Genomic DNA, 117,752 nt, shown 5'->3' on the forward strand with positions numbered 1-117,752 from the left:
TTTTTCATCTTTTTACCATCTAATCTTCAAAATCCACTATGTCTCCAGTTACACCCCAAGAATTGAAAGAAAAATAAGGATTGCTATTTAAAAAAATAACATTTTCTTTCATCAAAATGAGAGTAATTTAAAATATCTACTGATCAACCTGTCTGAGCATATTGACAACAAGAAAACTGTCTTTGATTCAAGATGTAACTCGAGTGATTATGCCAGGAAGAATTAATTAAATTAAATAAATTATTTCAAATAACTTATCTGTTAGAAAGTCTTTCGGTTTCGTAGGAAAAGATATCACGAATGGCAAGTCAGTAACAAAAAAAAAACACTATTATTAGCTGATCTTCTATTGGTGGTGCATATTCACCAGATCAAAAAGTATAAGAAGTTATAACAAGAAAAACAACAACAAAATCACACAATATAAACAATCATAAAAGATAAAGATACCTACAAACAAATATCAATTCAGTCAGACTTTTCTTATTATTTCAACGAAGTACTCAAAAATAACAATACAGCACACTGAAAACTTAGGCCAGTCCGTTGTTGGTTTGGCAACATTTTGATCGTAACTTTGAATTAGAGAATAGCTACTGTGTAATTGATAAAGATTGTATGTGTACATATATATGTTACAATGATTTGACCAATAGTTCATTTAGATTTATATTTTAACTATAATAATAATTACACACACATTTTAGAAAAGAGTCATTACATCCACTCATCAACACATGTTGTTTCTGGCATACTTTTTTTTTAAGGTAGTATGGTTTAACGATAAATAAATGTACTTACATAAGGCTTCAATGAAAATTTTGAATAGTTGAGGCTTATACCTATAACTACATCTGCAGCTTTTGTGAGTATCTAAGTTCCTATCACAATTTGAATGAATCAAAAGTACATAATGTACAAAAATAATAGACATTTATTTTCGAAAAATTTCAGTTTTTCAAATATTTCTCTATGATAGTGGAATTGAACCATTTCCAATCGAATTCCAAATGGTTCCCTTCTATACCCAGAAAGGCAAGTTTTCCTTCTCCATCCAGTTGTTTCAGACCAAGCCGATCCTTGAAAATATTAAATAGAAATTAATAAGATTCTTCAGAAATTGTAATGAACCCCAGTTTTCTGAGGAAAATTGGAGTTCATCTTAGTGCATTTTTTCGTTTTAAATTTCCGTCTTTGAAAATGTTTTAATTCTCGAATATTCCGTACGTTCATTCCGACAGGCGGAGTAAATGTAAAAAACCGCTTATCTGTATTTTACGTTGTTTTTCTTACATGCCGCTGAAGATTTCGACGTTTTTCATCTGTTGATATGCGATAAACCGGAGCTGACGACGTTTTTCAGTCTTGCCACATTCTGGAATTTTCAGATTTTTACCGTGGGAGGGGATATGCCTATAAAGGCAAATTTTCCCCCGCGACGGTCACTTTTGACTTCAGTTCTTCGAGTTGCACTTTTCGACTTCTCGACTGTTACTTCAGTTCGTCGGCTGACTTTTGAATTTTACTTCAGTGCTTTCCTTTCGCTTGAGTATTATTTCGCTTTCTAACGTGGTTTCTAACTTCTAGTAAAATTCAGTTGATTTTCCGTAGTACTTTCGCCGTTGAGAATAATCATTTTGTGTTATTTGCATCAGTGCTTAGAATTAATTTTTTTAGTTTTTCTTTTTTAAATCCTTTGAGTTTCGAGTGCTTGAAACAAAGGAGGTAGGTCCCCGTCTGTGCCGTTCAGTTTCTTTGTTAGACCTACGCCGTTACTTCTTTAACTTTGACACTGCTGTACTGTATCGTTTCCTGTTGTATTTTACCGTTCTTTACCCTGTTTCGCGAGTCTGACTTTTCCCTTCGCTATCAGTCATGGCGTGTTAACCCTTGGGGTACTGAAGGGAAAGTTCCGTCAACACCCCTGTCCGCGTCATAAGTGTTAAATCCGAAATCTCTTCTTTTCTGTCAGTCATGGCGTGTTAACCCTTGGGGCAGAGAATAAGAGATACCGCAAGTAGTCAGTGAAATCCCGTAGTTGCGCTAAAAATAGACATTTTCTTCGCTGTCAGTCATGGCGTGTTAACCCTTGGGGCAGCGAATAAAAGTCTCGAACAGATCCGCCCTTATTGTGTTTCATTCCCGGAGAAATACAACTACACACCGATACCGTATAGCAAGTCCTTAGCATTCGTCAGTTCTGGTTGGCGCATTTTTGTTGAACCGTTGATTTTTCACTGCACCCGGTACAAATTTCATAAAGTGCTCGTGACCGGATAAGATTTCCCGAATGTATTTTCACTGATAGAATCACTCATATTTTATATCACACATATCTCCCTTTGACATGTGATTAGTTTCCGAAGTTGTGAATAAACATTTACATAGTTCGATTTTGACTTCTTCGTTGTCGCTACTACCCTAGACAACACCGAGCTCTGTCTCTGGCTAGCAGCTACCCTGGTAGGTTTGCTATTCTTCCTATTGAAAAGAATAGCTGGCGCTCGAGATTAAGGCTTCTCCGAGAAACGCACGTTACAAAAATGGCGCCCGAGCAGGGACAGTGCAAAATCCAGTAGGAAACAACAGAGGTGAGAAACATTAACCGGACAGTGAGTGAATTCCCGAAACAGTGAGTAAAACCTAAGAACAGTGAGTAACTATTTCTTGAACCGAGAACTGTGAAAAATAAACTTGAACTGTGTTTTATTACCTGCCACTCTGTATTGAACTGTTATACTGTGAATTGAATTTGACTATATTCTGAAAATTTTCCTATTGTTGAAACCTATTGGAAATAATTTAATTAATTTGTGATTATTCCCTTTGCCGATTACTTTATTGAGTTATTGAAAACTGAACTGTTATTGCGCCGTTATATCAGTGAAAATTAATTCCGATTTCTTATTATTTCTGATTTATTGAATTGAACTGTTTTAATTTCGTATTGAAGGTGAGTGAATTTCCGAACATTGAAAATTTATTGTCACAATTGGAAAATTTAATAGGTTTTATTTACCTATCAGTTTACTAGTGAATCACCTATTACCCTGTTGATAACTTGTCTACCTGCTTTTATTTTCTGTTGACCTGTACTGTTGAAACTTACCAATTATTGCTGATTTTTCTGAAAACTGAAATTCGATTATTGCGATTTATTTTCTGGATATTGAACTTGAAAAACTATTTGGAATTTAACCTGTGCGCTCTGGTGCGATTCGAATTTCGGGAAATTTTCCGGACTATACGAAACGACTTGCGAGTGTGTGCGGTATTTCGCGAATATTTTCGAACTTTAGTGGGACTGATTGACATTTTTTTTTTTTCGAGTAACGTCGGACTTGTAAAATTTTTAGTGTGATACATCGGGACTTAGATTATTTGAGTGCGCCGGGACTTGAACTTAGATTTTTTTTTTCTGATACGCCGGGACTTAGACATTAATTTTTTTTTTTTTTTGTTGGGGTTACACTGATACCCACTTCGAACTTAAGTGAGTAGGTTAGCCAACGATTAACTCACCGGGTTGGACTTAGAACTTAAACAGATTGTGACAGACATACCGAGTGTGAAAGATTGGTGCGTTCTGAATCGGACTTCGTTGAAAATAATATGTCGAACATGGACGTAAACCGGTTACTCAGTGACGAACTTACATACGAATTACAACTGAGAGGACAATCGATACCGGGTACTGTGATGACTAAACGGAGTCTACTACGACAAGTACTTCAGGCTAATGAACCTCTATTACCCCCAACATCATTGAACCCCGCCTCGGAGATTGAGATTTGCCAAAATAAACTCACCGATTTAGTGGAATCCCTTCAGAACTTCAATCATGAGAATGCGGCTAACGAATTTTCGCGAATTTACACCCGATTGATACACATACAAGGAAGGCTGGACTTTATTGTTACTGCAGACACAACACAGTTACAACTAGTTGGACAAATGAAGGCGACTACAGCTAAGGCGTTGGAGACACTAGAGGAGCTACGTCAGAGGAGTAATCGTGAACGGCCGCAACCATCTAACCGACATCGGAGGTCTCTCTTAGATGTGGAGGTGCCCAGTTCGCCTGGTGTGTCACCAATCCAACCGGAACGGATTTCAGGGCTCCGAGAGCCATCGCTTATCGACTTGGGAGATGGTGTCGACCCTCCTGTAGCGGTCGATGTCTCACATACTGGAACACCTGTAAGGAACCCAACATTAGAAGAAGTCATGAATGAGACAAGGCAGACATGTACAGCATTACTGCGACAGTTACCAGCGATACCTCTCACGCAGTCACAGGACTGTAGAACAACAACACCTGAGGGTCTGACACAGGGTAGATGGATTAATTCTACACGAAGGGTGTCTTTTCCACACTTACCTGCACCTTGGATAAGTTCTGACCGACCAGTCATCACAACACCTGCCAGATCAGAACCGGAGTCCCGATCAACAATACCAACTATCCCGGTACACAAATGGAACATTTCCTTTGATGGCACTGGAAGTGTGACCGGATTCCTTGAGGAAGTGGAGAGGCTGGCTGAATCCCGTAAAGTGTCCCTGGAACAAGTTTTCGAATCAGTTTATGAATTACTACGGAAAGATGCAAGGGATTGGTTTATTCCCAGGAGAGGTACTTTCGAGGACTGGGAAGATTTTTCCAACCAACTGAAAGAAGCATTTCTGCCTGTCAACTATGAGGAGAATCTGTTGGAGGAAATAAAAAGACGAACACAAGGACCTGAAGAAAAGCTGCTTCTGTATGTTACTCGGATGCAGAACTTGTTCCAGAAGCTCACCTATACAAAACCATCCGAGGTGGAGCAGATCCGACTCATCCGACAAAGGTTGATTCCGCCCTTACAACAGGCCTTGGCCTTCCAGGAGACCAAGACGTATGATGAACTTCTCCGTAAAGGAAAAGTTTTTGAACTGGTCCAGTGGCAGATGAGCCAGTACACCCGGCCACCCTCGAAGCCAGGTTTCGTGGAGGAACCTCACCTGACGTACACTCCCCGTCAGCTAAACCGATATCAAGCAAGTTTTTCTGTGGATACCGGAGAACAGGTACAAACAACTGATCATAGGAAATCAATCCCGCCGACACCAGCTGGCCAGACACGACTTTCTCCGCCGGGGGAAAGCCGTCCAAAGCCGCCCAGATCCAGAGAGTCAACAGTACATCAACAGGAATCACACCGTCCGACTTCTGGAGACAGGTCCGAAGGTAGATCCGGAACTTCAACACCGCCACCCCGCCGTCGAGCCGAAAATAGCCACGCTGACCGGACCCAATCATCATCAGGGAGGAGAGTGTCCTTCCAGACACAGTGTTTCCGATGTGGTGGATATGGCCACATGCGTCGAGAATGTCGCAGGCCACCGAAAATTTTCTGTTCTCGATGCCAGAGGGAGAACATTCTATCACGAGACTGCCCGTGTTCGGAAAACTAAAGGGGAGATTGGAGACGGAGTCGACCACATCTCCCGGAATCTTGACTCCACTGACACCGACCACCTGTAATGATAACCGACCGTTAATAGAGGTCAAAATAGCCGGCAAACACTTCCGAGCACTGATAGATACAGGAGCGACCAGGAGTTTTTGCAGTCAAGCCGTTTCCGATCGGTGTGAAAGTAAAGGAATCACCGGACAAACAATGCACAACAGTTTTGCAGTAATAGCGAACGGAAAAACCACCGTCACGCCGAAACTGTACACCACCACCGTGCAAATTTCCGATTACACACTGCCTGATTTGAAATTCTTACTGGTGCCAAGCTTACCGGTAGACATTATACTGGGGATGGATGTTCTGTCGACTTTCAAGTTTTCCGTGAATCTTAGTACCGCCGAGTGCTTTCTGGAAGGCCGACTGATCTCGAAGCCGATGGCCCCCGTCGAAACCGCCGCAGAGGTTCACACCGCCGAAGAACACCTATTGGAACTGACAGAATCTCAGAAACAAGAACTGGAGGCATTTCTGACCGAGGAATTAAAGAAGTTCGAAGACCTGTATGGTACAACCGACCTGATTGAACACAAGATCAAACTGAAACCGGGCACCGAACCGATCAAACAACGGTACCGACCCCTAAATCCGAAAATGCAGGAGATCTTCAATCAGGAAGTGGACCGTATGTTGGCTGAGGGAGTGATTGAACCCTCCAAGTCACCGTGGAGTTCACCTGTTGTATTGGTCAAGAAGAAAGACGGAAAGTACCGTTTCTGCATCGACTTCCGTGCTGTTAACCAAGTGTCTGTGAAAGATGCATACCCTTTGCCGTACATTTCTGGGATTCTGGACAAACTCCGAAAAGCGAAGTACATCTCCACACTGGACCTGAAACAAGGATACTGGCAGATACCATTAGCAAAGGAGAGCCGTCCGATTACTGCATTTACCGTCCCCGGAAGAGGTCTGTTCCAATTCACCGTGATGCCGTTCGGTTTACATGCAAGCCCAGCCACCTTCCAGAGGTTCCTAGACACCGTCATTGGCCCAGAAATGGAACCGGAAGCGTTCGCTTACCTGGACGATATAGTTGTCCTGGGGGAAACTTTCGAGGAGCACCTGGAGAACTTAAGAGAAGTATTCCGACGGTTGAGAGAAGCTAATCTTCGTCTCAACCCCGACAAGTGTGACTTTGTGCGAAAATCCCTAAAATACCTTGGACATGTCGTCACCTCCGATGGCATCTGTACCGATCCCGACAAAGTGTCTTCGATAGTGTCTTTACCAATACCGAAAACCGTCCGAGAACTTCGTCGATTCCTTGGAGTTGCCAGCTGGTACCGTCGTTTCATAGAGAACTTCTCCGATTTAGTTTCTCCGTTGACTCGATTACTGCAGAAGAAACACCGTTGGAAATGGGGAGAAGACCAGCAGAAGGCCTTCGAGCTTCTGAAACAAAAACTCACAGAATCTCCGATACTGGCTTGTCCAGACTTCACCCAACCGTTCGTTCTGCAAACTGACGCCAGTGACATGGGCCTTGGAGGTGCCCTAACACAAGTGATCGATGGAGAAGAGAGAGTAATCGCCTATGTGAGCCGAACACTAAACCCCGCAGAGAAAAATTACTCAGTGTCAGAAAAGGAATGTCTCGCCATAGTATTTTCCATAGAGAAACTGCGACCGTACCTAGAAGGATTCCATTTCACAGTAATTTCCGATCACATGAGTCTGAAATGGCTAAACTCCATCAAGTCGCCGTCCGGAAGAATTGCTCGATGGGCCGTTTTCCTTCAGCAATTCGACTTCGAAGTCCAGTACCGTAAAGGATCGATGAACAAAGTAGCCGACAGCCTGTCCCGAAACCCGTTGCCGTCCCTAGATTCCGTATGTTTATCCGAGATAGAAACAACCCAGTGTAAATGGTACAACAAAAAGTTACAGGAGGTGGAAAAAGACCCAGCAAATTTTCCTGACTACGCCGTTGAAAATGGAAAACTGTTGCGACATTTCTGGGACTCATCCGACTTCACAGAAGATGGAACCGGCCAACCCTGGAAACTCTGTGTACCATCCGAACAGCGAACAGAAGTACTGCAGGAAAACCACGACTCAGAACTAGCAGGTCACATGGGGATTGCTAAGACGATTGCACGGATAGCCAGAAATTATTACTGGCCAGGGATGTTTAGAGACATTGCGAAATACGTGAGGAACTGCACATCGTGCCAAAAGTACAAAGTTTCGCAACAGAAAACCCCTGGTAAGATGCAACCACACCGAATGGCGGATGCGCCGTTCCAAGAAGTATCCACGGACATAGTTGGACCATTGCCACGGTCAAAAAAGGGAAACTCCTACATCGTGGTAATGCAAGACCGGTTCACAAAGTGGGTAGAGTGTCGTCCGTTGCGGAAAGCTACCGCCAAAACTGTTTATTCGGCCCTCTACGAACAAGTCATACTGAAATACGGTTGCCCAAAACTAGTAATATCCGACAATGGAGTACAATTCGACAGCAGGCTATTCAAGAACAGTCTCCGAGAGCTGAACATCGCTCACCGTTTCACACCACCGTATACTCCTCAGTGCAATCCTGTAGAAAGAGCTAACCGTACCCTGAAGACCATGATAGCACAGTTTTGTGAAGCCGATCAACGAACCTGGGATGAAAAGATAGGAGAGTTAACGTTTGCCATCAATACCGCTAAACAGGAGTCTACTGGATTTACACCGGCATTTTTAAATTATGGAAGGGAACTAGAAGTCCCGAGGGCGATTTATTCGACAAACCCCCACAATGAAGGAATGAACGGAGAATCCAACCGTACAGAAGAAGAAAATAGAGACATGACTTACCGTACTCAGCAGATCAAACATCTCCAGGAGGCTTATGAGTTCGTCCGTACTAAACTGTACCGTGCTTTCCAGCAACAGGCTCACCACTACAATCTTCGACGAAGAGAAATCCGATACCATGTGGGAGATAAAGTTCTACGCCGGGACCGTCCTTTATCCTCTGCCGTTGACAGTTTCGCCGCCAAGTTGGCTCCGAAGTTTTCCGGACCGTTTACCGTTGTTAAAGTTGTTTCACCTGTCGTCTATGACCTGAAAGATACAGAGGGTAGAAAAATCACTAACATACACATTAAAGATTTAAAACCATTTCATGCATAATATATATTATTGTCATGATCCGTTAACCGTTCTATAGAAATAACCTCTGAAAGGAGGGAATCCGTTATTTTTTCCGTTCTGAATATATATATATTTTTTTCTGTTACCGATTATATTATTATTTTCCGTTTACCTGTTTATCTGAATAACTGTAGTTGCTCAATTAACCAGAACCAATGCATCCAGACAATCTGTCTCCAAGAATCAACGGATAGAATCACCCCGGAAGAAGTTAAACAAGTTCCGCATGCAAACCAGTAGGGAGTTAGCCCTCTGTGCCTGTCCAAGAAACCAAGGCCACCTGCAAGAAGAAATCTCGTTAATAGGATGCCCATTATCAAACATAATTATAACCGACTACACCGTTACAATTCCGTTCAAATTCCGTACAGGCACCACCGTTGACCGAAATTCCGTATCTACAGATTTTCAACCGTTCAACATGCAATTATAAATCAAACCTGTTAAAACTGTCCGAAAAATCTGTTACTTATGTAAGGAATACCAATAAAGGATACTGTTTCACATTACAACTGAGTATATCCGTCTATTAATCCAATAGATCTAACCAATTTCTGTCCTGAACCGAATCGAAATTACTGCACCGTCAATTTAACACTGTTTACCTGAAGAAAACACCGTCTACCTGAAAACAGAGTACAGAGAAAAACCGTTCCAAGAAGAAAAGTTGACCACGAGGAACGATGAAGATTGGAGAGTTTATTGTTAGAAATTACCCACCTGCAAGTCTCATACCGGATCCGAAAGTCTCAACGTCCGTACAGCCGGGTCACACCAGCCCATTGAGCCCCACGTCGAGCTGTTGGAGGCTTTCCACCTGTTGCAGCTCCCACGATTCCTGGGTAACCTACAAAACCACGATGGAATTCAAACACCCGCCAAACACAGTTAAATTAGGTACTCACCGGAGGGATGAAGCATGGCACGCTTCCGACCAGCGATGAAGATGAATTTCCACATAGAGAGGGAGGATTTTCCACTGTTATACACCATTTATCCACGGAACGCTGAACAAAGTTCTTTGACAAGATGGCGGAGACCTGCGCCGAAATGACTGACGCTGACGTTTCTGCGTGCGCATTGGAACTACTATTCCAACCATAGAGAGGATAAGTACTTGAGTTGTAAACTGGTCACGAGTACAGGTGGCGCGCGCGAAAGTAAGGTCATTATTTCTAGGGTAGATAGAGTCGTGAAATTAAGCTCACTATTTCATCGTAAGTTAATTTCTTCCGAGGTGGAGGTGGTGTAATGAACCCCAGTTTTCTGAGGAAAATTGGAGTTCATCTTAGTGCATTTTTTCGTTTTAAATTTCCGTCTTTGAAAATGTTTTAATTCTCGAATATTCCGTACGTTCATTCCGACAGGCGGAGTAAATGTAAAAAACCGCTTATCTGTATTTTACGTTGTTTTTCTTACATGCCGCTGAAGATTTCGACGTTTTTCATCTGTTGATATGCGATAAACCGGAGCTGACGACGTTTTTCAGTCTTGCCACATTCTGGAATTTTCAGATTTTTACCGTGGGAGGGGATATGCCTATAAAGGCAAATTTTCCCCCGCGACGGTCACTTTTGACTTCAGTTCTTCGAGTTGCACTTTTCGACTTCTCGACTGTTACTTCAGTTCGTCGGCTGACTTTTGAATTTTACTTCAGTGCTTTCCTTTCGCTTGAGTATTATTTCGCTTTCTAACGTGGTTTCTAACTTCTAGTAAAATTCAGTTGATTTTCCGTAGTACTTTCGCCGTTGAGAATAATCATTTTGTGTTATTTGCATCAGTGCTTAGAATTAATTTTTTTAGTTTTTCTTTTTTAAATCCTTTGAGTTTCGAGTGCTTGAAACAAAGGAGGTAGGTCCCCGTCTGTGCCGTTCAGTTTCTTTGTTAGACCTACGCCGTTACTTCTTTAACTTTGACACTGCTGTACTGTATCGTTTCCTGTTGTATTTTACCGTTCTTTACCCTGTTTCGCGAGTCTGACTTTTCCCTTCGCTATCAGTCATGGCGTGTTAACCCTTGGGGTACTGAAGGGAAAGTTCCGTCAACACCCCTGTCCGCGTCATAAGTGTTAAATCCGAAATCTCTTCTTTTCTGTCAGTCATGGCGTGTTAACCCTTGGGGCAGAGAATAAGAGATACCGCAAGTAGTCAGTGAAATCCCGTAGTTGCGCTAAAAATAGACATTTTCTTCGCTGTCAGTCATGGCGTGTTAACCCTTGGGGCAGCGAATAAAAGTCTCGAACAGATCCGCCCTTATTGTGTTTCATTCCCGGAGAAATACAACTACACACCGATACCGTATAGCAAGTCCTTAGCATTCGTCAGTTCTGGTTGGCGCATTTTTGTTGAACCGTTGATTTTTCACTGCACCCGGTACAAATTTCATAAAGTGCTCGTGACCGGATAAGATTTCCCGAATGTATTTTCACTGATAGAATCACTCATATTTTATATCACACATATCTCCCTTTGACATGTGATTAGTTTCCGAAGTTGTGAATAAACATTTACATAGTTCGATTTTGACTTCTTCGTTGTCGCTACTACCCTAGACAACACCGAGCTCTGTCTCTGGCTAGCAGCTACCCTGGTAGGTTTGCTATTCTTCCTATTGAAAAGAATAGCTGGCGCTCGAGATTAAGGCTTCTCCGAGAAACGCACGTTACAAAATACACGGAGAAAAAAAATTCAAAATGTGGTAGATATTTGCGCATACTAAAGACTAAAATAATATTTGGCAAGAGCCAAGTATAATATTTGTTATTGAATGTGCAGTCTTCTCGCTGCAGTTTAATGAAACCCTGTACCTTTAATGATAAGGTAATAAAAACTAAAAACTCACCTCTACATACAAATCAGAGGACCTCAAATCAGTTACTATTTCTGCTTGTCCAGGTTTGTAAAAGCCAAACCATTCAGTTTCGACAGGTTGAACAATAGAATCGTTGAGGAATTTGACCATCACGAAGTTCTCCAGGGTGAGCAATCTGTCTTTATACGTCTGGTTCATAGTCAATTCGTTGTTTATGTCTGATAGGAAAGAACTATAGTTTTTGTACATGTCTTCGTTAAGAGGATCGTGCCAATAAGTGGCTTGCACCAATGTTTTCTGCACCCACCTATAAAAAATAAGAATGATATAGTTTATAAAAAAGATACAGATTTATTGGATCGTTTTCGTGTTCAGTTTGAAAAGCAGCGAAGAAATAAAAAATAGATAATGTGAATTGTGAAAGCACACACAAATTACAAGATGTAGGTTAGGTTAAGAGATCTAGTTTGAATTCTCACCCATAATAAGCAGCATGGTTCAAAAGTCTTCTGATATAGTCGCATGTTTTGGATGACAAACCTCCACAGTTAGGCAAACCATACACTCCCTGGTGTTGACCACCAAGGGTGATCAAATTTTTCATCTTAGCTTCTTGGCATCTTTGTACCAACGCTCTCCTGAAAATTGACACCAAATTAAAACATAATCCATCATTATCAGACGACAAGAGGTGAAGGGAAATACTGAATATTAAAGGTTTTCAGTGTGACCTGCTAATATGTACCTATAATATATAAGTTATTCTTCTGGATTGACTCTATAAAATGAGCATTTTTTTTAATGGATACTTACAAGAACTGAGATCCCTGCGAGAAACCTACAGCATTGAAACCATTCGACAGCAAAGGATCACCTTTGATAGTATCGCAAGCATATTGAATCTGTTTGTCAGGGTGCATGAAATAACCATTTTCCATGTCATCAACTATGTTTTTACCTATTTTCAGTGAAACGACATGTACACCTGGCAGAGTTTCTTCAATTTTCTTCTTTATGCCTCCTATACTGAAGGGAAAGCAACAACTGTCTCCTATATCGAAACCAAGAAAAATCAGAGTGAAGTTAACCCACATGATGAAGCTATAAGTTCTTATGAAAGGTTTGAAAGCACAATACAATAAAAATATTGTTTCCATTCAAAGATTTTCTTGGAAAATTTTTTATACATGACTACACCATATTATTATTGAAAATAATATTTAACGACTGAAGAAACTATTCTGCATTCTGCAATATGAACATTTATATTGGGAATTTTCATTTAAGACTTCATTCTGGTATTGATTAAGAAATTATACAAATTCCTTCACTAACCGAATTGAAAGTATTCACTACGACCTTGGAAGACCCTGTTCTCGTTACGCCACTGCAAATTGCTTATTATATCGACCTTAACCTCCACTTAGGTTAGAATGGAATTCTTCAAATTTAAATGGATCTACTTTGGAAACTTACCCATCCCATGCCACAACACTACCGGCGTGAAAGATGCTTCATTCTGGTATTCTGCACAGATAACATTCTGAACGACACAAAGAGCACTCAAAAACCAAAAGAACTTGACTCTATTATCCATATTGTACTACTTAAGCGTCCAGTAGCTCTGAATAGGTACTGTTCTTACAATATAAGACTATGAAATGATTGATTGAGCGACTTGAACACAAGTCAGTATTGTTCTAGTTTTGGTATGCTCCAGGCTCCAGTGCTGTAGATACATACTTTAATACAGAGATAAGACTAATTAATTAATATTTACTCGAGTGTTTTCGATAAAGCATCGATTAAAAGTAGCGGGTGGACAACAAACAAAAATAAAATATGCAATGTATCCAATTGGATTCCACGAGATTCAATAATAATTTGTTGATTGTTACGACTGAGTAAACGAGTACCGATGACTTCATATCTCAAATTTGGGACACGCTGTACAACATTTTCTTATAAAGTGTGTTTCTTCAATTCTTCAACTTCAACCCCATCCAACGTCCGTTTTTCAAATGGAAAAATACAGAGACAGAGGTTGTCTCTGGAAAAATATACCACGTGTGAGCTTTTGGAAAGCTTGTGGGAGTGTTATTAGAGGAAACACAAAAGTTTCTTGTGAAAAAAATTAATAATTTCTCAACGCTGAAACAAGTTAATTCAGTTCCGATTGCACTTATTTGTTGGCAATAAAATTGAATTTTTTTCCTACCCCTTAGCTGCAACCCTACCCTATTTTATATTTTCTCAAGAAGCTGCACATGTACAAAATTTATAGCTCTCTCAAAAAGAGAATACCTCAAGTGTTCATTTCGAATTCATAACTCTGGTATAGTGATTTTAAAGCGATTCTCATCAGATTTCAGGCAACATAAAATTGGATGGACAGGATACGTTTTCATTTCTTCAGAACTGCTCTGATTTAACTGTTGAGAAAATAAATCATATTTTAGTAAAAATAAGTGGGTAAGTATGAATATATGAAAAATATGTGTTTCGATGGATAATTATGAGAATTTTTTAGTTAGTTTTTCAATTTTATCCAGAATTTATACCAATATGTAATATGGAATTAATGATTCTTGATGAAATATAGTATTATATGGTGTTACATGAAAAAATACCAAATTAATCGATAACATTTAATAACTGAGCATAATACAGATCTCATAAATATATTTTTGGATTGGAATGAATATCAATACCATATGGAAGAATTAAATATTCTTGCGAAGTCTAATGTCAAAATAATCTCATCTACAAGGGCCACAATTCCATGGAATGTTAAAGTCAAATACTCTTCAAAATCGATATGAGTTGATTGTTTTAGAAGAAATTATTTATCATCATTCAATTATTAAAACTCTTGTTTCAATGAAGAACATCGAGCTTAAATTGTTCCTCATTTGTATTTATGTAGAATTATTTCTTGTTTCTAAGATGTTTTATGGGATTTTGATAATTTATGGTCTGAACTAGCATTTTTTTCTTTCAAATGTTCATAACATTACAAAGGAATTTCCGATTATTTTTCTTTCTTATCTAATTGGAAACTACAAAATTGTTTCGAGCATACATGAAAGGTATTCCATTTTTTCTTTTAGGTGTGGCCAATGCTTGCAATCTCCAACAAACTTTTAAGTATGAAGAATAAGTTAAAAACTCCTTTTGTCAGTTTCCATTTGTTTTCCGATTGATTCGTATGGTTTTGATATTGTCGATGATTATATTCTGATTACTATATTTTTCCTCTATTCACGTCTACAAGGAGTTTTGCAGAGAAAAATAAATAGGGTACAAGTAGTAAGGTACAAGTTTACCAAATCTAGGGATGAATATTTGTTATTTCAAAGAGTTATTCTTCCTGTATTGACGCCAACGATTCCAACCATAGCTTCGTGTAGTCTTTTTTGTTGGTACAGAATATTCCAGTTTTCACTGATTCAGGATAGCCAAATTTTGGCTCTTCACCAATGGGTCTGAGTATAAAATTATCCTTATTGGGATCGATGTGTTCATATATATAAGTGGAGTATAGAATTTTTCTTGGACGACCGATGAAAGTAACGTTGCTGAATCTCATGTATTGTTGTCCCTTGGTGTCACCTACTGGGATTACATTCTTGCCGTAAACTGGATTTGGCGTTTGCAGTTTTACCCTGGAAATTATTGAAGATCTCACTGATTTGATCTTGGCTTAGACAAAGAGGGGTGAATAACATTGAAGATATATACAGGGTGTCCCAAAACTAGTGAACCAAACGTCACACCACGGTAGAGTAGATCGAATACTATCAAATGACACCAACATTAGTTGAGCGAAAATGTTGCGTTTCCAAAAAACATAACCTGAAGTTGCCGATTTTCGGTCTATTTTTCTAATCACAGGGCCAATTTGTGATTAAGGACAGCGTTTTTCGCCCATATTATCACCCCTATAGAGGGGGTTTATTCTGAGTAATGAAAATTATGCAGAAAAAACAATTGTTTTAATATACATTCACTTGGGTTTTCGATTAACTACTTGGAATAGTTTAGGTGTGATAAAACAATAATCTAGGATTAATATGATTAAAATCGCTATCCTTTGTCACAAACTGACCATGTGATTGAAAAAAATGGTTCGAAAATCGGCTACTTTATGTCTTTTCATAAAATTTTGATTATTTTAGAAACGGTATATTTTCGCTGAACTAATATTGATGTCATTCAATAGTATTTGGTCTACTCTATCGTGGTGTGACGTTTGAGTCACTAGTTTTGGGACACCCTGTATACAGGGTGTCTGTAAACAAATTCGTATTACTTAGGGAGATGATTCCTCGATATAAATACGCAGGAGTAGTTCCGATAAATTTTTTTCGAAATCAACCTCCCTTCCAAGATATAGCCTTAGAGAGGCGATGACGAGTTGAGTTTTTAATTTTTTTTACGAGTTCTAAAAAACACTGAGTCATAAAACTATACATAATATAAAGCACTAAGTAGATGTTACGCACACAATTGTTTTAGATTTCATAACTTTATTATTAGGGGTTGAGAATAACAACCCCTTATGATTTTCTTTCAAAAATTGTTTTTGTGGCATAGATTTTCGAAAAATAAAATTCTCTTATAGTTTCCCATTCATTTCTGGAGAAAAAAAGTCTGTTGCAAAATTCCGATACAGTCGATACTTTTCTCTGAATAAATAAAAATTTACAAGCAGTATATTTACGAAGGTCTATGAGGCAGAGAGTTGATGCATGTATTTTAGCGGGATGTAGGGATTCTATGGAACACTTATACGATGAAATGGAATGAAAAGTGATCAGAACTGCTTGTAAGTTTTTATTTATTCCGAGAAAAGTATCGATTGTATCGAAATTTTGCAAGAGACTTATTTTTATTTATAACATTACATTTTGAAGAATCAATATAAATTTATGAAAAATATATGCATAATACTAACTGTACGATGTATGTCTTCTTTGAAATGAAATTAAAGAAAATCAATTATGACTAAAGAACACTGTGAAGAAGTAAAAAAATCAATATCAAATTCAACAAAAACTGCTTTGATATTTTTTGCGAAAATGAATTTTAGTCCCCAAGTTTCGAAACAATTGAATTGGCACAATGTTATTTGCTCAAGGAGTTAATCAAAAATAGAAAAGCATCCCAAAATTCAGTACTCACTGACTAGTTTTCCGGAAAAGATTGTCGAGGTACCACAAGCAATACAGCACCAATAGATTGAACGTAAATATTAAACGGTGCATTCTGGTTTCAGCAGAATCGACACAAACGAAAATATCAACAGCTAGCACAGATAGACTTGTTGGAATAATCTATTAGTTCGCGACAATGCGAGTGAATTGCTTCACATTTGAAAAATGCGCTGGAGGAAAATTGCATGTAGTTGAGGAGTAATTCGCTTAAGAAGCAGCTAATTCGATAAGCTTGCTAGTCAGGTGCGTTTTGTTTCACCTCTAGCTGATCTTCCGAGATGAGGGATCAGGAAAAATAGAATAATTCAACTTATTTTGGCCTTGACCATGAACGAAAGTCAGTGTTGTTTTGTTGTTCACTGATGCATTTCGAATCCAATCAAGAACTTGTAGAAATCTCTCATTTGAAATATGCAACCATAAAGATAAATTTCGTACGTGTTCTTGAATAACTTTAGTTATACAGGGTGTCTGTAAAAAAATGCGAAGGACTTAGGGCGATGATTCCTCGATGAAAAGGGGTATTTCCTATAATTTTTTTTCAAAACCGACCTCCCTTCCAAGATACAGCCTTTGGAAGATGACGAGTTGACAGTTTTCAATTTTTTTTATGGGTTCTACAAAACACTGAGTCATTAAACTATATACATAATATGAAGCACTAAGTAAATGTTACTCACACAATTTTTTAGATTTCATAACATTATTATTAGGGGTTGAAAATAAGAACCCCTTATGATTTTCCTTCAAAAATTGTTTTGGTGGGGTAGATTTTCGTAAAATAAAATTCACTTATGGTTTCCCAATTAAATTCTGGAGAAAAAAAAGCTCTTGGTAAATTTCGATATAGTCGATTATTTTCTCGGAATAAATAAAAACTTACAAGCAGTTCTCATCACTGTTCATTCCATTTCATCGTATAAGTGTTCCATAGAATTATTACCTCCCGGTAAAATACATGCATCATCAACCCTCTGCTTGACCTTCGTATACTGCTTGTAAGTTTTTATTTATTCCGGGAAAGTTATCGTCTGTATCGAAATTTTGCAAGAGACTTTTTTTCTCCATAATTGAATGGGAAATCATAAAAGAATATTATTTTTCGAAAATCTATTCCACGAAAACAATTTTCGAAGGAAGTCATAAGGGGTTGTTATTTTCAGCCCCTAATAATAAAGTTATGTAATCTAAAAATATTGTGTGTGTACCATCTACTTAGTGCTTCATATTATGTGAAGTTTTATGACTCATTGTTTTTTTGAACCCGTAAAAAAAATTAAAAACTGTGAACTCGTCATCGCCTTCCAAAGGCTGCATCTTGGAAGGCAGGTCGATTCCGAAAAAAATTTATAGGAACTACCTCTGCTTATTTTCATCGAGGAATCATCCCCCTTAGTCCTCCGCAGTTGTTTACAGACACCCTGTAAGTTTCAAAAATTACTGTTTAATCCCCCATAATGGTTTTTTTTCGTTTGATATTGATTGAAGAATACCAACCTGCGACTGTGATATTTTATATTTTACATATTTTATTCGATATCTTACCAAGGCTGTAGAAGGGCCACGAAATATTTTAAAAATGTTTTTCGCTAAATTCCGTAATTAATAAAATTCCGACATTAGCGTAGCCTGTTATTTTTTGCGGGGCCTGGGAGCTAAATGTTGTTCCATTTTTCGTTCATTTTCAGAGAAAAATTTTGTCTATCTGATTTGTCCCTGACAAATAAGTGCAAGAATTTGAGCTGAAGCAAATCAAATATTTCCATTTTTTTATTGATTTTGTTTCAGAGACTGGGAGTGAAAATCCTAAAGAGTGTCAGAAGATGAGTTTGACGCTATCTGATGAATAAGTATTTGAACGTTTTGTAAAATAAATATATTCTTCATATTTTCTCGTATAATGCGCCGTTTTCGAATAATTTGATGTTCGAAAATTAAAAAGTATCTGTGAAATTTGAAAAATTGGGTACTTTGGCTGAATACAACTGTGTTTAGAAGATCCACAGATGTATAGTGTCACAAATTCAGCTAGTTATTCTTAAGGGAATTTTGTTTTTCCAGGGGTGGCATGACTCATTATGAAAATTAAAATGGCTATATCTTTTTATCAGAGAGGAATCGGCAAAAATGGTATAAAGAAAAAGTGTTTATTCTCACCTCAAGAATCTACTGTTGAAATATTTGTACGAGTCAAAAACTCACTCTGTATATTACTCTTACTGCAATGTGTAACAAGCATTTTTTATATCTTTCTTACAAACCAAAAAACTGATAAGAGCGAGAAGGCAATAAAAAGCAATTTTTCTGATTTCTGAGAAAAAAAATAAAATTAGGTTTTCCGGTGACATCTTCAGGAGGCTGAATCTATGTGGGCGAAACAATTCTTTAATATATGAAAACTATTGTTTGACTAGAAATCACATCTTGAATTTTTTCTCGACTATCCATTTACAACCCTGTGTACAGAACTTTCTAGACGGTGAGTATGTCAAAGACAATGTCCCTTTTGACTGCGCATTTATCGCTCGCTGTTGGAATGAGGAAAACTTATTTTCACTGTCTTTACGTCATCGATAAAAAAACATCTGGAGCTTGCCTCTGTAAAATAACATTTTCATATTTTATTGAATCATACTCGTGGATTCTACATATTGTTTGGCAGTGGTAATAAATGACGAGAACAAAATTAGCACTATATTTCGATTGAGGAATACAATAAATTCAAATTAATTCTTCTCCATTAGTCTAAATTGGGTATCAACGCGTTTTCTGATTGGGAGCAAACAGGACTGCGATCCTGGATATTCAACGTTGACAATAATGTTAAATTATCCATTGCATCGTAATTGGGTTCTTTCTGCATCAAATTCTTCTCGTTCGTCTCGTCGTTGGGGACGGAAAAATTGGTGTCCGATTCGCAGGATAAGTTCAGAAGGTCACTGATTAAATTTTGGTCGCCGATTTCGTTTATTTCTTCACCGTTCTCTATGCACAGCTCGTCGTCGTCATCTTCGTTCTCCTGGAAAAATGAGAAATGTTTACTTGTACCTATCAACAATCATCCATGCATAAGAGCAACATGATAATTATATAGAAATGGAGTACACAGTACTCCTCTAAGTGCCAACCAGGCACCTCGGAACTTTGTCCTAAACGACGGTGGTCTAGCGAGCAAACTCTCCTGACTCTCCTGGGGTGTGTTCATAAACTTACTTCGAGAGTAGAGTATGAGTATGGTCATGCTCAGAGAGCATACTCTGAGGAACTAAAAGTACGTTTGTGAACGCTTCGGGTAATCAGAGCTTACTCAGAGCTTGCTCTGAGTAAGTTTGTGAACGCAACCCTGCAGTCGCTTGACGAATTGTTTTTCATTCGTTGACTGCTTGCAGGTAGTAGTTAACTGGGAGCCATGTCTAGGAGTCTGCAGAGTAAGTGAGGTTTGGTTCAGTCTTTGCGGGACAGGTGGCGCATAGGGATGAGATTTGAAAATATTTCTCAAAGCGAGCCTCCGGTTTCGCTTAAGTCATCCTCCGGTTGAAACAGTACAGCGTAATGATAAGTGGACCAAAGATTATAGAGTAGATGGGAAACGAAGACACTAAAGTGATATGAGCGCCATCTGCGTTTCAAACGTGTTTCTAAGACCTTAAGACCGATTGAAATATCAATTCAAGGGCCATTTGTAGAAACATATAAAATTTTGTAAGATTTCAGGTCTTGAAAAAAGAGGTTTTGAATTTGTTTGAATTTTTCGGAATTATGTCTTTTACTTTAGGAAAATGGAAATGTAAGTATTTAAACTGGTAACATGTGACTGTGTCATTCATTGATTTTTATTTTCAGTGCTCCGAAGTGGATAAAATTTTCAGGGCGTTGACTTCAGCAAACACTTCTGACTACACCATGTGCAAGTCAATTGAGAAGTGTTCACCTACGTAAATTGTTGTATGCAGGAAGCATCCAGCATCCTTTGCATGAAGAGCCCATTTAGGGAAATTTGCAAATTTTCCAAGATTCTCAATTGCTACTTCTTAAATATATTCAGAAATGCAAAAGTTTTATTGATTTCGATTAGGAAATCGAATGACTGTCAAATTGTTGCTTGGAATGTCAAAGTTTTATGAAACCTGCTGTGAGTGTTTTGTTAATTCTTTTATCAATTTGTATATATTTTGTCTCATAAAGAAATTATAAAAAAAGCATAAAGAAACTATACTGAAGGGCTAACATACAAGTCTTGTATACCTCTGTAAGGTTTTTTTTTCAATTCTGGTTCTGAGAATTCTGTAAATAATAGGTATGTAAGTAACTGAGATGTGTATGCTATGATGGTATATTGAATATTGGTTCATATTAATTTCTGATATTAATTGAACGAATTCAACTGAGTTTATTATTTCAAAACAACGTGTTGCACAGAAATAGCTCCTCTGACGTATTAGATCACCATATACTTTTGTGTCCTAGTCGAAGCTCTATTCGTTGTCCATAATATTTAAATTTTTATAAATTGCTAGTTAAAATATAGCCCATCCGACAGCGTATTTCATTGATATCAATGGGTTATTTTCCTAAATTTCAAAATATATGTCATAAAAATCCTTATAACTCGAATATCTCGAAATATATTTTTTTCGAATTTTAACATATTGCATTTTGTCTGTATCGATTACGAAAATTCTGATTTCAGAAGTGCTCTTGTGAACATTCTACGTCATTTTTACAATCCGGCAACGCCCATTTGTGTCAGTAATGGTCATGAAAGTTTTCTGATCACCATAGATGTAATAAATATCAAGTTTGATGATCACATTATTCACATTTGACAAGAAAAACACACAATGACACAAAATGTCATCGGTTTTAAGAAGGTAAAGACCATAGATTACAGAAACAATTTTTTGTAATCTGTGGATATCTTCTTGATCGGTTCCAGTGTTGTCGAATTAACAAAAATTACTATATTTTAATAAAGGCATTCTACGTCACAAGCTTTCACATAGTCGAAGTTTCGAAGGGTGTATTTCTGAAATGTCTGAATTTTGAAGCGAATCTTTCACGTGTTGAATAACTAGTAGAAAAGGCTTGGAGTTTTAGGAAACTTGCTCATTGGTTCCAAACAATGTTCAGATGAAAACTAACATTCTGATCACAAAACAAAACCATACTCCCATTTTGTCGCTCAGGATGTTTGTTTTCTGATCTCAACATAGTAAAACAATTGTAAAATAGAAAACTGTTGTCAAACAGTTTTTCTGTATTGACAGTACGTTTTCAGCGCCATCTCATTGACAAATGTGTTTTCACTGGCCGAAATGTAGTCGGTTTTTAGTACTAGAGATATGAGAGCGTTTCCTATCTTTCTACTCTATAATAATCTTTGCAGTGAACAATGATCCCGACTACAGTTGTGTTCGGATGTTTTCAACCTCTCTGGGAGTTCCTAATCTTGCTCATGACTAGCTCGCATTAGTGGAACGACAATTCTACGGAATCGGAATTGTCTTCCTCCACTATGATAACTTTGCCATGTGAAGAGTGTAGTTCTTCTTTGATCACCTCTATATTTCAATAATAAAAGAAAAACCCACTAGGTTTCGATATCAAGCTTTTTTCAACTAATAGGGCATTATACAGAAAATCCAAAGATATTCAGCCGTACAAAGAATTTCAGTGCTGAAAAACAATAGGTAAAATATCTAAGGATATGCCATTTCTTGTGTCTTTTAGTGTTAGTTAGAGAAAGTGAAGATCATATCATCATATGTATAATAAAATCTTCAGAAGTTCATTCAATCAGTGATCGTACAATGAGTAAAGTCATAACTAATTCAAACGCCTATAAAGGTTCCATACAAATTTCTAAAACTCGAATGATTGGAGAAAAACTGCCATAATGTATCTACCTGTGTGAGTGGGGTTGTCGATTTGTATTGGAAGGCATTGTTCGTGAGATCCACTTCAACTGGAAACAGACAAGGCCCCGACATCACCTCTGCTTGGTTGGAATGAATTTGCGCCAGTCCTTTGATCAGTTTAGAAAGATGACCACCCAGAGATTGCACATGCTTGCTGTCCAAAAGTTCCATTTTCACCAGCACATCCGATCGAAGCTTGGCGAATTTCGCTCGAGCCATCTGTCTACATCTCAGTATGAGTCTGCGTGGGGAAAAATATAGGTAGGTAAAATAACACATCTGACTTATGATTTCATAAACATGAGAAAGAGGCAAAGAGCTAGAGGATACGATAATTGAACTGAATCAAAGAATACGTAATTCAATATCAATTTCGAATTAGTTTCACAAAAAAAGATGTAGAATTGATAATTTTTATCAATTCCTTCAACTACTGCTATAATCACATCATTAAAAAAAAACAATGGGGAATAAAACTTTTCGACAATTCATTGGAAAAATTGAGTCTTACAAAAGGTTTTATCGAATGAATTGTATTTAGGAATATAGTTGTTCATTTATTCGATAAATCTTTTTCGAACACAAGATATATCACCCACGTCTTTCTTATTAATGAGCATTACGTACCAAAAATTCAAAGAACCCAATTATTTGAACTAAGTTGGACGCTATCTAATGGATATTTGAACCTGTTTGAAATGAATGTATTCTTCATATTTTCTCGAATAATGCGCCGTTTTCGAGTAATTTGAAATATGAAATACTCCTTCTGACGAAAATTATGTATTTTTTATGAAATACCTTTGAAAGGTCACATTTTGAAATAACTATTTCAATCGTTTCCCAAAAAAATTATTTTAAGTACTTAAAAATGAAAAACAAAAATGGGTATTTAAAATTTAAAGCGTTTCGTTTCTATTGCACAAATTGGCAACATCGACTGAAATATGCGTTGATAATAAAGGACAACAAATACACTATCTTGATAAGATAGACAAAAGATCTATGAAGTCTGCGACGAACGAGGAAGGTCGTAAAATTTTATTGGATTTTTATGGCCGGTTGCTGTTGAGGTTCGCCAGTGAGTACGCGCCTTATGATGGCTGTACATCAACAGCTGTTATTTTATAAACCAATCATTGTTCTTGTTATTTTCCAGTAGGCGCTGTTGTCAAATCGTAAACTAGAAACGAAGCGATTAAAATTTTAAAACCTCACATTTGAAGAATGATTTTGAATAGTTTTCGCGGTGCATTTGAAAAATTCATGAATGAAACTCATAATTATTCAGTTTAAACTTCTATCTGTGATAACCCAAATTGAGGAGAATTCCCCAAGTATCTGTGAAATTTAAAAAATTTGGATACTTCGGCTGAATACAACTCTGTTTAAGAGGTCCACAGATGTGTAGTGTCACAGATTTAGCTAGTTATTCTGAAGGAAATTTAGTTTTTTCAGGGGTGCACAGCTCATAATGAAAACTTAAAATGGCTATATCTTTTTATCAGGGCCGAATCGGAAAGAATGGTAAAGAAAAAAGTGTTTCTTTTGACCTAAAGAATCTACTGTTGAAATATTTGTACGAGTCAAAGACTCACCCTGTATACTTTTTTTAGGTACCTGTATTCATAATTTCCAGTCTCCACTCTATACAAAGGTTCTTGTAGAGCCGCATAGCTGCATTCCTCATCATCCATTTCTTTCACCTTCAAGCAATAGGCGAGATACTCGAATTTGGCATCTGCATACTTCTTGACTGTCAACCTGGTGTCTGGAATCGCCTTGTAAAGATAGGTACCCATGTCTTTGATGACCTGCGGAAACATTGGGTTTTATTTTAACATACAACGTTGAGACTCGGTTTAATTTCGTATATATTTTCATTGAAATTTGAATTCATTAATCTTAATTGAGTGTTTCGTGTTTTTTTCTCGATTAGATTCATCATACTCTACTCACAGGTTTTATTTCTTTGAGAATCTTAACGCTAGCTGCCTCCATTTGTCTGTGCTGCTCTCCGAATACCCGGAAAGCCTCACTCGCTCTTTGCTGGGGTTCACGAGATGCTATTTCTCCGAAAACGTCACCGATAGCTTTCATTGTTTGACTCAACTCCAGATGAGCCTGCAAAACAAAACATAAGCTGAATAACGATTTCATTCCTCCCCTTCAATTGATGCTGCCTCATTCTCGATGAAGTAGAACACCTAAATGCGCCACCCTTCGATTACTTTGTTCAATAACTTGTGGAGAAGTAAAATCCACTCTCAAACAAGTCATAAATGGTGGCTTATGTACATGAGACACTCTTTGTAGGTATCATTGTGAGAATTCAGCTGCAAGGGCAACTTCTTAAAAACAATTTCTCAGCTTACCACTATCAAACCTTTGCAATGTTCAACCAAACCCTTGTACATCAACTCCGTGTCCTGCAGCTCCTGCATCTTTTTGACAAGGGTGTCGTTGCACAGAATCGCCCTAGAGAGTCCCAGAGCGTCAGCAGTGGACGAACTCATATTTTCAACTAACCTATGCTTCATCTTCTTCAAAATAATGTCGAGACTTTTACCCTGTTTGGGATCCGCATGTAATTTGTTGTAGTTGATTGTAACCTCTTCCTGTCAACATAACTGGATTTAGTTATAAGCTCCGAGACTCGAGTTTTTGCCAAATTGCATCAGATGATTTTGTGCTATTCAGTTTACCTTAGCAGCTTGTATCATCTTGGCGACTTCAGTTTTGCTCTTTCCCTTGACGCTTTGTCCATTGACAGAGACCAATTCATCCCCAGATTGAAGAGTGCCATCGCGACTTGCAGCTGTGTTGTCGAAAATTTGGACTATGTACAGACATGGACATAAGGGATAACCGCCACCAATGCTTATGCCAATGAGATTGTTCGCATCCTTCACGATAGTGACACTACCTGAGGTGATGGTCATTCCCCTGGAAGGCAAACAAGTGTTTCTTCATATTCACATCATTTAATTCTTAGGATACTTCTGATTTTATCTCCAGGTTGGCAGTATATAAGATACAAAGGTTTGAACTTTGAACAACCATAAAATGGATAAACTGTTCCAGATATTTTTGAGCTTTTATTTGTTGTCTTATTCTATTTCATCCTTTATTTCATTTGCGAATCCACCCTCAAAACAAAGGTGCAAAGAACTAACTAATCAGGAAAGCAGATCAACTATTGGCTGTCACATTTTCAGAGTTAATAAATTTTTTTCCCAAACAATTCATATCAAAAGCTTACTTGTTGATCATCATTCTCTATTCTGAAGCAAGGTTCGAATATAATCAAAAAGTACAATATTGAGTTGGTAACACATCATGAATGATTTTATTTATCCTGGGTATTTATATTGCTCTTCTAGGTGAAGAATGAAATCTTTTTTTAAGCCGTTATGAAAAATATTGTCAATTAATTTTTGTAGTGATTTCTTTGGATATATCTGCTATCGAATAATGCCTCCATTAAGCTACTCCTTCAAATGAAGGAGACGGTGAAAACATCATTTAGTAAAAGAATAAAAATAATATCCCTCTAACTCTAAACTACTTCACTCTAAGTTACCACAAAGAAAACACAAGGAATTTCAAATAGTTTTATTTCAGTAAATCTACATAATACCTGATAAAATATCAAATAACAACTCTCTACCAAAACACTGCTAGACAGTGTAAATATTTTAGCATGAAATTTGGCGTAATTTGGAAGTTATGATTAAATTAAAAAAAAATTTTCGGTATTTACTATTCTGTACAAAAATGCTCGAACAAATCAATTTAATTAATTAATTTCTGAGGTATTCAATTGAGAAGTTTGTCGTGCACCATCTACGAAGGTAGGGGGGTAGGTTGCAACCCTAACTTTCGTGCAAGAAATTGAGATATTATTTTGCTAAAAATTTTGTCAATGATGAGTTTTTTTCACCACCCTTTTTATTACAGGACAGGGATGAAATTATTAAGTTTATTGTATAAGTTTATTGTTTATTTTACTTTTTATGTATTTTGATGTCAATGACCTACACTAAAGGTGTGATAAATTTTTGTCAATTGTTATCGAAGGTGATTTTTTTCTTGTATTTCATCGATCACTAATCTATAAAGAGGCATGTTTTCTATTATATAAAAGTTCAAAAACACCAATAACTCCTACAGTGTGTGTTATGCATTGATATAAAAATATCTAAAAAAGTAAAAAATCTAATTCAGTAAGTTTAATCATTTCTTCTCTATAATAAAAAAAGGGTTCATAAAAAGACCCAAACAATGATCCTCAGTAACAAGCGGTCCAGAAAAGGATATACCTATAAATATACATTTCTGGTACTAAAAGTTAGGGTTTTCATTTAAAAAAAATCAACCACAATCCACCCGTAGTGGGGGGTGTATGACTTAATCATCAATTAAATATGAAAACTTTTAAAATGAAAATTGATCCATTCGAGAATTTTCCCATGAAATAGGAAATACCGAATATCATAATTTTTTCTATCGATGGTCAATAGTCTATAGTCTATGCCAAAACTACATGATTATGGGCTAGAATCTTCAATACTTTCTCGATTTAACAAAAACCTTAAAATGAAACACATGCTGGCTAATCTAAATTTACAGATGGCCCTAAAACGGAGCTTCTACAAACCTACAATTATTTATATCTATGGTGTTTGGGGAGTTGGAACTTTTCACTACAATAGTGCATTGGGAATGTGCCCCTGTAAAAGATTCCATTTCAATACATCTCATTAGACTTTGAAGGGGTTTGTAGTCATGAAACTGACAAAATATTCTTCAGTTGAGAGAATTCACAGGATGTGAATAAGTTTCTTAAGATTTTATTTTTTTCCGCAAGTTGAATTTTTTTCATTATTAAAAAAAATTCAACATGCATTGGAAAAGGTGCAATAATAATTGTGGAAACCTGACATCTCCAAATTTTTTACTCTTAAATACAATATTTTCAGAATTTGGGTAGGTTCACTAATCACACACACACACAAAAGTTACTTCTCGAACTACATCAACTTACATTTGATTTTCCCTCATTATTAGCGGAAATGGATAGAAAAATTCATGGTCTGCATTGTTTTTAACTTCTTCCTTATCACCCACATCAACTGCTTCGAGTTCAACCTCATCCTCTTTATTCTCTTCTGTTGAAGTTGAGTCTCTGCCAACATTAATACCGTCTTCGTCATTTCGTTGTGGAAATACTTTTTCATATACTCACAGTTTTAGTAGATCTTCCATTTTGTCGTTCATAATAGTTTTTTTTTAAAGCACTCTTCTGTAACTATCAATATTTTGCCATCATCTTTTCATACCGATAAAATGTATTTTTTGTTGGTGCCTTCTTTACCCTTGCAGTATTACGAATTTTCCAAGCGTGTCAAGAAATCTGTCAATGACAAATGGATGTGAATGATACTTGGGCTAGGTATTGAAAAGGATGAATTCGAGAAAGAAAATGCAAATATTGTTGATAAATCGAAGTACAAAGCATTTGTTTTTCACATAGAATATAAATTTGCATACCATCAAGGACGAGTCTGTATGTTATGCAATTTAATAGAGATAGCGAAAAAAATATTGAAAATAGAATCGAATTATGTCACCGCTTGGTTTCTCGTTCTAAAAAAATGACAAAATTACACACTTTCAGTAAGATACAGTTAAGAAATCACTTATGGATAGGATGAACATTGTGCATCTATAAAAATCGGAATAATACGGAATAAAAATGGAAATTTACTTGCTGAGCTTCTCAAGAATATATTTCTCCCCATCATCGTAGAATTGCCGTTCTCTATAATAATTATCAGGGTTGTAATTTCGATACCAATATAAATGGGCTTCACCAGAAAACATAACGAAAAATCAACTAGAATTAAAAGACACTCCCTACTCGAGTAAGAATATGAAAGTCTATGCGCTATTTCCAGGAAATGTGAGGTTTATCGCTGGGCGATAAGACCTGGTGGATTTTATATGGATTCATATGAATAAGAGTTCGATCAATGAAAATGTACATGGGGCTCAGTGAAATCCAGTACGAAAATGGTTCTTCTCACATATAGGAAGCAGTAACATCGCAAAAATTAAAAATCTCAATTGAAATCATTAATTTCACTCGAAATGATTTTTTAACCGTTTCTCGAATAGAATTTAATGCACCTAATATTCAATATGAATAAGAAAAAAAGTTTCTTGCGAAATGCATTTTGGGGTGGGGTCTTCCTACCCCATGGGAACACCAAACAAAATTTTCTGATTTCCTTCTCGTTTCCATAGAATGCCCGCTCAATTTAATTTAATCTATGTAGAATCTCTGTTTTCTAAGAAACAAATAAAAATTGCTAGTCAGGTTTATCTTTAGGGAGCTCTATACAGGGTGAGTCTTTGACTCTCACAAATAGTTAAACAGTAGATTCTTGAGGTCAAAAGAAACACTTTTTCCTCTTGCCATTTTTTCCAATTCGACCCTGATAAAAAGATATAGTCATTTTGAGTTTTCATAATGGGCTGTGCCACCCCTGGGAAAACAAAATTACCTTCAGAATAACTAGATAAATCTGGGACACCATACATCTGTGGATCGTTTAAACAGAGTTGTATTCATGCAAAGTACCCAATTTTTCAAATTTAACAGAAACTTTTCAATTTTTGAACATCAAATTACTTAAAAGCGGCTCAGTACACGAGAAAATATGAAGAATACTTTTATTCCACAAAACTTTCAAATATTCATTAGATAGCGTCCAACTTAGTTTCAAGAGTTGGGTTCTTTGAATTTTTGGTAATTTTATGGTACGTTATAGTCACAATGAGAAAACTGGAAGAAGTGGGTAATATCTTGTTTTCGAAAAAGATTCATCAAATAAATGAAAACCTATATTCCGAAACTACCATTTTCATCTGGTTTTTCGACAGCCTGTTTCTTTTGAACCGAGCCTATGTGGAAAATGTGGTAAAGGAACAAAGTGTTTCTTTTGACCTAAAGAATCTATTGTTAAAATATTACGAGTGAAAGATTCACCATGTATTAACGCCCGCCGTAAATCAAATTGAATTTTATGAGATCCAGTAGATTTCTGTAGTGTTGTAAACTTTATAACCTCTAAAGCCGATAGAAATATTGTACGAATCGTCATAATTGTACCTTATTTTTCTATATTTCGTGCAAGAGTCAAATGTTGTTGCAAAAATTGCAACTATCTCTTTGCATAGGAAGGTGTTGCTTTGAAAAATACCACTTGTAATTTTTTGCACTTATATATCGTACCATACATCTGCCCACTGTACTCGCTTGAGTACACCCTTGTATTCATTCATTCATTCATTGCGGCATTCCGTTACCGGGAATAAATCTACAAAAAGACAAAAATAACAAAAACGGTGCGAACAGACTTATAATTTCTTAGGGCTAATTGCGACTGTGTGCCCTCCTGTGACTAAAGAGACCCAACCGTGACCTACAGATCCTTCCACAATCTGGCCATGTATAGTCACCAACCAGATCTGGTCGCCGCTGTATTCTTCTCAAATCTCCATTATAACTGTGGACCAAAGACCTCCACTGTGATCTGTCTAGAGCTAGTTGTTCCCAGTTATAGGTGGCATCAACTGATTTTAGGGATTGATGTAGTATATCCTCAAACCACTTATACTGGCCTCCTGGTTTCCGGGCTCCCTCTGTAAATTCGCCATACAGAGCTTCTTTGGGGAGTCTTGTGTCTTGCATCCTCAGAATGTGGCCGCTCCATCTGAGTCGGGCCCTCGTTACTTGAGTCTCAATTGTTGTACAACTCGCGCTTTGCAAGACTTCTGCATTCAAAACTTTGTGGAACCATCTGATGTGCACTATCTGTCTTAGATGACGTTGCGTTTATTCTAGCTGTTTAATATGTCGCCTGTAGGGCGTCCAGCTTTCGCTTCCGTAAAGAAGCGTTGGGAGGACCACTGCTTTGTAAACAGCTAGCTTGGTCACCCTTGTATATTCCTTCAATAAATTAAGAATTTTTTCGTTCTTGTTTCTATTCACTAGCTTACAAGTTTTAACAGGAACATAATAAAATTTTGTTAATGAGTCCATTTATATACACCCTCTATATAGAAATAAATAAATGAATCGTGTTGAATTTGCTGGATGATGAGTAAATATTTCAACAAAGTTTCTTTAGATATACTGTTAGATCAATCGAAAATCTTAGAAAATATGGAAAAATCACATCGTTAAAGACCAGCATAAGATAAGTCTAACTCGAATAAAAAAACGGGAATATTCACCTTCGGTCTTCGTAAAAATCCATTGGGAACTCAGCCGTATCGACCACTGGGTAATAATAATAAGCCATTGATCGAATATTCACTAAAAATAAAGCACAACAATGCGGGTGTCGTAAAATACTTCGAATTACTGACGGAGTACTAAACCTCTACAGTCTACATTCAATAATTGAAATTTTCCTGGGTAAGCCTTATCGAGGTAGTTCAGTGATAAGGTGAATATTATTTAAGTCATATACCTACTCGTTTTCTTCGTGGTATACTCGAGAAGTTTTCGAATTGAAAAAGAAACAGTTGGGGAATTTATTTTATCGACGGTGATGAAGTGGTAGAGATACGGAAAATATCTAGGTATGCTGGTTGGTGATGACTGATGGAATTCCTTCAGTTTTAGTGCGATAATAGATTTCATACTCGGATGGAATGAAACAATAATGGTTCTGATACGAGAAACCAATAGAGCATGACAAAACTGGCGTCAGGCATCATTTTTTTCCCAAATGGAGGACAAATTTCATTTCTACTAGTTCTATGGAGGGTACCCCAGCAAACACTGAAATCCAGTCACTGTACAAAAACTGCACATCGTTGCTTCACTTGACTGCAGTGACGGTAATGCAGTAACTGCACCAAAAAGGACCGTATATGTCCCGGTGGACTGTGCAGTTAATGTACAGAACAAACTGCAGTTGATATACAGCCACAACTGCACTTTAAAAACAGCGATGGTATTGCAATCACTGTACAGCAAGCTGCACTTCAAATGCAGCAGTTAGGTGCTAAAACTGTACATCAATTTGTGCTTTAAATGCAGTATGCACTTCAACACTGCACTTCAAATGCAGCAGTTAAGTGCAAAAACTGTACAACTAGCTGTATTTCATATGCAGTTTGGTCACTGTGCAAAAATTGTACAGCAAGTTGTATTTTATATACAGTCGTCACTGTGCTCAAACTGTACAGTAAGCTACACTTTATATGCAGTAGTCCCTGTGCAAAAACTGTACATCAAGCTGTATTTTATATACAATAGTCACTGTGCTCAATCTGTATAGCAAGCTGCATTTAAATTGCACCTATAGCTGTGCAGGAACTGTACGGCAAACTACACTTCGTGTGCAGCAGTCATTGTACAGTAACTATATCGTTATCCAGTATCATAATGAACCCTAGCAGCTACCTACGACAATCGCTGAAGCAGCGTAGTTCGTGCCTGCTATTAACGCCGGTTACGTCGACGGTATAGAGTAGTGCGTCGCCGGTGGCGCCATCTTTTAGTATATGCTGCACCGCAATAAACGTGTATGCTACCCTGTGATCGCAACCGTCGAGAGCAGTGATGCCATCGTTTGGCTACCTCTGGTACCACCATGGTGAGATGAAGTATTCTTCTACCATGGGTACAACTACGCCGATACAATATAATCCATATTTTGGTAATGAAAGGAGTCTTCAATTATTGAATTAAATCTGTTTATGAAATGTCTCTTTAACCTTCATAACGACTATCGTTAAACGTTCCAACTTCCAACAAAGGACGTACGTATCGGGCATAATCGTCAATAACGTACTCTACCGATCGTACCTTCCTACACTGGACGCATTGCAGCATTACTGAAACTGTGCAGTTTATGTTTATCAAATACTGTATTTTCAGACTTCAGAATTGAAAAATGGAGAATTATCATTGTTGAAACTTTGCAGTAACTCTATATCAAATACTCCATTTTTTGAATGCAGAATTATCAATATAGAAACTGTGCAGTCACTGTACATCAAAAACTGCGTTTTGAAAATGCAGAATTATCAATACAGAAACTGTGCAGTCACTCTACATCAAAAACTGCGTTTCGAAAATGCAGAATTATCAATACAGAAAATGTGCAGTTACTGTACATCAAGAACTGCGTTTTGAAAATGCAGAATTATCAATACAGAAAATGTGCAGTTACTGTACATCAAGAACTGCGTTTTGAAAATGCAGAATTTTCAATACAGAAATTGTGCAGTTACTGTACATCAAAAACTACATTTTGAAAATGCAGAATTATCAATACAGAAACTGTGCAGTTATTGTACATCAAAAACTGCGTTTTGAAAATGCAGAATTATCAATACAGAAACTGTGCAGTCACTATACATCAAAAACTGCGTTTTGAAAATGCAGAATTATCAATACAGAAATTATGCAGTCACTGTACTTCAAAAACTGCATTTTGAAAATGCATAATTATCAGTACAGAAACTGTGCAGATACTGTACATCAAAAACTGCATTTTGAAAATGCAGAATTATCAATACAGAAACTGTGCAGTTACTGTACATCAAAAACTGCATTTTGAAAATGCAGAATTATCAATACAGAAACTGTGCAGTTACTGTACATCAAAAACTGCATTTTGAAAATGCAGAATTATCAATACAGAAACTGTGCAGTTTCCGTACAGCAATCTCTGTGCTGCATTCTGGTGACACTTGTAGTGCAGTATTTGTACAGTTGCTGTATATTGTGTTTGTTGGGACCCTCAAAAATTTAGACCATTTCATCTAATTTTCACGTATACTTTCGGCATAGGTTCTCCAATAGACTTCAAACTATTTTACTGAAAGGTTGTGGAAACTTTAAACATAGCCCCCAACCTGCCTAAAAGAAATTTCACATACTCATATTAACAAAACAATAATGATGAAAATGGGAAAATTGAAATAACAGTTATCAGCGTACAAGAAATATCAGATAAATTAGAAAAACAGATAATTTCGTATCCGATGAGCGAATAAGTAGAAAAATTATTATAATTATCAGTAGTTTGACCTGGCAATCATACCTAATTTCGAATTTTGAATGACATTTAAAATTAATTGCCAGTTGAACTGACACTTATACATAAACAATTACCAGTTTGATCTGGATCTGAAAATTATGTATAATTGCGAGTTGTCAGTTTAATCTGGCAATTATGTATAATACAAATATTTTAAGAGTAGATTTTTGAGGTCAAAGGTAACACTTTTTTCCAATACCATTTTAAGTTTTCATAATGAGCTCTGTGCCACCCCTGGAAAAACAAAATTACCTTCAGAATAACCAGCTAAATCTGTGACACCATACATCAGTGAATCGTTTTAACAAAAGTACCCAATTTTTCAAATTTCACAGATACTCTTTAATTAAACATCAAATTACTCGAAAACGGCGCATTATATCATGAATCCTTTTATTTTACAAAACGTTCAAATATTCTCAGATATAGTGTTCAACTTAGTTTCAAGAATTGGGTTCTTTGAATTTTGGTATTTTTATGGTACGTAACCGTCATAATGAGAAAACTGAAAGACATGGGTGATATCTTGTATTCGACAAAGATTAATCGAATGAAGGAAAAACTATAAGCCGAACTTCATTTCATTCAATGAAACCGTTTATGAGAACTAAAAATAAAAAAATTTCAAGGTTTTTAACAGCCTGTATCTTTCAAACCGAGTCGATTCGAAAAAAATGGTAAAGGAAAAAAGTGTTTGTTTTGACCTCAAGAATCTACTGTTAAAAAATTTGTACGAGTCAAAGACACAAACTGTATACATTTGTAAGTTCAACCTGCAATCACGATTTATTTATGCACATCTGCTCGGCACTTTCGTAGAAAATTGTGATTGTGAGTTCACAAGAAATTCAATATTTGTTTTATTTCAGACGAAAATTTGAGTTGGAAATAATGCTTTTTTTCATTTAATTCATTTTTTCATTCCTATCAAATGGTTCAAATGGTACCAGAATTTTGGCAGATATTAAAAATTCAAAAATTTTGAATCTGATATATGTGGGACTGAAAGTAATGGTTTTATATTTCTTGATCCGTTCTTCAGAAGAAGCATTCCTTGTATAAACATATGATTTCCCCATGCATATTATAGTAGGTCCTTTCGTGTAGCACTTTTCTACACTCGATTTTAGTATTCGCTGATTGAATTTATACACCAGTATAGAGGAGGTGTAGTTTATCTACATCTCCTTTTGACTATGTGTAGATAAACTATACTTACTCTACACTGGTGTAAATCAAATCGAGTGTAGACAAGTGCTACACGTTTTATGCAAACGAAAAGACCTTATGTTTCAAATTACTTAAGTTTTACTTTATTGTCTTTTTTCAGTTGTCCATAACTATGACGATAACTCTTAAGTAGTAACAGTTGGGGGATTGAAATATGGATGAACTTACTTTTATTTTCAATTCTTTCTGTTTATTCTCCTGAAAAGTCTTACGAATTTTTATCGAAAATCAAATTATCATAAAAGAAACACTAGGATAGGAATGCTTCTATTTATCCATGCATTTGGATAACCTTAGAAATGTCCAAATTCTTATCCATTTACAGAAAAGTGTAATTGCCAGGTGATTTTTCCACTAAAGTATTATTTTGCTGCAAAATAAAACCTGAATTTGAACTCACATCTTATCCTCTTCCAAGAAATAATCATATTCAAGGTCGAACATTCTGAAATTTCAAACGATCATAAACCACACTTCAATCTGAACACTTATCAGTGAAACTTCATTTTTTGACATGTTATCATTGTTGCGTCGCGACGCCCACGTCGTCGTTTACATCAGTGCGTCGACCTCTAGACGCGAAAGCTAGAAGCTTGTTGGGTTAATCGATAAGTGGCATGAGCTATTGGTCATAATGCATCAAGCGGCAATTTGATTATTGTAGCGAGCTTATATTTTTATTCCTTGTCCATTCTCCAATGAGATCGCCATTGAAGTGTTTTACACAGATTTTATGGAATTAACTATTTTCAACATAATAAACTCTGTATTGTAATGCTCTTTTTTAAATTTAGATTCAAAATAGATATACTATTATACTATACCAGGATATATTGAAAAATTCTTAGCCTACTATAGAACCAAACAAAATTTCAATGTCAAATGAGAAATCATATGTTCACTTATATCTGTTGCTCCGCGTTCAAAAACTTTTTCAGTTTCAGAGAAGTTCTTGATGTTTGCGTTTCTAAGAATTTTGAATCAGGTATTGCTTTATTGTTTTACGTTATTACAATCAATTTTGATTTAAAATTTTAAAATTTGATTTGCAATTATGCCTTGATGTAAACTCAGTGCGGATGCACTATGCCAATAAGTCCATTGATGTGACGGAGGCAGGACGTAACAGAGAGATATTGCTAATTTCTTTATTTATTATTTATAGTTATTCAAAGTTTCCAGGCTCGTTCATCAATATCGAGAAACTGGATCAGTGATCGAAAGATCGAGAAGTAGACGCCCAAGATCTAACACTCCTGCACAAGATCGGTTTCTGACTGTATCGACCCATAGGGAGCCTTTGAGTACTTGTCTTTTGAATTCCTCTGTTGTTTTGATTTCGACTGAAACAGTTCGTCGAAGAAGTCGAGATGTTAATCTACATTCTAGACCAAATTTGAGAATGATTCCACTAACTCAAAATCATATGCTACTTTGGTTGGAATGAGTTTGGAGAGGCATTTTTATTCGTTTTGGTTTTGCACCAAAAATACTAAAAATTATTTTTCACCCGAAACTATGAAAATAAATGGGCAAAAGAATGAATAAGTGAGTGTCATATATGAAGAATTGTTGAAAAATTTTTCAAACAGTCACAAAATTTCTGAACTTCCTCAACTTTTGTGGAGCATTGAGCATTACACTCTGATGTACAACTTTTGAGGACTTTCCTCAGTATATTCCTTTTTCTGAAGGAATACTAATTATATTAATCAAAATACTGCAAAAAATTTATTGTAGGATATGGGTGTCGGCTCAAAAATAATTATTGAAACAGTTTCATCAAATGAATAAAAAACAAGCAGAAGAATAAACCATTATACTTAGCATTTTAGTACAAATAAAATAAATATAAAAATTTTAAAAGTATAGTTCTGGGTTAGAAACAATAAACATGAAATCAAATTCCTAGAAACCTAAGAAAAAAGGGCAACATTGGTATAACAATATTTCCTTATAATAATTTCCTAAACCTCCTCTTATTGTGGCATTCAACAAATAAATTCTCTTCAATTCATCTCTCGAATATTCATAGTACATATTGTTTGTAATCATTTAGGGAGTTCATGAAAGTGTTTTCCACAGTGGTTGGCCCATCTAAAACGTGAAGAGTGTAAACGATATAGAGAATTAAATTTTATTTCGGTTGTTTAGAAATTGAATTCTTACCAAAAAAGAAATATGTTGGCTTGGATGGATCTGCATCTTTTCTTGCTGAAGCAACAGCGTTTCTTATTGCAATAGGTACTGATACTGACATGCAAAGTGGTGGTTCGCCAACAGCTTAAAGTGCAAAAAAAACAGTCAGTACCAAAAAAAATCAATGAATATTTATCTTGACAAAATGATAGGAATCAGTTGGTAAAGATGATATAATTAAAGTTTTTTTAAGTCAATGAATTCACCTTCATTTGATAATAATTACCTTTCGACTGTAGTACTCCAACTGGGTTAGGTCTATTCTTTGGAAATTTGACGCGGAAATCTATGGGTATATCCCTCATCCCAGGAGGTTTGTAAGTCCACGTGTTGTTCGTCAACATTTTCCCTTTCTCATCGTATATGAGTTTTTCGGATGTGAAATAACCTAATCCCATGATGAAAGCGCCTTCTACTTGACCAATGTCAACGTATGGACTCAAGGAAGTACCAGTATCTTCTATTAAGTCTACTCTAGTCACTTGGTGCTGCCCGGTAAGGATATCCAATTCAACTTCAGCTGCGCATGCGCCGTAAACATAGTATGCTTCTAAGAATGGACTTTTTGGCGAATATCTGCGTGGGAGGAAAAAAATTATGAAATACATATTGAATAGAATAATTCTAGGTTGTGGATCATCAAATGTAAGATAAAGCTTTAGCGATCAAAACTGAATGAAATGCTGGGACAAAAATCACACCATACTGCATTAACCAAGCATGCTATCTTTGAGTATTCAATACTCAATGGTGCTACACAGAATATGATTCATACTCCATAGTGATTCGAGCTGGTCTCTCTTCGAAAGGAAAAAAAATTATTTCGTTTTTATCTACTTACTGAGCATTTGCAGTGAGCAGCACATAATCAGCGAAGGCAGAGTTTATCAAAGCCTCCCAGGTCTGGTCGCTGTCCTCTTCTCTGTAAGGCTTAAGACGCCTTAACAATTCTTCACATGCTTGAATGACACCCTTGAATGAAAATATCTTAATGGCAATATGGTTTCAATTCAAATTATTCGTTCAAAAATTCACACATCGATTTTATTCGGATGCCTAAAAATTTTGTTTTTCGAATCTGAATCAGTCTAATAAATTGATTGGGGATGATTTTTCGATAGTCCCATAAGCCAAATTCGAAGCTAGAAGGGTAACATAATGAATTATTCACCAAATAGCTTTTCATACCCCTAACCGTTTTCGAGCAAGAGGGTGATGAGGGCGAGGAGCTTAGCCACACATGAAAAAGGTCAATATAGAAGTCTAATGTACAGGGTGGGCAAATTTCGATGTTTTAGCACTACAACTTTCAAACCAGAGGAGATAGACAAAATCTGATACCCCATTCTCGTTCTCTTTTTCTGAGAAACTAACAATAGTAGTAGTCATTTTTGGCCACTTTCTTTTGTTTTCGAGTTATAAGCAAAAAGTGGAAAAATGGCTATATCGAAATAAATTTATATCTCCGCTAATATTGATGATAGAGCTCTGAAATTGAAACATTATACAGGCACTTTTTTGCGTGGAATCCAGTGGCGTGTTCGCCTTTTTAGCAGGATTTTTAATTACGAAGCTATGACCCAAAGTTATGTTTTTTTAAATGGGAACACTAGTTTTCTGTGCAATTTTTTGAAAGCTTAATTTTTACTGATTTCAAAAATATATAACATCATATGGTTTGTATCAATATAAATAATAGAAGACGGTCAAAAACACTTTTTCTCAATATTTCTATGGTTTCAACTTTTGACGAGCACAGAAAAATAGAGTTTCCTATAACAAAAGAAGTTTCCTTCCAGCAATGTCATTCTTTCTATGCTTTTTACTATTTTTCACAAAATTTGAATCAAGATATATTTCATAAATTTTCATAATACTGAAAGGACTTATAGAAAGAGACACTGGTAATCATACGATGCTATATTTTTCTATGCTCATCAAAAGTTGAAACCATAGAAATATTGAGAAAAAAGGTTTTTGACCATTTTCTATTATTAATATTGATACAAACCATATGATGTTATATATTTTTGAAATCAGTAAAAATTAAGCTTTCAAAAAATTGCACAGAAAACTAGTGTTCCCATTTAAAAAAACATAACTTTGGGTCATAGCTTCGTAATTAAAAATCCTGCTAAAAAGGCGAGCACGCCACTGTATTCTTCGTAAAAAAGTGCCTGTATAATGTTTCAATTTCAGAGCTCTATCATCAATATTATAGCGGAGATATAAATTTATTTCGATATCGCCATGTTTCCACTTTTTGCTTATAACTCGAAAACAAAAGAAAGTGGCCAAAAATGACTACTACTATTGTTAGTTTCTCAGAAAAAGAGAACGAGAATGGGGTATCAGATTTTGTGTATCACCTCTGGTTTAAAAACTGTAGTGCTAAAACATCGAAATTTGCCCACCCTGTACATTCATCGCCATATATCTCAAAAACATTCAAACGTAAAGAAAATTGCTTCGGACAAAATTTGTAGAAAATGTTATGCTCTACAACTTTTATAATGGATGTGAAAACAATTTGTTGCCCAGGAGGGAAGATAATTAAAAAAAAAGATTTTTGTGGCCTTTATGTCCAATTTTTATTGTTTCGGCTTGATCAAACTGTCAGATTATATTTTTTGCCATTATTCTTGAATCAGCAGTTCGAGAATATACAGGTGACGTTTTTTTGCAAGTTTGGCGCCCTCCCACACATTTTCATCATGCTCAAATTATCAGAATATATACTCTTCTTTTTTTCACTATTCTGATAGGCTCTCCTAGCTCTCTATATAGGTATAGGTCTAATTTTTGGTAGAGGTACTCTACAGGGCTCAAGGTATCTCCCCTTTTATTAATCTGATAGAGCTTAATGTGATCATATTCTGGAAAATCAAGGCTTCTAGTACTAAATCTCGAAATTTCATCGACCTTGGTGCAATCGTTTGGTCTTGACGAATTTTTAAGTGAACCTTATGTGGTACATATTCTAAACTAGAGCAACCGATTAACCACCAACAGGAGCAAAGAGGAAAGAGGTTAACCTAACTCTATAATCTTTGCAACTGGAGCACTAACTTTACCGAGACTTTCAATTTTCTCTTCATTTAATTTTTTCCTCTGTTATTCAAACCATGAATTTCTCATAGCTTCAATTACAAACTTTTTATACGAAGCACAAAATCAACATCTTGAAACTAATATAAATTTATGGAAGGTCATGATCCCTATCATTTGTTGAGCAGTGTAAATATTCAGAATATACGTCTGGATACGGTATTCAAAAGAACATTGAAAGTGCATTTATTGATTTAAATGGATGTATAAATCATTAATTCCTCAAATTTTAATGAGGATGGATAAAAATAATTTGCTTCTCTTTTGATCCTTCGAAATATCTCAGAAACTTATGAAAACCTTTCCTATATTCTTGTTCTTATAATAATAGTTATGTGGGGAAAAATATATGATTGACAGGAAAATAGAAGATAGCTCACGTAGCACACTGCTTCTGAAGTCCAGCTCCCTCCAGTGATAAAGCTGTTAGCAGAAACCATATTATTACTTGGAATAATGTTCACTTTTTCTAGTGGTATGTTGAATTTGTAGGCGCAAACTTGGGCGGCCTGGAAAATTAAAGTTCAGGTTTTTGTTGAAATTTTCTTTTCATTTATACTCACCTTCGTATTTATACCTTGCCCAATTTCAATCCCACCATGGCTGATCGATACGCTACCATCTACATGGTAAATAGAAACTGTAGCCATTATTGGTCCAGCTTGTTCGAAAGGCCATGCCATTGGAACAACTGAGATTCCCTTCTTCTTCCAGCGATTTTTCTGTATGAAATCGAGGGAAATTGTGAAAATTTTGAATATCAGACAAGTACTGATTAATTTATTATTAGAATCTGCTAGATTTTCATTTCAGTAATATCCGTATCACAGAACGATTGTTAAGTATGTAGGTATCAACATTGTTACAACATTTTTTTACCTCATTGAATGCTTCTATTGCCACTTTTCTTTCATCAATATCGGCCCATTCTTTCAAATCACCTAAGTAATCGAAAAGCTCTTTTCTCGTTGAAATATTATTGATTCTCACGTCTAGAGGATCTATTTTCGTCACGTGTGAGATATGCTCCATAAGTGATTCCATAAATGCTATTCCATCTGAAGAGCCTACAAAACGAAATAGGAACTCATTAAATCCAGAGTGAATCTAGCAGCTGATAACTAAGGACAATATCAATTTGTATATAGAAAATAGAGAAATATTAAAAATGTCAATTTTTGATGGTGAACAACCAATTTTGTTGTTCGTTTTGGAAATATTAAAAATGTCCATTTTTGATGGTGATCAACCAATTTTGTTTAAATGTTTGGCATTTCAGCATTTTCACTTACATCCATTTAATAAAAATCTTACAGAACCATATGTATATGTAGTGTAGATTTTCATCAGAACTTCTTGTCATTGCAACTTGCAATTGAAACTGCACAGTTTATGTATTGAAAATACTGCATTTCAAAAATGCAGTATGTATTTGGTATAGAGTTACTGCACAGTTTCTGTATTGATAATTCTGCATTTCGAATATGCAGTTTTTGTTTTACACCGACTTCACAGTGTCTGTATTTATAATTCTGCATTTTGAAAATGCAGTTTTTGATATGCAGTCCCGTTACAGTTGGGTTATATTAATTGAAATTGAAAATTTCTGATTTGTAGAATCGATATTCTGTATATACGTATAGGAGAACTCCTGTAGAAACAGAATATGGGTTCGTAATTGTAAGTTTCGATATAGTTAGGTACTGTACAAATGACTGTTGCATACAAAGTGCAGCTTGCTGTTCAGTTCTTGCACAGTGACTGCTGCATTTAAAGTGCAGCTTGCAGTACAGTTTTTGCACAGTGACCGCTGCATTTAAAGTGCAGCTTGTTGTACAGTTTTTGCATAGTGACTAATGGATTCAAAACACAGTGTGCTGTACAGTTTTGCACAGTAACTGTTGCATTCAAAGTGCAATTCGCCGTACCTTTTTTCTCAATATTTCTATTTCTACTTTTGATGAGAATAGAAAAATGTAGCATCTTATGATTACCACAGTCTCCTTCTATTAGTCCTTTCATTTCTATGCTTCTTACTCAATTTCTCTAAGATTAAAATTTTGTGAAAATTGGTAAAAAGCATAGAAAGAGTGACATTGCCGGAAGGAGACTGCTCTTGTTACAGGAAGCTCTATTTTTCTGTGCACGTCAAAAGTTTAAACCATAGAGATATTGAGAAAAAAGGTCCTTGACCATTTTCTATTATTTATATTGATACAAATCATATGATGTTATATATTTTTCAGTGGCGGCCCGTCAGGGACGGCAGGGTCGGCAGTGCCGACCCAAAATTTCGCGAGCAGCAAAAATGTGAATTCTCACTTGTGTAAAATAATAATGTATTAGAAATTCTCCAAACATTACATAGCTCTCAATAAATTTTATAAAAATATTAGGTATATGATATCTGATATCAATGGAATATGGAACTCTTTGAAATACGCTGTTTCAATGTAAATCCTACTCAGTCCGTAGACAAAATACGCTCATCTCCAATCGAGCTATGAAGACAGCGCCGCAGATGCCTTCTCTAGCGACCGAGTGCCGACCGTTCGTTCTGTTCATTCTAGTACGGCATGCCGGATCTAGATTGTAAACATATCGAAGAAGCGCTAATATCAATGAGTCAAATTGCTTCAAACTTGAATAATTTTTGTTGGAATTTCATTTGGATAACAATTAAAATTCGATAAGCCTCTTATTTAATGTTTTTTCCGCCAATATCCGATAGTTTCAGTTTCACATAACAAATTACAAGAGATCGCTGTTATTTAAAACGAATTTTTAATGTATTTGTTAATTTTTATAAACGTGAGTGCTGAATATATAATATTAATGAAATTCCGACAATTTTTTAAGACCTTTTCAAAGAATAAAGACCAAAACTATGATGAAAGTTGATATTGTGGGCTCAATACTTCGCGCGGTGTAGGACATATAGGTCCGGCAGGCAGCGACCCTGCCGACCCTAGAATGCCTCTCTTCGGTAACTCGAAGAATGATCGTTCGGGATATCTCGATTCTATCGTTTGCGCTCGAGGTGATGTTAATTTCTCGCAATTCTCAATTTCGTTAGAATGCACTTTTGTTTGTTTTTCCAATTTTATTTTATGGTTCTTATTTTCATATTTGTTCCGAAATTATGTTTATTTTTCAAGTGGTATGCAGAGCTAAAATAGTTATTTCTCAATCATTTTTCATTTTCCGGATAATCTTCAGAGATTATTGAAACAGAAACTAAAATAAAAATTTTGGCGAAACTCCACTACGAAAAACTAACGCACCCAGTGCAGTACCCCATGGTGATGTGGAAACCTGCATAATACATAGGTATAGAAATATTTGAAAAAAAAAAATATATATATATATATCTGCCGACCCACGATAAATATGCTCGAGCCGCCACTGATATTTTTGAAATCAGTAAAAATTAAGCTTTCAAAAAATTGCACAGAAATCTAGTGTTCCATTCAAAAAAACATAACTTTGGGTCATAGCTTCGTAATTAAAAATCCTGATAAAAAGGCAAGCACGCCACTGGATTCTACTTAAAAAGGTGCCTGTATAATGTTTTCATTTCAGAGCTCTATCATCAGTATTAGCGGAGATATAAATTTATTTCGAAATCGCCATTTTTCCAATTTTCGCTTATAACTCGAAAACAAAAGAAGGTAGCCAAAAATCTCTATCATCAGTATTAGCGGAGATATAAATTTATTTCGAAATCGCCATTTTTCCAATTTTCGCTTATAACTCGAAAACAAAAGAAGGTGGCCAAAAATGACTACTACTGTTGATAGTTTCTCAGAAAAAGAGAACGAGAATGGTGTATCATATTTTGTCTTATCTCCTCTGGTTTAAAAGCTGTAGTGATAAAACATCCCATGCTCACCCTGTACAGTTTTTGCAGGTGACTGCTGCATTTGAAGTGGAGCTTGCTGTACAGTTTTTGCACATGACGGCTGCATTTGAAGTGTAGCTTGCTGTACAGTGATTACAATACCATCGCTACCATCGCTGTATTTGAAGTGCAGCAACGATGTACTCAGGCTGTATATTAAATGTAGTTTGTACTGTACTGTAACTGTACGGTTCAGCGGGACATATACGGTCCGTTTCAGTGCAGTTACTGCATTACCATCGCTGCATTCAAATGCAGCGGCGATGTGCAGTTCTTGTACAGTGACTAGATTGCAGTGTTTGCTGGGACTCTACTGGAGTAGAAAAAGGGATATAAAATGCATGTATTGGTAATTCAATACGCTTTCAATTCCAACAGAAATAGAATTTGTCACCTCAAACAAAGTATTACAACGTCTGCAAAATTGTGACAATGGTGTGCCCATCCTTACAGGATATTTCCCTCATCAAATAAGGTAAAAAAGGACTCGGGTTGAAAAATGTAGGATTATAGCAGGAACCCTATGACAATGCTGTGTTCAGTCTGGTAAATGAACTTGTTTAAGACATTGGGATTTTCTTTGGAAGCTACTTCCCTATATCCATAACATCCCATGCAAAAATGAATCAAGGATCTAGGATAATACTTGAGAAAATGTCATTAAAAATACAAACCTGGTGCTCTTGCCCAAGTGTAAGCAGGACAATCGGTCTTAGCCCTGTAATAAACCAGATCAAAGCTTTCGTTGTTATAATTTCCATTCATCGTGCTGAAGATGTAATCCGAAACTATCTGTTCATTTCCTCCGATGCCATGATCACCATACATTTCGCAATTAAGGTACTGTATGACCCCGCCATCGTTCACACCAACCTCGTAGTCCACGGAAAACGGGAATCTTTTCCCTATGAATCCCATGTTTTCCTTCAGGGACAATGATATTCGAACAGGTTTTTTCAGCAACCAAGCTGCTAGACCTGCTGCACATGAAATGATGTTATTTCTGGATATCTTCGCTCCAAAGCCACCACCTAGCCTTCTTACGTTGATGCGGATTCTGAAAGATGACGATATACCCATTTATCATAATCTGAATTGGTTTTACTTGTATAACGGTTCATTCCATTGAATATTTTGTGTATCGCAAATTTTTTTGTGAAGTACCTACTACAACAGTTCAAAAATGTAAGTGGATATTGCAGAGAAAACTTAGTTTTTGCCTATTGTATTGCTGTATCATGTGGAGGAGCTTATGTTTGATTTTACACAAGTACAATAGCTATTTATGTAACAAGTACATAAATTAGGTCTTTATGGACGAGTCCAAAAGTTTATGGCAGAGCGAGCAAAGCGAGCGAGGCCAATAACTTGGGCAAGTCCATAAAGCCTCATTATGTACGAGTTGCATACAAGGCTTTATGTTCGACTGCAATGCAGAAATTTTATTTTCTGAAATGGCTTATTACTGAAAAACATTGTGTGCTTTTGATTTTCTTACCTTAGTAACCAGCGACCTTAGCAACCTAAGTAAACACAGTTGTTTACTTCCTTAATTTTATGACAAACGTCATAATAATCCAAAAAGTGGATAGTGCTGGAGAAGAAAGCATAGAAAATTTAGCCGTAAGGGCCAAAGTATCTCTCTTACCCACTAAATCTAGAAGTGCTTATGCAAATATGTATTTGGCCTATAACAAGTGGTGTAAAACGAAGAAAATTGTAAAATCCACAGAAGACAGTATTCTCGCTCACTTCAATAGTGAATTGAAAGTTCAGAAAAGTTCTTCGCTATGGACTACATAGATGAATTGGAAAGTACTAAAATAAGTGTTGCCACCAGAATATTGGGCCAGGAAGTAGCTGATGCCTAGCATCAAGAGTATTGCAGATCGAAAACTGTGCTTCCACTTCGAGCTCAACATTCTCAGGCATGCATTTTTACAATAACAAAGAATGTGTTTTTAATATTCACTACCACACTAATTCTCAGAATAGTAATTCATAACTTTGTTTTTAGGTCGAAGTTCAATTCTTCTTCCTTGAATAAAGTGTTGTTTGCATCTTTTATATTTACTTGACAGAATGATAAGGACAGTTGAGTCCAATAAAGTGGTGTCCAATAAAGTAGTCAATTATGGACACTAAACGAATTCATAAATAAAGTGTTTATGATTCAGTCGAACATAAAAATCTTTGATTCCTCTACGGCAATCTAGTGGCTCGTTCCAGAATCGCATCTTTTTAATCTGTTACGTCATACCGTCCAATCAGAGCGCAGATCTACGTCTATCTACGAATCAGAGCAAAGTCTGCTCGCTCTCTTTCCTCCGAGATGTAATTCTGGAACTCTACATAGATAGAATAGAATAATTTATTTATCCTGATAGACATGTCTAGGACATGTCAGTTATACCAAAATACACACATACACACAATGAGTAAAGAAGAAGGGAAAAAAACTTATTCTAAAGAATATCATTAAGATATTCTTCAACACTGTAAAAACATTTCTTTTGCAGTACAGTTTTCAATACATTACGAAATTTAGATTTATTCAGAGATCTTATGTCATTCGGCAATTTATTGTACAATTTTATACATTGATATATGGGCGACTTCTCAAATTTGCTTGTTTTATGGCCAGGAAAAGAAAAAACATGCGTGTTTCTTGTAGCATAATTATGAAAACAAGATAGGCTGGCAAATTTCTGTTCATTTTCTCTAGCATAGAGAGAAATTTTGTAAATATATATACATGGAACTGTCAATAATTCATACTTTATGAACCATGGTTTACAAGACGTTCTGTTCATTAAGCCGAACATCATTCGCATTATACGTTTTTGTGCTATAAATAGTCTGTGCAACTCGGAAGTAGCACCCCAGATTTCAACATTATATGACAAATGACTATAAACCAGACTGTAGTAGACTGATATCAAAGCACCGAGTGGAAGCGAGCTCTTAAGTCTACTGATAGCATAATAGGCAGCAGAGATTTTTTTGCTAAGATATTCAACATGACCAGTCCATCGTAGTCCACTATCAACCACAAGGCCCAAGAATTTTGTTGTCTCCTTAGACACAAGAACATATGAATCACAATTAAGGGTTAAAGTAATGCTCAGCCTCAATTCAAATTTTATTGATTAAGTTTTATCAACATTTAAGATAAGTCTGTTTGCATGACACCAGGACTTGAACTTTTTAACCAGATTCTCACAGAGACCAACAAGCTCACCCACACTCTTTGTTCTCACAACAAAAGATGTGTCGTCTACGAAAATAATAATTTTATCTGTCCTAACATAATGGGGCAAATCATTTATGAACAGTATAAATATTAATGGTCCTAGGACAGAGCCCTGTGGAACTCCGAGTTCTAATTCGAATTGGGACGAGTGTACATTGTTAACTCTAACTGATATTTTCCGCTTAGAGGTATAGTCAACCAGCCATCTCAGAAATACACCCCGGAAACCCATGTTATAGAGCTTACTCTCAATGAAACTAGGAGCAATAGTATCAAAAGCACGCGATAAGTCGAAGAAAATGCCAGCAACAACATATCCTTCATCCAGTGAGGTGTACACAGTCTGAACAAAATCTAAAGTTGCTGTTTTAGTTGAATAACCGCTGTCTGCAGAATGTTACATTTGTATTACATGATATCAGTGAAACTTTACGAAATAGAGGCACCAATTCAAAGAGCCGAAAAATGAGTTTTCACTTACACTTATATAACTTGAAAACAAAATAAGATAGAGGAATACGGTTTTGGCCATTACCCATCTTTTGAAAAACGCCCCTAGCTCTTTCGGTTACAGTGCTGAGTGCTGCTATTCAATCTCATCTCATCTCATCTCTCTATACTTATACAGAAACGAAATCGCTTTTTGTTTCCTTTATGCATATTTATTACGCAGGGTCAGTCTTCGATTCGTACAAATATTTCAACAATAGATTCTTGAGGTCAAAGAAAAAGAAACACTTTTTTCCCATACCATTTTTTCCGATTCAGCCCTGATAAAAAGATAGCCATTTTAAGTCTTCAAAATGAGCGGTGCCTCCCCTGGAAAACAAAATTACCTTCAGAATAACTAGCTGAATCTGTGACACTACACATCCCTGGATCTTTTAAAAAGAGTTGCATTCGGTCATATGAAGAAGATGTCCTTCAATTTCAATTATTTTCAGCTTATTCTTTACACAAATACATCATCATTACACTTATACGGGCAAACAGAGAGTTTTTTCTGAGGTTTTTATCTCTGTTTTTTTCATGTATCATACGAAGATATGTATGGTACCCCGTTGACATTTTTCCTCTGCTTACACTGAGATCTGGAACGAGAAACAGGTTTTTAGGATCTGTCTCTTGTTCCATTTCTTTACACCCGCTTCATTGTTATTTTCAGATTGTAAAAGTTTGTAACACTCTTTTTCAAAAGAATATATATATATATACCCAATTTTTCGAATTCCACAGGAAGTTTTTATTTTTGAATAGAAAATTACTCGAAAACGGCACATTATACGAGAAAATATGAAAAATACTTTTATTTTACAAAACGTTCAACTCAGTTTCAAGATGTGGGTCCTTTGTATTTTTGATATTTCTATGGTCCGTAATGGTCATAATGAAAAAACTGGAAGAGGTCGGTGATATCTTGTGTTCGAAAAAGATTCATCAAATAAATGAAAAACTACATTCTGAAATTCATTTCATTCGATAAATCCGTTTGTGAGATGTAACTAAAAATAACATTTTTTATGGTTTTTCAACAGCCTGTATTTTTTAAACCGAGCTGATTCGGAAAATATGGTAAAGGAATAAAATGTTTCTTTCGATCCCAAGAATCTACTGTTAAAATATTTGTACGAGTCAAAGACTCATCCTTTATGGGTTGCAGTATGGACTATGGTTTGATGTTTGATGCATTTTATGAAAATAGGCACTTACTTGTTATGAGGTACATTAAGCACTTTGGCTATGCCTATTTGAGTAGCATCCATCCATTGGGTGGATGGATACACTTCTAAACCATCTTCGGAAGGAACAGCAAGACAGCACTGTAACTCCATATGGAAATGATATTGACCCTTCATATCAAAGCTACCTTTCAGCTTATGCTTGACGTCCGTTCCTGTAAATCGAATGGCACATATAAGAACAATCACATGACAATATTTCACTACTTTATAAGTACTCACCTTTTTTCACTGGTTTTTGTACCTTCTCCTTAATCAGTCTATCTGAGGCTTTAGCTGCTAATATTTCTCTTACAGAGAGCAAAGGTGATTCCTTTGGAGGGGTATATTCTACCTCTACCAAACCAGCTGCATCATCTAGAACATCTTTATCAGACGCTACAAGCAGCCCCAGCGGCTGCTGATTGAACTCAACAATTTTGTCACAGAATAATTTTTCAACGATTTCAAATCCCAACTCCTTAGGAAAGAAATTATTCTCACCGGGTATATCATCTTTGGTAAACAATCTAACCACCCCTTTCATAGCCTTGAAATCCGACAAAATTCCTGTTATGAAACTTTACACAAAAAAAATTTACGGACCTACCAAAGCTTTTGTTGCGTCAATTTTAACTATCTTGGAATTAGGTGCTGCATCAGCTAAGATGAACTTCCCATAAAGCTGGTGCGGCAGGTCTGGTATATCATCAATATATTGCGCTTGACCTTGAAAATTTCAGTTTTCAAATGTATATATTTGCGATAAAATCATTTATTTTTAATACCTGTTGTTTGTGCAAGAGCCTCTAGTTTTGGGATGGGCTTGGTTAAGGGATACAAAGACTTCTTAGTTTCATATTCTTGGACTCCACTAGATATTGGTCTTTTGAGAAGAGCACCACCAGTAGCATTTTTAGGACTAAGCTTATTCTTAGGTGCCATTTTGAGTACACCCTAAAACATTCAAGAAGGTTTAAAGGAAAGGATAAGACTCTAAGAAGACACATAACCTAACAGTAGTATCTATTGCTTCGAGCCATACTTTGTGAATTGGTAACAAACCTTGTAAAGTAGAGCTATTGCAAGGTTTTTTCTGAATTCGGGTTCAGGTTCTGGTGGATTATCTTCTGGTTTCAACTCTTCTGAAAGAGTTTTAAAAGCCCCTTGTAAAGTGTTATTGTCGAATATTTTTTTTCCAGTGAGATATCGTTCAGTGTTTTCTGCATGAATGAAACTGGGATTTATGTTCCCGAAAACTATTCTGCTACTTTTCACCGTGTCAGTTGAATCCAATTCAAACAGGAATCCAGCGTTGACCATAGCGTGGGCGTTTTGAGCTCTAGGCATTATCTGTGGAATTATTTGAAGATTTTCTACTGAGAAAACATGCATGAAAAACTATACGTGTTTCGAACTTGTTCGACTTTTCCGTGAATATTCTGAGCTATTATTCTACGGCATTACCTTGAAAGTTTCATATTTGTGGTGATCTGTCAAACTCTTCAACTGGATTGTCTTGATGACTTTTTTCTTCATATCAAGTTGCAGAAATTCCGGCAGGGTTTTAAGGATCTCGGTTCCATCAGTTTGAACTGCAAGATCGATTCCATTATTGTTGTATGAACTCTCATTTAAATTTTCCAGGGACGGACGTGCATAAATACAATACAGAATATTTGGATGAAGATAAAAATGAGAAACCTACATGGAAAGTCTGTAGCCTTTGTCATTCAATGCAAGCTTGAATTTATGATCGCTGATATGTGAAGTTTAAGAAAGCCAGTCCGCCCCTGCTTTTTATTGCCTACCTATAACTAACGTAGCAGCGAATGTTTCCAACAACAAAAATACGTCTGATGGAAATTCATGGTGGTAATGCTTCAGCATCAAATTTCCTGCTAATGTACCAACCTGGAAAAGAAAAAAGATTTAATGGTTTATCAATCAATCGATTGGGGGAAATCTGGTCAAATAAGGAGTAAGGACGTGGTTTTTTCTGGTTTTATGTTTGATTCGATGAAATATTTTAGATCCCAAACTATATATAGTTGGGGAACCCAAGAGACAAATTCGGGATTTACTCGAGCGTGTCAGATTAATATAAGAGGAGATACATTGGACCCTGTAGAGTACCTCTACCAAAAATTAGACCTATATAGGGGGAAAGGTCTAGGACAGCCTGTCAGAATGGTAAAAAAAAACGATCATTGTACATACTCGAGCGTGTCAGATTAAGATATATATGGTTAATAACATGTTGAAAAGTAGGTAGGTATATATTCCCTTAATCTAACAATTTAAGAGTGACGAAAATGTGTGGGCGACCGCCAAAAAAAGCATCAAGTTTGCATTCTCGAGATCGGTGGATTTTTTTATTTTAAGCTTATGATTCAAGAATAACAGAAAAAATATAACCTGACAGTTTTAGTGGGCCCCAACAGTAAAAATTGGCCATAAAGGTCACTCTCCAGAGCTTCAAATTGTTTTCGCACCCATTATGAAAGTTGTAGAGCATAACTTTTTCTACAAATTTTGCCCGAGGCAATTTTTTCTACGTTTGAACGTTTTTGAGATATATGGCGATGAATGTACATTAGACTGAGTTTCTACATTGATCTTGGCCATTCGTAAGTGTGGCTAAGCTCCTTGCTCTTATCGCCCTCTATAACTCAAAAACGGTTAAGATGTAAAATTGCTTCAGACAAAAGTTGTATAGAATTTTATCATCTACAACTTTCCTAATGAATACAGAAACGATTAGAGGAACAGGAAGGGAGATATTTGAAAAAATGCCTTGTTATCATCTTCAACTGTTAGATAATAAAATCTCCCCTGATTAGTGTCAGATTAATAGGTCAACACGTCTGCAACACCGAGATTAACCACCTGTATGAAAATCTGACACGCTCGAGTATTTACAAGTAGCGATTTTGTTTTGCATTTTCGAAAGATCGCTGTGAGCTTGCATCACGTAAGAATTGTCGGTCTATTGAAAAAAATTTCAACTCTTCCGAAGGGCCAGCCCAACCACGCAAACTGTCAGATTAACAGGTATTTAGTATTGAAAACACGTAGGGCATATACAGTATCTCAATCTGACACCTTCGAGTATGTATATACCTGAAGATTTTTCTTACATCATTGAAAACCTGCAGTCGCTTTCCCCACCGTTGAAAGTACATACATAATAAAACCTTTTTCTCTTTCTACCATCTAATCTTCAAAATCCACTACGCTCGAGTAAATTCCGATTTAGCATCGTCGGCTCCCCAACTACTAGTATAATACTCACATTTCTCACTGGTACATGTGCGATAAGATCCATGTGATCTGCTATAGTTTTCAAATAAGCAAAACTCTTGTTCAGTTGCGATATCTGGTTGAATAAATCCATAGTATGAGACAAGGAACAATTCGCCCCTATTTTAAGGGTCCCCTCATCAAGTTCATATTTTGTGAGTTCTTTGACATCGATCACATCTATATAGAAGGAGGGTGTGGGCAGCTTGTACACTCCTAAGGAAAAAAATACAAGAAATATTTAAGTTTTATTTGGTCTCAATGTTTCAATTTCTTTCAATTTTTTATTTTACTCACATTTTTTTAATTTTACTTGTGCCTTACCTTTGCCAGTATTTCCAGCTACAAGCATGTAGGTTTTATCGCCTAATTTTTTGATAACATCCAAGAGACCATTCAAAGACGTAACTTTTGTCCACGTAGATGTGCCATACTTAATTTCAAACTGTCCCTTTCCAAAGCCACTCATATTGCTTTTACCCAACATATCTGGATCGACCAGACAAAAATCTTCGATATCGGGATACGTCCCTATCAAATTGGTACAAGCGTCCTTGCACAAAGATTTGAAGGCTGACAGAATGGGACGGTAGCCTGTACATCTGCATATATTTCCACCGAACGAATTCTCGACTTCTTTCATGCTTGGTTTCCCATTTTTCGATAAGGCGTACATGTTCATGACCATGCCCGATGAGCAGAATCCACACTGAGTGCCGTTGAAATTGGCCAGGGCTAACTGGATCGGATTGTATTTAGTCAGGGGACCTCCAATGCCTTCTATTGTTTCGATTTTCCACTCATGGCATGTTAATATGGAAATCAAGCACTGAAATTGAGTAGGTTCATTTTGAAGCAATCAAAATTTAATGGAATGAAATCAGAGAGGTAAGAGATCAGAAAGAAAATTGAGTATGTTCACTTTGTAATAAAAATTGAGTGGAACAAATCGAGAGGTACAAGGAGGTTGAAGAATCTGCTGTTGTATTCAAGAATACGACCCATTTCTGGTGGAGGTCCGAAACGTGCAATAAAGATAACCAATGAATGTTCCTATTTGGACGTGGTAGGTATACCTAATGAAAATTTATTGGGCTTATATGGATAAATGAACAAAATTTTAGAAATTATCACGTTCGCAATACATTTCAAGAACAACATACGAGGATGTATTGATATACAGGATGTCCCAAAACTAGTGAATCAAACGTCACACCACGATAGAGTAGATCAAATACTATTGAATGACACCAATTACACAAATTAGTTGAGCGAAAATGTACCGTTTCTGAAAAAACCTAACCTAAAGTTGCCGATTTTCGAACTATTGTTTCACTCACAGGGCCAATTTGTGATTAAGCGTTTTTCTCCCATATTATCACCCGTATAGAGGGGGTTTATTCTGAGTAATAAAAATCATATAGAAAAAAAAATTGTCTCAATTTACATTTACTTAGGTTAATTTCATTTAGGGGAGATAAAACAATAATCTTAGTTCAATATAATTTAAAATCGATATCCTTTTTCACAAACTGGCCCTGTGATTAAGAAGAATAGTTCGAAAATCGGCAACTTTAGGTATTTTAATAAAATTCTGATTATCTTGGAAACGGTACACTTTCGTTGAACTAATGTTGGTGTCATTCGATAATATTTGGTCTACTCTATCGTGGTGTGACGTTTGATTCACTAGTTTTGGGAGACCCTGTATAGTGAGCCAAGACCAGTTCTATGCATAAAAAAATGCGTTGCCTTAGCAACGAACAATAATTCATTAGAAGTGTCAGTGTAAAGTCAAAGGTCAAAAAAGTACACCAGAGTTACACAATAAATTAAAAGAAAGAAGATGTTCACCGAAATTGTGAAAATCGAAAAATTGGAGTATCGAGCCATCATCAAGTACCTGTATTTAAAAGGGTTAAGAGGTAAGCAGATTTACGAAGATATGCTTAATACCCTTGGTGACCAATGTCCTTCGTATGAGACCGTGAAAAATTGGACTGCAAGCTTCAAAAGAGGTAAATTTTTCATTGAAGATGATGGCCGATCGGGAATGCCAGTTTCTGTGTCAGTCCCCGAAAATAACGATGTAGTTCATGACATGATTATTTCAGACCGTCGAATTGGGCTTAAACAGATATCTGAAGCACTGAATATTTCATACGAACTCGTTCATCATATATTTCACGTCAATTTGGACATGAGAAAAATTGCTGCGAAATGGATCCCCAAATGTTTGAATGTTGACCAAAAGCGTGCGAGGGTAGAAGTAAAGAGTATGTTGGCAAAAACATGAACTACCATATTGTTACATATTTTAGGGGACAAAAAATCTATGGTCTCAAAGCAGCGATCGTTCTCCTTCTCTCTACTCTCCATAGGTAGAAGCATCGCGTTCGCTCTGTGCTCGACTTGAAAACGATGTAGACTTCTTAAGCCGAATTGTTACTATGGATGAGACTTGGGCACATTTTTACGATCCAGAATCAAAGCAACACTGGTTCGACACTCTGGTTCTCTAAGACCTAAGAAGTTTCGTGTGCAAAAATCTGCTGGAAAAGCTCTTGCTTCAGTTTTTTGGGATTGCCATGGAGTAATCATGATTGATTTTTTGGATGAGGGTAAAACCAGAGAATAGTATTCGACATTACTGGCCACTCTACGGGAAAAAATTAAAGAGAAAAGACGCGGAGAGCTATCCAAAGGTGTTTTATTTTTGCAGGACAACGCCCCTGCACACAAATCTCATGTTGCCATGCAGAAAATTTCTGACTTACGTCCAGTTTCATAATCAAATTTAAAGTCACTTTAAGCTTAAAGCTTCCTTTAATGTCATTTTTAGTAGGGTTAAAGGAAGCTTTAAAGTTAAAGCGGCTTTAGGTTTGATTATGAAACCGGCCGTTAGTAGGGTTAAAGAAACCTTTATAATTAAAGGGACTTTAGGGTTCATTATGAAACCGGCCGTTAGGGTTGGAATTACTAGAACAATATATTTTGACATTGAAATTCTGTTTGGTTCTATAGTAGGCTAAAAATTTTTCAATATATCTTCGTAATATAAAACAAGATTTTGCTGAATAATTAACAAAATAGAATTCTTGAAAGAAAGTGAGGAACTATTGGTGGGTGAGTCATAATCAACTAAAGTATATCATATCGAAGTTTCGCCAAGTTTGATGGAAAAAATCCTGCCTCTTCGTGATAATATGGTACTTACCGAATTTACTGCTATATATTTATCATTTCCGGGCTTCTTTACAACTACTACGCATGCTCCACAGCCACCTTCATTACACATCCGTTTTGTGCCCATGAGAAACATTTTTTGTCGTAGATAATCATTCAGGGTAGTTTTCGGCACGACATCCAAGGAATTGACTACAATTTTTTTGCTGAAGTTATCGTGTCATTGTCTTTCTTACAAATTACCTGTGTGTAGCTCTCCTTGTATCGTGAATTGAATAGATGTTTTGCTCTCGATTTCGACATTATTTTCCGCATTATTGCCACTTGAAAACCAGCTCAACATTTCAGATTTCGCTTATGGACAGAAAGAATATCCCTAATTACAAATTATAATCCAATACAAAGTAAAATAGAGCATAGGAAGAACTGCCGATTTATACTTAGAGTAAATCCTTCCATATTTTATATGTCTGGATTTCAATAGTCTGAAGCTATAATTGAAAAAGTAGTCCAATTTTCTGGCTTCAATTAATTCAGGAGATGTAAATATGAAGAAATATATCGATAAAAAGGTCGATATTAGAAAAATATCGATAAAGATTACCAAATTCTGTTGGATGTAAAAATGATCTGTTATTCTGGTAATTATGTTACGTATTTTTTCATTTAACTTAGTTATAGGAATCTTTAATTTGAACGAAGCATATAAATTTACAGCACTTCTAGAAGTTATTCGTTTATTTTATTTTCATATAGAACTTTTTTTGGAAAATGAACTCACCTTCGTACGTTCAATTTCACTATCGATATTTCAACAAATAAAGATTACTTGAATTAACAAATTCACAAGGACTTGAAGTGAAACCAGTTTGTTCTGCACATAAATTAAAAAATAGTAATTTACATAACAAGATTCAGTGCCATGAATTCGTCTTCCGAGATTGTCACGTTTTTTAAAACACATTAAGATTTCAATATAGAAATAAATACGTAACAGGACCGTCTCTAATACCCCACAAACTGATTAACTTGATTAACTCTCGAAATTTTAAAAGAATGTTTTTTTCCTTTTGAAATATTTCCAAAGTATTTTACTTCGAGTAAATGGAATTTTTGAATTGGCCTCGACAATCAACAATCAAGATCATTAGCAGTTAATATGTTATATTAAAATGGTTGTATTTCGAATTTGAAGAGTCTAGTTTCAAGATTTTAGAAAGTGTGACTTTTGAAGAGTGAATACTAATACTAAATTTTCATCCCTTAAAGAATTTTTTACAGCAATTAATCTGATAACTGAGAATTTGAGGGAAGTTTGAAATTTTTTTTTTATTGTCCAACTGCAGGATTCATCATATGGAAAATAAATCAAAACTATAGGAAAATAAGCAAACAGATTGAAATCATAATTATTTATTGTTAAAAATAGTACATATACAATGTTGGTTAGTTTACCCCCACAAAGCAATCTCCCATAAAAAATTACTATTTCATTGTATTATAATGTGTATTGCTTAAAATCGTTCAAACTATTCATGAAAGTTTGCTCCACTGTTGTTGGACCATCTGCAAAAAAAATTAGTTTGTTATCCCGAAGCAGTAGTGGTAGAGAAAGTTTTCCTATGGGAAATACGAGGATGTATTGATATCTAGTTAGCCTAGACCAGATCCATGCATAAAAAAATATTGCGTCACCATAACAACGAACAATAACTCATTAGAAGTGTCAGTGTGAAGTTTGAGGTCAAAAAAGTAAACCAGAGTTACGCAATAAATTAAAAGAAAGAAGATGTCCACCGAACTTGCGAAAATCGAAAAATTGGAGAATCGAGCCATCATCTGGTACTTGTATTTAAAACGGTTAAGAGGTAAGCATATTTAAGATATGCTTAATACCCTTGGTGATCAATGTCCTTCGTATGCGAGCCTGAAAAGTTGGTCTGCAAGCTTCAAAAGAAGTAAATTTTCCATTGAAGATGATGACCTATCGGGAAGGAAGTTTCTGTGTCAGTCCCCGAAAATATCGATGCAGTTCATGACATGATTTTATCAGACCGTCGAATTGCGCTTAAAATGGATATCTGAAGCACTAAATATTTCATACGAACGCGTTCATCATATTGTTCACGTCAATTTGGAAATGGGAAAAATTGCTGCAAAATGGATCCTCAAATGTTTGAATGCTGACCAAAGCGTGCAAGGGTAGAAGCATCGCGTTCGATCTGTGCTCGATTTGAAAACGATGTAGACTTTTTAAACCGAATTGATGCTATGGATGAGACTTGGGTACATTTCTCCGATCCAGAATCAAAGCAACAATCGATGGAATGGCCACACTCTGGTTCTTCAAGAACTAAGAAGTTTCGTGTCAAAAATCTATAATCATGATTGATTTTTTGGATAAGGGTAGAACAATAACCGGAGATTACTATTCTACATTACTGACCACTCTACGGGAAAAAATTAGAGAGAAAAGACGCGGAAAGCTATCCAAATATGTTTTGTTTTTGCAGGACAACGCCCCTGCACACAAATCTCTTATTGCTATGCAAAAAATTCGTGTTTTAGGGTTTGAATTACTAGAACACCCCCCTTATTCACCAGATTTGACTCCATCCGACTATCATCTCTTTCCTCAACTGAAAAAAAGTTTAAAAGGTCATATATTTTCTTCCAACTAGGAGGTAATGAAAGCTGTGGAGGTCTGGTTTGCAGAGCAGGAAGAAACATTTTTTTAAAAGGTCTAGAGACGTTGCAGGTTTGCTGTAATAAATGTATTCAATTGAGAGGAGAATTGTTGAGTAATAAAATATTTTGACATTGAAATTTTGTTTGATTTCATAGTAGACTAGGAATTTTCCAATATATCCTCGTATATAAGTGCAACTTCTCAACTTATTTTGGGAACTCGGAATGATAGGAAAAAGGAATATGTTCAAATCTTTCTAAAAAAAAATCTTTTTCAAAAACTCGACAAACTCACCAAACAAAAAGTATTTGGACTTCGATTTATCTGCGTCCTGCCTAGCGCTTGCTACAGCATGTCTGATTGCCAAAGGAACGCTGACAGTAAGACACAAAGGTGGTTCTCCAACAGCTGCAAAAAAAATGAACAGTGTTCGAATCACGTTGCACGTTGCATTTCTCCTGTTGAAACAAACATTTAAATATTGTTCTTTCACCTCACCTTTCGATTGCAGAACACCAACAGGATTGGGATTATTCTTCGGAAATTTGACCCTGAAATCCACAGGTATGTCCTTGGGCCCTGGTGGTTTGTAGAACCAGGTGTTATTAGTCAGCTGCCTACCATCCTTATCGAACACTATCTTTTCGGTAGTGAAATATCCCGCTCCCATGACGAACGCTCCTTCGACTTGTCCTATGTCTATTTCTGGACTTAGAGTGGTACCAGTATCCTCAATCAGGTCCACTCTGGTGATGATGTGCTGGCCTGTGAGGACATCTAGAAGCACCTCCGTTGCGCAGGAGCCATAAATTACATACGGTTTCACGAATGGAGCTGTGGGTGAGTACCTGGAAGAAATTTATTCACTCAAGGCTTTATTGCTCAGTTTGATGTTTGCATTGGCAGATTCATTGAACATCTCGAAGGTGCTCGCTTTACTCGCGCTCATTGCTCGTTGCCATTAATCGCTGTCATTAATCGCTGTCATTAATTGCTGTTCTTAATAGCTGTCATTAATCGCTGTTATTAATGGACTAGTTGATTGAAAGAATAATAAGTATCGATATAATAAGTAAACTTTTCATAATATTGCACTTACTGGCTACTAGCAGACAAATATGTGAATTTGGTATAGGCAGCCTGAACTAATTGTTCCCAAGTTTGTGAACCATCATCTTTCTTAAATGGCTTCAAGCGTTCCAATAATTCATCGCAAACCTCATTTATGCCCTGGAAAACCGGAGAAATTGGGATTCAGAATATGTCTACAAATCACCTTGGTAACAAAAGAAACGGGGATGGAGAGACATAAAATTCATTTGCGATAAGTAACAGCATGAAACTACTATACTCCATTCACTTTTATTTTAGCAGTCGGTTGGCCATGGAAATTTGACACATTTCACTCTGTATAGTACGAAAATGTGGGGTTATGACGCTTGTCAAAACATTTTTGGGTTTTAAATCAACGCTATGTTGCCCGTTCTACGTAAAAGTTTCTGTTATTACGTATTTTATCACAATGTCGAATCTCTTCGGAAAATATGTGACGAACGTAATTGAAGTTTATACAAACTGATTGAAGGCATACCAAATCCAGTTATTTGCAGGGAAAATACAAGAGATCAGTATAATATCATAAATATGCACTAGCTTGAGGAGAGTTAATGCTCGTTATCTTCTTTGGTTAAAGTTTGAATAGGTTACATCAGTTGTAGATTTCAAAAATATTAACCCGAAGATGAAATGCATATGTTACAGTGGTTGGGAATGGGTATCTCCCGAAGGAATTAACAGATAATTACCAGAATGTTGAATTCTTCAACAAAAATCATCTTGCATCAATATAAGTAAAAGGAATTAAAGGAATTTTCAATCAAGATGAACTTCACCTTTGAACAAAAATTTCACATGAATAAACAATTAGCAGGACAACTGACGCGTATTTGTGGCTGTTCATCTTAATGCATTGATATAATAATAATAATTAGATATTAACTGGTACCTCAAGACATTTACAATGTATAGGACAAGTCAAATGAAAAATAGAAAAATCAATTTTCGGAAACTTATCCGACGATGACATTCATCGAAAATCCTGTGGTGAACTTTTCGGTTTAATTCACTCAGACATAAAATTCTCAAATGCCACCACTTTTTTGGGTCTCCCAATAGAAAGAAATTCTTTGTCATCCGCTTCATTCACAATCTTTCTGATTGTGGAAATATTCAGCTGAAATATAAGTCGTTTAGATTCAGATGAAACATTATATTATAAATTCTCTTACATTGCATATGTTCGCTACCGTCTGACGTATTGTGGATTTTAGAATATCAGGGTATAACTATTTGAATGAGCGGACCTGAATTCTAAATAGCACTTCCTGAAACCCTGTCTCTTTTTTCAATCACTTTCGGCATTTTCGTGATAAAAATTGATATTAGTTGTGGCAACGGCGTTATGACATTAACGACATTTCATGAGTGCCAACCTTACTCCGTTCTAGTTACAAAAACTTGAGAAAATTATTTCATGGCCAACCGACTGCTAAAATAAATGTGAATGGAGTATAGATGCGAGTACTACTTACATAGCAAACGGCCTCTGACGTCATACTTCCACCTGTTGCAGCACAATTTGGGGATGACGTTGTGTTGCTTGGATGTATGTTGATTTTTTCCAAGGGAATGTTGAATTTGAAGGCACAAACTTGTGCGGCCTGAAAGAATTTATATGTGTGATAAAGGGAGAAATAAAAATGAGTTTTAATAACTTGAAATAATTTTTCAGAGTATTCATGGTATAGTTCTGTCGATATGTAACTAGAAAAAATACAAAATCAATGGGACTTTTGTAGGTTGGTACAGAAAATACAGAAACGATTAGAGGTACAGGAAGGGAGATATTTTAAAAAATGCATTGTTATTATCTTCATATTGTCAGATTAGGAACCCCTCTCCTGATTAGTGTCAGATTTATGGTTCAAACACCGAGATTAACCATTTGTATGAAAATCTGACACTCTCGAGTATGCACAACACGTAACGATTTTTTTTGCATTCTCAAAGGACCGCTGTGACCTTGCGTCACGTCCGAAATGTTAGTCCCTTGAAAAGTAGCTTCCTTTGGGTCCAATTAACATATCCTCTAAAAATCTGACACGCTGTAAAATTTTTTTACCATCTTCAACTCTTCCGTACGGCCAGCCCCACCACGCAAACTGTCAGATTAACATGAATTTATTATCCGAGACACATAGGACATATACAGTATCTTAATCTGACACGCTCGAGTATGTATGACGATCTTTTTTACATCTTTGAAAACCTGCACACGGTTTCCCCACCGCTGAAAGTGCATACATCATAGAACCTTTTTTGCTTCTACCGTCAAATCCTTAATATCCACTTGTTCTCCACGACGCTCGAGTAAATCCCGATTTAGCATCGTGGGCTTCTCAACTATAATGCATTTTTTTTGTGGTTTTATATTTACATATTGGAAGAAGGAAAAATGTTGAAAACATATCTTGAAAAACAATAAACTTCATAATAATGAAGTTTATTTCAAAATTCACAGCGTTTCTTGTCGTTTCTGAAAACAAATTACAACTCAGTTAATTGCACGATCCTCGAAAAATCCACAATACGCGTGATCCTAGCCTAAACAAATTTTCCTCATGTTTCAACCAAATAAGACGATATTGAACATTATTTAGTCCTCACCTTGGTATTAATTCCTTGACCAATCTCTATACCACCATGACTTATCGTCACACTCCCATCTACATGGTATATTGAAACTGTCACATTTATAGGGCCAAAAGGAGCAAAATCATAAGCCATCGGTACAACTGAAATCCCTCGTTTCTTCCAGCGGTTCTCCTAAATTCGAATAAAAATTCATCAATAGCCAAGAAAGATTCAACAATCATAAGTACTGATTCTGTTATACCCTAACCGTCAGCTGTCAGAGTTTGTTTTTTTGGCGAGACTATTACTCACACGCAGAACTTCGGAAAACCGTTAACCCTTCACAAATCAAGGACTGACCTTGTTGAACGCTGCAATTTCCTGCTTCCTCTTATCGATATCCGCCCATTCCTTGAGATCAGCAATATAGTCTATCAATTTGCTTCCACTGGGAATGTTATTGAGCCTTACATCCAATGGATCAATATTCGTTTCGTATGCCATTTGATCCATAATGGATTCGATGACTGCAAGCCCTTCTGTTGAACCTAAATGTATAAAGGGTAACTATAATGAAAAGGGGCGTCTTTATTTATTATTTTATCATCCGTAGGTAACGAAGTACCCCTCAGAAGCTCGCGAGCTTGTACGAGTTTGGAGAACCAGTTGAACTATGTGTAGGACTTGTTACTGTGTCTTTGCGCCACCTTAGGCACAGCACTGTTAATTTTAACTCAGTGAATTCCAGTATCGATTGGAAAATTTCTTCCCTTGCCTGGGATCGAACTCAGTACCTTGCGGTTTCAAGGCCAACGCTTTAACCACCGAGCTACAGACGCTACATTATTCTTCTTCATAATGGTGTACTGAAGAACTCAGTTAAACTAAAAAGTATCGCAAAGGCTTTAAACTTCTGACGAAAAATAAAGCAAACAAACACGCAAAAGTCACCTTTACATCTCTTGAAGTTTCAAGCAATTTATTACCTATTAGGGAAGGGCAAGTTAAATTATTGTTATCAATTTACCTGGTGCTCTGGTCCAGGTGTTTGCTGGAGTATCTGTTCTGGTACGGTAATAGACTACGTCGAAGGGATCTGAGCCATAATTCGCTGTCAACAGATCGAAGATATTGGACTGGTTAAACTGTTCGTTTCCCCCAGCGCCGTGGTCGCTATACAGCTTAGCGTCCAAATGCTGTATCACACCGCCATTGTTGCATTTCACTTCGTAATCAACGGAAAGCGGAAACCGTTTTCCTACCATTTCCATGTTTTCCTTCAAGCTCAGAGAAATTCGGACTGGCTTGCGAGTCAACCAGGCAGCTAAGGCAGTTGCACATGATATCTGGGCGTTTCTGCTGATTTTGGCTCCGAAACCACCACCACATCTTCTCACGCTAACATTTACTCTGGGGGATAAAAATTAATGACAACGTATCATATTCCTAGTGGAATTCTTACAGTTGGGGAGCCGATGATGCTAAATCGGGTTTTATTCGAGCGTCGTAGAGACCTAGTGGATTTTGAAGATTAGATGGTAGAGAGAAAAAAAGTTTCTATGATGTATGCACTTTCAGCGGTGGGGAAAGCGTCTGTAGGTTCTCAAACATGTACAAAAATTCGTCGTCTCAAATTAATATAGTATATATGCCCTACGCGTCTCTGATAATAAATTCATGTTAATTTGACAGTTTGCGTGGTGGGGTTGGCCGTACGGGAGAGTTGAAAATGGGGAAATAAATTTTTTTTTCGAACGTATCAGATTTTTAGAGGATATGTTAATTGGAGCCAAAGGAAGCTACTTTTCAAGGAATTGACAATTCGGACGTGCCACAAGGCCACGGCGGTCCTATGAAAATGCAAAAAAATCGTTACTTATACATACCTACTCGAGCGTGTCAGATTTTCATACAGATGGTTAGGTAATCTCGGTGTTGCAGACGTGTTGGCCCATTAATCTGATATTAATGAGGGGGGTTTTCTCTGACAGTTTGAAGATGATAACAAGAATGTTTTTCTAAATATCTCTTTTCCTGTACCTCTTATCGTATCTGTATTCATTATGAAAGTTGTAGATAATAAAATTCTATACAACTTTTGTCTGAAGCAATTTCACATACTCTTAACTGTTTTCGAGTTAGAGGGCGATAAGGGCGAGGAGCTTAGCCACACATGCGAAAGTCTAAGGTCAATGTAGAAACCTTGTCTAATGTACATTCATCGTCGAATATTTCATAACTGTGCAAACGTAGAAAAAATTGTTTCGGGCAAAATTTGTTGAAAATGTTATGCTTTACAACTCCTATAATGAATGTGAAAATTTTTTGAAGTCCAGGAGAAGAGATATTTCAAAAGAACTGATTTTTGTGACCTTTATAGCTTGTTTCTATTGTTTAGGCTTGCTGAAACTGTCAGATTTAATTTCTCTGTTATTCTTGAATAATTAGCTTCAAATTAAGAAAAAAAGCCACCACGATCGGGAATATACACGTGGCGTTTTTTTTTCTGCAAGTTTGGCTCCCTCCCACACATTTTTGTCACGCTTAAATTGTCAGATCAAGAGAATACTTTTCAACATGTAATTTAACCACATATATTTCAATCTGACACGCTCGAGTATGTGCAATGATCGTTTTTCTTTTACTATTCTGACAGGCTGTCCTAGACAATTCCCCCTAATATACAGATCTAAGTTTTGGTAGAGGTACTCTACAGGGTCCAAGGTATCTCCTTTTATATTAATCTGACACTCTTGACTAAATCCCGAATTTTCCACTTGGGCTCCCCACTATTATGAATTCTAGTCTAAATCAACCAAAAAACTGAGAAGATGATTGACCATGTTTGATTTTTCAATTCACATCATTCATTCTGGTGACAATAAATCCCATGTTGAAAGAATTCATAAGTTGAAGAGAACTAAACTAAATGGTTATAATCCAAGGAAGTATAATGAGACGAATGGTTTCATACTTACTTATTATGTGGAATTTTCAACATTCTCGCTGCTGAAACTTGACTCAAATCCATCCACTGCGAAGAGGGAAACATATCCAGACCATCCTCTGTTGGAATAACCAGACAGCACTGGGTTTCCATATGAAAATGATACTGACCACCAATATCGAATGTGCCAGTCAATGTGTGCTTGACATCGCTGCCTGATCCAAAAAAAAAACCGGTTATAAGACTAGATCTGATGACAAAGATACACCATACTCGAACTAACCTGTCTTTTTAGCTTTCAATTCCCTTTCTTTCATCAACCTATCTGTAGCTCCTACCTTCAGTATGTCTCTAATATAGAGTAAAGGAGAGCTTTTCGGGGCTTCATAAGTGATCTTGATCAGATCAGCAGCTTCATCGACTGCATTCCTATCAGATCCAACTAAAACCCCAAGGGGTTGATGATAATAGTCAACCACGCCATCAGCGAAAATTTTCTCGACTATACCAGCCCCAAATCCAGGGGGTAAAAAATTATTATCCCCAGGTATATCGTCTTTGGTGAAGAAATGTTCTATACCTTCTTTCGCCTAAAATTTGTGGATATTCCAGATCAAACTGACTGGAAATATCATGTTTTAACTTACCAGTGCATCTGATGCATCAATATCCGTTATCTTCGAGTTGGGTGCAGCTTTGGCAAGAATGAGTTTACCGAAAAGCTGATGGGGATGATCAGGAATGTCTTCGATGTATTGAGCTTGACCTGGAAGCAAAACATCGTTAAAAAACGCTTTTTCAATTCCATTTTGATCTCACCAGAAGTCTGAGCCAAAGCCTCAATCTTTGGTATAGCCTTCGTCAGAGGATACAGAGATTCGTTGGTTTCATAATCCTGTACCCCACTTGAAATAGGTCTCACCATTTTTTCTCCCGCAGTTTTGTTCCTTGGGCTCAGTTTGCCCTCAGGGGCTATTTTAAGCACGGCCTTGAAGAGTTTCGTTTTGTTACAGTCAAAAAAGCTTTTCCACTAGACTCACCTTGAAGAACAAAGCTATGGAAAGCTGCTTTCTGAATTCTGGTTCTGGTTCGGGAAGAACAAAATCAGGTTTCAATTCTTCTTCTAGGGTTTTGAAGGCTCCTTGAAGCGTTTCGTTGTTGAAGAGCTCCTTCCCTGTCAGAAATGCTTCGGTTTTGGTTGCGTGTATGAATTCTGGGTTTATATTGCCGATTACGATGGTAGCACTCTCTACTTTATTATTGGAATCGAGTTTGAATAGAAAACCTGCATTTACAAGGGCATGAGCGTTCTGGGCTCTAGGCATAATCTGGATAATGTGAGAAAAATTTAGTGAAGATGTTGATTTGGGTCAAACTTTGGTTTTACCTTATACGTCTCATATTTGTATTCGCTGGACAAGCTGGGTATCTGGACGGATTTTATCACTTTTTTGTTCATGTCCAACTTGAGGAAATCTGGAAGGCTTTTGACCACCTCAGTCTTAGAAGTATCCACTGAAAATTTCATACTAGTTGAATGGAAAACCTCAAAATCAGTAGATATCGATAACCTGTGAAGTGGGTTGAACGATAAGTAATGAATATTTGACCATTTTGGAAAATAAAAGTATTCTTCATGTTTTCTCGTATAGGTATGTGCAGTTTTCGAGTAATTTGATATTCAAGAATGAAAAATATCAGTCAAATTCGAAAATTTGGGTAGGTACTTTGGATTAATCCAACTGAAGAAAACTTTTTTTCTTACAAAACGTTCAAATATTCATTAATTAGCGTGCAACTTAGTTTCAAGGGTTGGGTTCTTTGAATTTCTGGTATTTTTATGGTACGTAATGGTCATAATGAGAAAACTGGATGGTTTTTTAACAGCCTGTTTCTTTTAAGCCGAGCCGATTCGGAAAAAATGGTAAAGGAAAAAAGTGTTACTTTCGACCTCAAAAATCTAGGTACTGTTAAAATATTCGTAATGTCTTCGATGTATTGAGCTTGACCTGGAAGCAAAACATCGTTAAAAAACGCTTTTTCAATTCCATTTTGATCTCACCAGAAGTCTGAGCCAAAGCCTCAATCTTTGGTATAGCCTTCGTCAGAGGATACAGAGATTCGTTGGTTTCATAATCCTGTACCCCACTTGAAATAGGTCTCACCATTTTTTCTCCCGCAGTTTTGTTCCTTGGGCTCAGTTTGCCCTCAGGGGCTATTTTAAGCACGGCCTTGAAGAGTTTCGTTTTGTTACAGTCAAAAAAGCTTTTCCACTAGACTCACCTTGAAGAACAAAGCTATGGAAAGCTGCTTTCTGAATTCTGGTTCTGGTTCGGGAAGAACAAAATCAGGTTTCAATTCTTCTTCTAGGGTTTTGAAGGCTCCTTGAAGCGTTTCGTTGTTGAAGAGCTCCTTCCCTGTCAGAAATGCTTCGGTTTTGGTTGCGTGTATGAATTCTGGGTTTATATTGCCGATTACGATGGTAGCACTCTCTACTTTATTATTGGAATCGAGTTTGAATAGAAAACCTGCATTTACAAGGGCATGAGCGTTCTGGGCTCTAGGCATAATCTGGATAATGTGAGAAAAATTTAGTGAAGATGTTGATTTGGGTCAAACTTTGGTTTTACCTTATACGTCTCATATTTGTATTCGCTGGACAAGCTGGGTATCTGGACGGATTTTATCACTTTTTTGTTCATGTCCAACTTGAGGAAATCTGGAAGGCTTTTGACCACCTCAGTCTTAGAAGTATCCACTGAAAATTTCATACTAGTTGAATGGAAAACCTCAAAATCAGTAGATATCGATAACCTGTGAAGTGGGTTGAACGATAAGTAATGAATATTTGACCATTTTGGAAAATAAAAGTATTCTTCATGTTTTCTCGTATAGGTATGTGCAGTTTTCGAGTAATTTGATATTCAAGAATGAAAAATATCAGTCAAATTCGAAAATTTGGGTAGGTACTTTGGATTAATCCAACTGAAGAAAACTTTTTTTCTTACAAAACGTTCAAATATTCATTAATTAGCGTGCAACTTAGTTTCAAGGGTTGGGTTCTTTGAATTTCTGGTATTTTTATGGTACGTAATGGTCATAATGAGAAAACTGGATGGTTTTTTAACAGCCTGTTTCTTTTAAGCCGAGCCGATTCGGAAAAAATGGTAAAGGAAAAAAGTGTTACTTTCGACCTCAAAAATCTAGGTACTGTTAAAATATTCGTAAGAGTCAAAGACTCACCCTGTATATTTTTATCTAGGCCGAATCGGAAAAAATTGGAAAGAAAAACCGTGTTTCTTTTGACTTTAATAATCTACTATTAAAACATTCATACAAGTCAAAGACTGTATGCAGGGTGTAATAGAATGGTTGCGAAAAAAAACATTTTTCTGGTTTCTAAGAAAAAATTGAAAATTGCCTTTCAGGAGCTATCTCTAAGGAACTTCATCTAAGCAGGGGCTGATGAAAAAAATATTTGAGAGTCCCTAATTTTTGGACAGAAAATCACCCTTTGAATGGTTTTTCCTGTAGGTATATAAACTTTTTCATGAAATTAGTGCTTAGGCTCTTGCAAGAAAATTTTCCTCCGAGAACATTGATAATGAAATGGCTCACCGATCACTAATTTTGCACCAAAGGTTTCCAAGGTGAGAAAAACGTCTGAAGGAAATTCATGATGGTAATGTTTCATCATGAGATTTCCAGCTAAACTGCCAACCTGCAAATTAAAAAATATTCCATCAAAATATACCTAGGTACTGGAGTATTATATGTTCATCAACCCCGAGAAAAATACTCCATTACATTATGGAACAAGTCAAATTTTGATCAAGTTGAAAGCTTATACTTGACTCTTTGAATTTTCTTGTAGAATTTTAAGATTCATCCGCTTGAAAGTTCTCAATGTACAGATTATTTTCTAGTAACACAATTCACATAAAATTCTCCATATCGTTGCTTTTTAACTACTTACTTAGTTTCATTACAATAACATGTTTTTTTTTAATTATAACCATGGAAATGTAATGAAAAATCTTATTTCAATTTCTCAACTGAATAATTCAATATTATGTCAGTCGAAAAGAAATGAGAGAAAATTGAAGATAAGAGGCTGGGAATTATTGGTTATAGGATAGGACTAATGGAAAAGAAAAAAAAGTTTTCCCAAATTGATTGTACGAACTCATGAATTTTTATGACCCTTAAGATCTTTCGACTGTAATATAACTAATCCTGAAGAACTCAGAAAAGAATGGTAAAACGTAGACTTAGTTAAAAAGTACAAAGTTTTCCATTAGTCCTATAACCAATAATTCAAAGCTAATAGAATTCCAAGGACTTTAGAATTATTCCTACATTAAAGATAATGATTCAATGCAAAAAAAGGTTCTTGATCTTGAGACAAATAATAGCCTGAACAAAGTTTTTGAACAAAACAAAACATTTTCAACATCAAATTCTTGTATCAAATGCTTCTTTAAAATCGGTGCTTTTTTATTGGAAAGAACAAAAACTTCGAAGGTATTGCGATCAAGAACAAGTCAAATCTTATCCCAGATAAACAACTCATCACTTACATTTCTTACGGGCACGTTAGCAATAAGATCGATATGATCGGCCATAGTTTTCAAATGTGCAAACTTCGGATTGGAATTAGCGATTTTGTAAAAAAGTTCCATGGTTTTTGTTAGAGACATATCACCCCCAAGGGTGAGCGTGTCATCTGTGAGCTCATAGGATGTCAATTCCTTCACATCAATAACGTCGATGTAAATCTTCGGAGTGGGAAGTTTGTAAACGCCTGTAAATACAAAAATCTAATTGTTTTCCTAATTTCGAGACATCCATTACCTTTTGCACTATTTCCAGCCACTAGCATATAGGGAGAATCTTTGATCGCTATCAAGTTATCCAGAAGATCCTTTATATTGTAAACTTTAATCCATTTGGTATCTTTGTAACATATTCTCACCGGTGTTCTATCAACCTCCCCATTTTTCTTCTCCTTGGGCTTGTAGCACACCAAATCTTCGATATCTGGGTATTTTCCCAATAGATCTGGAGAAGCGTCAGAACACAACGACTTGAAAGCAGACATGATTGGACGGTAGCCTGTACATCTGCATATGTTGCCCCCGAAAGAATTCTCGACGTCTTTCATTGTCGGTTTTCCATTTTCCAGGAGAGCGTACATGTTCATCACCATGCCAGGTGAACAGAAACCGCATTGTGTTCCGTTGAAATTGGCCAGGGCCTGTTGAACTGGATGAAATTTTGTCAAGGGATTACCGATTCCTTCTACGGTGTCTATTTTCCAGCCATGGCAAGTCAGTATGGATACCAGGCACTGAAAACGTGATAAAATCGTTTATTTTTCATTGCAAAAGAATATAGAGCTACCTGCAATTTCTAGTACAGGATGTCAGAGTTAAAGTGTCCCTATACCTTATTTTGAAAACTAAAGGAGCTAGAAGAGAAACTTAAATACAAAACTTGTCTATAATCGATTGAACTTTTATATTTTATAACCCAACTTAATACAGGGTGCTACGTTTTTTCCCTGTTGGTATTAACTTTCTTATTTTAAATGGAACATCCTGTATTTTGTGGCATTTTTGAATTCCTTGTCAAATTTTAAGATAACTTTGGTTTGACATCCGTGGTCCTATATAGCACCGATTCTGAGATATTCGACTTTTTCCTAAAATTTCGACAGCTGCAGGTACTCTCTAAAATTGATAGCTGATACTAGTTTTCTAATGAATGTATCAGCCCAGCTCTTGTCAAAATATTGGATCATACGTTACATCTCTATTTGTAGCAATCTGATAAACAGGGTCTTCGAAAATCAAAGTTAAAAGTTCAAATAAAATTTCAATCAAAAATAAATTTTTTCACAGGACAACCTAAATTTTTTTCTTGTTCAGCATGAAGAGCAGGTTAAAATGAGCAAAAAATGTATTTAAACTTTTTCTGTAAAGTGAATAGTTTCGGAGCTTCTGAGGGGTACTTCGGTATCTATGGAGAATCAGGATAATATAGCATAGTATAGCATAGCATAGAAATATGGACGAAAAAGTGCATTTTCCCGTAAGAATCAACGATAATTATTAATTAGTGTTGCTGCTTTGATTTTTTTGATAAATTTAATTAACTAGATTGACTAATGAAAGACAAAAAGACTCTTTTACTCATAAGCAGTACTCGCTCCCAATAAAATTAAATTATTTCAATTTTGAAGGGGACCCAAGACCCAACTAACAGATACATTTTTCTCAAAATAAACAAGTAGTTGTCTGACAACACAAAAGAAAACTCAAAAATACACAATAAGATAAGTGCATAGTAACCATATTCTTTCAGCTTTATTAATTAATTTTTGTTGGTTCTTACAGAATATGCACTTTTTCGTCCATATTTCTGAAACTATTCACTTTACAGAAAAAGTTTAAAAACATTTTTTGCCCATTTTGGCCTGCTCTACATTATGAACAAGAGAAAAATATAATAATATATTTGAAAAAAATTAAGTTTCGATTGAACTTCTATTTGAATTTTTAACTTTAATTTTTGTATATCAGATTGCTAAAAATACAAATGTAACGTATGATCCAATATGTTGACGAGAGCTGGGCAAAATTTGGTTTTGAAACAGTCATTAGAAAACTAGTATCAGCTCTTTTAGTGATCACCTACAGCTGTCAAAATTTTAGGAAAAAGTCGAATATTTCAGAATCGGTGCTATATATAGGACCATGGTTGTGATGCCAAAGTTACCTTAGAATTTGACAAGGAATCCAAAAATGCAATAATATACAGGGTGCTCCATTTAAAATAGGTTGATACCAACAGGGAAAAAACGGAGCACCCTGTTTTAAGGTGGATTATAAAAAATAAAAGTTTAATCGATTACAGACAAGTTTTGCATTCAACTTTTTCTTCTAGCTCCTTTAGTTTCCACAATAAGGTATAGGGACACTTTAACTCAGACAATACCTTCTCATGGTAGAAAGAAAATAAACAATTAAGGGTTAATTCTTCATCAGGTTATGTTGAAGGAAAAGTAGAAAGAACCAAGGTGTAAAATTGTCAACGTGTCTCATCAAAAATGCCTTCATTTAATGACAGTGATTATTTTATAATCCTTTTCACCTTTTTAAACTTTCAGTAAATAGCAACCAAAATAAGAGATAATAAAAAACAAACTCTGCTATGATGTCTCTTATTATGCAACACGTTCAATTGATACAGCCTTGGATGTCAAATATAAATAATGACTAGGTAACATTATAAAGATCGCCAATCTTGTTTGATCACTTCCTACGTATCATCAAAGTGCGCAGTTTAATTTGTGTTGAGTGCATTCTTCTGAAACGTACGAATATCATGATGAATCCCTAAAAATTCAAGGGTCCTGAAACACTTCATGCAATTTTTAGTATTTTGAGTTAGTTGGCTTATTTTTTCTTTGTATCCCTAAGGAATAGGGTATTTGTATTTTCATTTTTCATGATGCTATATAATAACAAATTAATAGAGATCCTCGAAGTATTTTCTGGTTATAAACTCACTGAATTGACGGCCATCACATTATCCTCCCCTGGTTTGGTAACTGCCACCACACAAGCGCCACATCCTCCCTCGTAACACATTCTTTTTGTGCCCTTAAGATTGAGGGTATGCCGTAGATAATCATTCAGGGTTGTTTCAGGCGCTATATCCTCACTTTTGACTGAAAATCATGAAATCATGATGATAAAAAGTATGAAAAACGATTTTCAGTGTGAAATTCATATTGGGGTTGGTAAGGATACTCACCAATATGTTCTTTTCCGAGAATAGTGAATTTAATTTTGTCGGACTTGACTCCATTGTCACCCTGAGTCAGAGAACTCCACAACCAACTCATCTTATAGCCTTTTGAGTTTCTTCTGTCAGGAATTTAGGATTCTCGCATTTGAAAGAATTTACTGGAGTATTTTTCGGAAATATCACACCCCTGAAAAAACGTGACTATTTCGAACACAATCTTCAATCCACTACACTCACGGGGAGAAAGGGTTTTTTTACTGAGGTTTTTCCCTAAGCTATTGTACCATACACCAATTTGTATGGTACCCCGTTTACGCTAACCTCTGCTAAAACTGTATCTCATGCAAATGCTATAATTATTGTTTGCTGTTAAAGATTGTAATGCTCTGCTCAAAAGATTATATATATATACCGGGTGGCCCACCCCAGACGCGGCGATATTCTGAAAATCTTTTCTTGTGGCATGTGTAGGATGTCCCAAAGCACAATTTAAAATTATTGTCATATATACAGGGTGTTCGAAAACAAAGATATAGACCAAAGTTGCACTTTTTCAAATGTAACACCCTATATTTGACCTCAAAAATGGAATGGCAAGCTCAAGTTATGATGAGTTTCTTCAGACTACTTTATAGCTCAGAAGCACCCTTTACGAGATAATGGCGAAAAATCGAAAATATGGAGTTTTTTCAAATAGCAATTAATTAAGAAACTGGTTAAGCCAGCGATACAGACAGAATTTTTTTGAGCAGACAAGTTGACTACTCCTACATATAAAAGAAAATTTCAACTTTAGAATATACCTAGTGATCATAATTAATTCTCAAACATCAACTACAAATCATCGTCGAAAACTTTCTTATTTCAAATGGCACACCCGGTATTTCTATATCTCGTTGAACGTAAAAATTAATTTCGAAACTATCTTCATCAAATTTTTCTACATCTAAACCTGATAGTTTCTGAGCAATTTCCGATTTTTAATTCAAAACTTATAAACCATTCTCGCCATTATCTCGTAAACGGTCCTTCTAAGGTATACTAATCTGAAGGAAATCATCATAATTTGATCTTGCCATTGCACACTTTTTTTAAAAAGTGTACCTCTGGTTTATATCTTCGTTTTCGAAGGCCCTGTATATGAAAATAATTTTAAATTAGGCTTTTGAACACCCTAGACACACAACAGGAAAAGATTTTCAAGATATCTTCATTTACTCCCTCAAAATGAGCGTCGCGCTGGGGTGGGCCACCCGGTATATATATAATCCATAGGCTAAAAAGTGAAGTATGTATACTTCACAATTTTCGACATTTTCTGCTTCAATCATTGGATTAATTATATTCTGACAAATTCACTGATCCAAGACATCTTTTGTACTAAAATACTGAATGAACTCTGAATATGTAGAGCATCCGTCCAAAATTAACAGCTATCGAGCTAAGTACATCTTTTTAGTTCACCTCTAAGCTAATCAAGGAAATTTATGATTCTTCCCCCAAATCTGGAGTGCGATACCCCTTTTTCAATTATTTGAAAAACTTCAAGAACCAATACAGAAATTGGCGAATCACTCATCCCTTATTTAAAAAAATACCGGCCAAAAAAAGATTACAGAAAAATTTCAAAGTGTTTAGACGTTAAATACGAGCTGAATTTTGCATGTAAGTGTGTCTGCATTTATGTCAATAATCGACTGTTTCGACTATTTATAAGTGGATCCTTGAAGAAAACAGTAACATTATCAATAGTTCTGTCTTTTTTATTAACGAAGGTGAAGGCCATCTTTAATGCAGGCATTTTACTAGATATTATTGAAATTTGTTTTCCCACAACCACTACAACTGAATGAATTATCACCTCTCACTTCCTTCATGAAATATTTCGTCGAAAAGATCACTAAATTCACTCGAATGTCTTATTTTGATACCGATCGAAGAAAACGTTGAAAACTAGTTTCAGCAGTTCTTCGGCTAAAACTGAATCTCAGTTTGAGCTGTCTGAGTATTTTTCCCACCATACACAAACGATCTTTTGTATGCGATGTATCTATTCGTTCGTTCTATCGTAATTATTTTGGAAGGACAAGTGAATCACAGTGCAATCGGTGATTATAAAACGGTGCAATCTTAGGTCTTCGAATCTGCAATTTTCCTTGGGAATTATAGTCGTTCACACATCATTTCAGATCAGTTTTTAGATGAGTATTGTTTCCCTAACAGCAACTGAGTTAAAAATGGTTCAATCGGTGTAACATTATTATGTTTTATTCGAATAAACAAACAGTTTCTTTCCCAAAAGTGACAGTTTGTAAAATTTTGGAAAAACCCTTTAAAAAATCCCCATCTTGGCATTCTCATTCCCAATTTACAACTAAAAGTCCTCGAGAATGTGGCACATTCGAAACAGAAGGTGCAATTCCATAAGTATGTCAGTTATATGTTATCAAACACGTTATTTTCATGAAAATATTTATGAAATGACGGTAGAAATCTGCCCATTATTGATTGGGAAAGCGGACAGCCACTCAGATATCTCTAATATTAAGAGAACTAATAACACTCAAGAAATTAGGTAATAAGATATATTATCGATAAAATCCTCAGACCTTGACTTGCTTTCTTGAGTTGAACGCCTTCGATAAACCCACTCATATCATTCTACTGTGGATTTTCTTCGCGGTAACGTTTCGAACAGATTCTTCGAGAGTGCTACTAAGACTGAGTGATCGAAAAGATGCCGCTAACTTTGTATATGGAAAATTTGAGTCCGCCTTCCAGGGCAGTCATGATGACCATTGAGGCTTTGGGAATCAGTGTGGAGTACGTAACTGTGAATCTAGCGAAGAAGGAGCATCTTAAACCGGAGTTTCTCAAGGTTAGTACTCTTCTATTCCCAACATTGACCTTGGAGGAACTCACAAAAACTTTTAAAGTGCATAAGTTCACACAACATACGAAGTTTGATCCGAAAAGATGGATATACTCTGTGTTGGAAAGAAAACAGTCGTACTCGATTAAGAAAAAAATACTATGAGAGTTCATGAAGGTGTTTGAAGTAGACTGTTTTCAAACTGCTGATCAAGACTAACCCTTGAACCAGTAAAGTGATTGTGCGGTTATAAAAGAAAACCTTGAAATTAAATGTCTGTATCTGAATTCGAAAAAATTTTTCGCAATCTATTTTGATCGAAGTGAAATGAGAATAATATTGTGGAGTTCTTGAGGGACAATTTTTGGTTCCCATATATTTATGCTAATATTTTAGAATAACTCTCAAAATTATCGATACTTTTGGAAAATCAAATGTTATATGTTGATGATATAAATACAGGGAGAGTCTTTGACTCGTACAAATATTTTAACAGTAGAGTCTCGAAGTCAAAAGAAACACTTTTTTCCTTTAACATTTTTTCCGAATCAGCTCGCTCTGAAAGATACAGGCTGTTGAAAAACCATAAAAAATGTTATTTTTAGTTCTATATCGTTTTTATCGAATGAAATGAATTTCGGAATAAATATATGTAGTTTTTCATTTATTTGATGAATCGTTTTCAAACACAAGACCATTACGTACCATAAAAGTACCAAAAATTTAAAGAACCCAACTTTTGAAACTAAGTTGGACGCTATCAAATGAATATTGCAAAATAAAAATATTATTCATATTTTCTCGTATAATGCGCCGTTTTCGTTCAAAAACTGAAAAATATCTGTGAATTTTGAAAAATTGGTTACTTTGTCTGAATACAAATCTGTTTGAAAGATATCGATTGAAATTCATTCTGGGAGGATTCTGCATTTCCTGAAACTTTTTAGGTTTTTCACTCCTAATCTCTGAAACAAAATCAATTAAAAAAATGAAATAAACGATTTGCTCCTGCGTAAATTCTTGCACTAATTTGTCAGGACCAAATCAACTAGAAAAAATTTTTGCCTGACAATGAACTGAAAATAAGGAACTTTGAAATTATAATTTTATATTGTAACGTTTCGGAGTCTATATCAAACTCCTTCATCAGACGAAAATCAATTTTCAAAAATCTTCTGAATTGTATCTTTTGTTTGACATTAATTGTCAATACATAGAAACAGAGACTGCATAGAAACGTTGATTCATTTAATTTTGAAATTACCGGATGACAATAATTCCTTCTTCAGTAAATTAATCCAAATATGATCTTCTCCTACCGAACAATTCGCCAAATTATTATCTTTATCCAATAAAATTCACGTAGACTCTTTAATTTTTCGTTTAAAATGGTCTGGTTCCGTCATTAAAATTTTAGTGTTGTCCCAATCCATCATGTGGTCTCCCATATTAGAACAAATGTGATCTGCGATTTGTGATCGATTAATTTCTCTATTTTTAATATTATTTTTATGTTCGCGTTTTCTTATTTCTAGAGGTCTAGATGTTTCACCTGTGTAAGTTTTACCACAAATACTTTGAATGTTGTAAATACAATTTTTTGTACAAAGGTTTAGTTTTTAGTTTTTGCTAATATAGATCTCAAATAATTTTGCCTTCTAAAAACAGTTCTTATGTTAAATTTGGAACCGATTCTTCTTATTTTTTCTGAAAGGTCATTAACATAAGGAATTACGTTCAATAAATTTGGTTGTTCTTGACGGTTTGCTGGTTGCTCCTGATTAGTATTATGATTTTGGTTAGTCATTTTTCTGTCTAAATTCAATATTGTTTTTTCAATAAAATTTGTCGGGTATTGATTATGCCTAAGAAAATTTGCAATGAAGTCAATTTCATTATTTCTAATTTCGGGTGTAGATGAAATTAAATAAAGTGTTTTATAATACCTCTTTTGACACTTACTTGGTAATTGGAATAAAATTCAGAGATTGGGAGTGAAAACCCTAAAAAGTTTCTGTTCAAAAGACTTTTGAACAGATAAAAGTTCCACTGATATGTGGTGTCGCAGATTTAGATTTTGTTTTTCCAGGGGTGGCACAGCCCATTATGAATACTCAAAATGGCTATATCTTTTTATCAGGGTCAAATCGAAAAAATGGTATGGGAAAAAGTGTTTCTTTTGACTTCTAGAATCAACTGTTGAAATATTTGTGAGAGTCAAACACTCACTCTGCATAATAACCGAGTACAAGTCGAAGAAGACTCCAATAATTCCAGTTATAATTCATAATTCTCATAGATAAATTTAGCTGTGCATCAATTTTTAGCACATGACCATTGTTAACCCAAATGGGACAACAATATTCAGCAGCCGAAAATTGTTACCCCGCTGAGTTTAATTGTGTTCATGAAAATGGATAACTGACTATTTAAATTATGACAGGCCATCATGTATGCATAATAATAATAATAATTCCAGAAAAATCCCCTTCATACGGTTCCTACGCTAGTAGATGAGAGTACCATCATATGTGACAGTCATGCAATAATGGCATATTTGGTCCCGAAATACAGTAGGGACGATTCTCTGTATCCTAAGGACCTCAAAAAGCGTGCTATGGTGGATCAAAAACTACATTTCGATACTGGATTCCTTTTCAACCATGTTCGCCTATTCGTCGTGAGTATATTTTTGAGCATATCTATATGAAAATGTCATTTTATATAGTTTTTACCCTAAACGACTCTCAACCATAAAAAAATGAAAGTGATGTGGAGGCCTGAAAAAAATCCTCAGCTACACCACTACATAAAAAGTGACTGTAGAATGTTACATTTGGGCATGCACAGGACAGATCTATCAATGTGTACAAAAATAGTGAATGGGCATTTTTAGATGTTTTGGCGTTAAAGTCTAAAGGCAGTGTAAAAGTATACTTTACAATTTTTTATAGGGAGACCAGATTTTCCTTTCAAAATCATATTTTTTTCTGGAAATTTTTCAATTTGCATCCCTGCAGTTGCAGTTATACTTAATGTACTTGCTTAAGTTCTACCTGGTTGGAAAGTGCCATTAAAAAATATACAAAATATAGATTTGGTTTGATCCATAGATTAATAAAACACCTCATTTCAATCTTTCAGAAAAAATGCTACGCTGGAAGGTGCAAAATCGTAGAAGATTATGAGAAAGATTTCATCACGCTCGGCTATAATTTCCTAGAAACCTTTCTGAACGAAACCCCGTACGTGGCCGGGGACACCCTCACCATTGCTGATTTCAGTGCAATCACCAGCGTGAAGGGGATGGACATACTTGTGCCCATCGATGAAACGGTCTATCCTAAACTAGCCAACTGGATGAGGAAGATGGAGGCACTCAGCTATTACAAGAAAGTGAATGATGTTGGAATGAAGGATTTGATAGATTTTATAACTTCACTAAGTGATGTAATTGTTAAAACTTGATATGAATAAATATTAATTTTAAAGATGGAAAGACGTTTTCACGTATAGATAGTTGTATGAAAAAAGTATTATACCTCTACCCATCTGAAGAAACCTTGTGACAGCGAATCACGTGTACCTATAGTGTAATAAACTCATGATGAAATCATGTGATTAACAGCCAAGTTCTTAATCAATTTTCAAGTTTCTTCAATTTCGAAGTTTCTTTCAGTTCTGCTAAGAAGAAGAAACTCAAAGCTTCAAAAATGATCATCAAGCCCAATTAATTCAATTCAAACAATCAATTCAATTTTGTCGTTTTGTATCGAGTGAAAAGAAGAAGAATTTGGAACACCCTGCATATCAAAAACCAAAATTTTTCTACACGAAACTCATGCTCAGGATCTCAGTGACATATTTTCAAAATTTTAGCTTTTAAAAATTAAAAATGCTCTTTCTAAGGCTTTAATTTTTTCCCGTAGAATGGTCAGTAATAGTAATCTCCGGTTATTGTTCTACCTTTATCCAAAAAATCAATCATGATTACCCCATGGCAATCCCAAAAAACTGAAGCAAGAACTTTTCCAGCAGATTTTTGGACAAGAAATTTCTTAGGTCTTGGGGAACCAGAGTATCGCCATTCCATCAATTGTTGCTTTGTTTCTGGATCGTAAAAATGTACCCAAGTCCCATCCATAAGTAACAATTCGGTTTAAGAATCGAGCATGCACAGATCGAACGCGATGCTTCTACCCTTGCACGCTTTTGGTCAACATTCAAACTATGGAGGGTAGCTACCCTCCATAATTCAAACACTCAAGTCCAGATTGACGTGAACTATATGATGAACGCGTTCGTATAAAATATTCAGTGCTTTAGATATCCGTTTTAGCCCAATACGACGGTCTGATAAAATCATGTCATGAACTGCATCGATATTTTAGAGGACTGACACAGAAACTGGTCTTCCCGATCGGTTATCATCTTCAATGGAAAATTTACCTCTTTTGGAGCTTGCAGTCCAATTTTACACGGTCGCATACGAAGGACATTGATCACCAAGGGTATTAACCCTTTTAAATACAGGTACTTGATCAACGCTTGATACTCCAATTTTTCGGTTTTCACAATTTCGGTTACATCTTCTTTCTTTTAATCAATTGCGTAACTCTGGTTTAGTTTTTTGACCTCAAACTTCACACTGACACTTCTAATGAGTTATTGTTCGTTGCTATGGTAACGCAATATTTTTTTTATACATGGAACTGATCTAGGCAAGAGTCTAGGCTAACTAGATATCAATACATGAACATCCTCGTACGCTGTCCCATTTCAAATAACGAAATTTGTAGTATTTTTTTCGTATAAGCGGCAACGCTACAACATTGAATATATTTTAGTCAGATAGCACAGTTAAACCCTATAGTACCCAAATTTTCAGAACAATCGTATGATCAGTTCTCCTTAAACGTCTAATAGGTCACTCACCGTGGGACAGCCTGTATAATGAATCATGATTTACGTTCTCTTTATGATCTACTCAGAATATTATACAGGATGAATTATTGACTTATGTTGTAGGTACCTATAGCTTCTACCAAAAAAAATTGATTTCTATAAGAGGATACAACGCTGTTTTTCCAGACTGTTTCCCTTCAATAAAGTGCTCAACAATTGATAGAGATCACTGACCCTCCATAAATTTATGTTTATTTTGATCAGATACAAAAGCAGGTTCAGTTGATATTATTGTTTTTTTGAACACCTAAGGAAAAAATGAATGTACCTAGAGATCAATTTTTTTAAGGAACTTCATATCTATATTCCAAGGAAGGAAGTTTTCTCAAAACTCTGATGTTCTCTCTGGCGATGGATATAAGTTTTTATTTCATTTTGGTTGTCATCGTTATGAGTTGAGTTATGCGGTATACTGATGACGACAAATAAGCTAGAAACAGGTTTACCCGCTACTCTTTCGATCGATGACGGCACGTTCTCTGCAGTTTACTTCTCCAATTAAATAATTTTATTAAACTTTTCTGAAATATATATATGTAAATCGTACAGTTCACAAAATGTGAAGAGTTTTTCCCAGTTAGATTTATGGTCCGTCAGGGTATAATCTCCATAAAAATATTGCTTGTTGCACTCTGATATCGTCAGGGTATTGACGAAACCATTGTTGTTAAATTAATTCAATGAAAAATGGGGAGAAAAATTGGAAAAAATATATATTATTTTTTATTATTATATTAAATTTTAATTCTCAAAACTCTCAAAAATTCAAGCGAATTGTTGATTAAACTTGGCATAATCTTTTTCTTAAAAATTAGCTGAAGAATTACCTTCTTCCTTATGTGCCTTACATTTAGGATCTTCCAGTTTACCTACGACTGAATAGGAGTGAAATGAAAGAGTGTGCTATCAACTAGATTTCACAGAGCGTTTTTTCTGATCTCCAGTCCAATTAAAAGGAAGGAGAATATTTCGAATCTATCCCGAGCATTACTCTTTCTCGAAGTTATTGCACTTAATCCAATACGACTAGCTGAAAAGCCACCTTGAGGTCAGCAGACGAACAAATTCTCGACAAAAACACGTACTTGTTCATACAATAGATTATCTTGACCCCACGTCCGATGATGGCAAGTTCGATCAGTCAAACCCGATACGAACAGAATACTCCATCTATTCCTGGAAATTGACACACACGGAATTTGATAATCCCACCAACAACAAGTAATCAAACCGTCAATCGAGGTTTGCCAAGGCAGAAGTGGTAACGAGCTGAGTTCCGGACGTTTAAATGTCGAAATCATGACAAAAATGCTGAGATTTGTTTGGATATTGATGCAATGCTCCTATGTGCTCAGTGATTTTGTGTTTCCGGATGTCAAACTGGAAGCCTTCGACCCTGAAGGATTCAGGGTCACTGTAGCAGGTGAGCTGATGAATCCTTACGATTATTCCTGCACAAAATGTATCGACACAATGCTTTCCAAATATTTCTTACTTTTACAATCTTCAACGAATTACTCAAAGCAAATAAGAGCAGAATAAGTCTCTCACTTCTTTGTCTTCTATACGTTTTTTTTAGTCGAGAATTATGGGTCAAATATTTTTTTCATTTATATGCTTTTAATTTCACTTTTCCACTATTCTTACCCGACTGGACTATAGGGAGGAAAATTTCAGATTGAGGATATTATACTTCATCGATTTATTCTAAACTTGTGTTGTATTTTTAACAGCATCATGCTGTTCTATAAAAAATGTTCCAAAAATGTGGAATAAAATGAATATTTCTTATTAGATGATTCCATCAGTAGAGAACCTCTCTAGGTTACCTTTCTTTCAATTTGAAGTTCTTTAAATGCAAAATATCTTCTTCTTCACTTCAAAAGGATCGTGATTCATTCATGAGAGTGTCTAACTTGGAATGCATTCAGTAAATCAATCAGTTTTTTTTTGTGAACAGGTCGATTAGTATTTCGAATAGCGTTTTTTTTTTGACGTGAGAAAATCTCAATTTAGTTCGAAGATGAAGAAATCTTAACTCCTGATCTATATATGATATCAACTACAATAAGCTTCTTCCATAAATGCTCAAGCTACTGAATGACAATATCCTGAACTGAAAACTTTTCGGACATTTCTAATTATTTCGGTGTGTTTACATTCTTGTAACTGCTCACTCTTACATGGTTTGGTCTCAAACACTTTGCTATTCAAGTACCCCAATAAGAAATAGTCCATACGTATTAAATCTGGTGACTTCGTCCACGGAAGCCATTCAAAATATTCTCTTCTATCAATCCATCTGCCTGGAAATACATTATCCAGATACTCACGGACAAGCCTTGTAAAATGGGCTATTCCGTATCAGGAAACAGAGTCACCAAACTTGTATGTACTTTCTTCAGAAAATCTGAACTTCCAATTCCTTACTTCTTGAGATTTCCTTGGCAGAAAATTGGTCCTGTAACTCGATCATCAGCAATTCCAGCACAAACATGGGCTTGAGTATGGCCTTCCTCCCTCATCCAGTGTTACCATTTACCATTTCTTTAATATTTTTCTTCCAAAACTTCGATGAGTCCCAGGACTAGTGTCATCTTATCAGGATGAGATTTCCGTGTTTTGAGAATTTTAGAGTTGATACATGGAGGAGGACTACCCCCACCAGTCAACCACTCCAATGTATAGGGTGAGTCTATAACTCGTACAAATATTTCAACAGTAGATTCTTTAGGTCAAAAGAAACACTTTTTTTCTACCATTTTTTCCGAATCGGCTCGGTTTAAAAGATACAGGCTGTTGAAAACCCATAAAAATTGTTATTTATAGTTATTACATAACTCACAAGCGATTTGATCGAATGAAATTGATTTCGGAATACTTATAGTTTTTCGTTTATTCGATGAATTTTTTGCGAACACAAGATATCACCCATGTCTTCCAGTTTTCTCATTGAAACCATTGCGTACCATAAAAATACCAAAAATTCAAAGAAACCAACTTAAGAAACTGAGTAGGTATCTAATGAAGATTTGAACGTTTTGTAATATAAAAGTATAATTCATATTATATTTTCTCGTAAAATTCGCAGTTTTCGAATAAATAGATGTTGAAAAATTAAAACGTACCTGTGAAATTCGGAAAATTGGGTACTTTGGCAGAATGCAACTCTGTTTGAAAGATCCACAGATGTGTAGTGTCATAGATTTAGCTTAGTATTATAAAGGGATTTTTGCTCATTATGAAAACTTAAAATGGTTATATATTTTTATCAGGGCCGAATCGGATAAAATGGTACAGAAAAAAATTGTTTCTTTCGACCTCAAGAATCTATTGTTGAAATATTTTTCCGAGTCAAAGACTTACCCTTAATTACCACCTTCAAAATCTTTCTTATTTTTTTTCAATTGTTACTTAAATTTTTTTTTAAATTCTTTCAATCAATGAGGTGGCTACGTCCACAATAACCCCCCTCGTTACGCCTATGCCGGTGCTTTTCAGTTTTCCTATTGCTTATGGCATAGAAAAAGTTTACTTTGGGGGTAAAAAAAATTTCATCTGATTGAATGTAAATTTTGCAGAAATGAAAGATATCAACTCCATTGGTTTCCATGCAAATAAAAACCAGAAAATCGATGATATTTCACCAGGTGAGATAAGCACAGATATAATCAGACCTGCCGATAATGGTTGGTCGTATTACAACCCAAATCTGAAGTTGAATGTGGGTGACAAAATTTATTATTGGATGTTTGTGCAACACAAGAATTTGGGGTACAAGAAACCTGGTCAATCTTGGACAGTAACTGGTAAGTAGAAAGAAACATTATCAACTGCGAAGAAAGTAACAAAGCAAAAGTACAACGATTGTTCTTAACTGAATTTTTTTTTACTTCTTTTTTCGAAATATTTAATGGGACATGAAGAACTTCAATATTCAAGGGTTTCCTGATATGATGACTTTTTCGCAGAACTCATCCCTTCCAGAGAACTCAATAAAACGAACTGCAGAAGGAGTTTGACGGAAGCTTTAACACCAACAATAATATGTGAAAAGCAACTGATTTTTGACGGTTTATTCTTAGACAAGAAAATTAACGAGAGAAGTTGGAAATTGGCCCATTACATCCCTTCGTTTCCAGTGAGTTAATATATCGTGATATATTTTTCCTCCGCAACGTTAAAGTGATTCAATTCCCTTCCATGTTCAAAGGAAAAAAATACAAAGGAAACACTTTTTTCCTATACCATTTTTTCCGATTCGGCCCTGATAAAAGGATATACTCATTTTAAATTTTCATAATGAGCTGTGCCACCCCTGGGAAAACAAAATTACCTTCAGAATGACACTACATATAACACTATCTTAGAACAAAGTAACCAGTTTTTCAAATTTCACAGATACTCTTTAATTTTCGAACATCAAATTACCCGAAAACGGCGCATTATACGAGAAAACATGAAGAATACTTTTATTTTAAAAAACGTTCAAATATTCTTTAGATAGCGTTCAACTTAGTTTCAAGAATTGGGTTCTTTGAATTTTAGGTATTTTTATGGTACGCAATGGTCATAATGAGAAAACTAGAAGACGTGGGTGATATCTTGTATTCGAAAAAGATTCAATCAAAAAAATGGAAAACTATATTCCGAAATTCATTTCATTCGATAAAACCGTTGTGAGAACAAAAAATAACATTTTTTATGATTTTTCAACAGCCTGTATCTTTCAAACCAAGCTGATTCGAAAAAAATGGTATAGGTAAAAAGTGTTTCTTTTGAACTGAAGAATCTACTGTCAAAATTACAAGTCAAAGACTCAGCCTGTATACATATAAGCCATTTCGACATTGCTTGAAGAATTCTCTTGAATTTTATACAATCGAATTTTTTAGGACTACGAATTTTGTTCTTACCAGAAAAGGGACGACAATATTTTCATTAAGGATCGTAATCTAGTCATCAAACCGATTGCAGCTACAAGAATGGAGGAAGTAAGTGGTACCTTGGATCTGCGAGAAGGGTAAACAAAGTGTTATCACCCTTAAAACAAGAACTTCATTTAACTCCATTGATTTTTCAGTTGTACTAGCCATTCCGAGAATGATTGTATTGCTTATGAAGATAGTGGTTTCATTCTTCCACCAGTAAGGTCGGCAAAGATGAAAACCAATCAGAATTTCAAATATGGAACCGTTGAAATTAAGGCTAAATTGCCGGCCGGTGATTGGCTATATCCTGGTGAGTATTATAATTACTGATTCTAGTTATAGAATTTTCAGTTGCCGTATTTTGATTGAATAACTTCCAATATTCAACGCTAGAAATCTTTGAAAATATAATTTGCATTTATAGGGTTGGGCATAGAAGTCTGGAATAAAATTTATATTTCTTTTTATTTTGAATTAACCTCACTTTCTGGCAATAAAATTGAGTGTTTACTTAATGCAAGTTAGTGACTTGCACTGTAGTGCAGAATCACCTCGCTGCTTAGGCACTATAGGTACATTCATTGGGTATTAAACTCAATGCTATTATATAGTGAAGATTATTTCTTTGAAATTGAGTTGAAGGTTTATATTTCTCACCCTATCCTGTTAGCTTATTTTTTTAGCAGACTCCTTTTCTCTTCGACAATGAAATCCTGAATTTCTGTATCTGCCTCAGCCCGTAACTTTTTGTAATCAATTTTTTCCTAGTTTCCCAATGTAGACTGACTGTTCATTTTCTAGCACATATGGGAATTATTACTCCGGCTCTCTCTTTCTATTTTCAGAAATTTATTTAGAATCGAGTAAGAATAAGAGTAAAAAAATTTGGATAGCATATGCACGGGGAAACCAGCATCTTTATGGTAATGGTGGCGATGATATAGGGGGCACACTCCTTTTTGGGGGGCCAAGTTTGACGTTCGCCGAACCTGAACGAAGCAAATATTTGAGCACCAGTCGAGGTAAAAAACCATTCGTCGAAGATTTTCATGTCTACTCAGTTGTTTGGAAGCCAGGTATGAAGAAGTTGATAGAATATTATAGGTTTTTTGATACAATTCTTTCTTTTTCGGGTATGCAATAAATAATATTTGCTATCGGAGCCTCCAGTAGTTTATTGTGGCTTTCCTAGTGAAAAGTAAATTTTCTTTATGACGCTTTTTTTCCTAATGAAACTTATTCAGTTTAGTAACAATCTTTGGAGAATTAAACCAATGATATATTATGTATGTTGCAGATAAAATATCAGTTTATGTAGATGATTTACTGTATGGAGAAACCAAAGCAGATGTTGCATCTATCTTCGATGAGCCCGTGAGTACAGATTGATTTTAAATTTCGTTGAAAATGCCAAAAATGGAATTACTTACAGGGTTGGGAAAGTTTTATAACGGTAGATTATTCCAAAATATACGGGGGTTATCAGAAAATTACAATCTCTGATAAATTGAAGTATACAGGGTCTCCCAAAACGTTGTGGGGAATGATGATAATATGTTTTCTAACGTATATGGCGTACCAAATCATTTATTTCACTTTTTTCCTGAAGATGCTACTCTTAGAGTGAAACACGGATCGTGGTTGAATAACTCATGTTATTGAAAATGATGTTATTCAGTTTTTAATTTATTTTTATGTTCTCCTACAGATGCACGTGGTTTTGGGCGTCGGAGTCGGTGGTTTGACAGATTTCCCGGATTACTACGTCAGCACAAACAACAAACGTAAGCCGTGGAAAGATTCAGATAGGCTCATCTACAAGAATTTCTTCAAAGCGAGAGACGACTGGTTGCCAACGTGGACAAGTGAGGGAAGTTGTCTCAAAGTTGAATATGTTAAGATATTCGCATTGTGATATAGGAAAAATGTAAAATTTATGAAATAAGTTAGAAAAATGTTATGATTGAATAATTTTATAGACTGAGACATATTGATATTAGATGTTTAAGCAAGGTTCTCGACAGGTATATTGAGTTCCTAGGCCGTCTGTACTTTCAAGAATATTCCTATTTTCTTGAAGAATTCGATATTGATTGGTTATTTTGGTGATACTTCAGGAGACGAAGTTTGTTTGTTTTTTTTATTATACATTATTTTTTCCCACTGCTTCGGTAATTCTGGATGTTCACATACTCAACTACTTTTTACTGAGGTTCCATATGTTTCCTTATTCTTTCAAGATTCTGCATACCCTCATTACAAACCATAGAATCACTGTGATTAGATTTTCTGCATTTGAAGCTTGTTATTGAAGATACACATAATACAAATTTATTTTGAACTGTAATTGTAATTCAGTGAAATATGTTTTGAATCATTTTACGTATTTCATATTGTTTTATTGTAATAATGGATGGCATTCTGTATGTCATTCGTCATAAAATAAATTATGAATTCTAATTTTTGTTTCGAGCCATTTTTTTGAAAATCACCTGCTCAAGGTAATTCTAAATTTTCTCTGGGTAATCGGTATCTATGCACTGATTTCGAATCACGAAGAGGTAAGAGAGAAAAATCAGCTGATTTAGAGGGTTGAAAAATTGCCATCTGTGAGCGAACCGCTGCATCAAAGTACAAAAAAGTAGAGAGAATAGTAGGATAGAGAAGACCAAAGTAGCGTAGAGTAGTGTAGGAAGAATATAATAGAGTAGAGAAGAATAGATGAGTAGGTAAGTGTAGGGTAGAGGAGAGTAGAGTACCTATAGTAGAGAAGAGTAGAGACTAGAGTTGAGTAGAGTAAAGTAGAATACAGTAGAGTAGAGTAAAGTAGGGACGAATAGAGTAGGGAAGTGTAGGGTAGAGTAAAATAGAATAGGAAAGTGTAGGATGGAGTAGAGTAGAGAAGGGTAAGAGTATAGAGTGGCGTAGAGACTAGAGTTGTGTAGAGTAAAGTAGAAGAAAGAACAGTAGATTAGTTGTGAAGTATAGTAGACTAAAACAGAGCGAGTAGAACAGAGTAGGGTAAAAAGTAGTAGAGCAGAGGAATGTAGAAAAGAGACCAGAATAGAGTATAGTGAAGTAGAGTAGAACAAAGTAGAGGTAGTAGAGTAGAGTAGAGCCAAATAGAGGAGAGCAGAGGAACGTAGAGTGGAGTAGACCAGACTAGAGGCAAGTGGAGCAGAGCAGAACATACCAGTGTGGAGTAGGGAAGGGTAGATCAGATAAATGAAGAGTAGAGTAGGGTAAAGTAGAATACAGTAGAGTAGAGTAGAGTGGAGTAGAGTGAGTAGAGTAGACTATATAATAGAGAAGGGAAGTGTAGGGTAGAATAGAATATAATAGGGAAGGGGTGGGTGGAGTAGAGTAGAATGGGGTAGAGACTAGAGTTGTGTAGAGTAAAGTAAAACAAAGTACAGCAGAATAGTAATGGAGTAGAGTAAAACAGATTAGGGTAGAGAGGAGTAGAGCCTAGGACTGTAGAAAAGAGTAGACCAGAGTAGAGTACAGTAGAGTGGAGTAGAACTAAGTAGAATGGAGAAGAGTAAAGCAGAGTAGAGTAGAGCCAAATAGAGGAGAGCAGAGGAGTGTAAAGTATAGTAGATAGGAGAGCCAAATAGAACAGAGCAGAGCATACAAGAGTAGAGTAGGTAAGGGTAAAGCAGATTAGACTAGAGAAGTGTTGTGAAATAAAGTAAATTTGAGTGAGATGAAATGATATAAGTGATGATGCTTTTTCATTTTTCTAAATGTGTAATTCCCAGAATCGAGTGACCCACTTACGTAAAACACACTACACCTCACAGAAGGATGCTGTCAATCCGATTGTTCTATGAATCAGAATTCAGAAAACCTTCTTCTTCTTTGTGTGTAATTTTCTTCCTCCTGAGGAATTCTTTCAAATCACCTTTTCCTTCATTTGAATTCAATCAAGCTCTTTCCATTGTAAACAAAAAAAAAACATATATTCCTCACAATGATTTATTCATGACAATACATTTAGTTTTACAACCTTATTATTATCTTAGTCATAATGAAAAACAGCACTGAGTGAAACAACTTCAGATACGCAATAAAATGATGATTGAATAACATTACTGAAAGTACGAATTCAAATCAGATTACAATAACCCTTAAAAACCAACTTAGTCGACATCAGAAGTTCCACGGCATCAGAAAGTGGGGAGAATCGTCATCGACGTTGGAATGAATATCTTCCAGAGCCCTCATCGCAATACAGGTCTATAATCAAGAATTAAAAGAAAAAAAATAAGGATGAGAGTTGAAAAATTTTGATATAAACGTTACTTGTGTAACATTTTTATTTCTCCAAAGGGGGGTAATGAATCTATAAAGCAAACTATACTGATTTTTATGATCATATCAAAAATAGTTTATTATTCATAGCTATTATTCAAGCCAATGACATTGTCTATATAGTTATAGTGAGAAGGGGTTACAGTTCACTGCGACCTTAAGGTCTATTGTGCCCCCTAACAGAGCTGTTTTCATCGCGCCCTTTACAGCTCGCCTTCCAGATCCAGAGATCTGATGAAATCCAATATCTGGGACGGCTTCAACGAGGATAATTCCCCACTCCTACAAGTTTCTTGTTCAAAGCACTCTTTTCTTTGGCTTGCAATGGCAAAGCATTCCGTAACCAGGTGAATAGGAGTTTCTTCCTCCTCCTCACAGAATCTACATTCGTCAGTGTCCGACAAACCCATTCTCAACAGATGCTTCTTTAGGCGACAATGTCCTGTGAGAAAGCCAGTGAGTAGGTGTAGTTGGTTCTTACTGAGATCCAGATATTTTTTGGATCTAGCAGTTTCAAAGTTCCGAAGGAACTTTTTGGAGTGATCCATTCCTGGGATATTCCGCCAGAGTTTTTCCCTTTCGGCTTTCTCCTTCTCCATAAACTCCTTCTTGTAGGTGCATTTTCCTATACCACAGAAGGCTTCTGGGCCAGTGAGTGGCGTTTGTGCGCTCTCTCTGGCAAGTGTATTGGCCTTCTCGTTTCCTACGATTCCCGAGTGACCGGGAACTCAGATTAAAGAGACCTTATTTTTCTTGCCTACATCATTGAGTTTAATGACATTGTCTAAGTACGACTGTTGAATTTTTTTCTATTTTTTGTAATAATTATCATTTTTTTATAGAATTAATTTCTAATCAGAGTGGGAATACTAATTCCTCGGGTTTTGGAAGTACCTCATTGAAGCTTTCATCAATTATCATAACTATACCAATAATTGATTTTTTCTTACCTCAGAGCTGAAATTGTCATCGCTTCTAGTCTGTATACAGTGAGGAGACAGTTCGATCCCATTGTTCTGATACAAAGCATTCGGTATCACTGGAAAATAATCAAGTTTAAAATAAAAAACCCGGCTCTAACGATGGAACTCACGCTGATAGTCGTTCCTAAACTGTTCCTCTGTCATCATGTTGCCGGTCTGATCCAAAAATTCTATCTCGGCGTTCTCAACCAACTGAGCGGAATCGTAAATGTTCTGACAGTTCTTGTTGTTTGTGATATCGACGGTTTCTTGAGGAACTAAAAAAAAAACTCATTTTGTAAAATCGCATAATCTGTTTTAAGTTCTTCGAAAATTCTTCCTTTGTAAGATCAGGGGCGGCTCAAAATTTCGTCGGGACACCCTTTATGTATAAAAATTTCACTTCGAAAGAAGGATATATCGGTTGCACTTACTTTGCGAAGCGGTCAATGTTGAAGTGAAAACAAAACTGTTATTTTCCGTACTGGTACATTCTTGCTTGTTCACAACCTCCCCATTTGGTCCTGGACTCACGATGGACATCGAAAGACCATCCCTGCCACTCTGCTGAATGACGGTAGCGACAACGGGAATTTTTATTTGCACGGTGCTTCCAAAACTGCTCGTTCCTGGCTTGCCTGCGATAACAAAAAAACACAAGGACTTTCACATTTAGATATGATATCAGAAAGAATAACACTAGATATACTCCATTCACTTTTATTTTAGCACTCGGTCGGCCATGAAATAATTTTCTCAAGTTTTTGTAACTAGAACGGAGTAAGGTTGGTACTCATGAAATGTCGTTGATGTTATAACGCCGTTGCCACAACTAATACCAATCAATATTACAAAAATGCCGAAAGTGATTGAAAAAAGAGACAGGGTTTCAGGAAGTGCTATTTAGAAATCAGGTCCGCTCATTCAAATAGTAGGTAACCCTGATTTACTGAAAACTTCAATATATCAGACGGTAGCGAATATATTCAATGTAAGTGAATTTACATAGGGTGTCAGTAAACAAATGCGAAGGACTAAGGGAGATGATTCCTCGATGAAAATAAGCAGGGGTAGTTCCTATAAATTTTTTTCGAAATCGACCTCCCTTCCAAGATACAGCCTTTGGAATGCGATGACGAGTTGACAGTTTTTAATTTTTTTACAGGTTCTAAAAAACACTGAGTCATAAAACTATATATAATATGATATGAATGATATTACTCACACAATTTTTTCTCATCCCGTTAATTTATTATTGTCATAGACAGACAATATCTTAGGATATTTCATTCTGTGGAACACTAAGTCCCTTCGTCTGTTTCACAGTGTAGTGTAATCTACACTGCACTGATTTTCAGTGTAGTTGTGCAAACGAATGAAAAAAAACACTGACGTTAGTTTGTCACGCTCACAGACTCAAAATTTTCATTTAATATATTAAAGAAGATTTGTTACTTTTTCATCCTCTTGTAAAGTGCTGAACTATTCGCAAATTTTAAATTTAATTGTATTTATTTTGAAGCAGATTGATAGGTCCTTTCGTTTGCATAAAAAGTGTAGCACTTTTCTACACTCGATTTCAGTATTCGTTTGCTGATTGAATTTACACAAGTGTAAAGGAGGTGTAGTTTATCTACATCTCCCTTTGACTATGAGTAGATAAACTACACTTCCTCTAAACTGGTGTAAATCAAATCGAGTGTAGAAAAGTCCTACACTTTTTATGCAAACGAAAGGACCTACTGTGACGTCCGTGACATTAACATCAAATTTAGTATTTCCCACCACAGAACAATAATATTAAACCTTCTTTTGACGAGATGTAGATGTTACGGGCAATGTAAATAATTGGGCATTGTTTATAATGCCCGGGCAATTTAAAAAGTGCCCAAAAGGATATGACAAAATGATAAATTATGTTGCAAATATTACATTGCCCGGTTATTATGTATAATGCTAAAAATCAGGTGGGGAATTTGAAAATTATATATTATTCATATTTCTAATAAAAAATAACAAATTTTTGCATACCTGACTGACAAAGTAACAATAAAACATAACAAATAAAATTTCACATGCTGACAAACAAACCGGTGGGATGAAATAAGTACAAACAAAACGTAAGTCCAAATAAAACTAAAGTATTAGATATGTACGTACTTTCAAATGTATATTCACACAAAATGTCAATACGTAGCAATACAGGCCAATACAGGCTCTATTCATTAGAGCAGCTTCCACTTTGGTGACATTTCGAGTAACATAGCTTTTTTTCTTTACGACATTTGCGCTCGTCGGATTTACAGCTACCTTTACAGCCACATCGACTATAGCCTGTCTTGGATGACAATCTTGCACATTCTCTTAGTTAAATCTCTATCTGTGGAAAATCTTCGCCATTCTTTTCACATAGGTTGTTCCTTTGGTGTCAATTAATCAAAGTGCCCAAAGAAATAATAGCGGTATTTATAATGACCGGGCAATGTGAGAAATTATTGTAAAGTAATTCAAATTTATCAAATTGCCCGATTTTAATGGTCATTATTCATAATAACCAAGCATTATGAATACTGACCTAAATAATTACATTGCCCGTAACATAGATAAACTACACCTATACTCCATTCACTTTTATTTTAGCACTCGGTTGGCCATGGAAATTTGACACATTTCACTCTATATAGTACAAAAATGTGGGGTTATGACGCTTGTCACAACATTTTTTGGTTTTGAATCAACGCTATATTGCCCGTTCTAGGTAAAAGTTTCTGTTATTACGTATTTTATCACAATGTCGAATCTCTTCGGAAAATATGTGACGAACATAACTTAAGTTTATACAAACTGATTGAAGGCATACCAAATCCAGATATTTGCATGCTCTAGCTTGAGGAGAGTTTATGTTCGTTAGATTTCAAAAATATCAACCTGAAGATGAAATGCATATGTTGCAGTGGTTGGGAATGGCTATCTCTCGAAGGAATTAACAGATAATTACAAGAATGTTAAATTCTTCAACAAAAATCATCTTGCATCGTAAAAGGAATTAAAGGAAGTTTCAATCAAGATGAACTTCAACTTCGAACAAAAATTTCACATGAATAAACAATCAACAGGACAACTGGCGCGTATTTGTGGCTGTTCATCTTAATACATTGATATAATAATAATAATTAGGTATTTATTGGTACCTTAAGACATTTACAATGTATAGGACAAGTCAAATGAAAAATTGAAAAATCTATTTTCGGGAACTTATTCTACGAAGACATTCGTCGAAAATCCTATAGTAAACTTTTCGCATTAATTCACTCAAATATAAAATACTCCAATGACACCACTTTTTTGGGTCTCCCAATAGAAGGAAATTCTTTGTCATCCTCTTCATTGACGATCTTTCTGATTGCGGAAATATTCAGCTGAAATATAAGTCGTTTAGATTCAGATGAAACATTATATGAATTCTCTTACATTCAATATGTTCGCTACCGTCTGACGTATTGTGGATTTTAGAATATCAGGGTATAACTATTTGAATGAGCGGACCTGAATTCTAAATAGCACTTCCTGAAATCCTGTCTCTTTTTTTCAATCACATTCGGCATTTTCGTAATAAAAATTGATATTAGTTGTGGCAACGGCAATATGACATTAACGACATTTCATGAGTGCCAACCTTACTCCGTTCTAGTTACAAAAACTTGAGAAAATTATTTCGTGGCCAACCGACTGCTAAAATAAATTTGAATGGAGTATAGTTTACACTGGTGTAAATCCAATCAGCAAACGAATACTAAAATCGAATGTAAATTACACCGAGTGTAGAAAAGTGCTACACTTCCTATGCAAACGAAAGTACCTACTTATACGATGAAATGGAATGAAAACTGATCGCAACTGCTTGTAAGCTTCATTTATACTGAGAAAAGTATCGATGGAATCGACATTTTCCAATAGACTTTTTTCTCCAGAATTGAATGGGAAACCATAAGAGAATTTAATTTTTCGAAAATCTATCCTACGAAAACAATTTTTGAAGTAAAATCATAAGGGGTATCATATACATTTTATCTTGGGGATGATTTTTTTTTAAATCTACAACTAATGTAACAACCTTTAGCCAAAGAAGATAACCAACATAAACACTCCTCAAGCTACTGCATATTATGTGTCAATAATACAACCTTCTTTCATAGCTGAAATAAATATATTCAAAAACTGATTTCTTGTATTTTCCATGCGAATAACTAGATTCGGTATGCCTTCAATCAGTTTGTATAAACGTCAATTATGTTCGTCACATATTTTCGACTTCACAGTTTCCGAAGTGATTCGACATTGTGATAAAATACGTAATTACTGAGAGTTTTACGTAGAACAGACAAAATAGCTCTGATTTAAAACCCAAAAATGTTTTGACAAGCGTCATAACCCCATATTTTCGTACTACACAGAGTGGAATGTGTCAAATTTCCATGGCCAACCGAGTGCTAAAATAAAAGTGAATGGAGTATATATTCTCCGCTACACAACAATCCAACAGGATAAAACGCTCACCATTCTCCTTGTCGCCAATGTCAGCGTTCAGAGACTCGGCGTCCGGATTCACCTTCGGTATGATGGAGATCTGACCGTGCTTCTTCAGGTCGTCGGCCGTGGCCGGTATCAGCATCTGCTTGTCGCCCGCGGGAAGGACCCTCACGAGTACCGGTATCCCGGTCAGCGGTCTCAGCAGCGCGAACGGCGTCTGGTTCGACTGCATGGCCAATCTCATGGCGTCCGTCTTGATGGGATCCACGATGATGGCGTTCGAATACCTGAGGAAAAATCGAAACGAAAAAAATTTTTTCTCGTCTTCCGACAAAACGGTTTCGTTCTCACTTCATCTTTTCCGGCTGGGACGGGCTGGGCGCGTTGAAGAAATTCTGATTGAGGCCGTGCTGATGCTGCTCGTGATTGCGCAGTCCGATGCGCTTCGGGAAGTCCAGGCCGCATATTCTGCAGACGTATTTCGGCTTGTCGGCGCGTTGGTGTGCCTGAAACGTTGTTAAGTGAACGTGATCCGTAAACTGCTGTGTGCTGTGTTTAATAAAATGAATTCCCTCCGAGTTATCATGCTATTTGCCATTTTGCCAACGTATGATTGAAAATTCGTTCGTTGAAATGTCTCCATTGAACCTTGGCTAATACCGCGCATGTGCGTTGCGGACACAGATTACAGAGAATCTGTAATCTGTGGTTTCGGAAATAAGATGCGAGCAAAGAGTTCCTCTTTGATGCGAGTTTGAGCAGGATAAGGTATAATACAGCGCAGGTCCATGATACGTGACATCCCGGGAGGCGTATTGGCAACATTGAACTAAAGTTCAATGTTCAATGATTGGCAAAGAGGAGTTCCTCTTTGTTGCATATATGCATTCTACTCTGTAATCTGTGCATATATGGTGTTGCAACGCGATAAAGAATGACTGAAACAATGCTCTCTCTACATACCTCACCACGACTCAGCACAAGCAGGTGTTCAAATGTATTAACTATTGTAATATGGATACGCCGCCTTTCCCGAGACATTGTTTACCGCGTTACAGTCCCAACCACGTTCAAATTTGTTTTCTATCGACATTTCACAGTTCGCTTTCATGAAAAAATAAGAATATACTAATAAATACATTTTTCAAAAATTGCGAATTTCACTTGAGAATTCGTCAAGAACGAACGGTTGCGTCGAAACAAGAAGAGTTTTTCTTTCAGAATATGTATCACATTTAGATCTACGATATTTTTCCGGAAAGAAAAATTACTCGCAAGTTGACCTTCGAAAAATTCCCAAAAAGATGGGGTCATTCAAAAATTCCTCAGGACCGAACGGTTGCACCGAAATGGATGAAGTTCTCAGATTTATCACGAGATGAGTTGCTCTTTCGGAATATGTATCACATTTAAATCTACGATAATTTTCCTTGAAGAAAAGATGTAGGTTTTCGAGCACGCTGAATCTATTGCGAGCAATTTCGAAAGCCTATCTCCCTTCGCTCAGATTTTCATCTCGGAAATGGCATTTTTCAAAAATTGCAATTTTCAATCTGCGATCTCTCCAATTGGGATTTCAGGTTTTATAATCAGCCTTGCCAAGGCAACCACCCAAGCACAAAAACTCGATTTCGAAAATCTCGATTTTTCGAGTCAAAAATGAGTAAGGGGTTAGACCCCCTAAAATGACCTATATGCTACTCTGTCTGAAAATCAGGATGTTCTATTACGGTCTTAGGATATGGAGTGCATAGAATAAGTTTTGAAGATTCTAGAAAACCAAACAGTCGATGATTCATTAGAGAATTGCACTCCAGAGAGCTCTTTGAAATCAACTCGAAAATGAAAAGTGGAAAAACAAAAAAAATTGTTTTCTCCTGAACTGGGCCAGATATTTGAAATTTTGGTATGAAAATATAGGTTTTCGATCACGCTGAATCTATTGCGAACAATTTCGAAAGCCTATCTCCCTTCGCTCAGATTTTCATCTCAGAAATGGCATTTTTCAAAAATTGCAATTTTCAATCTGCGATATCTCCAGTTATATTCGTCAGATCCAATTGGGATTTCAGGTTTTATAATCAGCATTGCCAAAGCTTCCACACAAGCACAAAAACTCGATTTCGAAAATTTCGATTTCTTGGGTCAAAAATGAGCAAGGGGTTAGACCCCCTTAAAATAACCTATTTTCTACTCTGTCTGAAAATCAGGATGTTCTATTAGTGTCCTAGGATATGGAGTGCATAGAATTAGTTTTGAAGATTCTAGAAAACTAAACAGCTGATGATTCAATAGAGAATTGCACTCCAAAGAGCTCTTCGAAGTCAACTCGAAAATGAAAAGTGGAAAAACAAAAAAATTATTTTCTCCTGAACTGGGCCAGATATTTGAAATTTTGGTATGAAAATAAAGGTTTTCGATCACGCTGTATCTATTGCGAACAACAACTGTCACCCTTCGTTTAGATTTTCATCTCTTATGCCCGTTTGCAACAGCCGAGAATTCTCTGGAGAATTCTCTACAAAATTCTCGCAAGAAAACGGCAGAGATTATTTTGTACGCAACTGAACAGAGAATTCTACCGAAAGTGCGTATATAACGGTACATAATTCACGGCGCATGAAATCTCGAGTAAATTTTCTAGAGAATTCTCGGCTGTTGCAAACGGGCTTTAAATGGCATTTTTAAAAAATTGCACTTGAGAATTCGTCAAGACCGAACGGTTGAGCCGAGATGGATGAACTTCTCAGATTTATTACTAGAAGAGTTGCTCTTTCGAAATATGTATCACATTTAAATCTATGATAATTTTCCTGGAAGAAAAACTACTCGCAAGTTGACCTTCGAAAAATTCCCAAAAAGATGGGGTCAGTTGAAAATTCCTCAAAACCGAACGGTTGCGCCGAAATGAATGAAGTTCTCTGATTTATTACTAAAAGAATTGCTCTTTCAGAATATGTATCAATGTATCACATTTAGATCTACGATAATTTCCCTGGAAGAAAAACTACTCGCAAGTTGACCTTCGAAAAATTCCCAAAAAGATGGGGTCAGTTAAAAATATATTACCTTCAGCTTGTGACACATCAAGTTCGACATCTGATTGAACCCCTTCTCGCAAATGTCACATTTGTAAGGCCTCTCGTTCGTATGGGTGAAGATGTGGTTTCTCAAGTTACCTGAAATAACGTCCATATAGGTACCGATTTGAAACCCCTTCAATATCGCAGTCCAAACGGTTCTTACCCTTCTGGTGGAAAGCCTTGTTGCATAAATGACACCTGTGCGGTTTCAGTCCGGTGTGGGTTTTTCTGTGGGAAATCAGGGTGGATACGCGATTAAAGGTCTTTTGGCAGACGCCACAGATGAATGGCCGTTCGGCGGAGTGGATGGCACGGTGTTGGGATAGAGTGGACATTTGACGGAAAGCTGGAAAGTGGGATTAGGTTAGGGGTGGTGATCTGGAAGGTGATTTCTCCCTCATCGTTATTACACGAATGATCTTCCGTCTTCCAATAGGGAATACTCCTTCTGACAAAAATGCTGTTCAGTTTCTATTGCACAAGTTGGCAACATCGACTGAAATATGATAATAAAGGACAACAAATACACTATCTTGATGAGATAGACAAAGAAAATACCACTTCACAATTGTCAGCATGCTTACAGGGCGGGACGTTCAACGGAAACCGCCCTGTATCAGTTGACTGAAGTCATCCAGAGAACTCTGAACAACAAAGAAATCGCCATGTGTGCCTTCCTGGATGTATCTGGGGCCTTTGACAACACAACACACGTGTCTGTCAGAGATGCACTTAGGAGGCGAGGAGTGAATGATACCATTTTAAAGTGGATGTATGAGGTGTTAACGACGAGAATAGCTGAGACATCGATGGGCGATGAAACCGTCTCTGTCAAAGCTACTCGTGGAACACCTCAGGGAGGGGTAATATCTCCCCTCTTATGGAGTCTAGTAGTAGATGAACTTCTACACAGGCTAACGGAGCTAGGCTTCGAATGTGTAGGCTATGCTGATGACATAGTCCTGATAATTAGAGGAAAATTCGAAGGCATTCTCTGCGACATAATGCAGAAGGGCCTTAGAATTATTGAGCAGTGGTGCTTATCTGTGGGGTTGAACGTTAACCCAACCAAGACCACAGTAGTTCCGTTCACGCGGAAGAGGAAACTTCCAGCCATGAAGACGTTAACATTAAACGGTAATATCTTGGAGTGGGGGTCTGAAGTCAAATACCTAGGAATAACCCTGGATAGCAAACTTCTGTGGAATAAGCATGTTGATAATGCTACTGGCAAAGCTACAAGGGCTCTGATGGCGTGCAGACGTCTATGCGGCAGGAATTGGGGCTGTAACCCAAAAATACTGCGATGGATGTACGTCATGATTGTAAGACCTATAATCACATATGGGGCAGTAGCCTGGTTTGCTAAGGCAGGTCAGGTAAGTACGAGGAGAATGCTCGACAGAGTACAAAGGCTTGCCTGTGTGTGCATCACAGGAGCCATGAGGACGTGTCCAACTAGGGCGCTTGAGATCATCACAGACCTCACACCTCTACATCTAGTGATTGATAGGGTAGCTCATGAGGCCATCCTCAGATTATCTAAGGAAGGAACAGGTAACGAGAGAATCAAGAGTCAGAGAGTTTGGTCCTCCCTGAACGACTACATCTCATCTGCAAACCTTCCTAGTGACTTAATGATCAAGAAAGTAAGCATTGAGAAAAATTTCAGTACAATGCTAAGTAAAAGAAGAGATTGGGAACGGGAGTACACCGCCTACAATCTTAAAGAAAATACATTAAAATGGTATACAGATGGTTCTAAAACCGCTACAGGAGCTGGCGCTGGGATTTATGGGCCAAGTACCAAGTGTGCACTATCGTTAGGCTCCTGTACAAGCGTCCTTCAAACGGAAATACTGGCAATCGAAAGATGCCTAGATGTAAATCTAGAAAGAAACTATCAGAAGTGTGATATAGCTATTCATACAGATAGTCAAGCTGCCGTAAAGGCACTGAGCTCCTATGTCATCGATTCAAAGCTGATTTGGGAGTGCCGGAATAAACTCAATGATGTAGGCAAGAAGAATAAGGTCTCTTTAATCTGGGTTCCCGGTCACTCGGGAATCGTAGGAAACGAGAAGGCCAATAAACTTGCCAGGGAGAGCGCACAAACGCCACTCACTGGCCCAGAACCCTTCTGTGGTATAGGAAAATGCACCTACAAGAAGGAGTTTATGGAGAAGGAGAAAGCCGAAAGGGAAAAACTCTGGCGGAATCTCCCAGGAATGGATCACTCCAAAAAGTTCCTTCGGAACTTTGAAACTGCTAGATCCAAAAAATATCTGGATCTCAGTAAGAACCAACTACACCTACTCACTGGCTTTCTCACAGGACATTGTCGCCTAAAGAAGCATCTGTTGAGAATGGGTTTGTCGGACACAGACGAGTGTAGATTCTGTGGGGAGGAGGAGGAAACTCCTATTCACCTGGTTACGGAATGCTTTGCCATTGTAAGCCAAAGAAAAGAGTGCTTTGGACGAGAAACTTGTAGGAGTGGGGAATTATCCTCGTTGAAGCCGTCCCAGATATTGGATTTCATCAGATCTCTGGATCTGGAAGGCGAGCTGTAAAGGGCGCGATGAAAACAGCTCTGTTAGGGGGCACAATAGACCTTAAGGTCGCAGTGAACTGTAACCCCTTCTCACTATATACTATATACTATATAGACAAAGATGGCTGTCTATGAAGTCTGCGACGAACGAGGAAGGTCGTAAAATTTTATGGGATTTTTATGGCGTCTTGCTGTTGAGGCTCGCCAGTGAGTACGCGCCTTATGATGGCTGTGAATCAACAGCTTTTGTTTTATAAACAAGCCGTTGTTCTTTTTATTTTCTACTAGAAGCTGTTGCCAAAGCGTAAACTAGAAACGAAGCGATTTAAATTTTAAAACCTCATATTTGAAGAATGATTTTGAATAGTTTCCGCGGTGCACTTGAAAAATTCATGAATGAAACTCATAATTATTCAGTTTAAACTTGCATATGCTGTGATAACCCAAATTGAGGAGAATTCCCCATTATAGTAAAATGTAGCTTGTGACTGAAATTTTTTATGTGGATCTTCCTCTGAAGTGAGTCTTTTGGATTACCTGCTGTAGATTTCTAAGGTTGCTCTCATCAAGTGAAAATTTCCTTATCATTTCGCAACCAAAGGGCTTGAAAATTGGATGGTAAACAAGTTCATTTCACTAACCTTTTCCGCATGTGTTGCATTGAAATTTCCTCTCGTCTGTATGAGTAGGTAAATGCCTCATTAAGGTATACTGATGACCAAATTCCTTTCCACCTGTAATGAAATGATCATTGGCCGATATACAGGGTGTGAATGAAAAAATTTAAGGAGTAATTTCTTTTTAAAACTAGTGTGGATCTTTCATAATTTTTTTTTAAGCATTCAAGCAACCCCAACTTGGATAACAACATCTAAAGATTGCAGATGAAAAGTAAATTCAATTTTTTCATTACAAACCAGAAAACTAACGAAAATAAATAGAACAGATATTCAGTGGGAACGAGAAGGCAATACAAAATTTTTTGATAGTGTTCCCCTATGTCAGCATGATAACCGCTTGCTAGGTACATGGTGGGCAAAATTGGGTATACCTGAACTACAACTTTTTAACCCAACGAGATAGAGGAAAATGAATGTACCATTCATGTCGTCTCTTTTTGAGAAACTAATAATGACATCAACTGCATTCCTCTATCTTCTTTTGTTTTTGAGTTATAAGCCAAAATTTAAATTTGGGCGATTTCAACTTTGGCCATTATCTCCGTTTCTGTTTGTGCTAGGATGTTGAAATGAAGACATTATATAGACACTTTTTTGATAGCAATCCAGTGGCGTACTATGATTTTTTCCTACAGGTTTATTTGCTGAGCTGTAACATAAAGTTGTGTTTTTTCTTATGAAAACAGTAGTTTAAAATGACTTAAAAAGAATCGTCATTTTTTTCCCGTTTCAGCAATATATCAAACATCGCCCTCGGTCTTTCTAAGTCATTTTAAACTACTGTTTCCATAAGGAAAAATACATCTTTATATTATAGCTCAGCAAATATACCTGTTGTAAAAAAATCATAGTACTCCACTGGATTGCTATCAAAAAAGTATCTGTATAATGTTTTCATTTTAATATCCTAGCTCAAACAGAAACGGAGATAATGACCAAAGTTGAAATTTCAATTCTGACCTATAACTCGAAAACAAAAAAAGATAGAGTGATGCAGTTGATGGCATTTTATTAGTTTCTCGAAAAAAGACGACCGTTATGTGCGCATTTTCCTCTTTCTCATTGGGTTGAAAAAGTTGTAATTCAGGTAGCACCAATTTTGTCCACCCTGTACACTCAAAAGTTCTATAATCCTAGCCTCTACGACTCACGCTACGTTTAGCTCTTAATAAATCTTTTGTTTCCTCAAAAACCGTCGTTACTTTTAAGAAATTATAAGAGATTTCATTTGTTCAAAATGAATCAAGCTGGCGAAAATAAATTTTTCAATGGTATAATTTTAATAAAAAAAAAGTTTCCTACAGAACAAATTTCAGGGGTGGCTTTTTCTACCCCTTTCAATTATAAAGGAACACCACCAAAATTGTTTTTGATTGCCTTATCCTCGTCCCCCCTCGCAGACATAGAATTTCTGCTCAATTTTATTCCTGTCAGTTCTCTGGTTTCTAAGAAAAAAATTGAAAATTGCTTTTCAGGTGCCATCTTTAGCAGGGGTTGTTAAAAAATTATAAACAATATTGTGTTTTCCTTCCTGATATTGTGTATCAGCAATCGAGGTGGAAATTATATTCTAAATTAATTTGCAGATAATTTTATCGTGAATTTTCAGTTTACTCGTAAAAGAAAGTTCCAATAAACGAATAAAAAAATCTTTTGTCGTCCGTCCACATCTTTTCTCGAGAGCTACTGCAGAAACTCGATAAGATTTTGTAAAAAGAGTGAGTGTTCTACGGGATTATACAGGGTGTATCTGAATAACACCGAAAAAATTTAAGGGGTGATACTGTGCTGAAAATTAAGGTGGGTATTTGGTATAAAATTTTTTGAGAAAGCTCCCCCCCGAAAAATTACACCCTTGCGAATATTAACAAAAAAATTGTTTTTATTCTTTATTTTCCCTGTATATCCAGCAGAAGACACGAAACTAATTAAATATCATTTATCAACGAACTTCACATGTTTGAATTTTTTCAACCCTGAAGTATGCTCAGAAAGGTTTGAAATAGTAAACCTCTAAGATATTTTTTCTCACAACTTTTTTTTCAAGAAAATTTTCCTTTAAAAAAAATGGTTGAAAGGCTTAACTTAATTCATATACTAACTTTTTTATTTCTTATTTCTACAAGTATTTTCGACAACTTAGGCATTTACGAGAAAAAAATGTTGCGAGAAAAAGTGTTTTGGAGGTTTACTATTTCAACTCTTTCTGAGCATAAAAAAATGAAAAATTCCAACATGTGTAATTTATATTTACCAAGTTTCGTGTTTCGTGTCTTCAGCTCAATGTACAGGGTGGGCAAATTTCGATGTTTTAGCACTACAGTTTTTAAACCAGAGGAGATACACAAAATCTGATACCCCATTCTCGTTCTCTTTTTCTGAGAAACTAACAATTGTAGTAGTCATTTTTGGGCGTTTCTTTTGTTTTCGAGTTATAAGCAAAAATTGGAAAAATGGCGATATCGAAATAAATTTATATCTCCGCTAATACTGATGATAGAGCTCTGAAATTGAAACATTATACAGGCACTTTTTTACGTAGAATCCAGTGGCGTGCTCGACTTTTTAGCAGGATTTTTGATTACGAAACTATGAACCAGAGTTATGTTTTCTCAAATGGGAACACTAGTTTTCTGTGCAATTTTTTTGTGTGTTTTTTCTGTGCTTAATTTTTACTGATTTAAAAAATGTATAACATCATATTGTTTGTATCAATATTATTAATAGAAAATGGTCAAAAACCTTGTTTCTCAATATTTCTATGGTTTCCACTTTTGATGAGCATAGAAAAATATAGCATCGTATGATTACCACTGTCTCCTTCTAAAGTCCATTCATTATAATGAAAATTTATGAAATATATCTTGATTCAAATTTTGTGAAAATTGGTGAAAAGCATAGAAAGAATGACATTGCCGGAAGGAGACTGCCTTTGTTATAGGAAACTCTATTTTTCTGTGCTCGTCAAAAGTTGAAACCATAGAAATATTGAGGAAAAGTGTTTTTTACCATTTTCCATTATTTATAGTGATACAAACCATATGATGTTATATATTTTTGAGATCAGTAAAAATTGAGCTTTCAAAAAATTGCACAGAAATCTAATGTTCCCATTTAAAAAAACATAACTTGGGGTCATAGCATCGTAATTAAAAATCCTGCTAAAAAGGCGAGCACGCCACTGGATTCTACGTAAAAAAGTGCCTGTATAATGTTTCAATTTCAGAGCTCTATCATCAGTATTAGCGGAGATATAAATTTATTTCGATATCGCCATTTTTCCAATTTTTGCTTATAACTCGAAAACAAAAGAAAGTGCCCAAAAATCACTAGTACTATTGTAAGTTTCACAGAAAAAGGGAACGAGAATGGGGTATCAGATTTTGTCTATCTCCTCTGGTTTAAAAGTTGTAGTGCTAAAACATCGAAATTTGCCCACCCTGTACAGGGAAAATAAAAAATAAAAACATTTTTCTTGTTAATCTTCTGAGGGGTGTAACATTTCCGGGGGAGGTTTATCAAAAAATTTTATACCAAATACCCACATTAATTTTCCTTCTCTTTAATTTTCATATGTATTAAATATGCCGTAATGCCCCCAAAAATACATTAAAAAGTGATTCCTTTTTCGGAAAACATTAATATTTGGTTAGAAAACAGAAGATCTAATATGCACCCCCTCTGAGATATGAGGTGTTGAAAATTTGAACTTTTCTCCCGTTTTAGTTTATAAAATTGTATGAGCAAAAGATATTCAGTTGAGAATTACTCTGATATGTTTAGTCTTTCGTTATTCTTAGGAAAAAAAATGAGGTTATTCGTTTTTGTGGAGTTTTCAGAAGCAACAACCCTTTGAAACTACCTTAACTAACCCAATTTTTTCAAAAAAATTATTCGAAAAATTAACACCTAACGGAATATCACAATCATCGAAACGAACGAAAAAAATAAACCATCAATTTCCCAAATTATATTCAAAATTAACTCACATATGCCACAGGACCAAATTTTCACGTGCTTCCCATCCAAAACTTTATATTTCACGAAATGAGGATTACTTTCCATTTTTATGCTCTCCGGTTTGCAGAACATTTTTGCCGCTTCGGGCTTACAAAAAGTATTGGTGAAACCATTATCGTTCAAAAGTCCCCCAAAATCAGAGGTATTGAACGTTTCAGGAAACACCAATGAAGCGCTGTCGTCGGAACTCTCTTGGAGGGTTGAAAATGAATTAGAAACGTTCGGTCGAAACTGGTCCAGCTGCGAGAAGAGTAGAACTTCGTCATCTTTGACCTCTTCGGTTTTGATACCACTGAAAAGTTAATGAATAATTAATCTGAATACGGGAATATTGATCCTGAAAATAAAACGATAATTATTACCCCACGGATAGAGTATCCCCATTGATAGATTGCGCGAAATCGAAATCAGATATCACAAAACCTTGATCTAAATTCATTTTGTCGAATAAATTATCAAAAAAAGAACTATTTTTCAGAAATGACTTTTCGAAACAGTAATGGATACCATCACATGAAAAAAAGGTATATTGATAATTATGAAACATTTTCACTCACTTATGTGTAGACTTTCCTCCGTTCTCTTAAAAATTTTAAAATTTTCCACGAATTTCACCCTAACATTTCAAGAAATGTTATTCATGACATCTTTCATCACTCCCTTCACATTTTTACAAACAAATTTCAACAACCGCATTTTGTTTGTAAGAAAAATTTGAAGATATTTTCATTTTAATTCGATATTTTCTAAGCAAGCAATGGTTCCGTCTATAATTTAAATTAAGAATATCTGTGACTAGGCGCAGACGCTTACATCAGTATAATTTAAAAAGAAATAATTAACTTACAAATCCATAATCGCTGTGGAGAACATAATGTAAAATGTTGTTGCGAGCAATTGAAATGAAGAAATGGGAAGCAAATTTCAATTCAACAAGCATAAATTCAATCGGAAACACAGAAGTTCCAAGAAGTTATAGAAATATAACTTTTATTTCTATGCATATCAGGGTTGCCAACATCTGGAGGGTTGATGGTTGATGTCTTCCATAGAAAGAATTATCGTTTATACAGGGGGCTGTCGAAAAATATTAAGTTGATACAGATATAAATTAAGTTGATACAGGCGGAGTAACAACTCTTTGTTGCTATTGTTAAACTTTGGTGATACACAGTTGAATAAAAACTTCAAATCATTTTTCTTCTTTATTATTTACATGTGAGACTCAAAAGATAGATTAACTCGTGAACGTATAAAAACAGAAAATTTCGCGAACTTCTTGAACACTATTTCCGATTGAAACCAATATTCTGTGAATCCATCTTCCTGATATATTTTTCGAAACGCATTGAAATTCCAAGCTTCTCCGTAGCTGAGTATTTAACGAATGGCTCCTGGCATTGCACCATTTTACTGATGTAATATATTTTCGAAATGGCATCTTCACAATATTTCTTGAGTAATTCTTCATGAAAAACATTTTGTGTCATTTGCACGAATCGGGATGTGTTTTCCTCCAAAACTACGAGGGTTGTATATAAAGCAATGGCTGCAACAAGAGAAGTCTCTAGATATGAAAATTTCGGAAACGTAGACAAACAATCGCAGACGAAGTAGGTACCATGATACACATGCTGCAAACCAAAGATAAGGTATAAAATTTCGATTTTCAATTCAAAAGGTTCATGATTAAAAATAAAAGGCAACTTGTAGAAACGTTGATACTGGAGTAACTGTTCTCCATTATATTTTATGAATTGGAGAAGGTGCAATGTAATTCATGTAATACGCACTTTGTTTGGGATTAATTTCAGTTTCCTTAAAAAATGTTCGATGAAAATTGATGGATCAGGAAGTTGAACTGTGAATTTCGTAAAGGTTAGGACTCTTCTTTCCATCTTGAGAACATCTTCCATTCTATACCTATGATGCATCCCAGGTATCAACCTCAAAAACTGAAAAATGTCGAATAGATTTCGGTATACCTACTTATATATTTAAAGAAATTAGAGGTGACTGGGTGAACGAATAAATAATTTTTATTATTTGTGGGAATTCAACTATAGTTATCGTAAATACCTTCAATATTGATTTGAGAGATATAAAAATATTACTATCCAAAAATTTGTGAACTATCCAGAAGGACGTAATAGCCAGTAAAATGCCTTCCCTGGGTTCAGGTTCTGTACAGATTTTTGAGGATAAATCCATAAGTTTCACAGCCATGTAATATTCGTTGTCTGGGGTTCGGAAATATTGCTGAAAAGATTGTTATTTTTGTAAATAACACAAAAAATAAACATATAATTTATTAGTTTTCATATATTTCAACCTGTCTAACTTCTGTGAATTCTTGAAATCCGATACAATCACAATGTTATGAAAATTATGTATGCGTAATGATTCTTATAATATCTATATTATAATTCAATAATTATTTTTTTAGTGGAGTAACGACCATTGTATTGAATTAAAATCTTAATATAACCTTCTTCAGAAGCCCGGGTAGCTCAGTCGGTAGAGCATTGGACTTTTAATCCAAGGGTCCAGGGTTCAAGTCCCTGCTCGGGCGAAATTTTTTAGGCATGAAATTTCTTAAAAATCAAAAATTTCGATGAAGGAAGATTATATATTATTATTTTTCAACGGATATTCAATCAAAATATTCACCTGCATCTTTAGCAGAAGGTTAACAACACTATATCTTGATGTCGTTGTAAAAACAGTAGTCTGTAGAAAGTTCCTGTCCAAAACAAATCTTTTTTCATCATGTAGCAGAAACCTTATATAATCCTGAAAACAAAACAATTTCTATCAACCGAATGACCCGAATGAAAAAGGTTGATAATTGAGAACAATGATAACTAATGACCCTTGCATACGTTCTGAAAGAACCACATTGCACAAAGTGGCCCTGTGAAGAGTAAATAGCAGTTTGTAGAAAATATAGTAGGTATGTAATATTTTCCTCCAAAATTAGGTATTATTATCTATAATGGAAAAAGTTCTGGCAAAGCCTAAATGATGAACTGCTTTTATCGAACGATAATTCTCATCGAAAAAGCAGTTTTTTGTACAACATTGCACAATGTTTTTCTTCTCAAAAGTGCTGCTATGGCTTACCCTCTGGTAACCTTCCTTATACAGCTGTTCTTCTAAAAGAATTGCTTCATCATCTGTAAAAATAATGTTAATTGAGTCCAACTGTAAGTTACTTGATTTATACTAAAAAGGGAGGATGGGGATTTTTCTACCCCAATCATAAAGCTCTTCGAAATTTAAACGCTGCAAATACTTTAACCCCCTCCATGAAAATTTCGCATGCTTTGACATGTACTGGATGTAAATAAATATACTTCCCTACGTAGTAAGTAGGTATAAAGTTCAAAAAATAATTGATATCAGATTTCTATTTATTTACCTACCCCTTGTTAATCTTTCATTAATCTTATGGGCCAGAGTGGTTTTTTGTGCTATTGCCGGTGGTTTTGTTGCAGAGACCGGAGGTACATCGTTTTTGATCGCATCTTCTTTAACTTTCTTCAAAGGTATGTTTGTGGATATATTCTTCAGGGCCAGCCTGCTAATGGGTCTTTTTTCAGCCATATCTTAAAACCTGCAAGGAATTGTGGGGGGAATAGAGATTTGTAGTTATCAAATCGGAATTTTAGGGTTAAAAGATGACACCTTCCATACGTTAATAAGTTTGTTTTTTAAATACTTGATACCCTCCGCGTCAGATTATTTATCAGAGAAATACAAATCACATTCTATTTGAGTATGTATTAATTTTCCAAGTACAAGTAATAATTTGGAAATGTTGATATTTGTTGTTTTTTGTTGGAAAATCAACTCTAGCATACATGACCACAATTTTTTCAACACTCTGTAGTTTTCGATACTAACACATTCAATTTATTGTTGTTATGACGTTTATTAAATTCTTTGGAAATTCCTAATTTAATATTGATATGTTATATATATAATTCCTTGATCTTGAGGAGTACATATGATTATTTTCAGATCAAATATTGTTATACTCACAGATGCTGACGGGAAAAAATGAATTTACCTTTTTTCTATCAAGTAGACGTAAAATCGGAATAGACACTAGCAATATAAAATATTCAAACTAGCACTGAATTTATTTTATTAAAGATAAGATATTCAAAAATATGAAATTGATTTATTTCTTGAATAATGGCTCATCCACCCTTTTCACTGGGAAAATAATACCGAGGCAATATAGATGAACATGGGATTTGAGTGGGGATTGGCCATCTGTCTGGAAAAAATTCTAAAATCATCATTGATAATTCCCAGCGTCTAAAATGAGGGACTATGATCGCAAATAATTATTTATTTATTTTCAGATCGTAAAACAGTGACTATGCGTATACAAATGTGATTTACATTTGTTATTATTGTCTTATAATAATTTTGAGAAAAATATTGAGGTTGGGTTATTATAGGTATTTCTTGGTCAATCTTTCATTTCGAGTAATTTCTTAAAATTAGGGTACACATATAAAAATAGTTTCAAAAATTTGAAGCTTTGGCGATGAATATATTCGTAATTTTATAATCGGTAAAAATATACTATCACTGAAAATTTCTGTTTTTACATTATTCAAATGCTATTTCTATGTAGAGGAATAGGCAGAACGCAGAACTTCTGGAATAAAACTGATATTTCTTCAACCAATAAATCAAAATGATAACACTAAGACCCTTCAATGGCTTCAATTGATTTTTAATCACCCTCATTTTCTGTAATACAATTGAGCCTTTTTCTCCAACCCCTTGGCCGCAACCCCACCCAACAACTCAGGTATGGTCTTTATTTTTATTTCTATTTAGTGATTATCAGAAACTTAAAAAAATGCTTTTAAAAAAAATAACAAAATACTCATACTCTAAATGAAATGAGAATAAAGACGATAGTGAAAATCATTAGGTTCGAAATATATGTCACAAAAATTTTTCGGGTAGAAAAAATATAAATTCAGAAAATCGATCCTACAGTCTAGCTGATTTTGTTTTGAAGGGGGGCCCCTCCTTTGGAATTAATAGTATTTTTACTGCATACTGTGATACTACCTGAACAGGGTTTTGAGCATAGAGAAAGGGAAAGGGAAAGGGGAAAGGGGTCTCTGGTTTTGAGTAGGTAGGTACCTGAAAATATTTATTTTGTTATCACTTTAATATGAGGCTTTTCTTTTTACATGTCCTATTAATTATATGAATAAGAAATTAGCAAGAAGATTTATCAGAAGATTTTTTCGACTTTCTTTGTGCTAGTTGAACCTGAGATTTTATTCTTTGTGTAATATATTGAAGAGCCAATGAACCTGAACTCTCTTATCAGTCCTATAACCCCATCCAAAAATAGGTATATTATTTGTATTTTGGCGTGAAAACCGGTCTTATAATAGCATTATATTGGATTTATAATTCTTTATTAGCGAGATTCACTAGTGGGAATTCCAGTTTTACCACTATCATCAGCTGACGATGAACTAAACTTGAAAAATATTTTATTGTTCATTCAGTAGTTGCTTCGATCTTGTGAACGCAAGTTGTCTAACAATGTTTTTGAAATGTTCACCAATTTTGATAACGTGTGTGTTTATTGTTTCTTGTTTTGCATTCGACGTTCCTGAAGCTAAATTTGAAGTTTTGAGACCTAGAGGATTCAGAGTATCTATTCCAGGTGAGGAATATTTTGACTTCAAACAAAATAAAAATGATTAGTATATTATTAAATATAACAACAAAAGTAGGTAGTGAAAATGTATGAATCAAGAATCAATCATTGGATTATATGCTAAAAAATTCAAGAAACATTTTAATCCTGAATTTTGAAGTTTTGAATTCATATGTTTCAATTTTGGATAAATGATTTTTGTTTCTTCTGTGAAATTTTTAATTTTGTATACATAGGATATTTGCTTAGCCGAAGAATAAAACTTAACTAATTATTTATTTTGTACTCTGATGTTATTCTCAGTTCTTTTTCAAAACCCCTTGTATCCTAAGTGTATCAGTCATAGAAGACCAATTTGTTTATTTTGAATTTTAAAATTTCCTAACCTCCAAATTTTTATTTTGGAAGAAGACCTCATAAATATATCTCCTTGATATTTTGCTATTTATTTGTTATTAAATAATGAGCAAAACCAAAAGCACCAACTATGATATGGCAAATTTGCTGTGTATTATTAAGGTATGTATCTGCTGGAACTATTTCAATAAATGCTTTTTGTTCATTATTCATTATTTATTTCTTAGATGTGGAAGGTATCAAATTATTCGCATTTCATGCCAAACTCAACGAAGAAATGAATGGACGTGAAGGTGGAACATTCTCGAGAGATATAACGAAAGCCAAAAATGGAAGATGGACCTTCTATGATCCTTATACAGTCTTGAATATGGGGGATACTTTGTATTATTGGACTTACGTGGACTACTTCGATGGTAGAAATAAGTTGGGGTACACCAATGACGATAAAAGCTTTACAGTGACCGAGAAAGGTATATGATTTCATATGAATATTTGGCATACACAAGACGGAAACTAGGAATAATGCTATATCTCTGTTTAGATATTATCGAAGGTCCCAGTATTCCAACTCGCAAACCTACTCAATCAACTACTGGACAGCCTCCTATCACCAGACAACCTCCCACCACTAGACCACCCCCAACAACAGAAAAAATCAAAGATTGCGATATATCTATAACAAGTTTCAATAGTGGAATTCGAAGCTGCAAGGGACAACTTATATTTTCTGAGGATTTCAATAATATGGATTATGCAAAATGGAATCCTGAGATCAAATTTGCTGGAGAACCAGTAGGTCTTTATAAATAAAATGTATCTTTTCGGAAAAATAATTGAGTTTTCACAATTTATTATTTCAACTTTCTACTTATGGCAATTCCTGGAACAATATGAATATGAAAAATTTTTATCACGATGCTGAATTGAGCCCAAATTTTTGAAAATCAGGGGTAATCTGATGAATCATTTGGTTAATTTATGGAATCTAATTCTTTAAATTTTTGCAGGATTTTGAATTTGTGGTTTACACAAGTAGACCAGAAGTGTTGAGAGTTGCTGATGGCCATTTATCAATCAAACCTGTTTTATCCAGTTCATTATTTGGACACAACTTCGAGACTTCACCTGAACCATATAACTTGGGGCCAAGGTAATAGGAACGATACCATATTCATTTCTTATCAAACCTAAGCTATAAATTTTATTATAGTTGCACTGGTAAACTTGGCACAACCGAGTGTTCCCAAGAAGCAGCTTCCTACATTATTAGACCACCAGTTGCTTCAGCATTGATAACTACAAAAGATTCCTTCAGTTTTCAGTATGGAAAAATAGAGGTGAAAGCAAAATTACCTAAAGGTGACTGGATATATCCAGGTGAATATAGTAACTCAAACTTTTGAAATCAACCTGAACTAAAAAAAATTATTCATTTTCAATAAATGTAAGGATTTTCATTTCAGAGTTATATTTGAATCCAAAGAGGGAAGAATATGGGGGAAATTACCAATCAGGCCAAATTCGAATAGCCTTTCTGCCCGGAAATTCTGAATTCTCTAAAGTAGTTTATGGGGGATGCATTCTAGGGGAATCTAACAGTGGTAGAAGTTACGGCATGAAAACCTTCAGGAGAACCAGCAGTTGGTCTAATGGATTCCACAGATTTGCAGTTGAGTGGTCAAATGGTCAGTATTTTTGATTATTTTCAAATTATTTCATAATAATTTAATGCTACTTATTTATTGAGTTACTGTGTTAGCGCAAGAAATTCTACTTATCAATTGTTGTCCAGTATAGATGCACTATGAATTGACTACCAAATAGACAAATTTGATATAGTCATATCAAAATTGGAATTTTGATGAGTTTTTTGCAGAAAAAATAACCCTGAGTGTAAACGACAACATTTATGGCCACATTTATCCTCCACAAGGAGGCTTTGCATCTTTGGATTCTCAACTCAACTTGGAAGGCTGTGAAAGATGGAGGAATTCAAACTCAGAAATAGCACCATTTGACAAAGAGGTAATTTAAAGTTTTTCTTTTACTTGTCTTATTTCATTCCGATTATCTTTTTGGCCTGAATGAATTTTCATTTGGAAATTATAAATATGTACTGTGAGCTTTTTGTTCATTGATTCAGAAATAATTTTAAAAAATAATTCAAGATTTGTACTCCAATCAATTCTGATCCTTCTGGGATTTTTTCCAGATGTACATTGCAGTAGGAGTTGGAGTTGGTGGATATAATTTTCCTGACCAAGATATGAAACCTTGGTCTAATGATGATCCAAAAAGACAAAAAAAATTTTATAGGAAGAAATCGGAGTGGTACAGCACTTGGTCTAATGAAAGCGCTCTGGAAGTTGATTATGTCAAAGTATATGCAATCTAAAAATTTTATTACTTCATGATACATCTAAATTGTTACTACGATGTTGAAGAAATTTGCATGAAAGACAAGCTTGGAAAATTTGATATTATCCTGCTATATATACAAGAATGAACCAAATTTGTCATAAAAGAGCTTTCACTCCATCTTTGTCAACGATGTCAAGTTAAATCTTATTGTGACAAAATCCAAATAAATGCACTGTTTTTGAGATCAAGTTCTTGATTTTCCATCTTGCCATTGTTTAATCGTTTCAGGTTTAAAATATGAGGAAGAATAAAGTCCTGGAGCATTGGATAACTCTAAATTGTTATATACAAATTTCCCAAATTGTTAAAAGAATATATTGGAATTAAATATTTTATTAATGAACAATTCAACATGTTACAATCAAAAACACCAAATAGTGAGAGCGGAGAACTTGGTCGATCTGTGTTGCATTTTGGATATTTTTTTATGGATGTTAAAAATCTAGTTGTAGCTAAACCATTCCAATTTTAAAGTGAACTATTCATTTTCTTCATTTCAAAACCAAGTTTCTCCTTCACCTTCTCCTCGTCATATTTGACATTCTCTTGAATACTCATAAACTGATTATTATTTTCTGGTTTACCAAGGGTATCCAGGTATTGTTTCCTTAAATATAAAACGGTATCTAGATGTGTTTTATGTTTTATGGCTAGTTCTAAAGCTCTCGTCCATTTGTATAACTGGATGTTTGTCCAAATAGCCTGAAAAACCATTCCGTTGTGTAAAAGCATGGATTCAGCGTCTTGATGTTTCCCCCCAAGAAGAGCCAAAGCAGCTTTTTGTTGGACAGTATTCGGTATATTTTTCATATATTTGATGTAGTATACTTTTTCATAGTGATTAATGTTTGCGTATGCTTCTTCTGCGATATTGATTGTTTCGTTTGATTGGCTGCTTTGGGTTGATAGAACAGCCAAACAAGCCCAGAGGGTAGTGTTGTTCATTGATCGACACAGATTCAATGCTTCTTGCCACTTATTCTCCTGTATGTACTTAAGTAAAATGGATGGAAGTGGCGAAATGAACACGTTGATCAGAGAACCATCTGCCTTCCTTACAGAAACAGAGTTACCCACAAAATCGTTTATTCTTGGACTTCTACCAAGTTCCGGGGAGTCATAATAAAATGAACATAATTTCAAGAGTGCGGTATCATAAGAAGCTTGAGGGCAGTACCATACGATCAGCTGTGTATCTTGAATAGCTGCTATCAAATTTTCCTCCGAGTTCCATTGAAACGATTCGATTTTCCTGCCCAACTTCGAGAATGTTTTGGTAGTGGATTTTATCGATACTATGTGAAGATCTTTGGCTCTGTCTAAAACAGCCATATTTCTGTTGGCAGGTGGACCCCATTGGTCCAAAGATATCTGGGAAATATTCATGACATGTTCAATTCTTTGCGTGTTATCTCCCCCAGCACTTCGATTGCTAAGTAGATCGATGATATATATTATTTTAGCATCTACAGAATCTCTGACTACTAGTGTGTCTGAAGACAGTGATATGTGTGAGTTTTTTAACGTTTCAAGCCTCATGTTAGGCCATCTGGGTGTTGCAATCAGTCTTCCTTGATAGTTGTACAGGTTGATGTTGTGTTTTTCCACCAAAAGCATGTGTTTTTCAGCTAGAAGTAAAAGAATCACTGAACCTTCCTTTAAATCAAAAATGACTGGAGTGTTCCAGTTTGAAGTGTTATAGATGTAGCATTGTGTCGGTGTTGTCAGGACTAAATACGAGTATTTCATGGCCATTTGTATTACTCTATCTGGGATATCCAACACTTCAAACGATTCTTCTTGAACGTCATGTACGGTTACTGTTTTTCTCTCAGTAAGAGACGCTGTGAAATTAGAGTAATGAACGTGTCTTTCAATAACATGTGCAAATAGAACGTGTCCGTTGGCACAAGCAGCAGCCAACTGGGTACCATCAGCAGACCATGACATGTTGTAAATGCAGCCAGTATTCGGTTTTTCCAATGATCTAGACCACCCCGAATAGTCGCACAGTCTGAGGGTGTTGTATGATCCTACAGCGAATAAATCACCGGCTGGTGACCATGCTAGCGATACTATGTGGTTGTCGTGTAAAACACTCGAGAACATTTGTCTCCCACTGCTGTCCCACACTCGGTATCTACAGTCCTCGCCTCCTGACACTATGAGCTCGGATGCACTGCTCCAGGCTAGACACAAAACTATCCCTTCGTGCGCCTTCCACTTCAAAGGTTTCGTATTGGGGGCTAGCTGCTTAATAACTACGCACTTTCCTTGGGTGTAGGCTATGCTCTGGCTGTCTGGCGACCAGCATGCCGCATATATCGAATTATCGCTAGATACCATCGTGGACCTCAACATACCACTCCTAGACCAAATTTTTATGATACCATCCTCCCCACCTGTCAACAAGCCTGAACCGTCGTTGCTCCATTGTCCGACTAAGATAGCACCCTTGTGAGCTTCGATAGAACGTTCTATCCTTCCGTTCCTGTTCAAAATATGAAACTTCCCATCTGCGGCCGTTATCAAGATGATGTCTCCATGTTTTCCTAAGGTACCGGTTGCCCTTGGAAGGAACTGCATATCGGTGGGGTATAAATCCTTGTTGAATTGGGCGACTTTGGATGATGTGTTATTGGATACGGACCATGATAGAAGGATACCGTCATCTCCGGCTGAGTATACTTCTTCCGTGCTGCTCCAGCCGACACAGGTCACGGGGGCTGTGTGAGACGGATTTTCAGCTTGTGATACTTTGAACCTCATTACTTCCCCTGATCCCTGTTTACTATTTTCTTGCGAATAGGTTTTGTGACCGAACGTATCAGTGTTTGTACGACCGTTGCTATGGAAATGTTGGAAAACTTCGTCTGCTACACTGATCACCAATAACCGCGGATATTACAACATACAGGTTTAGACTTTGACTCGTGCAAATATTTTGGCAGTAGATTCTTGAGATCAAATGAAACACTTTTTTCCTTTATAATTTTTCCCCAATTGGCTTGGTTTGAAAGATACAGGCTGTTGAAAAACCATAAAAAATGTTATTTTTAGTTTTATCTCGCAAACGGTTTTATCGAATAGAATGAATTTCGGAATATAGTTTTTTATTCATTTGATGAATCTTTTTCGAATACTATATATCACCCACGTCTTCCAGTTTTCTCATTATGACTATTACGTACCATAAAAATACCAAAAATTCTAAGAACTCAACTCTTGAAACTAAGCTGGAAGCTATTTAATGAATATATGAACGTTTTGTAAAATAAGAGAATTCCTATTATTTTTTCGTAAAATGCGCCGTTTTCGAGTAATTTGATGTTAAAAATTTAAAAGTATCTATGTGAAATTTGAAAAATTGGGTACTTTGGCCGAATACACAACTCTGTTCAAAAGATCCACAGATATGTGTAGTGTCACAGATTTAGCTAGTTATTCTGGAGGTAATTATGTTTTTCCAGGAGTGGCACAGCTGATTATGAAAACTTAAAATGGCTATATCTTTTTATCAGGGCCGAATCGGAAAAATGGTAAAGACAAAAAGTGTTTCTTCTTCTCTCAAGAAGCTACT

The 117,752-nt window shown here is 35.8% G+C and overlaps 11 protein-coding genes, 1 long non-coding RNA gene and 1 other non-coding gene across 24 annotated transcripts; 4 read left to right on the forward strand and 9 right to left on the reverse strand.

Moving 5' to 3' along the window:
- Positions 1–331: 331 nt before the first annotated feature.
- Positions 332–13,199, reverse strand: LOC123321647 (palmitoyl-protein thioesterase 1). The gene is made up of 5 exons (XM_044909371.1): positions 12,945–13,199; positions 12,282–12,519; positions 11,948–12,106; positions 11,499–11,775; positions 332–1,079 (listed from the first exon to the last, which is right to left on the reverse strand). Exons 1-5 carry the CDS (start codon positions 13,063–13,065, stop codon positions 951–953), a joined length of 924 nt encoding a protein of 307 aa, XP_044765306.1. The 5' UTR covers positions 13,066–13,199; the 3' UTR covers positions 332–950.
- LOC123321654 lies at positions 8,509–9,451 on the reverse strand. The gene is made up of 3 exons (XR_006538902.1): positions 9,378–9,451; positions 8,770–8,937; positions 8,509–8,567 (listed from the first exon to the last, which is right to left on the reverse strand). It is a non-coding gene; the product is annotated as an uncharacterized LOC123321654 (long non-coding RNA).
- A 1,465-nt stretch (positions 13,200–14,664) lies between the features above and the next one.
- LOC123313903 lies at positions 14,665–16,961 on the reverse strand. Its single transcript, XM_044899009.1, has 2 exons — positions 16,653–16,961; positions 14,665–15,133 (listed from the first exon to the last, which is right to left on the reverse strand). Exons 1-2 carry the CDS (start codon positions 16,733–16,735, stop codon positions 14,830–14,832), a joined length of 387 nt encoding a protein of 128 aa, XP_044754944.1. The 5' UTR covers positions 16,736–16,961; the 3' UTR covers positions 14,665–14,829.
- Positions 16,962–19,364: 2,403 nt separating this feature from the next.
- Positions 19,365–35,511, reverse strand: LOC123321900 (PRKCA-binding protein). 5 transcript variants are annotated; one of them, XM_044909694.1, is made up of 9 exons: positions 35,362–35,470; positions 27,851–28,018; positions 27,650–27,790; positions 25,308–25,548; positions 24,978–25,220; positions 24,562–24,726; positions 24,223–24,416; positions 22,591–22,843; positions 19,365–19,703 (listed from the first exon to the last, which is right to left on the reverse strand). In XM_044909694.1, exons 2-9 carry the CDS (start codon positions 27,880–27,882, stop codon positions 19,425–19,427), a joined length of 1,548 nt encoding a protein of 515 aa, XP_044765629.1. In that variant the 5' UTR covers positions 27,883–28,018; positions 35,362–35,470; the 3' UTR covers positions 19,365–19,424. The 5 variants fall into 5 exon arrangements, with proteins under 5 accessions (XP_044765629.1, XP_044765625.1, XP_044765654.1 ...); XM_044909690.1 differs by lacking the exon at positions 35,362–35,470 and adding an exon at positions 28,373–28,513; XM_044909719.1 differs by lacking the exons at positions 27,650–27,790; positions 27,851–28,018 and having other exon boundaries at positions 35,362–35,511.
- A 1,254-nt stretch (positions 35,512–36,765) lies between these two features.
- Positions 36,766–56,586, reverse strand: LOC123322847 (indole-3-acetaldehyde oxidase-like). The gene is made up of 20 exons (XM_044910895.1): positions 56,411–56,586; positions 55,873–55,983; positions 55,661–55,821; positions 52,768–53,272; positions 52,436–52,659; positions 50,952–51,054; positions 50,608–50,735; positions 50,206–50,493; positions 49,929–50,097; positions 49,751–49,869; positions 49,384–49,690; positions 49,133–49,316; positions 44,844–45,226; positions 41,148–41,335; positions 40,832–40,990; positions 40,649–40,777; positions 38,002–38,132; positions 37,387–37,736; positions 37,131–37,244; positions 36,766–37,058 (listed from the first exon to the last, which is right to left on the reverse strand). The coding sequence occupies exons 2-20, from the start codon at positions 55,970–55,972 to the stop codon at positions 36,991–36,993; spliced, it is 3,810 nt and encodes a 1,269-aa protein (XP_044766830.1). The 5' UTR covers positions 55,973–55,983; positions 56,411–56,586; the 3' UTR covers positions 36,766–36,990.
- Positions 56,587–57,026: 440 nt separating this feature from the next.
- Positions 57,027–72,960, reverse strand: LOC123322850 (xanthine dehydrogenase/oxidase-like). The gene is made up of 19 exons (XM_044910899.1): positions 72,780–72,960; positions 72,533–72,693; positions 69,813–70,308; positions 69,539–69,762; positions 68,577–68,679; positions 67,589–67,716; positions 67,242–67,529; positions 67,021–67,189; positions 65,606–65,724; positions 65,242–65,548; positions 64,990–65,173; positions 63,039–63,421; positions 62,372–62,559; positions 62,045–62,203; positions 60,910–61,038; positions 59,418–59,548; positions 58,817–59,166; positions 58,613–58,726; positions 57,027–57,195 (listed from the first exon to the last, which is right to left on the reverse strand). Exons 1-19 carry the CDS (start codon positions 72,868–72,870, stop codon positions 57,128–57,130), a joined length of 3,792 nt encoding a protein of 1,263 aa, XP_044766834.1. The 5' UTR covers positions 72,871–72,960; the 3' UTR covers positions 57,027–57,127.
- On the forward strand, positions 72,228–79,144 carry LOC123322848 (glutathione S-transferase 1-like). 3 transcript variants are annotated; one of them, XM_044910896.1, is made up of 4 exons: positions 72,228–72,336; positions 75,381–75,651; positions 78,125–78,325; positions 78,790–79,144. In XM_044910896.1, the coding sequence occupies exons 2-4, from the start codon at positions 75,511–75,513 to the stop codon at positions 79,111–79,113; spliced, it is 666 nt and encodes a 221-aa protein (XP_044766831.1). In that variant the 5' UTR covers positions 72,228–72,336; positions 75,381–75,510; the 3' UTR covers positions 79,114–79,144. The 3 variants fall into 3 exon arrangements, with proteins under 3 accessions (XP_044766831.1, XP_044766833.1, XP_044766832.1); XM_044910898.1 differs by having other exon boundaries at positions 72,256–72,336; positions 75,472–75,651; XM_044910897.1 differs by lacking the exon at positions 72,228–72,336 and adding an exon at positions 72,391–72,408 and having other exon boundaries at positions 75,472–75,651.
- A 2,497-nt stretch (positions 79,145–81,641) lies between these two features.
- Positions 81,642–87,497, forward strand: LOC123322544 (beta-1,3-glucan-binding protein 1-like). The gene is made up of 8 exons (XM_044910488.1): positions 81,642–82,033; positions 84,192–84,419; positions 84,582–84,751; positions 85,506–85,633; positions 85,694–85,851; positions 86,387–86,617; positions 86,839–86,915; positions 87,250–87,497. The coding sequence occupies exons 1-8, from the start codon at positions 81,910–81,912 to the stop codon at positions 87,454–87,456; spliced, it is 1,323 nt and encodes a 440-aa protein (XP_044766423.1). The 5' UTR covers positions 81,642–81,909; the 3' UTR covers positions 87,457–87,497.
- A 2,008-nt stretch (positions 87,498–89,505) lies between these two features.
- On the reverse strand, positions 89,506–106,583 carry LOC123322761 (zinc finger protein 350-like). Of its 3 annotated transcripts, none has more exons than XM_044910774.1 (11): positions 106,532–106,583; positions 105,654–105,976; positions 101,626–101,718; positions 98,594–98,776; positions 98,417–98,526; positions 95,699–95,853; positions 95,375–95,634; positions 91,252–91,455; positions 90,949–91,095; positions 90,806–90,894; positions 89,506–89,780 (listed from the first exon to the last, which is right to left on the reverse strand). In XM_044910774.1, the coding sequence occupies exons 1-11, from the start codon at positions 106,555–106,557 to the stop codon at positions 89,694–89,696; spliced, it is 1,677 nt and encodes a 558-aa protein (XP_044766709.1). In that variant the 5' UTR covers positions 106,558–106,583; the 3' UTR covers positions 89,506–89,693. The 3 variants fall into 3 exon arrangements, with proteins under 3 accessions (XP_044766709.1, XP_044766710.1, XP_044766708.1); XM_044910775.1 differs by lacking the exon at positions 106,532–106,583 and adding an exon at positions 106,242–106,462; XM_044910773.1 differs by lacking the exon at positions 106,532–106,583 and adding an exon at positions 106,047–106,208.
- A 293-nt stretch (positions 106,584–106,876) lies between these two features.
- On the reverse strand, positions 106,877–109,966 carry LOC123322706. Of its 3 annotated transcripts, none has more exons than XM_044910694.1 (7): positions 109,729–109,966; positions 109,110–109,300; positions 108,808–108,860; positions 108,355–108,477; positions 107,764–107,943; positions 107,478–107,639; positions 106,877–107,318 (listed from the first exon to the last, which is right to left on the reverse strand). In XM_044910694.1, exons 2-7 carry the CDS (start codon positions 109,288–109,290, stop codon positions 106,971–106,973), a joined length of 1,047 nt encoding a protein of 348 aa, XP_044766629.1. In that variant the 5' UTR covers positions 109,291–109,300; positions 109,729–109,966; the 3' UTR covers positions 106,877–106,970. The 3 variants fall into 3 exon arrangements, with proteins under 3 accessions (XP_044766629.1, XP_044766628.1, XP_044766630.1); XM_044910693.1 differs by having other exon boundaries at positions 109,757–109,965; XM_044910695.1 differs by having other exon boundaries at positions 107,199–107,233; positions 109,757–109,965.
- On the forward strand, positions 108,184–108,256 carry Trnak-uuu. The gene has a single exon. It is a non-coding gene; the product is annotated as a tRNA-Lys (tRNA).
- A 1,174-nt stretch (positions 109,967–111,140) lies between the features above and the next one.
- On the forward strand, positions 111,141–114,354 carry LOC123322704 (beta-1,3-glucan-binding protein-like). Of its 2 annotated transcripts, none has more exons than XM_044910690.1 (8): positions 111,141–111,397; positions 111,976–112,221; positions 112,293–112,543; positions 112,759–112,901; positions 112,962–113,128; positions 113,215–113,436; positions 113,628–113,776; positions 113,964–114,354. In XM_044910690.1, the coding sequence occupies exons 1-8, from the start codon at positions 111,274–111,276 to the stop codon at positions 114,144–114,146; spliced, it is 1,485 nt and encodes a 494-aa protein (XP_044766625.1). In that variant the 5' UTR covers positions 111,141–111,273; the 3' UTR covers positions 114,147–114,354. The 2 variants fall into 2 exon arrangements, with proteins under 2 accessions (XP_044766625.1, XP_044766626.1); XM_044910691.1 differs by lacking the exon at positions 111,141–111,397 and adding an exon at positions 111,840–111,910.
- Positions 114,355–114,499: 145 nt separating this feature from the next.
- LOC123322703 (intraflagellar transport protein 80 homolog) lies at positions 114,500–117,067 on the reverse strand. Its single transcript, XM_044910689.1, has one exon. The coding sequence runs from the start codon at positions 116,939–116,941 to the stop codon at positions 114,641–114,643; it is 2,301 nt and encodes a 766-aa protein (XP_044766624.1). The 5' UTR covers positions 116,942–117,067; the 3' UTR covers positions 114,500–114,640.
- Between the last annotated feature and the right edge of the window lie 685 nt (positions 117,068–117,752).

The sequence above is a fragment of the Coccinella septempunctata genome, chromosome 1, assembly GCF_907165205.1.
Source record: "Coccinella septempunctata chromosome 1, icCocSept1.1, whole genome shotgun sequence".
NCBI classification, from domain to species: Eukaryota; Metazoa; Arthropoda; class Insecta; order Coleoptera; family Coccinellidae; genus Coccinella; species Coccinella septempunctata.

Excerpts from the sequence above, each read along its gene's own strand:
- LOC123321647 (XM_044909371.1), bottom strand. The coding sequence starts at position 13,065 with ATGGATAATAGAGTCAAGTTCTTTTGGTTTTTGAGTGCTCTTTGTGTC. Across the intron at positions 12,520-12,944 it reads AGTGTTGTGGCATGGGATGG|GAGACAGTTGTTGCTTTCCC; the intron begins GTAAGTTTCCAA and ends GTTTCGATATAG. Across the intron at positions 12,107-12,281 it reads TCGCAGGGATCTCAGTTCTT|GAGAGCGTTGGTACAAAGAT; the intron begins GTAAGTATCCAT and ends GTCAATTTTCAG.
- LOC123313903 (XM_044899009.1), bottom strand. The coding sequence starts at position 16,735 with ATGCACCGTTTAATATTTACGTTCAATCTATTGGTGCTGTATTGCTTG. Across the intron at positions 15,134-16,652 it reads CTTTTCCGGAAAACTAGTCA|GGTAAAACTGCAAACGCCAA; the intron begins GTGAGTACTGAA and ends AATAATTTCCAG.
- LOC123321900 (XM_044909694.1), bottom strand. The coding sequence starts at position 27,882 with ATGAACGACAAAATGGAAGATCTACTAAAACT. Across the intron at positions 25,549-27,649 it reads ATAATGAGGGAAAATCAAAT|GGGAATGACCATCACCTCAG; the intron begins GTAAGTTGATGT and ends TTTGCCTTCCAG. Across the intron at positions 22,844-24,222 it reads ACTGGAAATTATGAATACAG|ACTCATACTGAGATGTAGAC; the intron begins GTACCTAAAAAA and ends TTCCCCACGCAG.
- LOC123322847 (XM_044910895.1), bottom strand. The coding sequence starts at position 55,972 with ATGTTGAGCTGGTTTTCAAGTGGCAATAATGCGGAAAATAATGTCGAA. Across the intron at positions 50,494-50,607 it reads ACAAATATGAAACTTTCAAG|ATAATGCCTAGAGCTCAAAA; the intron begins GTAATGCCGTAG and ends ATAATTCCACAG. Across the intron at positions 37,737-38,001 it reads CTGCTCACTGCAAATGCTCA|ATATTCGCCAAAAAGTCCAT; the intron begins GTAAGTAGATAA and ends CCTCCCACGCAG.
- LOC123322850 (XM_044910899.1), bottom strand. The coding sequence starts at position 72,870 with ATGAGTTGGTTGTGGAGTTCTCTGACTCAGGGTGACAATGGAGTCAAG. Across the intron at positions 69,763-69,812 it reads GGCTGGAAATAGTGCAAAAG|GCGTTTACAAACTTCCCACT; the intron begins GTAATGGATGTC and ends TTGTATTTACAG. Across the intron at positions 61,039-62,044 it reads GTCAAGGAATTAATACCAAG|GCCGCACAAGTTTGTGCCTT; the intron begins GTGAGGACTAAA and ends AAATTCTTTCAG.
- LOC123322848 (XM_044910896.1), top strand. The coding sequence starts at position 75,511 with ATGCCGCTAACTTTGTATATGGAAAATTTGAGTCCGCCTTCCAGGGCA. Across the intron at positions 75,652-78,124 it reads TTAAACCGGAGTTTCTCAAG|AAAAATCCCCTTCATACGGT; the intron begins GTTAGTACTCTT and ends TAATAATTCCAG. Across the intron at positions 78,326-78,789 it reads ACCATGTTCGCCTATTCGTC|AAAAAATGCTACGCTGGAAG; the intron begins GTGAGTATATTT and ends TCAATCTTTCAG.
- LOC123322544 (XM_044910488.1), top strand. The coding sequence starts at position 81,910 with ATGACAAAAATGCTGAGATTTGTTTGGATATTGATGCAATGCTCCTAT. Across the intron at positions 84,420-84,581 it reads TCAATCTTGGACAGTAACTG|AACTCATCCCTTCCAGAGAA; the intron begins GTAAGTAGAAAG and ends ACTTTTTCGCAG. Across the intron at positions 84,752-85,505 it reads ATTACATCCCTTCGTTTCCA|GACTACGAATTTTGTTCTTA; the intron begins GTGAGTTAATAT and ends CGAATTTTTTAG.
- LOC123322761 (XM_044910773.1), bottom strand. The coding sequence starts at position 106,123 with ATGAATTTAGATCAAGGTTTTGTGATATCTGATTTCGATTTCGCGCAA. Across the intron at positions 98,777-101,625 it reads ATGCAACACATGCGGAAAAG|CTTTCCGTCAAATGTCCACT; the intron begins GTTAGTGAAATG and ends CCCACTTTCCAG. Across the intron at positions 90,895-90,948 it reads GTTTAGGAACGACTATCAGC|TGATACCGAATGCTTTGTAT; the intron begins GTGAGTTCCATC and ends ATTATTTTCCAG.
- LOC123322706 (XM_044910694.1), bottom strand. The coding sequence starts at position 109,290 with ATGGCTGAAAAAAGACCCATTAGCAGGCTGGCCCTGAAGAATATATCC. Across the intron at positions 108,861-109,109 it reads TAATGAAAGATTAACAAGGG|ATGATGAAGCAATTCTTTTA; the intron begins GTAGGTAAATAA and ends TTATTTTTACAG. Across the intron at positions 107,640-107,763 it reads CTCTCAAATCAATATTGAAG|TTTTTGAGGTTGATACCTGG; the intron begins GTATTTACGATA and ends GACATTTTTCAG.
- LOC123322704 (XM_044910690.1), top strand. The coding sequence starts at position 111,274 with ATGTTTTTGAAATGTTCACCAATTTTGATAACGTGTGTGTTTATTGTT. Across the intron at positions 112,902-112,961 it reads CCATATAACTTGGGGCCAAG|TTGCACTGGTAAACTTGGCA; the intron begins GTAATAGGAACG and ends ATTTTATTATAG. Across the intron at positions 113,129-113,214 it reads AGGTGACTGGATATATCCAG|AGTTATATTTGAATCCAAAG; the intron begins GTGAATATAGTA and ends TTTTCATTTCAG.
- LOC123322703 (XM_044910689.1), bottom strand. The coding sequence starts at position 116,941 with ATGAGGTTCAAAGTATCACAAGCTGAAAATCCGTCTCACACAGCCCCC.